Here is a 144,179-nt window from a genome sequence, read left to right as displayed (position 1 = left end):
CACCGATTATGTTTGAGAACATGCAGGGCCTTTTTACGGTAGTAGATATTAGTAGAGTGATTACATTTTTGGAAGGGCTAGTAACTAAGTAAAGTCATAAGGGAATATGTTGGAGGCTGGTAATATACTAGATCTTGATATATTTGATATTTCTACAGGAATGCTTACTTTTAAAAATCCAGTGATCTATATGCTTAAAATTTATTCATTTTAATTTGTGGGGTTATACTGCAATTAAAAAGCAAAGGATAAAAACAGTTTACTATGTCTAGGTCTTACCTCATTTACTAAGAAGTGGCTGAACTTAAATATCAAAATGAGTGTACAAATTTCTATGATTTTGCAATAAATTTGAGATAGTTAAACTCCTTTTGTATTTTGGGCTACATTTGTAATAGATTGCAAATCACTCTATTCCCAGATGACTTACTTTACTCAGAGCATTTATGTACCATGTTATCTTATTTCACCCATCTAATGTTTTGTGCCTGAAACAAAATCCTGTTTATGGACAAAATTTTGTAAGTACCAATATGAGTGTTTAATTCCCCTATGAAAATCCATTTGCTGAGGGTTAAACTGAAAAAAACACAGCAAGGGATAATGTAGGGGAAATTGTGCTTAGTTTTTTCATATTCAGTATATTATGTTGCTAGGAAAAATGTGTGTATGTGTGTGTGTGTGTGTTTTAATAATTGGGTTCTCCATTAATCTTATTTAAAAGAGAAAGATTTATATGTTCCAAGGAAGTTTTAATGGACTATGAAAATCACTGATTTCAGAGGACACAGTATAGCTAAAGTCTGAGAGAGATTGGAAGATAAAATGTCACATTAAAAACAAAAGCAAAAATTATTAACTTTTCTATTTTCTCTACTTGGCCCTATCTTGAAATGAAAATGAAGATCTGATAGCCTATATTGATAGCTGTGTACAGATCCACATGCTTTATCAACTGGGTTGGAGCTTTATTTATTTATTCTTTTTATTTTTATTTACCAAATATTATTTTACAGTATAACATGTGCCCATCCCTTAGGGTGACAGAAAGGTTTGACCTGCTCCCCTTCCTAATTATAAAGCCCTACTACCTACTTACAGGCGTTTGACAAGTACAATTGCCAGACACAGGCTTTCCCCTAAATACTGTTTGGAGTCTAATCCAACACAAAGTAGCACAGTCAATTGAGGCTTCAAATTTCTGTGCTATAATATATGAACATATTTTTAACTGGTATTATTACTTAACCAAAATTTATAAAAGTCTAATTCATCATCAAAATTTATTACTTTATATTATTTTACAAAAGTCTTTAAAAAAAAAAAGCAGGCACAAGAATTAAGCAGTTAAAAAGAATTGAATGAAATTTGGATTGTTCTGGTGATACTGATCAGTGGTTTACTATCTATAAATATACCTTTAAACAACATGTTTTTTTCTTATTCAGAATAAAGACACTTTCAACCTTTTAGCCTCCAAGTTAGGATCACACTTCTCAGGGACTGCTAATATTTTCAAATAACACTGGTTCATTCTTACTGCGTTTTTACTATGTACTGGATATTTTGCATAGATTAACTCCTATGTGGAATTATCTACGGTCCAGTCATTCTGTGTATTATAGAAAGTTGAGGCATCAGGTGTACCATTACCCCATCAAATGACTGAAATTGTTACTAAGAAGCCTATCAGCTTGTCAAAGTTAAAAGTACCACTTATTAGCACTGATACCAGACATGTGTGTTACATTTAACTTCCATAATTAAATTCTAAGAGTGCTAATAGTATTTGTTTCACACATGACTTATCTCAATGCTTTGTTGTGATATATATCAATGTGGTGAGGAAAGAGAAACACATGTCAAAGGAGTGATTTTTTTAGATAAGAGACCATATATTCTTCAAACACTGGAAAGATTCCTAACCAGGAAATTGTAAACTTAAAGGATTCCAAATTTATAATTTTGTTTTTTCTTAAGCTCTGTCCAATTAACAGGCACATTATGCAATCACATTCATTTAAATTCAAATAGAAGTCCTTTAGAACATTTTATAAGTTATCCACTGTATTTATTGGTTGTGCTACAATCAACATATTAAAGTTCAATCATTCTAAAAGTAAATAAAAAAAAAATATTGAGGATTTCTGGTTTTCAGTTACAGATGTAAGGAGCCTGGAAGCTAGCACTCCAAACTAACAACAAGTAAAAAACCGGAGACACTGGAAAAAAAAAAAACAAAACTCTTCTTGGATCAATAAGAGAGGAGAGGATGCAGAGCAAAACATTGACCCCAATATTAGAGACAGAGTGGTGAACATGGGGAGTCATGACTTACCAGAGCAGAGACTCGAGAGTGAAACTGCCACAGGAACCAGTGCCAGGATAGGAAAACTGTAGTCAACAAACTGCTGAAGGCTCAGTGTGGACAACTCTGAGAGTTAAAAACTTCATGAAGAACCAGTCGGCAGTGGAGGGGGTACCCCACAATAATGGGAGATTTGCTTCTAGGAGCTTGGCCAGGTTCCCACAGTAAATATTGGAGAAAAATCCCCTCCTGCTTCCTGCAAGAAGGGAAAAGGAACCATTTTGAAATACGCCAAGGCACTCTGTTCTTCTTAATTAGGCCTGCCCTCAGGTGAAACTAGTAACCAGAACCTAACCTGCTGTATTGTTAGAGCTTAACTGACATAGGGAAGGGAAATAACACAACTCCAGCCCATGGGAGAAAAAACTCCCATTTAAAGATTGAGAAAAAATCCAGAAATTCTTGTGAAGCTCACAGTCCAGAGGCATAGGCTGATACCTAATCATTGGACCATAGAACACTTCCACTCTCCCTGCACCTTACCTGCACATTACTAAAGAACTATTTATAGCAGTCCCTTTTGCCCAGTTCATCATATTTGGTTATCAAGAAAAAATTGCAAGCCATTCCAAAAGATTAAAAAAAAAAAAGATGAAAAAAAATACAATTTAAGAGGCAGAGCAAGCATCAGAACAAGAAATCATAGGAATGTTGAATTATCAGACTGGGAATTTAAAATAACTATGATTAATATGGTAAGGGTGTTAATGGATAAAACAGCATGCAAAAGCAGATGGGCAATGTAGGCAGAGAGATGTAAATGCTAAGAAAGAATCAAAAAGAAATACTAGAAATCAAAAACACTGCAACAGAAATGAATAATTACTTTGATGAGCTTATTAGTACATTGGACACAGCTGAGGAAAGACTCTCTAAGCTTGAGGATTATTTCAACAGAAACATCCAAACCTGAAAAGTAAAGAGAAAAAAGACTGAAAAAAAAGAACAGAATATCCAAGAACTATGAGACAACTACAAAATGTGTAACATTAATATAATGGGAATATCAAAAGGAGAAAAAAAACCAGAAGAAATATTAGAAATATTAATAACTGTTAAGTTCCTCAAATTAATGTTAGGCACCAAACCACAGATCCAGGAAGCTCTGAGAGTACAAAGTAGAATAAATACCAAAAATCCTACACAGAGGCACATAATTTTCAAACTACAGAAAATTAAAGATAAAGAAAAAAATCTGAAATAAGCCAAAGGGGGAAAAATGCATTGCCTATAGAGGAACAAATTTAATAATTACATACTTCTACTCGAGAAACTATGCCAGGAAAAGAGAGTGGACTGAAATGTTGAAAGTATTGAAAGGAAAACAAACAAAAAAACCCCCACCAAACCAGAATTCTGTACCCTGAGAAACTATCCTTCAAAAGTGAGGGAGAAATACTTTCCCAGAGAAAGAAAAATTGAAGGAATTTGTTGGTAGTAGACCTGCTTTGCAAGAAATGTTAAAAGAAATACTTTAAATAGAAAGAAAATGATGTTGTTTTAAAACTTTTAATTGGTCTAACAGATAACAGTTTGTTTAAAATAATAATAGTAACAATATATTTGATTATGTATGCTTATGCATATAGTGTGTGTATATATATATATATATATATATATATACACACACACACACACACACACACATATATATGCTTATATAATGAAGTGAATTACAGCAATAAGACAAGGGATGGGGAGAAAAATTAGGATTATGTTGTTATTATAAGGCACTCCCACCACCTGTGAGGTATGGTGGTGTGATCTGAAAGTGAATTTGGATTAGCTATAAGTGTACGTTGCAAACTCTAGGGCAACCACAAAATGAAGTAAAAAAAGAAGTATAGCTGATTTTCTAAGAAAGGAAAGAAAATGGAATCGTATGCAGTGTTCAATTATAATCTAAAAAAGCAGAAAAAAGAATGGAAGATAAAAATTAGGAACAAAAAATAAGCACAACAAGTAGAACACAGTAACATTACACGGCTATTTAAATGACCAAAATCCATAGCACTGATAATACTAAATGCTGATAAGGGTGTGGAGCAAGAGGAACTCTTTTTTATTCATTGCTGATGAGAATGTAAAATGATACAGATAGTTTGGAAGACAGTTTGACAGTTTGCAAAATTAAATATACTTTTATCATATGAGCCAGCAATCACACTTCTTGGTATTTGCCCAAAGGAGATTAAAACTTACACCCACACAAAAACCTGCACACAAACATCTATAGCATATTTATTCATAATTGCCAAAACTTGGAAGCAACCACAATGTCCTTTGGGAGGTGAATGAAAACATAAACTGTGGTACATCTATACTATGGGATATTATTCAGCGATAAGAAGAAATGAGCTATCAAGCCATGAAAAGACATGTAGGACCCTTAAATGCATATTACTAAGTGAAAGAAGCCAATCTGAAAAGTGTACATACTGTATGATACAACTATATAACATTCTAAGAAAGGCAAAAGTATTGAGACAGCAAAAAGATCTCAGTGGTCGCCAGGAGTTGGAGAGGCAGCGGGATAAACAGGCTGAGCACAGAGTCTATCTGGGGCAGTGAAACTGCTCTGTATGCACTGTATGATACTATAATGATGGAGACCCGTCATTACATATTTGTCAAAGTCACAGAACGAATGGACAACACCAAGAATGAACCCTAATGTAAACTATGGACTTTGGATGATAATGATCTGTCAGTACAGTTTCACTGATTCTAACAAATGTACCACTCTGGTGGAGAATGCTGACAAGGTGTGAGGGCTGGGAGTATATAGGAAGTACTCTTAATTTTGCTGTGAACCTAAATTTGCTCTAAAAAAAATAAAAGCTACAAATAAACAAAAAAATTGTTTCTACAATTTTTTTCTTTTTCTAATTAGAAGCAAATTCTATGGTAGTAAACATGACATAGATTTCTAACACTAGTTTCCCAATGCTTTACCGGTGTAACTCAAGGTATTAATTTGAACACATATAGATCACATAGATTCCTTAGTAACTAAAAGAGATCAGCACAAATGTCATAATGAATTATCTGCCAGTTCTAGATGGAGGGAATTTGAAAATGTCAACTATTAGATCATTTATTAATTTATTTGCTCACATTTTTTCTTTCCCTTGAGGTTCTGCTCAATATAATACTTCTGTGTAGAAATTCAAATCCATGAAAAAGTATCACCATATGAAAATGACTATTCTCCCCAAATTAATCTAATAAATCAATGGCATTAAAAAAACTTTCAATGGGATGTTTGATGGGTTTGACAAGCTAACTACATACTTAAAAATATCAACTAATATCTTTACACATGAAAATATGCAAGAATATCAAATGAATATGAAGAAGGACTTGTTACATGAGGTAACAGCAAACTGTAAAGCTGTAAAAATTCAGAGAGTAAGTTACTGATGCAGGTAAGAGAACATTATTGTGGGTAGAGTGAGGAGAGTACTTTCACTCTTTATACTTATATGTGTCAGTATTCCTTTTCTTATTACAAGAGAATGCATTTGTATATTATTTGTACAATTTAAAAACTTAAGAGGAATAGCACTACTTGCTAACATTTTGGAGAGCTATGTGCTATGAGTTGTTCCAGGTGTTTTCACAGGTCTTGTCTTGCTGAATTCTCACAGCAGCCTTATTGTCCCTATGTTTCAGAAGAGAAAAGTGACACTAGAAAAACTAACTTGCCTAAAGTTGCACAACATGGAAGTGTCAGAGCTGGGATTTGAATCAGGCAGGCTGGCTCCACATGCTACACTGTTAACCACCATACAATGCATAGAGTTCCCTGAGCTAAGAAGGCAATATATCCAGTTTATATATTAGGAAGATAATTAAGACAAGTTAAAGAAAAATGTGTATGTTAAATTTTCAAAAAACTAGAAATATATATACACACGTATGTGTAAACATATTTACACTGCATAATGTATATTATATATTTAACATATTCAATTTCCATATATATAGAGGATTCAAGACAATCTATTTATAATAAAATATAAATAGTGTGTATCAGTTTGCTGCTGCCTAACAAATTACCACAGACAGTAGCTTAAAGTAACACCTATTTATCAGCTTATAATTCCCTAGGTCAGAGTCCAGCAAGGCATGACTGGGTTCTTTGCTCAGGTTATCACAAGATAGGGTTTTTATGTGGCAGCACTGAAGCGTCAGACAGGTTGTTCTCATCTGGAGGCTTGGAGGAATATTCTGCTTGAGAGCTCATTCAGATTGTTGGCAGAATTCATTGCCTTATGGTTGTAGAACTGAGGTCTCCATTTTCTTGCTGTCAGCTGGAGCATTTGGTTCCTAGGGGCCAGGCCACCTGCCCTCTTGCCATGGGCCTCATTCTTCTTCAAAGCCAGCAATGGAAAATTTCTCATGGCTCAGTTGCCATTCATGATTTAAACATATCTTACTTCCTTTTTTGACCACTTAACCCAGATTTAACGGCCTCATGTAATTATGTCAGGCTTACCCCAGTATTCACCCTATCTTAGGATCAGCTGATTTAGGATCTTAACTGCATCTTCAAAATCCATTACAGTAGTGCCTAGATTAGTGTGTTGATTAATTTTCTTAATTTTAAGCTTTGGTGCCCAGTTGCTCAGTCAAACGCTAGTCTAGATGTTGCTGTGAAGGTATTTTTAAGATGTGATTAACATTTACAATCTGTAACTTTAAGTAAAGCAAATTATGCCCCATAATGTGAACGGGCCTCATTTAATCATTTCGAGCAAGGCCTTAAGAGCAAAAGACTGAAGTTTCCTGAAGAAGGAGAAATTCTGCATCAAGGTTGCAACACTGAAACCCTGCCTGAGCTTTTAGCCCTTTGGCCTGTCCGAACAAGACCACAACATTATCTCCTACATGAATTTCCAGCCGGCTGGCTTGCCCTGTAGATTTTGCACTGTTAGCTTCCTTAATTGTGTGAGCCAATTCCTTAAAGGCTCTCAGTCTCATTCTTAACTCCTGACACTTTCCACACATTCTTGTTTAATCTTTTTAGTCACTGATTTTTAACAGCAGGACTTAGTTAAAAAATTCATAGATATAAAGAGGATTTTTCTCTGAGATAGGGTTGTTATATTTAGGAAATAAAAATAGACAACACACAGTTAAATTTGAAAATCAGATACAGGATGGATAATGTTTTAGTATAAATATCTCCATAATACTTATACTAAATACTTAATACTTACACTAAAAAAAAAATCCATTATTTATCTTAAATTCGAATTTAGCTGGTGCCCTGTATTTTATCTGGCAACCCTACACTCAGAACATTTTTTAATCTTGAGATTTCAATGAATCTCCCTGTTTTCCTTTTTGTTTGCTTATTTAAAATTTGGAAAGAAATTGTTTAAATATTTAGGATGATACTTGTGTATGTAATGGTTTCAGCAGTCAGCATATAATTAAACCAGTTGTGTTTTAGACTGCAAATATTTCCAGAGGCAATAATACAGAAGCTCATGCTGTTTTGAAGCCTTTTTTAAAAAAACTGATACATATTTATGTATATGGAGCTTGCAGAAAGTTGAAAGATTCTATGAGGTATTCTGAGACTTTCAAAACAAATGGCACATATTGCTAAGTACACATTAGTTAGCAAGCACTACAATTCACTTGTGTAATAAGCTGTTCAAACAACAGTATTATGTACTCCTCTCCTTTCCCAAGTTCACTGAAGACACTAGCTCTGCTCTTGAACTTCCTATTAATGAAGATGGAAGCAGTGTGAGAAGGCAGGTTCACTTGTCCTGGGCTTAGGAAATAGAGATCACAATCATGATTGGGGTGTACCACCATTTGTCCAAGAATCCTTCAGAATGAAAGTTGATCCATTTTTCAAATACAGAAAACAGCACCAACTTCAGATAAAACAGAATCAACTTCAAATGGATTACTGTCAGGATTCAGTGATAATATATTTGTGAAAATATTTTATAAAAACTGTTCATTATTGTCAATGTTATTGTGATGCAGTAATGATTCATTTGTTCTTCAGTTGAACTATAACCTCAACTCACTGATTTAAAAAATGTTTCTTATGAAAATTAGCACATATTTAATTTTAACTTTTGTCAAGTAATATTCTCAAAAAAGATTACTGACATTGCAGACATTCTATAGAAATCTAGTTATTACCCTGTTACCAACCAATAGGTTTATTTAAATAGAAACATTGTAGTTGAGGTTAAATGAATAAACACAGTTCTTTTTGTATCATGATCATTTGTATAGGCACTGTGTATTTTATTTTTTTAAATTAATAGACTTTCTTTTTAGAGTGGCTAAAGATTTACAGAAAAACTGAGCAGAAAGTACAGAGAGTTCTAATATATTCCCTTCTCCTTGCCCCGTCAAAATCCTCTAATATTAGTCTTTTGCACTGATGTGTACTTTTGTTACAATTGATGAACCAATATTGAAACATTGTTAAAAACCTATAGTTTATTTTAGAATCCACTATGGGTTTTGTCAAATGCATACTGTCATATATCCACAACTACAGGATGATACAGAATAATTTTACTGCCTTCAAATTTCCCTCTGCTCAACCTATTCTTTCCTCCCTTCTTCCTCCCAACCCCTGGCAACCACTGATCTTTTTATTAACTTTCTAGTAATGCCTTTTCTAGAATGTCCTGTAGTTGAAATCATACAGTATGCAGCCTTTTCAGACTGACTTCTCTCATTTAGCAATCTGCATTTAAAGTTCCTCTGTGTCTTTTCACAGCTTGAGAGAGCATTTCTTTTAGCGCTGAATAATATTTCATTGTACGGATGTACCACGGTTTGTTTTTCCATTCACCTATTGAAGGATATCTTGGTTGTTTCCATGTTTTGGAGATTATGAATAAACTACAGTATAAACATTTGTGTGCAGGTTCTCACGTGTACGTAAGTTTTCAACTCATTTCACCAAGTGCCTAGGACTGCAACTGCTGGATTATAGGCAAGGCTATGTTTAGCTTTGTAAGAAACTGCCAAACTGTCTTCCAGAGTGGATATGTAATTCTATCTTTCCACCAGCAATGAATGAGTTCTTATTGCTCCACCCTCACCAGCATTTGGTGTTCTTAGTGTTTTGGGTTTTAGCTTAATAGGGGCACAGTCGTATCCTATTGTTGTTTTAATTTGCAATTCCTAATGAAATACAATATTGAGCATCTTTCCATATGCTTTTTTGCTATCTGTATATCTTCTTTGGTGAGGTGTCTGTTTTGATCTTTTCCCCACTTCTTAATTACATTATATGTTTTCTTTCAGTTGAGTTTTAAGAGTTCTTTGTGTATTCCTGATACAAGTTCTTTATTAGATATGTGTTTTGTAAATATTTTGTCCCAGTCTGTGGCTTATCATTTCATTCTGTGAACACTGTCTTTCTCAGAGCAGAAGATTTAATTTTAATTTATTATGTTGACAAATCTGGGTCTTTTACATTTCCATATAAATTTTAGAATTAGTTTTTCGATGTTTACAGAGTAACTTAGGTTTTGCTTGGGATTGCATTGAATCTCTAGATCAAACTGCAGAGATCTGGAGAGCTAACATATTAATAATATTGGGTCCTATCCATGAACATTCACTATCTTTCTATTATATAGGTCTACTCTAATTTCTTTCATCAGTTTTGTAGTTTTTCACTACAAAATACTGTGTGTATATTTTGTTAGATTTATACCTAAGTATTTCTCTTTTTTTAGTGCTAATGTAAATGGTGTTTTGTTTCACTATAAAATCTGAATTATTCTTTGCTGGCATATAAAAAAGCAATTGACGTTTGTATATTAGAATCATCCCGAAACCTTGCTATAATTGCTTATTAGTTCTAGGGCTTTTGCTGTTGTTAGTTCTTCAAGATTTTATACACAGACAATCATGTCATCTTTGAACAAAGATAGTTTTATTTCATCCTTCCTAATTTGTATGCAAGAACTGAAAAGTTTACATAATCTGTGGATTGCATGATCAGGGGCAACTGTTTCATACTGGTCCAGTTGAATTTATTAATTTCCTCATTTAGCAGTATCTAAAATGTGAAGCACTATAGTGATTGCTAGTGTTAGACTAGTAGATAAGAAATGGTAGTGAAAATTTTCAAGGAGTTTCCAACCAAGTTTGAGAGAGAGAAAAGTAAACCAAAATTCCTATAATGCTATCTTGAGAGCCAAACAAGGTTCCTAGAGTTTAAATTTAAGCTGAGACTTGAGGCTGTTTATGAGTTAAATTACATGAGATGAAAAAGAAATAATATGCAAAGGCTTAGATGTTATACAACATATTCCCTTTTAGTAACATATACCTTACAGTATGACTGGAGTAGAAGAAACAAACAAACATGGAATTGAAAGGAGGTGAGGGATGATACTGAAGGTGGAGGTAAGGAGCTGAACCTGAGGAGACTTATTTCTGTAGTTTACAAGTTAGAAATTCATTTTGAAAACTAGGGAAAGCCACTGAGGATTAAATAGTGAGGCATCATATATGCAATTATAAAATATTAAAGAAAATTTAAAAGATGAATTTGGATTATTCATACCAGATGAAGAGAGACAAGTACAAGATGTTCTTATGACTTCAACAGAATCAATGGTAGAACTGATTGGGTCTCTACTTTGGTAAAAGGCATTGGAAAGGATTCAAAAATATTGATATAAATTATCACTATCTTCAAAGATTTTATAATCCTGATAAAGTTAATAAATTAATATTAACAATGACTTTATAAATACAAAAACTAGATATATAGGAAACAAGATAATCTAAGGTTGGCCAGAAATACTGCAGTGCAATGGAATATAACAGGACAAAAATAAAATGGACAAACCTGAGATAAGAAGAGCCTGGGAAATAAGACTGCCCAAAACGAAACAATAAATGCTTAAGATAATGGTCCAAAGAGTCCTATGTTCATTTATTTACTTATCCATTCACTCAATAGATTATTCATTGGACATTTTTTCCAAAACTACCATGAATTAGGATGCTGAATATAGAGATTCATAAGAACATATTTTCAAATAAAGGTTCAGAGACAAAGCTACAAATCAATAACCAGAAAAATATTAATACATAATGATACTCATATAATCAGGACAAATAAGGCAAAGATAAGGAAAACAAAAAAGAACTTGGAAGATTTGATAAACTTTCTTAAAGATAACTGTCACCTAAAGGGACATCAAGGATAACTATTTCTTAGTAAAGTGCATAGCAAACAGAATAATGATAAGAAGAGACAGAAAATCAAGTAGAATAGACAACTTTTTTTTTTTTTTAAAGGATTTTCACCAGTCATCTTGCTAACATCTAGGTTAGGGCGAAACTTTACCAGACCTTGTTGAAAAACTTTGGAAACAAGTAAGTCATCTCTGGAAATATCCATATCTCATTTTTTTTTTTAATACCAAATAACTTGATCAGATACAAACTAAGGATCTCATAACCCAGATTTCCAATTACTGTTAAACCAGATAACAGCCCCCGCCGATACACACACACATGCACAAAGTACTTCCAAAGAAACTTTAAAAAAAAAAGAAAAAAAAATGCAAAGTGACTGGCAACAGTGAGGTAGGGAGAGTTCTTTTGCTTATTAACCTAACCAATTGTAGTTGGTCTATAAGGTAAGTGTAAGCATCAAAAGCAAAGGCAGGTCTGCATGGAAGGATGGGCCTGATATGGGGAAAGTCCAAGTATTCTTGCTCACCTACCACTCTAAGGGTGGGACAGACTGGACAAAAAAGGATCATTCTGGTATTAAACAGTGTGAACTAAAGAGAATCTTCATTATCTCTGAGATTCCTGATAAGCTGCCATGACATTTTTTTCCAAATAAAAATGTATCTTGGAAATAAGAGTATGATAGAAAACTAACATATTTTCAAAAACAAGGTTTCTTTCATGACTTTATTTTCACAACTGTTCTAAATGACTAACCTGCACTTCTTCCATGCTACACATTTTACTAAGTATTAATATCAGATAAAGGCACTAAAATATCTCTTCTTGGATTAAGGAAGATACACAACCTTGCATAAATAAAAATACATATGTTTATAAAATTACAACTTTTATTTATGTGTGTGAATATTAAGTTTTGCTACATGGCGTAACTGTAAAGTATAACATTTTCTTTTTAAAAGTTTTTTGACATTATTATTGTGGGGAAATGCTTCAAATATTTCAAAATAAATTTTAGGAATACACAATTAACATACCTGATAGTAAAACTTTCAGTCACGTTACACTATTTTTTTATATAAATTTTTAGATTGACATAAAATCTAAGTTTGCTACCATCAGTTCATCAATTCTTTATCATTGCTACAGGGCTCCCCAAAAATAGACTTCAAAGCCATTTTGTTCTATTCTGGAATATCAAAAGAAATCTCTATTTTACTTTATTGTATCAAAACTGATAAAATGCCATTTTAACATCAGAGAAATAATATTGACTATTAGTGAACTTGACACACATCGATACAACTTTCATGAATTTTTTTAAGTTTTGAAGCTTTATTAAAGGTTTGAAAGGTATTTTTTGTCTAATGGATAATTTTTATTAATAATAAAAGCATATAATTGTGATTGCCATTTTATATGAATATAATAAGTGATAATTCTACTGATTTAAATAACTTATTCACATATGAGAATAATGAATTTGCTTTGGATTTGTTTCTGGATTTATTTATGGAAATCTCAAATCTCTGAAAAAAAGTTTTAATATAGAAATATTTAACAGCTCTTGTTACTCAAAGTCACTTTGAAAGCATTTGGGAAGAGCAACTAAATCTTTTTCTTCCCTATAAAAGTTACCAAATGCATTTGTGAATAAAAACATGAAATTTTATTATGAAGTGATATTTGATCCTAAACCTCATTAGGATGAAATAGAATTTATACTTGTGAAGCTACCTTGGTATTTAGGGCAAAACTGTTAAACTGGAATAATGTTAAATTTTCTACATGAATAGTTCTATTCTAACGCGGTTTAAAAAAACCTGCATATTAATTTAAAGTTTACTGTTGTCCAAGAAGTTATATAACAGGATATTTGTTTGTATTTATACAGCTTTACAGATTGTGAAGCCTTTATATCTTACCCTTTTATTTCAGTGTTTATAGATCAACTAAACTACTTCGCTATTTTGTAAGAATTTTTAATTTTTTTCACTATTTAACTCTCTGGGGTATACTCTTGTGTTTAACCATATGAAAATTTTCTCTTAGTCTTAATAAAAACTGCAAGGAGTTCTACCAAGGGAGTTATATCCCCATGTTTCTACCAAAGGAATTATTAAAGCCTTTGATTGTAATAACTATTCACTTCAGCTACTGCCTTATATACACATTGACAACCACGTTCATCTAATGAATAGTTATAACATATTTTGGTCAGATATTTATGTAGAGAAGAACACGTTTTAAATATAGAGCAACGTCTCACTTTCAGCTATAACCAGATGAAATCCAGTTTATAAATAACATGTAGTCTTCCTTCTTCTGGATAGTACTCCTCATAATTGCAATTGTATAAATAATTTAGTTTAAAATAAAATATAAAGGAATGGTGAAAGATACTGTTATTTTTAATAGTGAGATTTTACAGTTGTGTAGTATTATTTGTCAAATATAACAGGAGACTTACATATCCTTGATATATCAAATTAATGAGTTTAACCCATGAAAAAGAAATATTAGCATGCAATTAATAAAGTTAGCAAAGCTACAAAGTTAAAACTTTTTAAAAACTTTACAGGCTCTAGTGAGATACTATGGACTGTTCCATTCCAAAAACTATTATCCACAGTTCATGTATTGACATCCCAGCTAATAACACTGAGACTTAGCTGTTGCTAGACCGTTGCTGAAAGTTAGGGGCCATTTTTCTTTTCCTCAAAATGAAGAGTAAATAAATTAGAATTTCTAAAGAATTTATAATAGTGTCTGCCACGTAGCATGTATTACATACATTTTTATTTTCAGTTACATAGAAATTAGTTCATTGTACTGATCTTTCACTTATATTATCTTCATATCTCCCTACTGGCTTTGAGAACATAAATATAAAAACAAAGATGTGTTCAAAAATGTCTACAGAACTTATTTAATTTTCAAGTATCAGAAGACATGGAATATAGTAATAAACAGTAAATTGTCATTTACTGATCTCATGCATCTACATTCTAAGTGTTGTGAGGAGGGTGAGACTGAGACAGGTTAATGAACAAACAAGTTATCAAAAATGATAATGAATAAGTGTGATTTGAGTGTCTTGTCTATGGTGACCAGGAAAAATTTCTGATTAGTTGATGTTTTAATGGATAAACTAAAAAAAATGAGGGTAACCCATATAAATATCTGAGGAAAGATCTGTCCAGATTTCGAAAATGAGACAATAACATAAATGCACTATGTTGGGAGAAATGTTGTGTCTGAACACAACACATCATCTAGTGTGGCTGCAAGAGAATAGGGAGAGGCAAGAGAAAAGTCATAGGCAAAGATGGCAAGTGGGTATCAGCAAAGGTGGAGTAGTTTATTAAATTGAATATATAATTTAATGTCTCACTCTTGGCAATATCCTATCTCTAAACTATTAATTTGTCAAGGAAAAATCAGATTAATTTCCCTATGCTAAAATTAATTTTCAGAGATATCATACTCCCTACCACACTGTAAAATTGCAGGATGGAATATTAAAGTCCAGAATTTTTTTTTATGTCACATTTTAGAAAAATGAATTAACCAGTGTCCAGATCAGCTTTCTCAACTTACATTGTTGAGGAAGGAAAAAAGGTTTACAAATGGGAATTATTTACCTGGACTGTTTTTTGGGACTTGAAACTAAAATGATGTTTTTGACATATCAGAATTCAATGACCACCTCTGAAGTAGCTACCTTACAAAATTAAAAAAATAATAATTCAAAGGTTCTATCAGTGTTTAGGAGTAACTACAATTTTCATTAGCTGATTTCTGTTTTCTAATTGAATAATTTTAAATATCACTCCCAGAGTTCAAAAGTAATTTCTGTACTGGGTACTGCAATATAAAACAAACAACAGTAATTGACATTTTGATGAAAGGCAAAAGCTCTCAGAGGCCAGTTTCCAAATAAAAGTGTAATAAGAAATAAAATAATTTTTATTTTAATGTTTTCAGAACATGGATTAAAGCATAACTTTAATTATAATTTTAACTTACAAGTATCAGAAAAATAATTTTTGATATCTCTGAATCTGATGATTAAACCAGCCTATTTCACTTATTAATATAGGTCCATAAGGTTATATGTGCATCTCCTGCATCCACTAAAAAAAACCCACTAAAACCATTGGAGGTTGTTGTCCATGGTTATTTGGCAGCTACACCTGACTTAAATCCATGTGAGCCTATCAATTTATCTCAGTATTCCCACCAGTCAATTACATATAACTCTGCTGTTCAGTAATACTGCATTGTGTGTGCATGTCAGTGACAATACTGTGTGAACATATAAAAATGAGCAAAAAAGCAGAGCAAAGAGAAAACGAAGCATCTTTTTAATAGTACAGCAGAAAAATAAATTATTACAGAAGTTTGAATGTGTTATTGAATTGAGACAATTTACTGAAAATATGGGGTCAGAAACTACTACCATATTTAATTTAAAAAGCATAATCATAAGTTGTTGGTGTTTTATTAGAGACAGTAATGATCTAGAAACAATTAAAAACAAAAGACCAGTCCACAGCTTGAAAACTGAAAACCATGACAATGTCATAACTGAAAGGATTTGACAAATGAAGAAATAATTTGACAAACTTGGACAATTTTTGACAAGGAAGTGAACATGTATCTAAGACCACCAGTTATTCTGGATATGAAACAAGCTCATATGCAGCATGAAGTGAGTGTGACTACGCAAAAGGTTGGCTGCAGAAATGTGTTATGATGCAAAGTAAATGAAAATACAAGGTAAAAATTCTTTTTCATCATGAAGTAGCCAAAACTTACAATGAAAACTTTGCTTCAGTAATGAAATTATGAAAGCTGTAACTGAATAATTTCAATGCTAATGGAACAGCCTTCTACTCATTCTCTGTTACTATAAAAATGAATGAATGAATCCAAAAAGCATTAGCATGGCTTTGGAGAAAGTATCACTGGATTGAAGGTGTGCTAAGACCAGGTTGACTGTTCCTGGTCACAGGCCACAAGATAAAGACAGCAATAATTGAAAAACTCAGCACTGGAAACATTCAGACAACTTTTGTGTGTATTATCACACATGGCAGACAGCATGAGAAACCAGAGCAAAAAGTTTTAGCTAGATCAATAATCATTCTGTACCAACAGTACGAGCTCACCATAGGCTAGCCAGACTGAACTTTATGTAAAAAACAATGTTTTCAAAATTTACTTTTCCCCAAACATGGTCTTTGTGAAACAGCAATATGGCCAAGGAAATTTATGTGCCGAGGGGAGTCACTATAAACAAGTTCCTGGAGCTGCTGCTTGCTGCATTTAGCAGAGAGTTGGAATTTGATCTTGGGGATGCCACTTACGCAGCTGGGAATGAGTTTCTGATTTACAAAGATGTTTGAGTGAATTTTCCTAAATTCTGATCTTGTAATATTTTTATTATGTAGTATGTTTTAGAAATTCTTCTCCAAGAGATTTAGGCAGTTATGGGGTTTCATATCACATGCTCTCTGTTATCCAAACACAGTGATGTCTGGGTGGGAAGAGGCTGTGGCTGGGTACCATGCACAGTATGAAATGACTTGTGCATTTTCAATAGGGATACTCCAAATCTAAAAACCATATTTCTCAAACTTACTTGCTGCCAGGATTCTAGATGTGTAGAAGATGGAACACACACATGAGATTGGAAAGCAGAAAATTTAAAATGTTCACAATAAATTGATTTATCTTTCTAGCATGGTTGGAGTAGTTTTATCTGGAACAAATCAGGCAGACATTACAGTGTTCAATCCCTATTTACTTATTCATCTCCTATTTCACAAGCTTTTAGCTAATGCTTGATGAGTATCAGATGTTTTTAATATTCATTCATTTAATCTTCATGACAACGTTAGAGGATAGGCACTATTACTTTTTTGTAGGTGGAGGGAACCGAAGCACAGCTGATTTCCTAACAAGGCCAAGGTCACACGGTTAATGAATGGTGAAAGCAAGATTTGAATTTAGCTAGTCCTGCTCCAGAGTCCATGCTTTAAACCACTACACTAGGCTACCTTTTCTGTTATCTTTCCTAGACTCCCTAGAATCTCAGATATTGAGTAATGTGGTGGTGCATCAATGGAATTTCCAGAAGAATTTTTAGAAGAGTATTATAGTGTATCTTGTTATTTATAACTAGAAAAACAAATATATATATATACACATTCCGAGCTATGCAGTACTTAAACGTTGCCTATTTGGGAGATTCTGAAAATTATTTAATATGACCCTTTCTTCATAAAGTAGCATGCGTATTATTGCCAGAAACTAAAGAATTATGAGCAATACAGTAATTGATTACAAAGGTGCTTGCAAAAAAAGACACTCTCAAGGATATCTAGGATTAGTGATTTCACAAGGTTGAGATTAAGTCAGTGAGGAGTCAATTAACACAAAAAGGCAAGACACTAATAATCCATGGCACGCAGTGGCAAAATACTTAGTTTAAATATTACCTAAGGTTGCCTGAAATGAATTGCCTATTGAGAGCTAAGCGTTAAGAGATGCAGTGGTATTAGGACAGATGATCATGACAATGTTCACACAGGTCAGTAGGGTTGAGGGAGGGAGGGAGGGCTGGCAGTTTCTACTACGCTACAAAGATGGTGACCAGCTCTAGATTTAAATTCTCACCTCAAAGCCTGGTGAGAACACCAGGATTTTCTTTTTCAATAAAGTAACCATTTATCTTGTTAACGGCAAGGTTCACATAGGTATAAATTCAAAAATAAAATCTAACCCTTCAGTTTGGTGAATTATGGCACTGCGTTAGTTTCCTAGGGTTGCCCTAACAAAGTCCTAAAAAATGGTAGCTTAAGACAACTGAAGTTTACTGTATCCCAGTTCTGGAGGCTAGAAGTACAAAATTAAGGTGTCAGGAGAGTCATGTTCTCTCTGACAGCTCTGGAGCAGAATCCTTCCTTGCCTCTTCTGGTTTCTATTATCTGATAGCAATCCTTGGTGTTCCTTGGCTTGTAGATGCATCATTCCAGTCACATGACTGAATTCTCCCTGTGTGTCTTCACAATGCCTTCCCTCTGTTGCATGCCTGTCTCTGTGTCCAAATTTCCCCCTTTTTATAAGGACCCCTGTCACATTAAATTAGGGCCCACCCTAATAAGCTCATTTTAACTTTATTCTTTCTGTAAAGTATACCTATTTCCAAATAAGGGAATATTCTGAGGTACTGAGAGTTAGGGCTTCAACATATATTTTTTGAGTTACACAATTCAATCCATAATAAGTGTAGGTTGAACATATAGCCTTTTCAAATATGTTAAAAATTAGGACACCTATTAAGTGAAAGCAGGATAGTGAAATTTGGAAACAGATCATTTAATAGGATTCAAGTGACAGGAACATGATTCTAAAACCTCTCCAAAAACCTCTGGCAAAATATGATAAGGCTTTCTAGCCTTTTTTCAAACGAATATAATGAATCCACATGAGGAAATAGCATTGATGAGAATGCAAATTCCCCTCATACTCCTTTCTTATCTTCTTTTATTGCCACCAGATCTACAATATACATAACACTCAAGATGTTCCAAGAGAGAAACTGCAAAGCCAAAACTTGTATAAAATGGTTTATACACCAACATAATTGCAAGATTTGGCTCATACATTCAGGCCAGGAACCTAGGAGTTATGTGTGGAGATTTTTAGATTGTTAGATGGAGAAGAAAATAATAGTATATTAGGCCAAATTTATTAATGTGGAACACTTGCCAGAAATTTCTGAATCAACCTACTAGTTTGAAAAGCTAGGAGTGGTTGTAACTGCTGATTCATTTCTTGGCTTAATCTGGAAGTTATTAGTGGTTTATTTTACTTGAAGTTGATACCATGATAAAATACAGAGGAAGATATCCAAACACTTAGAGAATTGAAATGTTGGAGTTAATGAATTATATGTGATACAACATTCACCTCCTACCTATGTCCCTGAGAGAATTCAGAGAACACTGTATTTTCCAAAGCACTGAGACATACATTGATGAGTAGAATATCAGCCTTGCAGTTCCTTAAAACGGTTCTATTTGTTATAGAAGAAATGCTACCACTGAAGTAGATTCTCTATTTGGAATCGATTGATGGATTCCTGGAGTGGCAGAAACAAAGCAGTAACACAAAATGCTAAAGCAATGCTGTCTTGGTTTCTCTAACAGCCAACTACCTGCATTTGTAATCAGAACATCAACTTCATGAATCTTTGGCCAACCAGTGGTATGAGGCCTAGGACTAAAGTCTCACCAAGATCTTCTTTGATTAACTTAACTGGAGTTGGGGAAAGGCGGGAGGAGGGAGCCCTCTAATTCTGGAGACTAATATGAATTTCCTTCAATGGCCCTGATGTAATTCCCAGCCCTGAGTCAATTCATAGATACAGAATTTCTTCAAAGAAGCTGAGGCTGGGTTTTATTTTGAAAGAATCCTGAGAGAACTCCATAAGTACATCTTCCTTCCAGTCTTCCCCGATGGACTTGCAGTCATTTATCAGAGAAAATGTTCACTGGGGAAAGCACATTTTGGAAGAATTTTGGAAATGTTCTCTGAGCTGACACTTACGTCCCTGGGAACAGAGAATTCTACCATTGTCCACAAGCCAGAAGGGGCTTATCTTGATAAATGATTCATAAAGAGCTCAGTAGGCCTGGGGAACTGTTCTATAGTGATTTCCTCAGTTCCAGATTTATAACTTTTTAGACTTACTTTATTATAAAATAATTGAAGATTACAGAAAGATGCAAAGACAGTACAGAGAGGGCCAATGTACTCTTTACCCAGTTCTCCCAATGGTGACATATTACATAATTATAACCAGGAATTTGATGCTGGCACAATATGTGTGTATAGTTCTATGACATTCATTACATACAATTAAGGGCATCCAAAATACAAAACTATTCCATTAAAAAAAAAAAGTTCTCCCTTATGCTACCTCTGTAGTCACATCCACCTCCGTACCCCTAATGTGGAAGCACTAATGTGCTTTCTACCTCTATCATCTGTAATTTTGACATTTTGAGAATGTTATATAATTGAATTTAAACTATCGGCCCATAAACAGATCTAGTATATTTTGTTGAAATAACCAGGTGTGAAACAACTTAGAAGATTCCCTTAAAAGTTCTTGAAGGGCAGTTCCCTCTCCAAGGGAACTTGGGGGAACTCTTCCTTCCTCCAGCGAACAGGAAGGAGCTTTTTCTCCCCTTTCCTTCCTTCTCTTTCTTTTTTTTTTAACAATATATGCTTCCCTAAAATTGGTATTTTATTGAAACAAAGTACTTATTATTTTGTAACTTTTTAACAGACAGTTTAAATGTACCCAGGTTGGGGTTTGATCATTCAGATCACAGTGTTCCCCCACTACTCTGCCACCCTACTGTCCCTGAATGTGAGCTGCTCCTTTTTACTTCCTGTTCCCCAGTCAGAGACACCACCTACGTTCTCCACCTGCCCCAACCCTCCCATCCTTCAGATCTCAGAACACATACCTCATTTCCTCTCACGGTTTTCTGGTTTTCTCTGCTTTCTCAACTTATACAGGCCCTTTTCTGTGCCAAGGGCTGACAACAGGTTACACTGCGGCGCCACCTTGAACCTGCGTGGTGCGTGTGTACGCGGCGCGGCCGGTGCGTGGTGCGCGGTCGTGAGCGTGGTGGGCGTGGTGCGCATGCGTGGGAAAGAACCGCGGGGTTTGTAAAGTTCCGCGAGCAGTCATCTCAGTCCAGCCAAGTGTTCACCCCACGGGCTGGTACCCCAAGGTGACTCAGCTGTCATGTCGTTAGATCCGTGGGGCTGGAAGAGCTGACCGCCCTCTGACTCATGGAGTAACTTGTAAACAGGTAGGGAAGAGAGAGGTGGGGGCCCAGCCTTCGGCCTGTATGTCTGGGGTGAGGGGCAGAGTTTCCTCACCTAAGAACCCTGCCGCTTAAAATATGGGAGGGGGACAGCAGCAGCAGCATCTCCTGGACATGTGTTTGGGATGCAGAATCTAAGTCAGAATCTGCAAGTGAATTTGCATGTTGCAGTGTGAGAAGCACAGACTAGTCGTCTTTCTGGTTCATGTGCTCATTAAAATTTGAGAAGCTCTGGCATGGGAGTTTCCCAGGATTCCAAGTAGAAGTCAAAACACCAACAACTAGCATGAATGATCGTAATAGGGTTGAGGTCAAATCCTTACTGAGTGTTCTGGAGCCACAGGTGATTCACAAAACAAAAGAGATCTCTCTGATAGTGTAACATTTGAGCTGAGCACCAGAATGAGCGAAGCCGTGGCCATAACGGTATCCAGACAATAAGCGGCAAGTATAAAGGCCCTGGAGTGGAATGTGCTCGGTGTGTGTGAAAAAACAAGGAGGCTGTGTGTCTGGGGCAGAGTGAGGGAGACTGTGATAGGAGATAGTGGGGATGGATTTTGTTGACCTTGTAGATCATGGTAAGGGCTTGGGGTAGTATCATGAGCGTAATGGGACGCCGTTGGAGGGTTTTGAGTGAAGTCACATGATCTGACTTTTAACAGGTATCTCTCTAAGTGATGTGCTGAGAATAGACTGAGGGGGAAAGACAAGGAAGGCAGGTCAGAGGCAACTGCATCCTGGAGAGAGATGAACAAGGTGGCTTGGAACAGGGTGGAAGCAATGGAGGTAAGGAGACATGCTTAGAACCTGCTCATATTTTGAAAGTAGAACTGGCAGGACTTGCTGATGATTGGTTGATAGTGTGTGGGAACAAGAGAAGAATCTCCCCAGGGCCATTGTGTACACCTGGTTAGATCAGCCTTCCCCGAAGACTTCATATATCCCCTTTTGAGGCTGCCACAGGCTGGGGAAGTTGTCTCTCTAACAGGAAAAGAAAAAAAAAAAAAAGTTCAGGAAAGTTATCTCATAAAATGATAGAAATTATGAGGGTAATTTTTAAAGTTTTATTATTTGGAAAAATGGAAAGTTGGCAACCCCTAAGTTTTTGTTATTGTTGTAATGGTAAGGGTCAATAAAATTCAAAATCTGGGAACCTCTGAAATAGAGGCTGGTTTGTGAGGTCTATAGCGTTTTGTTTTTGTTTTTTTTTTTTTTTTTTTTTGCCATGCTGCTCCTCCTGCCTCTCGTTGTATATTGCCTTGTACTGAGGTTACATGTCTACAAGTCAATTCTCTACTGTTTTGGACAGTGACTTTTTTTCTTTTGGTACCTTGTTCAGTAACTACTTGCTGAATAAATTAATGAGTGGATGACTTTCAGGAGCTAAGAATGTGGGCTAGATGAAAAATCATTTTTGCATGGTGTTTAAGAATCGTATTTTCATTAATCATAGTATAGTATATAATTAAGCCTAGGCACAGATCCTATCCAAATCTGCATTTTAATAAGGACTTATGCATTGTGAGTGTCTAACAGGAGTTTCATAATGATGATCATTCTGTGAACAACATGATTATCTTCCTTAACTTGGCTTTATAAGACTTGTCCTGTGAGAAGTATGCAGAAGGACCTCATCCCACAATCAGCCTTGTGTGGGAGGTGGTCTTGCACAGTCCTGAAGAGATGTTTCAGAAATTTCCTCATCCAGGAGAGGGGTTTGGGCATCAGAGGGCTACTCCAGATAAAGCTGGAGGAGAAGATAATGCTTCCTTATGCAACTATTTAAATAAACCATCATTTTTCACTAAGAGGGAGAGCAGGGTGATTGCTGTGTGCTGAAGGGGGGCGGAGGTTGATGCCACTACCAGCTAGTTCTGATTCCATTATGAGAATGTGTTAACCAGGGCTAGGAGGGCTTTACAGCAACATCACTTCCCAACAGTTTCTTGTTTCAATGTCCAAACCTTCCATCTTTTAATTTTATTGTTTTAATGACCAAATCTTGCATCTCCAGCTTAGACATTTCTTGTGAGCTTTCAGACTCATAAATCCAAATGGCTATTCAACAGCTCTATTCAAATTATTCAAAGTCATCTTAAAATACTAAATATTTTCAGGTCTTACGGCCTCAAAATTCACAGAGCCTCTTCTTGATGTCTCCAATTCCCATGGTTGGCAGGAACAATTACCTCATTCTTTGCTCAAGCTGGGAATCCTTCTTAACTCTCTTGTTCATTTTTCACATCCAGGGTAGTAAGAAGAACTGTAGGCTTTGTCTCCTAAAAGTCTCTAGAATCTCTCAGATTGTCAGCAGCATCATTGCCGAACCTTTAATCCCCCTCTAACCCAGTATCATCTCTCAGTGGTTCTCCCATGATTGCTGGTCTTCCCAAACCACCATGGTCTCCTGCAATCTCGTCTCCATGCTCTTAGACTTTAGGTTTGAGCAGCAGGGACTTCCTTGACCCGAGTATCCAAAAGAGCCACACAGCCGACCCTATATAACCCTATATTCTGCTATATAAATTTCATATAGCTGTTGTAACAAATTATCACAAACTTGGTGGCCTGAAACAACAGAAATGTATTTTCTCATCATTCTGGAGATCAGAAGTCCAAAATCAGTATCACAGGACCAAAATCAAAATGTTCACAGGGTCACACTCCCTCTGCATGCTCTAGGGGAGAATCCATTCTTTGCTTCCTACATCGTCTGGTGGCTGTCAGCATTCCTTGGCTTATGTTCACATCACTCCAGTCTCCAAGGTCAGAATCTTCAAATCTCTCTCTGCTCCATTTTCATATTACCTATTCCTGTGTGTATGTCAAATCTCTCTCTATCTTCCTCTTTTAAGGTTACAATTAATTGCCTTTATTACCAGCTTGCTTAGATAATCCAGGATAATCTCCCCATTTCAAGATCCGTAATCACATCATTAAAGACTTCTCCTCTCCTTTTTTGACCATAAAAGTTAACATTCAAGCATACAAAAATGGAATCAGGCAGCCACTGAGGATCCGGGATCAGACATATTCCTGCACCACTGAGGACATGAACTTTCTTTGAACTGTACCAAACCCAAGGACACCACAAGCCATATTCAGGATGACATCTGTAAGCTGCAGCCTTATGGTCTCAAAGTTCCTCCTTGTAACTATGCAGTCATTTCAGACTCCAACCAACTGTTGCTTAACAAGAACCCTCACTTCTTACCAGCTCCAATTATAATTATTGACAAGCAACTTATGAAACAAACTGTGGCCTTGCAGCTTTTGCCTTTATAGCTTCCCCCATTTTTAGTCTGGGGGAACACAATCTAAGTGCTTCTTGAATCTGTGTCTCTGGGGCAGCAGTCCTAACAAGTCCCCCAATAAACACCTCTTTATTTTAATCAGGTCTCCATTTCTGAAATTTTGGTGAACATAGCTGGCGTAGTTGGCAGGATCTGGAGTGACCCCCTACTCAGCAGTCCAGCACCTTTTCTGACTCTATGTATGGTACCTACACGAACCTATTGTGTCCAGCCTTCTCTTCAGTTGCATCAGAGCTGCAAGGTGAGTGCTCCTGGATCCGAACCTCCCATTTGGTTGAGGTTCAGGTCCTTATTTGAGGATTTCTTTTAGGTTTTTCTATCTCAAGATTCGGGTTCAAGGTTTTTCCACCTTGTGATTCAGGTTCCAGGTTTTCTGTCTTCACCGCTTGGTAAGAGATTTGGGTTTCAGGATTTCTTTCTACTTTTAGTGAGTTCTCAGAATAATGAGAAGTTGTTACAGGAAGAATTTAAAGGAAGATGCACCCACCCCCGCCCCACCGAGGAACCTCTGCCGGCTTTATATTTAACACCTGTGGACCCCTGTCCTGTAACTATTTATCTAAATGGGTCCATTTAACCCGGGACTATTTAAATTTACATTGTCCAAGGTGGGGAGTTCTCAAAATTCCCAAATTAGTCTATCTTCATACACCACTAGAAAAAATATCAGAGTTAGACAAAATGAGTGGGAAGCATATTTTAATTGGTATCTAGAGGACTCTAAGCTTAACACTGAGAAAATTACTTTCCTCCCAACTGTAGAGGAAAAGTTGACTCAGACTGTTTCTAAACTTAAGAAATCAAGTGAACTTCCTCACCCTCTCCAGTCCTCTCCCAAATTCTGTACCTTCTCCATCCCTTTGCTTACCTCTTTCCAATGAAGGGTACCTTGATTGTGAACAAGCAGTCTGTAGGGTTTTGAAGGCAGGAGACCATATGATTAGATATAGTTTAATGCCAGTGAAGTCTTGTTTTGGGAGGTGGATTAGAGGGTACTTATTATATTGTTAAAAATACATACATATATACATGGAATATATATGCTATGCAGGGATCAGTGATGAGCTTGTGAGACTGTACCATGAACTAAGGAGTATATTTATGCAGTTCTGAGCAATTGAGATTAAAAACAAGGGTACTCTAAACTGCATTTGTATATACATTCACTCACATACATATGTACACACCCCCTCCACATACAATACACACATACATTCACTGTTATGTAGCATTTGAATATAAAAATTTAAAAATACCCTTTACAATAGCATCCCAAAACATGAAATACTGAGGGATAAATTTAACAAAATGTAAGACTTCCATAGTGAAAACTATGAAACATTGCTGGGAGAAATAAAAGAAAAACCTAAAAAAATAGAAATATATACGGTATAGATAGAAATTCAATACTGTGAAAATGTCAGTTCTCTTCACATTTATCTATCAATGCAATGCAACCCCAATCTAAATCTCTAGGTTTTTGAAAACATAAATTTACAAGCTGATTCTGAAATTTTTATAGAAATTCAAAGGATCTATAGTTAGAAGTAAAATTGATTAGATATTGGGTATATGGATTTTTACCTCATTAGGTAATAAATAAATGATAGTTATTTTCCAAAGTTATAGCAATTTACACTTTCACCAACAGTAAGGAGAGTCCCCACTGCTTGGAACTTTCTTGCTAATACACGATGTCAGACCTGATAGATATATAATAGTATCTCTTTGTAATTTAAATTTGAATTTCCCTGATTTCTAATATTACACATCCTTTTTAGCTTATTGGCCATTAGACTTTCTTTTTCGGTGGTTCTTTCACTTTTTTCTTTGTAATAGATACAAAGAAACTTCTAAAATCTTTGATTACTTAGTGTTCTGTCAGTTATATGTGTCATCAGTTATTATTGTAATAATAATGTTGCATAACAAACAAAAATCCGTCTTTAGTGGCATACAAAATAAACATATATTTACCCCATCAGTTTGAGAGTTGGATACCTAGGCTAGGCACACTGGCACTTTCCGTGTCTTTGCTAGGTTCATCTACACATCTAGCAGTCTGACAGAATTTGGCTGATCTATTAATATAAAATAATCCATGTATTAATATATTATTTAATTAATCACTCTTTTATTTAATACTTAGTTTAGTTTCTAATTGTTTGCTATTATTAGCAGAGCTATAATGAATATTCTTAGAAATTTTGCACATTCTGAATTATAAGTTCTTTTTTTTTTAACCAGGGTAATTGATTTTATTTAAGTCATCTATGCATCCAGCAGAAATTATGTATTTTGAACCTATTATATATCAGTAGGGAAAATGAGGAACATAAAAAATTATGCATGTCAAAATCCTTGCCCTAGAAGAAGAGATATATAGGATATATATTAAGTATATGCTCCAGAGAAACTCTTGTACATATATAATAGAATGTGTTCATAACAACATTGTTAATAATAACAAACACTGGAATCCAACAAAAGGCCTGTTGATACTATATTAGACTGATATATTGTAGTATAGCTATTCATCAGAATACTATACAACAGTGAAAATGACCAAACTACAGAAAGATGAGTCATGATGGTTAAATTGCACAAATAAATTGTTTAGTATAATAACAGTTGTAAAAGAATGAAAAAGAGTGTTTTGATTTAAATAAAATTTTAAAATATGAAAATTTAATGTACTTGATGAATTCATACCTAGGTTTTAAAAAAACTATAAAGAAAAAGCATAAGAATAGTCATCTCAAAATTCACAACAGTGGCAGTAGATAGGGAAATGCTGTGGAATGGGCCATGTTGAGTGGCTCTAAGTTACTGCAATGCATATTTCTTAACTTGAGTCATGTATAATTTATAGATAACCAAAAACAAAAGAAAGTAGGTAGTTATTGACATTCCTTTACTATATAGAATTATAGAGGAAAATTGCATTTCAGGAAGGGAAAAAAAAAAGAAATTCAAAGAATATAGATTAAATTATTTAAAAAGAAAAGCAAATTTTGTGTACTTAACTACTTCAAAACTTTATATAAAGCAAGAGAGATGAAGACATACTGTATTTATGTAAGAATAGACAAAATAAATCAGTGGAACAAAGTGGAAGTTCCATAAATAAACTGACACATATATGATGAAATGATTTTTCAGCAAAATGCCAAAGCAATTCAATGGGAAAATAATTTTTGTTTTTCTAAAAATGATGTGGAAACAAGTGGATATCCATATGACAGGGAAAGACAGAATCTCGGCTAACACCTCACATCACACAAAATAGTTATTTCAAGATCAATCATAGACCTCATCATAAAAACTAAAAATATAAATCTTATAGAAGAAAAACTAGGAAAATATTTTCATGGCTTTGTGGTTACACATAAATTTGTTAGAGAAACCATAGTAGGCACTAACCATGAAAAGGTTGTTGATAAATTGGACCTTATCAAAAGTTAAAACTTTGACTCATTAAAAGACATTATTGTGAAACTTAGTATGTCAGCCATAGATTAGGAGAAAATATTCAACTATATCATCAAGGAAATGGTTTCAAGAAACAAACATACAGAAAACCCTGCTAAAATTCAATAATAAAAAGACAGCCTAATTTAAAAGTAAAAGCCTTGAACAAATACTTTACAAAATAAGATCTATGGCCAATAAGCTCATGAAAAGATGCTCAGCATCATTAACCATTAGGGAAATTCAGATTAAAACCATTATGAGATATGACTGCACAATTACTAGAGTGGCTAAAATGAAAAAAAAATGGTGACCATATCAAGTATTGCAGAGGTTGTAGAGCAACTGGAACCCTCATACATTACTGGTGGGGGTCTAAAATGATATAACCACCTTGGAAACCATTTGGTAGTTTCTTAAAAATTTAAACTTATATTTAGCCTGTGCCTCACAACTCAGTTCCTAGAGAGAGATGAGATATATGTCCACAGTAGCCTTACACAGAACTGTTTATTGCAGCTTTAATCATACTAATCCAAAGCTAGAAACAACTAAAATGTCCATAAGCATGTGAAAGGGTAACCAAATTGTAGTATTTCCATTCAGTGGAATACTATCAATACTTAGTTAGGACAAGGTACCCAGATATTTGATAAACACTAGCATAGGTGTTGCCGCAAAGGTATTTTATAGATGAGATTAACATTTAAATCAGTAGACTTTGAGTAAAGCATATTTTCCACCACAATGTGGGTGGGTCTCATCCAATCAGTTGAAGGCCTTAAGAGAAAAAACTGACAACTCCCAGGAAAAGGTAATTTTTCCTGCAGTCTGTCTTGGGATTTGAGCTGCAACATCAACTTTTCCCTGGATCTCCAGCCTGCTAGCCCACAACTGCATGAGCCGATTTGTTAAAATAAAGCTTTGTCTTAGATCTAAGTATCTATCTATTAGGCACACGATTTTATATATAATTATTATCATTATTATATACACTCATCATGTTGGTTCTCCAGTTTCTGTTGAGTCTAATATAGATTTTGGTACCAGAAGTGGTTCCAGAGGAACAGAATCTTAAGGATGAGTTTTCTGAATTGGTTCTGGAGATTCTGGAATTGTTTCTCTGATCTGTTAGATTTAAAGACACTAAGACTATTTTCAGTAGTAAAAAGAGCACTGATAGTCCATAGTGTGATGTGGCAATAGACATATGCAAAATATCACCATTGGATACTCCAAATACTTTATAAGAGGTAAGCATCTAGGTGACCATATATAGGATACCTTTGGACATTTTTGTCAAACATGTAGAATGAGAATGGCTTGTTGCTCCTAACTTCACTAGGCAAAGTGGGGAAAGAAAAGGATGAGTTTAGGAATTCAAATTCCCAGCTCAAGTGCTACATATGTGACCTGAAAGCTTCTATGTTTTCCCTGAAAGAGTCCCTTATCTCTTATAGCCAGATAGGTGAGATTGCTGAAAGCCCAAACCCAGAATCTTTTCCTGCAAGCAGCTGAATTACAATCAAATCGAATTCCCAGCCTTTCAGGGTGCCTAATGTTAAAGTGAATGCATTGATTAGGAAGGAATGGGATCCTTAAAACTGAAATGGGGACACATGAAAAGATCCTGATGAGGTTGAGGACGTCGAAGCCTTAAATTCCGATGTGTCTTCTTCGCCTATAGGATTAGACAAACCGCTGCTGTCTGAGGGTATTAACTGTGCTTTGCCTGAGAAAACTTGAATGGCCTCCCCTGAGGTATTTGCCTTGCAAGACCCAGCCGGTTCTCCTCAGGACCCACCCCCACTACTCTTCTTTTCTTCTAGGCCAAAAACTAGACTCAAATCCCAGCAGGCCCCTAAGGGTATGATAAAAAGTGTGACCCATGAGGAAGGGTGCTACACTCCAAAATAACTGCATGATTTTTCCAATGTGTATAGACAGAAAGCCAGGGAATAGCTATAGGAATGAATATTAAGGGTATGTGATAATGGTGGAAGGAACTTAAAGTTGGATCAGGTTGAATATAAGCCCATTAAACAGAGATTCTGGGTTTAATGTTGCAGCTTAGGGTGTTAGAAAGATCTGTAATGTTTTGTTAGGCTGAATTGACTGAAACAAACACCAAAAGATGACCCATACTAAATAAATTAAAATGCCAGACCTCCCTTGGTAATTGTAGAGGAAGGGATTCAACAGCTTAGCAAGATTGTAATGTTAGAACGGATTCATCATTTAAGATCCACCCTAGGAGAGTCTAGAGGACATACCTTTTACCTTGACAGTGAAAATAAATTTGTGAAGGGCACCTAAGTGTCACGGAGCTTCAGCTCTGATTGCTCTTCTTGTATGTCACAAATTACAGCAGGAACTGCTGCCACTGAATTGAGAAGCATGAATGAAATGGAGTAATTGGATCCCAGGGTGGGAGGAGCCAGGTGGCAGCACTCAATTGCCAGAATTAAAAGAAGTGTGATTACCATAATGGACAATAGAATCAACACAGCAACCTGAATAATCTGAGGTGCAGAGAGCTATGGTGCTGGCAAGTTGATCACAGTGTTTCTAGGAGTGAAATAGATAGGAAGCCTAAGTTCTTACTTGCACTATATAAGGGGAAGGGTTCTAGATCAAATGAACAAAGTTCTAACTTGAATCATAAAAAGAAAGTCATGGTCTGTCAATGAATTCCCAGATTAGAGCAAGTTTGTAGATCCAAAATTTCTTGAATAAAGGAGGGAAGCCAAGTGCCCCTGAATAACTCTGCTACACTGCCAAAAATTTATACCATTATTCTTTCTCCCATCCTTCACCAAAAGGACCTATGACCTTTTACCAATGTAACTGTGCATTGGAGAAAAGGAAATGATCAGAAATTTCAGAGATTACTGGACATTGGTTCTGACTGGCACTAATTCCAGGAGACCCAAAACATCTCTGTGGTCCACCAGTCAAAGTATGCCCTTATGGAGGTCAGGTAATCAATGGAGTTTTAGCTCAAGACCATTCCACAGTGGTGCTGGTAGGTTCCTGATCCTATCTTGCAGTTATCTCCCCAGTTCTGGAATGCATCATTGGCATAGACATAAGTAGCAACTGGCAGAATCCCCACATTGGTTCCCTGAGCTGTGGATTGAGGACAATTATGGTGGGAAAGCCCAAATGGAAACCATTAGAACTGCTTCAACTTATAAAAAATAGTAAGCCAAAAGCAATACCAAATTCCTGGAAGGATTGCAGAAATCAGTGCCACCATCAAGCACTCAAAGAATGCAGGGATGGTTACTGCATCCCCATTCAACTCGCCTATTTGGCCATGAAGGAGACAGATGGATCTGAGAGCATGGCAGTGGATTATTGTAAACTTAACCAGGTGGTGATTCTAAATGCACCTGCTGTAACAGATGTGATTTAATTGCTTGAGCAAATTAACACATCCCCTGGTACTTGGTATGTAGCTGTTGATCTACCACATGCCTTTTTTTCCATTTGTCTGTAAGGCTCATCAGAAGCATTTTGTTTTCAGATAGTAAGGCTAGCAATACACCTTCACTGTCCTACCTCAAGAGTGTATCAATTCTCCTGCCCTGTGTAATAATTTATATCACAGGGATCTTGACTGCCTTTCCCTTCCACAAGATAGCACACTTGTCCATTATATTGACAACATTTATGCTGATTGGACCTACTGAGCAAGAAGTAGCAAGTACTCTAGACTTATCATTAAAATATTTGTATGTCAGAGGAAGGGAAATAAATCTGAAAAAAAATTCAGGGGCCTTATACCTCAATGCAAATCTAGGAATTCCCTGGCAGTCCAGTGGTTAGGACTCGGCACTTTCACTGCCTTGGCCCTGGGTTCGATCCCTGGTCGGGGAACTAAGATCCTGCAAGCCAAAAAAAAAAAGAAAATTTGAGGAGCCCAGTGATGTGGGGCATGTTTAGATATCCCTTCTAAGGTGAAGCGTGAGTTATTGCATCTGGCCTCTACTACAGCCAAGAGGGAAGCACAACACTTAGTGGGCCTCTTTGGATTTTGGAGGCTACATTTTCCTTATCTGGGTGTTCTACTCTGATCCAAAAATCTGCCAGTTTTGAGTGGGGCCAAGAACTAAGGCTGTGCAACAGGTTCAGATGGTTGTGCAAGCATCACAAGATCTACCAAATCCAGTGGTGTTTGAAGTGACAGTGGCAGATAGGGAAGCTGTTAGGAGCCTTTGGTGGGCCCCTATGAGTAAATAGTAGCACAGACCCTTAGGATTTTGGAGCAAAGCTCTGCCATCCTCTGTAGATAACTACTATCTTTTTGAGAAACAGCTCTTGACCTTTTACTGGGCCTTAGTAAAGACTGAAGCCTTATCCATGGGCACCAAATTACTTTCCAACCTGAGCTCCTATCAAGAATTGGGTGTTATCTGACACACCAAGTCATAAAGTTGGGCATACACAGCAGCACCCCATCATCGAATGGAAGGGGTATGTATGAGATCAAGCTCAAGCAGGTGCTAAAGGCACAAGTAATTTACATTAAGAAGTGGCTCAAATGCCAATGATCCTCACTCCTGCTACACTATGTTCTCTCTCCTAATCTGCACCTATGGCTTCATGGGGTGTTCCCTACAATCAGTTGATGGAAAAGTATAGAAAAGTCATGCCTGGTTTACAGATTTTTCTATGTGAAATGTAGGCACCACCCAGAAATGGACAGCTGTAGCACTATAGCCCCTTTCTGGAATGTTCCTAAAAGACAATTGAAAGGAAATCCTCTCAATGGGCAGAACTTTAAGGACTACTCCTGGTTGTTCATTTTGCGTGAAAGTAGAAATGGCCAGGCAGACATTTATATACTGATTTATGGGCTATGGACAATGATTTGACTTGGAAGAAACATATTTGGAAAATTGATAACAAGGAGGTCTGGGGAAGAGGTATATGGATAGAGCTCTCTGAATGGGCAAAGGATGTGAAATATTTGTGTCCCATGTGAATGCTCACTAAATAATGACTCCAGAAAAAAATGATTTTGATAATTGAGTGGATAGGATGATCTGTTTTTTGGATGTCAGTCTCTTTCTGTAGGTACTCTTGTCATTGCCCAATAGCTCATGAACAAAGTGGTTATGTTGGAAGGGATGGGAGTTATACATGGGCTCAGCAACATGGGACTTCCACTTGCCAAGGCCAGCCTGGCTACAGCCACTGTTGAGTACCGATCTGCTAGTAGAGACTGACTGACACTGAGTCTCTGGTATGGCACCATTAACAAGGGTTATCAGCCAGCTGCCAGGTGGCAGGTTGCTTACATTGAATGACTTCCATCATAGAAGGGACAGCACTTTGTTCTTGCTAAAACAGACACTTGCTCTGGACATGTATTTTCTTCTTCTGCCTGCAAAACTGCTGTCTGTTGACTTATAGAATGCTTTATCCTCTGTCATGGTATTCTATGCAACATTGTTTCTGATCAAGGAACTCACTTCACAATGAATAGTATCACAGTGGGTCCAAAATCATGGAATTCACTGGTCTTACCATGTTCCCTACCATTCTGAAGACACTGGATTAAATGTAATGGTGTAATAGCTTTCGAAGAATCAGTTACACCACCAAGCAGGTGGCAATATCAGGGCAGGGCAATGTCTTCCTGAAGGCCGTATACACTCTAAATCAGTATAGCCACAATGCATGGGTCCAGAAACCAAGGGGTGGAAATTGGAGTGGCAGTACTCACTCTTACCCCTAGTAACTCACCCGTAAAATAAGTCACTTCCTGTTCCTGTAGTCTTATGATTTACTGAACTAGAGGTCTTAGTTCCAAAGTGAAGGAGGCTTCTATCAGGAGGCACGACAATGATTCCATTAAACTGGAAGTTAAAATTGCCACCTAGCCACTTTGGGCTCCTCATGCCTCTGAATCAACAGACAGAAAAGAGTATTACTGTAGTGGTTGAAGTAATTAATTCTCACTCCCAAGAGGTAATTGGATTGCTACTACACAATGAAAATAAGGAAGAGGATGTCAAGAATACAGAGATCCCTTAGGGTACCTCTTAGCATTACCTTGCCCTGTGATTAAAGTCAATGGATAACTATTACAACAACCCAGTTCAGGCAGGACTACTAATGACCCAGACCCTTTAAGAATGTAGGTTTGGGTAAAGAACCATGATCAGTTGAGGACGAAGAGTATACAGAATGGGTAGTGGAAAAAGTTATAAATACCAGCTACAATCATGTAACAAGTTACAGAAATGATGACTATAATAGTTATGAGTATTTTTCCTTATTTTATTATGAAAATTTCTTATGTGTATACACACATACATATACATATATAGATATATCTTTGCTTTCTTTCCTCTTATTCTGCTATCATGTAAAATAGAATATAACTTTATATCACAGTATTTAAGTATCATTAATTTTATAACACAGTATTTAAGTTATTACAGGATATCAAGAATAAAAGTAATGAACAAAGGACTTTGCATCCTCTTCTGGGGAAAAGGTAGCGCATTTTCACAGTTTGCAGGATAGTTGTATCATGCTCGGTGGAAGCATAAACTTGCTTTTGTCTTTGTTTGGAGATTAGGTGTCGTTAATGTAATGTGCACAGGTTCCAAGCTAATAAAGAGTGGACTTGTGTTGGTTACTTTTATGTGTCAACTTCGCTAGACCATGGCATTCAGATATTTGACCAAACATGTTTAGATATTGCTGTGAAAGTATTTTTTGGATGAGACTGACGTTGAAATGAGTAAACTGAGTAAAGCAGATTAACTTCCATAAGGTGGGTGGGCCTTATCCAGTCAGTTGAAGGGCTTAAGAAAAAGATCAACCTCTCCTGAGGAGGAGGGAGTTCTGCCAGCAAACTCCTTGAGGACTCAAACTGTAGTATCAAGAATGTCTGAGTCAGTCCATCAAGTACAGCATCCTGACTATTGGAGTTGCTGGATGAAGACAAGGATAAATGGAGGGATAAGGTAAGGAGAAAATTATAAATATTAATTATTGCCTTGGGGCTAATTTCAGAAAGGAGAAATGTAGGTACTAGTTAAATGTGTTATTTCATTTGTTATGTGCATATTTATATTTGTTAATCAATTTTCCCTTTCCCTCTTCTCTCTTTCTTCTGTAACTGTATTCAGGGGATGAATTGTTATTAAATATATAATTTAGTCCTTATTTACAGTGTCACAGGATTGTAACTGAATTTAGGGAGGAGTGAACATTAGCCAGAGAAAGGTACAGTGACTAATGAAACATTATCTCTTACCTTTAGGTGAAAGGGCAAATGGATTTCATTTTTATGAAGTAAAATAGTGTTTCTTTAGACAAGGATATATTGGGTTGGCCAAAAAGTTCGGTTGGGTTTTACCATAACATCTTACGGGAAAACCCGAATGAACTTTTTGGCCAACCCAGCGGTTTTGTTGTCATTGTTGTCTTCCATATGGTGACTATGTACATGTATGTTGAGTGCTCAAAATAGTGAAAGTAAAGTGTATTCTATGGATTAGCTTACTCCGTATCTATTCTTCTTCAACATTGTCTTTCAGTAAAACAATATTTCTCAGGCTTCCTTTTCACTAAGGTAGGGTTCTAGATATGGTCTAGGTTAGGCCAAGCAGTAGCCCCGACATACAACCTGGAAAGAAGACGTGAGCAACGTGGAACACTGGATCAATGGGAGATGCGTATTTCTTCTAGGCATACTGCTAGAACTATTTGGTTCTTTTAGTTCACTTCCAGTGGAGGGTCACTATTTGGTCTATAGTATCATAAATGGCAAGTGAAACAGCATGACAGTAGTGGTTTTCTGATAGAATAGTCTTGTAGTATGGAAGAATATTGTTGGCTGCAATGGATTTTTCAAAGACTACTTAAACTAATACATCTGTTTCTGCTAAAACCATCTAGAAAGGTGAGGATATCTGTAACTCAGAAACTTAAGCAACATAGAGTGAATCAATTTTCTATATTATATGTTTTCTATATTATAATAACTGAGAATCTTTATTTAAGAAGCATACTAATTGGAAATGCAAACCAAAACCACAATGAGATATCACCTCACCCCTGTGAGGATGGCTATTATCAAAAAGATAAAATATAACAACTGTTGGTGAGGATGTAGAGAAAAGCATATCCTTGTGCACAGTTGGTAGAAGTGTAAGTTGATGCAGCCACAATGGAAAACAGTATGGATGGTCCTCAGAAAATTAAAAAGAGTACTACCGTATGATCCACAAATCCCACTTCTATGTATTTATCTGAAGGAAACAAAATCAGTATCTAGAAGAGATCTCTGCACACCAAATGTTCATTACAGCATTATTCACAATAGCCAAGTTATGGAAACATCCTAAGTGTCCAGTGGATGGATGGATCAAGAAGATGCAGTTTGTATGTATGTGTATATGTATACATATATACATACAATTAAATATTATTCAGCCTTGATAAAGAATGAAATCCTGACATTTGTGACATCATAGATGAACCTGGAGGGCGTTATGCTTAGTGAAGTAAACCAGATAAAGACAATACTATGTGGTCTCCAAAAACAAAAACAAAAACTGATTTCATAGATACAGAGAATAGAATGGTAATTTCTATGGGGCTTACGGGGAGAGGAAATGGGGAGATGTAAGTCAATCAGTATAAACTTACAGTTATAAGATGAATAAGTTCTAAGGATCTAATGTATAGCATGGTGACTATAGTTAATAATATGGCATTGTATTCTTAACATTCACTGAGAGTGGATCTTAAACATTCTCACCAAAAAAAAAAAAAAAAAAGAAAAAAGTTAGCTATGTGAAGCAATAGATGTGTTAATTATTTTGATCTTAGTAATCATTTCACAATGTATATGTATATCAAATCATAATGTACACTTAAATATATACAATTATATTGGTCAATTATTCCTTAGTAAAGCTGGAGGGGGGAAGAAACATCAAAGGGCAAAGCATGTTTTAAGACTATTGTAGTCCATGTACAAGTTCCTTTTATTTTGTTGACTTTTAAATTTAGTCATCTTCATAAACCTTTTAAGCTAACTTTCTCATGACTTAAATTCACCTGGCAGCCAATTTCCAAAAAGCAATCACATAGCAGCATTTCATTTTTACCAATGGATGAATACCACAGAGAAATCACAGGAGCAATTTCTTTCATTTTTCCAAACAAGTATAGCTGTTCTTACTAGAACCACTCCAGTTAAAGGTCACTTGCTATTTCGGTTAGAATGCCTCTTTTCAGAGTTATACTTCTCAGCCATTTAAATTTACTTTAAATGTGCAATTGATATCTCTGGGTACAATTATTTTACTGGAAAAGTACATAAGTATATTTATTTTCATGGTACATACAAATAATAGAATCTGTTTTAAAGGGTAACACTCAGCATCTATCATTCCACGAGAATTTGTGGGTTTTTTATTTGCAAATTATATATTTTAATAAAAATGGGTCAATAATATCTACTGATTTTAATGAAATTCTTAGAATATAGGTATCATTTCAGATTAAACTCTTCTAATGCAAAAGGATATATAGGTTGGTATAAATGTGGGTTAGGAGTAGAAGAATCTCTCCTCTTAATGGATATGAGTGTGGTGATTCTTCACATCTCAGAACATGTATCAACCACAACTCACTGACTCAGGAGCAGGACAGAATCTGATGTTTCATATTGTGGTTAAATGTTTCTAGTTGTTTGGTCACTTGAGACTAACTCCATTTTTCTATGCACTACATGTATGTAAGATTATTTGTCTCAGCTATTGTGTGGCCAGGTAATAATGCAGGGATTTTTCATCAGAATATGAGTTAGTTTTGAGTATCAGGGAAAACGTGTTGTGGTTTTAAAACATGATGATTTTTGATGCTATGGTGGATGGTATTTTTTTTTCATTTTATTCCTAATGTCTTTGTTGATAGTATATAGAAATACATAACTAAATGCATATATACACACATGAAGCATACTTATATATTTATAAATATACATACATTAAATTGATTTTATATTTCCATATATCCAGGATTCTCACTGTTTAGAATTGTTAATTCTAATAGTTTTTTTCTGTATAGATTTTGTTGGATTTACCATGCTGTCATTAAGTCTTCAAATAATGATTTTTTTCATGTGCTTTTCTGGGACCTCAAATGAAATGTCAAATGTGATTCCAGACTTCAGGGGAAAGCTTAAAATATTTTACTCTTTTTGCTCTAGTAAGTTTTCTGTTAGCATTTCTATCTGATTGAGAAACATCTCTTATCTTCCAAATTCAATAAGAATTTTAATCATGATGGTGTTTAATTTTGTCAAGTACTTTTTTTAACTTTTAGAGAGGGTCACGTGATTATCTTTTTTACAATATGGTGACATCTTGTATAGATTGATTATATATTGTCACATATTAGCACTTGTAATGCTGGAATAAACTCCACTTTTTCATATTGATGAATATTATTTGCTAATATTTTATTCCGTTTCATGACTGCGTTGCGTCTTTAATTTTCTTTCCTGTAATGTTCTTATCATTTTTAGGTTACAGGGTTTTACTCCTTTATAACATGTGTTTTGAAACATTCTCTTTTTTGTTTTTCTTTGAAAGAGAATGTGGTATATTGATGTTATTTCCATGTATTTGGGGAGAAAATTAACCAGCTCATATGGGCCTGGGGTTTTATTTTTGAAATGAGTTTTAATAACAGATTAAACTATTTAAATAGATATTAGATATTTCAGATTATCTATTACTCTCATTTTAAAGTTGATTATTTTATAAAAACATTTAATCAAAATTTTCAAATTTATTGCTGTAAAATTGTTTCTATTTTTAAAATAATATTTAATGTCTTCTTGATCTATAGTAATTCCCCTTATTTAATTGTCAGTATTAAGTCTGTTCTTTTTCTCTTTCATCAGTCTAGTAGCTAGGACTTTGCAAATTGGCTTAATAGTTTCAAAAAATCAACTTTTGTCTTTGTTGATTTTTTCAGTTCTACATTTGCTTTCTATTATATGCTTGTTTTTATCTGTGTTAGTTTCTTCTGTTTTTTACTTTGCTTTTTGTTTTCTTGCTTTTTAAGATAATAGCTTAGATCACTGATTTTTAGCCTTCATTCTTTTCTAATATGTGCATTTAAGGCTATCAAATTTCTTCTAAGCAGTATTTCAATTGTAATGCATTTTTGGGTCACATCTTCATAATTATTCAGTTCAAAATATTTTCTTGTATGAGTTTTTTGGACCCATAGATTGTTAAGAATCAAATTCTTAATTTTTAGCCATTCTTGGATTTTTTTTCCCATTATAGTTTAGTTACTATTTTACAGTTTAATTTTACTGACCAGAAAATGTACTTTAAATGGTTTTAATCCTTTGAAATTTACTGAAGCTATTTTCATGTCTCAGACTAAGGTATATTTTTAATTTCAATAAGAAATTTTGTTACTGTTAGGTACCATGTTCTATATATGTCAAGTAAGTCACTTATCACTTTGATTTCCAGATACAGATCTTCTGTATCAAAATTGAGATTTTCTTCTTTTGTTTAATCATCCATTGAGAAGATTAACTCTCCTACTGTCTCTTCCTTTAATGCTGTTCATTTTAGTACATTTTGGAGTAATATTATTGGTTACATTCAAAAGTATGCAAGATGACACCCTCCTAGGAGACTGATTGCATTGTCATTATGAGACATTCCTTTTTATTCTTAGTAGTGTTCCTTTCTTTAAAGTTATACTGGCAAATATTATAATAATTCTTCTAGATTTATACTGGTTATTGATTGCATGATAAAATCTTTTCAAATTTTCTGTGTTTTTATATTTTGCTTATATTTCCTGTGAACCTCATATAGATGGCTTTAACTTTTAAATTTCATCTTATATTTGTGTTTTCATCAGAGTATCTATTCTTATTTATATTTAATGTAAATTCCTGGTGTATTTTTATTTAAACCTACTGTCTTACCCTTTGTTTTCTATTTGGTTCACTTGTTGAAATTGTATGCTTTCTTTCTACTTGATACTTGACTTATTCTGTGTGTGTGTGTGTGTGTGTGTATGATTTTATATTTTTAAAGTTAAACTCAAGGGATGTCACTGTTTTATTTCTTTATACAGTTATTTTTTCAGCCCCTCTTCCAATTTGTCTCTCCTTCTGAAAGAAGTAACATATCAGGTCTTAACTGAATTCTCTTTTAAGAACCCTTTTCTTTCACTTGTTTCTCTGTATTCTTTTTTTAAAGAAGTAAAATGTTGTAAAGTTTTATTAAAGGCCTTTAAGATTTATTTTTCTCCTAGACATAATCTCTGGAAGCAAATAATAAAATTTATATAATATGGAATTTAGGTTTCGTGTTCAATTTCTTTTGTTCTTATGAACATTTTAAATTGCCTTAGAGAAGAAATTTTTAAAATGTGTACAAAGTGTGCCTAACAAAATGCTGGAGTAGATAATTTCTTGATGTGACAATACTGTAACTTCCACAGAGGAATAAGTACAGAAGAGATAATATATTGGAATAAAATTGGTGGTAGGATCTCTTCAATAAGCTCCACTTAATTGACACACAGCAGCATGCTTACATCAGCAAACATTGACTCTTTTCACCATGCTCTGAGCTACTAACACCAACTGAACTGAAAGCTTATTGAATGTTGTTTGTACTTGTTCCCAAATATGGTTCACAAGTGGGATTTTACATTTTAATTACATATTTTAATAAAATATTTGATGGGCAGTTGGAATGAGAGTCTGTAAGTGAAGAGAATGTTTCATTAAATACTAAATGAATCTAAATAACTAAATATTGGGGGAAATCCAAGACAGTTAAGTTGCTAATAAGAATGGTATCAAATTAAATGTGGGCCAACACTATGAAATAAAATCCAGAAATAAAGTAATACAATTTAGATTAATTATTGTCAGTGTGTTGTTAAATGTCTTTAAGATCTAATTCTCGAAAGAAAACTAAAACTAGAAATGATAAAAGATTCATCATGGTTATGATACCACAGGACAATCAGTAAGACAGATTCAATGGAAAGACAACAATAAATAAAAGAACCCTTAGACTTACTGAAGTGTTTGACAAATAGAGAACACTGAAAATCTACTTAAGATAATATTAGCTTATTTGTGGCTTTAATCAACATGTCATGGGCTGTTGACTCTATGAACAGGAACAAGTGTATCTGTTTTGGAGTAGGCTACTTTCCCAATTACAGATATTTCTATGGAAAGTATATCAGTAGGACATCCAGTGTCAGACCAACGAGAGTGAAAACATGTTTCAGTGGTTACATGTTACCAGTGTTGAAAAGCAGAATTTGTGCATCCAGCTGTTGCAACATCTCTCTTTAAAAATTTCTTTAACAAACAATAAATGCTGGAGAGGGTGTGGAGAAAAGGGAACCCTCTTACACTGTTGGTGGGAATGTAAACTGATACAGCCACTATGGAGAACAGTATGGAGGTTCCTTAAAAAACTAAAAATAGAACTACCATATGAGCGAGCAATCCCACCCCTGGACATATACCCGGAGAAAACCATAATTCAAAAAGATACATGCACCCCAATGTTCATTGCAACACTATTTACAGTAGCCAGGACATGGAAGCAACCTAAATGTCCATCAACAGAAGAATGGATAAAGAAGATATGGTACATATCTGGACAATGGAATATCACTCAGCTATAAAAAGGAACAAAATAGTGCAATTTGCCAAGACGTGGATGGACCTAGGGACTGTCATACAGAGTGAAATAAGTCAGAAAGAGAAAAACAAATATCGTATAATATTGCTTATATGTGGAATCTAGAAGAACGATACAGATGAATTTATTTGCAAAGCAGAAATAGAGACTTAGACATAGGGAATGAATGTATGGATTCCATGGGGGGAACGGGGGGTTGGGATGAATTGGGAGATTGGGATTGACATATACGCACTATTGATACTATGTATAAAATAGATAACTAATGAGAACCTACTGTACAGCACAGGGAACTCAGTGCTCTGTGGTGACCTAAATGGGAAGGAAATCTGAAAGAGAGGGGTTATGTGTATACATATAGCTGATTCACTTTGCTGTACAGCAGAAACTAACACAATGTTGTAAAGCAACTATACTCCAATGGAAATTAATTAAAAGTTTTCTTAATCATCTTAACATACAAATAGGATATCATGAGCACATAATACACCCTATGAGCTAATTTTTGTTATGTTATATCCTTGGTAGAAGTCCTACCAGCTTTTTTTTTTTAGGTACAGAGATTTCCCATATACTTACTACAAGCAATGGCCCTGCACTGATAACATCATTATCCCCCAAAGTCCACAGTTTACCTTAGGCTTCCCGCTTGGTGTGGTACCTTCTGTTGTTTTTGTCAGTTGGATAAAGACATGTATTCACCTTTGTAGCAGCATACAAATTGGTTTCACTACCTTGAAAATCCATGCTTTGTCTATTCATCCCTCCACCTCTAAGCCTGGCAACCACTCATCTTTTGTCTCCATAGTTTTACCTTTTCCAGAATGTCAAATAGATGGAGTCATACAGGATTTAGATTTTCAGATTGACTTCTTTCACTTTTTGATATGTATTTATGATTCCTTCATGTCTATTCATGTTGTGATAGCTCATCAATTTTTAGCACTGAATAATATTCCATTGTCTGGATGTAACACAGTTTGTTTATGTATTCACCTACTGAAGGACATCTTGGTTGCTTCCAAGTTTTGGCAATTATGAACAGAGCTGCTATAAACATTGTGTGTACATTTTCAGTTCCTTTAGGTAAATACCGAAGAGCACAATTGCTGGATCATATGGAAGATTATGCTTAATTTTGTAAGAAGCTGCAGAAGTCTTTTTCAAAGTGACTGTACAATTTTACATTCCCACCAGCAATAAATGAATGTCCTTGTTGAACCATATCCTCAACAGCATTTGGTGTTGTCAGATTGGGATTGACATATATACAGTAATATGTATAAAATGGATAACTAATAAGAACCTGCTGTATAAAAAAATAAACAAAATAAAATTGAAAAATTCAAAAAAAAAGTGTTTTGGACTTTGGCCATTCTAATAGGTATAGTATATCATTGTTGTTTTAATTTGCAGTTTCCTAATAACATATGATGTTGAGCATCTTATTATATGCTCATTTGCCATATCTTTTTGCTGAAGTGTCAGTTTTGAACGTTTTGCCCATTTTAAATTAGGTGCTTATTTTCTTACTGAGTTCTAGAAGTTTTGTGTATATTTTGGGTAATTATTTATCAGATATGTCTTTGCAAATATTTTCTCCAAGTCTGTGGCTTGATATATAGTCTTGCACTGTGCATTTTGGTCTATAATCCATTTTGAGTTAATTTTTGTGAATGGTGTGAGGTCTGTGTCTAGTTTCTTTATTTTTTCTTTAGTTTTTATTTATTTATTTATTTATTTATTTATTTATTTATTTATTTATTTATTTATTTATATGTGGATATTCAGTTGTTCTAGCACCATTTGTTGAAAATATTATCTTTGCTCCATTGTATTACCTTTGCTCCTTTGGCAAAGATCAGTTGACTATATTTCTGTCGGTCTACTTCTGGGTTCTCTCTTCTGTTCCATTGGTTTATTTGTGTATTCTTTTGCCAATACCACACTTTCTTGATTACTGTAGTTTTAGTAAGTTTTGACATTGAGTAGTGTCAGTCCTCCAACTTTGTTCTTCCTCAATATTGTGTTGGCTATTCTGGGTCTTTTGCCTCTGCATATAAACTTTAGAATCAGTTTATAAATTTCTACAAAATAATCTTCTGGGATTTTGATTTGGATTATGTTTAATCTGTAGATCAATTTGAGAAGAACTGATTTGACAGTATTGAATCTTCCTATTTATGAACATGTACTACCTCTCCATTTATTGAGTTGTTCAATTTCTTTCATCAGAATTTTGTATTTTCTTCATATACATCTTGTGCATATTTTGTTAGTTTATACCTAGGTATTTGATTTTTTGGTATGCTAATTAAAATGGTATTATGTATGTAATTTCAAATTCTACCTATTCATTCTTGGCATGTAGGAAGGCAATTGATTTTTGTTTATTAACTTTGTATCCTGCAACCTTGCTACAATTACTTATTACTTCCAGAAGATTTTGTTTGTTTGTTTGTTTTGTTTCTTCCAGATTTTCTACATAGACAGTCATGTCATCTGTGAACAAAGACAGTAAGTTTATTTCTTCTTTGCCACTCTCTACATTTTTATTTCCTTTTCTTGACCTGTTGTATTAGCTGGAACTTTTGGCACAGTGTTGAAAAGGAGTGGTGAGAGGAAACTTCCTTGCCTTTTCCCTAATCTTAGTGTGGGAAACTTTGAGTTTCTCACTATGAAGTATGTTAGGTTTAGACTTTTGTAGATTTTTTTTATCAAGTTGATGATATCCCCTCTAATCCTAGTTTCCTGGCAGTTCCTATTATGAATGAGTATTGGAGCCTCCTCCCCCACCAAATTTAACTTTATAAATAATAACTCACTTAACAGGTTACTTCACTACATGCTAATGCAATTTTTGTTTTGTCAAAAGAATACAGAAGAAGTAACATTATTTTAAGCTAACTCTATCATGGGTTTGTTGGTGAGATTTTACGAAATGTTGGCTAATATCTACCCTGACGTTATATTAGGGTAAACTACTGTGGGAAACAGAATAATGCCTCTACTCCCAAAAATGCCCATGTCCTTATCCCTGGAACTGTGAATATGTTACCTTACATGGCAAGAAGATTTTTCTCATGTGATAAAGTTTAAAGATCTTGAGATGGAGAGATTATCTTGAATTACCTGGATGGGCCTAATATAATCACTAGGGTACTTATAAGAAGAATGCAGATAGTCAGAATTAGAGTAGAAAATGTGATAACACAAACAGAGGATACAGATATTAAACTGCTGCCTTCAAGGATGGAGGAAGGGGCTATGTACCAATGCATCCAAGTGACCTATAGAAGTTAGAACAGGCAAGGAAACAGTTTCCCCCCTACAGTCTCCAAAAGGAATACAGAACTGCTTACCACTTTGGCCTTTGGACCAACAGAACTATATCACAAAATAAATTAGTGTTGCTTTAAGTCATTAGATTTGTGATGTTTGTCATGGCAGGAATAGGAAATTTAAACTACCATTTTTCATTATACTATTGTGAGATGAGTTTGGGAAAACTGGTCATTTGTTTGACTTGGAGAAAATTTACATAATTTAAAGCAAATCCTGGCTGTTCTATCAGTTCATCACAGAGAATTGCTTTTTATTTAAAGAAATGCCCTCTTTTTTGTCATCTGTGCTTACTATAGGGCTTATCTGTTTATACAAAACTCAGTCTTGGTGTTACATGGCTGTATTCAACAAGCAGAATCGACTGTTACATCCAACCCAGTATTTATCAAAAGTTCAGCTGAGAAAATAAGTAAAACTATTGGGAAAAACACTTAATCTCTTTTCATTTGTGCTAAAAAGATACCAAGATTCAGTCCTATTAGCTGGTATTTGGGTTCCTATAACAGTATTGCTTTTTTCCACCCATATTCCAGTCTTCCTTTCCATTGTCTCATGAATAATTGTCCGTGTTTAATAAAGGCTCTGTTGAGTCATTCCTGAATGATGTTAGATCCTGGTGGATAAATTGTTTCTTTTATATTTTGTGGATGTTTTAGACATAAGATTTCCTTTTTGAGTAATCTTTTAAAAGCTTTAGAGACAAGCTTGCATTTAATTCATGGGAAGAAAACTATATCCAACTTTGAAATAGTCATTTTATCTTCATTATTAACTCTAGTTATTCTCATCCCTGTTTTTATATCTTGTAAATTATATTTAATTTATTAATTTTATCATATTTTATGAACTCTTCTTATAGGCCAGTTTAAAAGGTTTAGGTGCATAACTAATTAATCAGATAAAATTGGTGAAAATACATAATATCAAACCTATATTTTTAAAAGTTGGGTATAATGATGACAAAGTAACAGGATTCATTTGTATTGGTAAAATTTTCCAGCAACACAGTTGAGTTAATTACTCCCATTTTCTTAAGGAAGCATTATTTATTATAATTTCCTGTGAGTTTCTTTGAATAATTTTAGAATTTTCCTTGATTCCCTGGTATTCAGAGAGTTGAATGATCAATTTTTTTTTGGAAACTTACTGAGTCCATTAATTATTATTTTATATATATATATATATATTTTTTTAATTTATTTATTTATGGCTGTGTTGGGTCCTCGCTTCTGTGCGAGGGCTTTCTCCAATTGCGGCAAGCGGGGGCCACTCCTCATCGCGGTGCGTGGGCCTCTCACCGTCGCGGCCTCTCCTGTTGCGGAGCACAGGCTCAGCAATTGTGGCTCACGGGCCCAGTCGCTCCGCGGCACGTGGGATCCTCCCAGACCAGGGCTCGAACCCCTGTCCCCTGCACTAGCAGGCAGACTCTCAACCACTGCGCCACCAGGGAAGCCCTATTTTGTATTTTGATTTCACTTGTTCTGTTTTACTGAAACATTTTTGTTTTAAAATAAAATTTGAGCTTATGAAGGCAAAAGCTATTTCTATTTATTTCATTTTTTTTTAGTCTTTCATTATGACTTTCTTGCTTACATTTTTGTTGCTTTCTCTGGGGGTTAGCACAATTAATAAGCCAAGTTAGGAGAAAAGAATTTGCTCTAAACATTCTTAGTATAAAAGGCTTAATATAGGAATTAAAAGTTAGATGACTATCAGAAAAGCTGAGGACAGAGTAAAAGTCAAGAGAGCTTCTGAAAAGTTCAGAAAGTTGCCAACCAAGATCAAGGAAGCACATATGGAAGTTCTCCCTTGAGATAACAAATTAAGGATGTCAGAATCACACAGTAAACTGCTCAGAGTCTCCCTATTACTCAACCACTCCCTAACTTGAATATAACAAATACATGCAGCTGTGAATCCAATTTGCATCCTGATTTATCCACATGGAGAATCAAACTTTAGGGTTTCTGTTCAGCAGTCTCAACCATCAAGTTGTGTGTGTGTGTGTGTGTGTGTGTGTGTGTGTGTGTGTGTGTGTGTGTGTGTAGAGGGAGAGAGGGATGGGGGAAGGAGAGAGAGAGAGAAATAAGCTATTTTTAAAAATTGGCTCATGCAATTGTGAAAGCTTGGAAAGTCCAAAATGTGCAAGATGGGTCAGCAGACTGGAGATGAGGGAAGAGTGGAACTTCAAGTCCAAAGGCAGTGTACTGGCAGAATTTCTTCTTCCTTAAAAGAGGCTAGTCTTTGTGCTATTAAGGTCTTGAATTCGTCGGATGAACCCCACCCACATTATGGAGGTCACTCTGATTTTCTGTAAGTTCACCAATATAAATGTTAATCTCATCCGAAAAATTCACCTTCACAGAAACATCCAGAACAAAGTTTGACCAAATATCTGGGCATCATGACTCAGCCAAGTTGACACATAAAACTAACCATCACAGCCATACTACAAGCTTTCAGTTTCTTTGTTTATTTCTTGTTCTCAGAACTTAAAACCATGAGTTTAATGCTTTATTTATCCAAGTTTTCCAGGGTGTTAAGGAGTCATCTCATATTATAACCTCTTTGTTTTATTTTCATCCATAAGATTCTGTTATTACTAAAATGTGCTACAATCTCAAATCTCACTCTTCTTTAGGCCCTTGAATACATGCAAATAGAATTTATGTAACTATTTTGGCCCTTGTGTACCAGGACCTCATTTTATATTGGTAATGAAATCATTACTACCTTTTATTTCTAATCAGATCGAAGAACTTATTCCAGATCCCCATGTTTAAGGTTCTATTCTTTTGAGACCACTTTCAGTATCTTAAATTGAATTTATACAGTAAAATGTATGCCAGTTAATATATTCTGAGTATAAAATATTTAATATAGGAATTATGGACTTACATAATAATGGCAGAGCTGAATAGTGAAGGGCAGGGATGCAGGTGCTAGAAGTCAGAGAAGCCAAGTCTGAAGATCTGATCCTACAACACTAAGGAGTGTATTTCTCTCAGTCTCCCAACAAAGCTGTTGCAGTCTTCAGGAATTAATGCCCAACTATACAGGAAATGTGTTTTGAAGAAATATAAATGCAAGATTCTCTTCTGCAGTTCAGAAGAGACCTTTGAGAGGGATGACAGTGATGCCAAGTTTATAACAGTCACTCGCACAAATGTCTAACATGTGGGAGGAAATCAGAAAATATGTATTTAGTTAAATTGATTTGTTCCATTACTGCAGGTGCTATGATGCAACATTTAAAACTGTCTGGTTTGCTCAATAAAATGGAATAGTCAACTAATTATTTCTGCTATCATACACATAACCATGTCATTCACTGATCATGGTATGTGGTATTTGTCAACAAAACATTTTTTTAATAGCACTACTCTAAGAATAAAAGTTTACCTCCTATGTTTGATTCTTGGTGTAATGTATTTCTCTGAGAACTCAGTTATCTTTGAAGGGGAATCCTCCTAACAAAATGTTTAGTACCAAAGACCAAAAATCTCACTGTGTTATCATTAAAAGCCAAATAGCCATACCAAAGTATCTACCTTACAAATGGCCCATTTCTTTTGAACAAATTGACCAATTCAAAAGAAATTCCTTCCTCCCTCCCTCCGTCCCTCCCTCCCTCCTTCCTTCCTTCCCTCCCTCCCTCCCTCCCTCCTTCCTTCCTTTCCTCCCTCCCTCCCTCCCTTCCTTCCTTCCTTCCTTCCCTCCTTCCTTCCACCTAATTTAATCATTTCCCCTTTAGCCCTTCCTTCCTTCCTTCCCTCCTTCCTTCCACCTAATTTAATCATTTCCCCTTTAGCCCATTAGCCCAGCATGTGAATGTAATGAATAAGTTCTGGGCTTATCAGCTAGTGCTCAAAACAAAGCACATTAGTTCTTAAGAATCAAGTCATTCCTCTGATCAAAAAGTTTAGCGTATTACCATGTTAGAATGCTTTCCAGATTCCTAGAGAATCTTAACACATTCATCATGATCCTACATAATCTTGCCATTGCCTGTGTCCGGAACCTAATTTTCTTCCACTGGTTTTATTAATATACTTCAGCCATACCAGCTTGCTTTCTCTTCCTCAAAATTGCCAAGCTCATTGCTGTCTCAGACCTTGGCATACGCTGCTTTCTCTGTGTGGAATTAATGCCCTTGGAACTGACCATGTCTGACTTTGCGTAATCATTCGGATCTCAGCTCAAATAGACAATTTTCAGAGAGGCTCTTCCTGACACATATATCTTGCCTCTTCCCAGTAATTCCCTCTAGATCAGTCCCTTGTTTTATATCTCTACTACCATTTATATCTGAAATTATCTCAATTATTTAACGTTTATGGTCGCTTCTTCTCTATTAAATATCAGGGATGCAGTTTGTTTAGTGTTGCTTTCTTGATGCCTGGATCAGTTTCTAGAGCTATCTGTGTGTATTTGTGTGTGTGGTTATCTACATATACACAGAATAAAAATAGATGTAATTAATCAATTAAATCTCTGTATCTTAACTCTTTTCACATAAAACTGAAGACCCACTGGAGACTTTTTTAATTTGGCAAAATCTCTGTCAGATTCTGGAAGCCACCCAAAGAAGACATACTATCTAGCCAAAAGCAGTGTGCTTGCTTTTAAATGTAACAAGGGAAACCCCAGTACCTAGATGTTTCTTCCAGCTGTATTACAGATGCTGGCCTTTTTGATGTAGAATTTTTGGAACTGCTATAGTCTACAGATGCTCAAATTGCTTAGTGAATCTCCATCTTTGTACTTCTGGTAAATGGCTCCAGTTTCCCAAATCTGGCCTATAGCCTTTTGTTGACTAAGCCAGCTGTCTGACTCATGACCACTGCTATTTCTCTCCCAGAGGCCACTTCTCACTTCTCTGAAGCACACCTTCTGATTTCTGTGGGATTGTTTCTCCTCAGTTGCTTGTTTTCCTAATGTCTTTGACCCAAATGTGAACATACAAATGCCTATTAATTGCCCACAAGGACAGTGGCTGCACCTTCAGTGGTACTTTAATTAAAGTCAGGGATGGCCCAAGGGAAACAGATGAATATAGAGACACATTTACAAATGCTATTAGGTGGAGCTTCTCTAATAGCCCATAGACCCACAGACCCAGAGACCACTGCTGATCTCTGTCAGCCTAGGAAGATGCCTCCCTGCCCGTTCCCAAGACCATGCTATGTGACAGCATCCGGCTTTCCTTCTCCTCACAGAAGTATCTTTGAATATGCCTAGGAAATTACTGGAGCAAACTTTTTTTTTAAAGGTGTTTTTGAGGTCTAATTGACATGCAACAAACAACACATTTAAAGAACAATTTGATGAATTTTGACATCTAGACTCCCCTGAAACCATCAGCATAATCAAGATTTCTTTGACTCATGAGTTATTTAGAAGTTTATTTAAACTTTAGATATTTGGGGATTTCTCAGTTTTTCTATTATGGATATCTGATTTATTTCTGTTGTGATCAGAGAATATGTATTACTTGAATCATTTTAAATTTATTGAGACTTTTTTTATGGCCGGTATATAGTCTATTTTGGTTAATTATCCATGTGATCTTGAAAAGAATTTATATTCTAATGTTGCTGGAAGAATTACATCAATTTAGTTGATAATATCTTTTAAGTCTTCTGTATACCTAGAAATTTTCTGTAGGAGATGAACGTTTTACTACAGTCGTAAAAATGTCAATTATGGACAGATCTTAAAGATCTACCAGATTTTATTTCATATTGTCTGAAAATCTGCATTTAGGAACCTAAGTATGATTGGTTAATTGATTATCATTATAAAACAGCTCTCTGAACCCCAGTATGATTTTTTTAAACATTTTTATTGGATTATAATTGCTTTACAATGGTGTGTTAGTTTCCACTTTATAACAAAGTAAATCAGCTATACATATACATATATCCCCATATCTCCTCCCTCTTGCGTCTCCCTCCCGCCCTCCCTATCCCACCCTGCTAGGTGGTCACAAAGCACCGAGCTGATCTCCCTGTGCTATGCGGCTGCTTTCCACTAGCTATCTATTTTACATTTGGTAGTGTATATATGTCCATGCCACTCTCTCACTTTGTCCCAGTTTACCCTTCCCCCTCCCCGTGTCTTCAAGTCCATTCTCTATGTCTGCGTCTTTATTCCTGTCCTGCCCCTAGGTTCTTCATAACCTTTTTTTTTTTTTTTTTTTTTAGATTCCATATATATATGTTAGCATACGGTATTTGTTTTTCTCTTTCTGACTTACTTCACTCTGTATGACAGACTCTAGGACCATCCACCTCACTACAGATAACTCAATTTCGTTTCTTTTTATGGCTGAATAATATTCCATTGTATATATGTGCCACATCTTCTTTCGCCATTCATCTGTTGATGGACACTTAGGTTGTTGCCATGTCCTGGCTACTGTAAATAGTGCTGCAATGAACACTGTGGTACATGACTCTTTTTGAATTATGGTTTTCTCATGGTATAGCCCAGTAGTGGGATTGCTGGGTCATATGGTAGTTCTGTTTTGAGTTTTTTAAGGAACCTCCATACTGTTCTCCATAGTGGCTGTATCAGTGTACATTCCCACCAACAGTGAAAGAGGGTTCCCTTTTCTCCACACCCTCTCCAGCATTTATTGTTTGTAGACTTTTTGATGATGGCCATTCTGAGAGGTGTGAGGTGATACCTAATTGTAGTTTTGATTTGCATTTCTCTAATGATTTGTGATGTTGAGCATTCTTTCATGTGTTTGTTGGCAATGTGTATATCTTCTTTGGAGAAATGTCTGTTTAGGTCTTCTGCCCATTTTTGGATTGGGTTTTTTGTTTTTTTGATATTGAGCTGCATGAGCTGCTTGTAAATTTTGGAGATAAATCCATTGTCAGTAGCTTCATTTGCAAATATTTTCTCCCATTCTGAGAGTTGTCCTTTCATCTTATTTATGGTTTCCTTTGCTATGCAAAAGCTTTTACGTTTCATTTGGTCCCATTTGTTTTTCTTTTTTTTAACATTTCTCTAGGAGGTGGGTCAAAAACGATCTTGCTGTGATTTATGTCATAGAGTGTTCTGCCTATGTTTTCCTCTAAGAGTTTGATAGTGTCTGGCCTTACATTTAGGTCTTTAATCTATTTTGAGTTTATTTTTGTGTATGGTGTTAGGGAGTGTTCTAATTTCATTCTCTTACATGTAGCTGTTCAGTTTTCCCAGCACCACTTATTGAAGAGGCTGTCTTTTCTCCATTGTATATTCTTGCCTCCTTTATCAAAAATAAGGTGACCATATGTGTATGGGTTTATCTCTGGGGTTTCTATCCTGTACCATTGATCTATATTTCTGTTTTTGTGCCAGTACCATACTGTCTTGATTACTGTAGCTTTGTAGTATATTCTGAAGTCAGGGAGCCTGATTCCTCCAGCTCCATTTTTTCTTTCTCAAGATTGCTTTGGCTATTTGGGATCTTTTGTGTTTCCATACAAATTGTGAAATTTTTTGTTCTAGTTCTATAAAAAATGCCATTGTTAGTTTGATAGGGATTGCACTGAATCTGTAGATTGCTTTGGGTAGTATAGTCATTTTCACAATGTTGATTCTTCCAATCCAAGAACATGATATCTCTCTCCATCTGTTCGTATCATCTTTAGTTTCTTTCGTCAGTGTCTTACAGTTTTCTGCATACAGGTCTTTTGTCTCCTTAGGTAGGTTTATTCCTAGGTATTTTTTTTATTCTTTTTGTTACAATTGTAAATGGGAGTGCTTCCTTAATTTCTCTTTCAGATTTTTCATCATTAGTGTATAAGAATGCAAGAGATTTTTGTGCATTAATTTTGTATCCTGCAACTTTACCAGATTCATGGATTAGCTCTAGTAGTCTTCTGGTGGAGTCTTTAGGATTCTTTATGTATAGTATCATGTCATCTGCAAAAAGTGACAGCTTTACTTCTTCCTTTCCGATTTGGATTCTTTTCTTTCTTTTTTTCTCTGATTGTTGTGGCTAAAACTTCCAAAACTATGTTGAATAATAATGGTAAGAGTGAGCAACCTTGTCTTCTTCCTGATCTTAGTGGAAATGGTTTCAGTTTTTCACCATTGAGAATGATGTTTGCTGTGGGTTTGTCATATATGGCCTTTATTATGTTGAGGTAGGTTCCGTCTATGCCTTCTTTCTGGAGGGTTTTTATCATAAATGGATGTTGAATTTAGTCAAAAGCTTTTTCTGCATCTATTGAGATGATCATATGGTTTTTCTCCTTCACTTTGTTAATACGGTGTGTCACATTGTTTGATTTGCATATTGGAGAATCCTTGCATTCCTGGGATAAACCCCACTTGAACATGGTGTATGATCCTTTTAATATTATGTTGGATTCTGTTTGCTAGTATTTTGTTGAGGATTTTTGCATCTATGTTCATCAGTGATATTGGCCTGTAGTTTCTTTCTTTGTGACATCTTTGTCTGGTTTTTGTATCCGGGTGATGGTGGCCTCATAGAATGAGTTTGGGTGTGTTCCGCCCTCTGCTATATTTTGGAAGCGTTTGAGAAGGATAGGTGTTAGCTCTTCCCTAAATGTTTGGTAGAATTCACCTGTGATGCCATTTGATCCTGGGCTTTTGTTTGTTGGAAGATTTTTAATCACAGTTTCAATTTCAGTGCTTGTGATTAGTTTGTTTATATTTTCTATTTCTTCCTGGTTCAGTCTCGGAAGGTTGTGCTTTTCTAAGAATTTGTCCATTACTTACAGCTTGTCCATTTTATTGGCATATAGTTGCTTGTAGTAATCTCTCATGATCCTTTGTATTTCTCCCGTGTCAGTTGTTACTTCTCCTTTTTCCTTTCTAATTATGTTGATTTGAGTCTTCTCCCTTTTTTTCTTGATGAGTCTGGCTAATGGTTTATCAGTTTTGTTTATCTTCTCAAGAATCAGCTTTTTGTTTTATTGATCTTTGCTATTTGCTATTGTTTCCTTCATTTCTTTTTCATTTATTTCTGATCTGATCTTTATGATTTCTTTCCTTCTGACTTTTGAGGGTTTTTTGTTCTTTGTTCTCTAATTGCTTTAGGTTAGGTTGTTTATTTGAGATGTTTCTTGTTTCTTGAGGTAGTACTGTATTGCTATAAACGTCCCTCTTAGAACTGCTTTTGCCGCATCCCATAGGTTTTGGGTCGTCGTGTTTTCATTGTCATTTGTTTCTAGGTATTTTTTTGTTTCCTCTCTGATTTCTTCAGTGATCTCTTGGTTATTAAGTAGTGTATTGTTTAGCCTCCATGTGTTTGTATTTTTCATAGATTTTTTTCCTGTAATTCATATCCAGTCTCATAGTGTTGTGGTCAGAAAAGATACTTGATATGAGTTCAATTTTCAGAAATTTACCAAGGCTTGATTTGTGATCCAAGATATGATCTATCCTGAAGAATGTTCCATGAGCACTTGAGAAGAAAGTGTATTCTGTTGTTTTTGGATGGAATGTCCTATAAATATCAATTAAGTTTATCATGTTTAATGTATCATTTAAAGCTTGTGTTTCCTTATTTATTTTCATTTTGGATGATCTGTCCATTGGTGAAAGTGGGGTGTTAAAGTCCCCTACTGTAATTGTGTTACTGTCAATTTCCCCTTTTATGGCTCTTAGCATTTGCCTTATGTATTGAGGTGCTCCTTTGTTGAGTACATAAATATTTACAATTGTTATATGTTCTTCTTGGATTGATCCCTTGATCATTATGTAGTGTGCTTTGTTGCCTCTTGTAATAGTCTTTATTTTAAAGTCTGTTTTGTCTGATATGAGAATTGCTACTCCAGCTTTTTTAAAATTTCCATTTGCATGGAATATCTTTTTGCCTCCCCTCACTTTCAGTCTGTATGTGTCCCTAACTCTGAATTGGGTCTCTGGTAGGCAGCATATATACAGGTCTTTTTTTGTGTGTCCATTCAGCCAGTCTGTGTCTTTTGCTTGGAGCATTTAATCCATTTATATATAAGGTAATTATCAATATGTGTGTTCCTATTACCATTTTCTTAATTGTTTTGGATTTGTTATTGTAGGTCTTTTCCTTCTCTTGTGTTTCCTGACTAGAGAAGTTCCTTTAGCATTTGTTGTAAAGCTTGTTTGGTAGTGCTGAATTCTCTTAGCTTTTGCTTGTCTGTAAAGGTTTTAATTTCTCCGTTAAAATCTGAATGAGATCCTTGCTGCGTAGAGTTATCTTGTTGTAGGTTTTTGCCTTTCATCACTTTAAATATGTCCTGCCACTGCCTTCTGGCTTGCAGAATTTCTGCTGAAAGTTCAGCTGTTAACCTTATGCGGATTCCCTTTTATGTTATTTGTTATTTTTCCCTTTCTGCTTTTAATATTTTTCTTTGTATTTAATTTTTGATAGTTTGATTAATATGTGTCTTGGCGTATTTCTCCTTGGATTTATCCTGTATGAGACTCTCTGTGCTTCCTGGACTTGATTAACTATTTCCTTTCCCATATTAGGGAAGTTTTCTACTATAATCTCTTCAAATATTTTCTCAGCCCGTTTCTTTTTCTCTTCTTCTTCTGGGACCCCTATAATTCGAATGTTGGTTTGTTTTTGTTGTCCCAGACGTCTCTGAGACTGTCCTCAAGTCTTTTCATTCTTTTTTCTTCATTCTGCTGTGTGGTAGTTATTTCCACTGTTTTATCTTCCAGATCACTTATCCATTCTTCTGCCTCAGTTATTCTGCTATTGATTCCTTCTAGAGAATTTCTAATTTCATTTATTGTGTTGTTCATCATTGTTCGTTTGGTCTTTAATTCTTCTAGGTTCTTGTTAAACGTTTCTTGTATTTTCTCCATTGTAGTTCCAAGATTTTGGATCATCTTTACTATCATTACTCTGAATTCTTTTTCAGGTAGACTGCCTATTTCCTCTTCATTTGTTTGGTCTGGTGGGTTTTTACCTTGCTCCTTCATCTGCTGCGTATTTCTCTGTCTTCTCATTTTGCTTAACTTACTGTGTTTGGGGTCTCCATTTTGCAGGCTCCAGGTTTGTAGTTCCCGTTGTTTTTGATGTCTGCTCCCAGTGGGTAAGGTTGGTTCAGTGGGTTGTGTAGGCTTCCTGGTGGAGGGGACTGGTGCCTGTGTTCTGATGGATGAGGCTGGATATTGTCTTTCTGGGGGGCAGGACCACATCCGGTGGTGTGTTTTGGGGTGTCTGTGACCTTATTATGATTTTAGGCAGCTACTCTGCTACTGGGTGTGGTTGTGTTCCTGTCTTGATGTTTGTTTGGCATAGTGTGTCCACCACTGTAGCTTTCCAGTCGTTGAGAGGAGCTGGGTCTTAGCATTGAAATCGAGATGTCTGGGAGTACTTTCGCCGTTTGATATTACATGGAGCCGGGAGGTCTCTGGTTGACCAATGTCCTGAACTCAGCTCTCCCACCTCAGAGGAACAGGCCTGACACCCAGCTGGAGCACCAAGACCCTGTCAGCCACACCACTCAGAAGAAAAGGGAGGAAAAAAAGAAGGAAAGAAAGAAAAAAATAATAAAATTATTAAAATAAAAATAAGAAATAATTATTAAGAATTAAAAAAAATTAAAAAGTAATTTAAAAAAATGAAAGAAAGAAAGAAGAGAGCAACCAAACCAAAAAACAAATCCACTAATGATAACAAGTGCTAAAAACTATACTAAAAAACCCCCAAAATACAAAAAAAACAGTCAGACAGATCTCTAGGACAAATGGTAAAAGCAAAGCTATGCAGACAAAATGACACAGAAAAGCATACACATATACACTCACAAAAAGAGAAAAAGGAAAAATATATATATATCGTTGCTCCCAAAGTCCACTGCCTCAATTTTGGGATGATTCGTTGTCTATTCACGTATTCCACAGATGTAGGGTACATCAAGTTGATTGTGGAGATTTAATCTGCTGCTCCTGAGGCTGCTGGGAGAGATTTCCCTTTCTCTTCTTTGTTTGCACAGCTCCTGGGGTTCAGCTTTGGATTTGGCCCTGCCTCTGCGTGTAGGTCACCTGAGGGCATCTGTTCTTTGCTCAGACAGGAGGGGGTTAAAGGAGCAGCTGATTAGGTGGCTCTGGCTCACTCAGGCCCGGGGGAGGGGGGGGTAAGGAATGCGGGGCGAGCCTGTGGTGGCAGAGGCCAGCGTGATGTTGCAACAGTCTCAGGTGTGCTGTGTGTTCTCCCGGGGAAGTTGTCCCTGGATCATGGGACCCTGGCAGTGGCAGGCTGCACAGGCTCCTAGGAGTGGAGGTATGGATAGTTACCTGTTCTTGCTCAGAGGCTTCTTGGTGGCTGCAGCAGCTTTCTTAGCATTTCATGCCCATCTGTGGTGTCTGCGCTGATAGCTGCAGCTCGCGCCCATCTCTGGAGCTTGTTGAGGCGGTGCTCTGAATCCCCTCTCCTCGCGCACCCTGAAACAATGGTCTCTTGCCTCTTAGGCAGTTCCAGACTTTTTCCTGGACTCCTTCCCGGCTAGCTGTGGCGCACTAGCCCCCTTCAGGTTGTGTTCACGCAGCCAACCCCCGTCCTCTCCCTGGGATCTGACCTCCGAAGCCCGAGCCTCAGGTCCCAGCCCCCACCCATCCCGGCGGGTGAGCAGACAAGTCTCTTGGGCTGATGAGTGCTGGTTGGCACCGATCCTCTGTGCGGGAATGGGAATCTCTGTGCTTTGCCCTCTGCACCCCTGTTGCTGTGCTCTCCTCTGTGGCTCCGAAGCTTCCCCCTCACCACCCCCAGTCTCCGCCAGTGGAGGGGTTTCCTAGTGTTTGGAAACTTTTCCTCCTTCACAGCTCCCTCTGAGTGGTTCAGGTCCTGTCCCTATTCTTTTGTCTCTCTTTTTTCTTTTGCCCTATCCAGGTGCATTGGGAGTTTCTTGCCTTTTGGTAGTCTGAGGTCTTCTGCCAGTGTTCAGTAAGTGTTCTGTAGGAATTGTTCCACATGTAGATGTATTTCTGATATATTTGCAGGGAGGAAAGTGATCTCCATGTCTTACTCTTCCGCCATCTTGAAGGTCTCCCTCCCCAGTATTATTTTTGCTCTTAAATCTTTTCTGATATCAATAATGCCATTCCATTTTTCTTTGGATTAATGGAAGGATGTCATATTATTTCCATTTTTAAATTTTAATCTATTTTGTCTTTATATTTAGAGTAGGTTTAGGACTTCCCTGGCAGTCCAGTGGTTGAGACTCTGTACTTCCACTGCAAGGGGCACGGGTTCAATCCCTGGTCGGGGAACTGGGATCCTGCATGCCACGTGGTGTGACCAAAAAAACAAAATTAATTTAAAAATTTAAAGTGGGTTTTATGTAGGCAACATATAGACAATCCTTTGTTGTTTTGTTTTGTTTTTATCCAACCTGGTAATCTATTTTATTTAATTTAGGTGTTTAGATCATAAACATTTAAAGTGAATATTGTAATTGATAAGTTTATATCTTGTTATTTGCTTTCTATTTATCCTGTTCTTTGAGTTTTCCTTTTTTTCTACCTTCTTCTGAATAAATTGGGTAATTTTTATTTTCTATTTCATACCCTTTGTTGCTTTATTTACTATAAATCTTATCTTATTTTAGTGGTCTCATTAGGCTTTATAGTTTATATTTTTAACTCATTATATTCTATTTTCAACTCATATTATACAACTCAACATGTAGTTTAAGAACCCCGTAAGTGTGCACTTTCACTTCTTATTTAATATTTTATAAAAAGGAGAATAGGCTCATATTCATAAAATTCACTGGCTTTAGCAAATAACTCATGACTTACAAGCAAAAGTCCTGATATTATGATGGAATAGTTCTTTTAGGACACCAAGTTTGTGACAAAAAACTTGTACTGTTATACAAAATGCTGTATGTTTTCTTAACTACTAAAGTATTCTTCTAAAGACAAAGTACATATAAATAAGAACTGTATTAATTTTCTAGGGATGCTGTAACAAATTACCACTAACTGGGTGGCTTATACAACAGAAGTTTATTCTCTCACAGTTCTTGATGGTAAAAGTTAAAATTCAAGGTGTCAGCAGGATGCACTCCCTCTGGAAAATTCTGGGAAGAATCTTTCTTTGTCTCCTCCAGCTTCTGGTGCTTTCTGACATTTCTAGACTTTCTTTGCTGCATCACTCCTGTCTCTCCCTTCATGTTCATATTGCCTCTTTGTCTTCATGTTCCTTTCATCTGGATCTTCTGTAAGGACATTTGTCATTGGATTTAGGGCCTATCTGCATAATTTAGGATGACCTCATTTCTAGATCGTTAAATTAATGATATCTGCAAAGACTTTTTTCCAAATAAAGTAACATTCATAGGTTCTGAAGGTTAAGGACTTGGGCATGTATCCTTGGTGGGAGTGGGACACTATTCAACTCACTACCCAACCAAAAAGTAAAAGTGGATGTAGCTCAGCTCACTTACCCATTATAGTCCATTTGCAAAATTTTTGTTTCCTATCACCCAAATTTATATTGCTGGTTCAGAGGGCGTAATTTTCCTAAGTGCCCCAAAAGTAATATCATCTTAACAAAAACTAAGAGTATTGTTGAGTCATTTTTGCTCTTCATGTCTTTGAAACAACAAAGAAGGACATTATTGCATTTTCTGGAGTAGTTGTCCTAATGGTCCAGGGGAAACATTGTTTCTTGTATCCAATGGACCTAAACTAGAGAACAACTGACACTCAGAACAATTTATAGCATGTCTTAATTTTTACATGTTCAGGGATGATTTTAAAGACCACAATACCTACAGGACCACAAATGGCTCACAGTCTTCAGAATAAATGTTTCAGTTACTCAGTCAGGTTGGGGGAAAAAAAAGGCATCAGAATTAATGTCTGAAGTCAAATACAACATGAAATGGTTAGTAAAAGAAGGAAGTCATAAATACCAAATACAGCCACATAACCATACAGTTTCAGAAATGAGGAACTTAATTTATAAACTATGTGTTCTTCTTTATATATTTATATATATTGGATATATATATATATATATATATATATATATCCCATCTAGAAGAAAGATGGGCATAATTCAGAGCTGGATATAGTGATAAATAAGAACTTTTGTTTACTTTTTTGGGAGATAGCAGGTAACACTTCATTTACAGAAGGAATAATTACCTTAGTTAGACAAAATCATGCTTCAGTTTCAATTATTTTTACTTGAAACTTAAATATACATAGAAGGTTATCTTTTGAGGAAAATTAATCGGTGTAGTGCCAATTTCACCCATGTCCTCCTTTGTATCATCTTCTCATTGTTTCATGCCTGAAAGAATGGAATTTCCTCTCTGAGAATTTCTGACAGTAGATTACTGTTTTAATTTCTAACTTGGGAGACGCACATGTGAGATTTAAAATGTTGGAAAATGGACTTCCCTGGTGGTGCAGTGGTTAAGAATCCACCTGCCAATGCAGGGGACACAGGTTCGAGCCCTGGTCCAGGAAGATCCCACATGCTGTGGAGCAACTAAGCCCGTGCACCACAAATACTGAGCCTGTGCTCTAGTGCCCATGAGCCACAACTACTGAGCCTGCATGCTGCAACTACTGAAGCCCGTGCTCCTAGAGCTTGTGTTCCACAACAAGAGAAGCCACCACAATGAGAAGCCTGCACACTGCAACGAAGAGTAGACCCCGCTCACCACAGCTGGAGAAAGCCTGCGCACAGCAACGAAGACCCAATGCAGCCAAAAAAATAATAAATAAATAAATAAATAAAATAAAATGTTGGAAGAGAAGTAGAAGTTGAGTTTAGTAGACAGATTTTCAAGTAGTCTCTGACCTTTCCATTTGATTTTGTGTTATCACATAATGTCCTTATTTATCAGTGTATTCCTGGAACATATCAGATTGCCTGCCACATATAAGGACTCAAAATATATTTTTTTTGAATTAAGTATAAAGAAAATACTTTATAATAGCTTCATTGAGATATATAATAGCTTTATTGAGATATAATTCACATACCATCCAATTTATGCACAAAGTGTACAATTTAGTGGACTTTTGTGCAGCAGTTACTGCAGTCAATAGTAGAACATTTTTATCACCCCAAAAAGAAACCCTCTATCTGTTAGCCATAAATTCTGATAACCTCCCAACTCCTAGATAACTATCAGTATACCTTCTAGCTCTATAGATTTGCCTATTTAAAAAATTATGTATAAGTGAAATCATACAATATGTATTCCTTTGTGACTGGCTTCTTTCACTTAGCATGTTTTCAAGCTTCATCCATGCTAAGCATGTATCAGTACTTCATTAAAAAATCTTTGTTTAATTCTTCAAGAATAATTACAGACATGATGATGTGATAGAAAAATTAAGTCACAAAGATACAGTAATCCACTAATATTGGTTCAAAATGTATTAGTTAATTACATTAATTTGATATAATGCAGCTTGAATTCATCTAAATTTTTATTCATAGCAGTTATAGTCACAGAGCTAAATTAAAAGAAGCAGGACAGTAAGCATTATTTTTGTCAAGGGTTCTTGAAGAATGTACTACTATTAAAACTTCATTGACATCCACCAGCATAAGTTTCTTTGGATTATGTCAATTTTTTCAGAAATAGTATGAGTCAGAAAATCATTGTCACCTTTCATGGAATAACTTGAAAGTGATGTGATCTTCTTTCAGAGCCTAACTTGATGACATGTTCTAAAAATGTGTTTTCTAGAAATCTCGTTATATTCTGTTTTTCAGTGTATATCCTATGTGCTTTTATGTATTTTTAATTGTGTTTAATTCTGGACACTGACATTTATTTTGATTGATGTCCTGTTATTTGTCATGAAATATAATAAACCTTTGGAAATGATTTACACTTTTCAATAGCTGTGTCCCTCTGGTAATTCCAGGCATTCTTCATCATAAAACCTGACTTTAAGACTTACTATAAAGCTACAGTATTCAAGAGAGTGTGGTATTGGCATGAAAACAGACCAATCAGTGGAAACAAATAGAGAACCCAGAAATAGCCCTGAACATATATGTAATTCAATTTTTGACAAAGTTGTCAAGACAATTGAAAGGAGAAAACATAAACTTTAACAAAAATGGGGCTATGACAACTTGATATCCATATGCAAAGGATCCATACCTTGCACCATATGCAAAAATTAATTCAAAATGAATCATAGACCTAAATATAAAACCTAAAATTGTAAGGCTTCTAGAAGAAAATATCGGGAAAGTTCTTTGTGACCTTGTGTTAGGCAAAGACGCCTTAGGTGCAACACCAAAAGCATGACCCGTAAAGAAAACGTTGATACTTTTGACTTGATCAAAATTCAGAAAGTGCTCTGAAGACACTGCTAAATTAATAAGAGGTAAAACATACTCTTAAATATTACCCAGCCTTTTCAATCCTGTGTATTTTCCCAAGAGAAATGAAAGCATGTCCTTAGAAATTTTGTACCCAAATATTTTATAGCTGTTTGTGTTAATCAAAAACTGGAAATAACATAAATGTCCTTTAATACATAAAAGAATATACACATTTCATATCTATACAATAGAATACTAATAAACTATAAAAAGAATAAACTATTTACTCACCTAACAAGGATGAATTCCTTTATCCCTTAAAATATTTGCTCTGACCTATTTTCTCTGTTCTCTTCTTTTGGACTCTTGAGTCCACATATTTTAGACTGTTGGATTTTTGTCATTCATATCCTGGATATTCATGTCAATTGTCAGTGTTGTATTTCCTATAGAGAGAAGACTATGGGACATGCATATATTTGGTGGGTATTCACATCATGTTAATCACAATATGGGGTGGGTGTGTGTGATACATATGTTCACTCCCACTGAAGAGACAATATACATAGAAACACATGTTCACACTCATACACAGATTCTTACACACACAGACACACCCTTTCGGTAGTATATTACTGTGCCTTAGAGAAAGTGTGTACTTAAATGATAAAAATATAATGAAATACATTTAAAATAATCTTTTTCTTCTTTTCTACTTACATTCCTCCTTTGCCTTATCTTCCCTCTGTAAAATGATGAAATACCTAAAGACTATAGTAATTAGGTGAAATACAAATATATTGAACACACAGAATGAAAGGAGTTTCATTTGTGTGCTATACTAGCTTAAATATAAGCTGTCTTATAAGTGTTTGATATTCTGTTTCTATTCTGACACAGAAAACCCATTATCATTTTCAACTTATGGTAACCACAACAAAAAAACCCAATCTGAAGAGTGACAATAGTAACATTGCTGTTTGTAATGGTGTATCTAGAAAGTTGCATGCTTATGGCATTTATTTCTTTAAAAAGCACTATGTTTAATAGTAATTTATACTTTACTATGTTTTGGTGAATTTATACACTGTTACAATTTTTTGAAACGTTATTTTGCTCATTCTTGTTTATTTGGTTAAACACTTGACAGTATGTTCGCTGATTCACCGTAATTTAATTAATAAGTCCTTTGGCATAATGTAAAAATTATGCAAAATGTAGATATAAATCTTTTGTAGTAGAGTGAGCTTAATGACAGAAGAATTAGGTGTGACGATCCAGTTCCTTTTTTCAAGAAGGGATCAGCTAGAAAGCTAGTTGACCATCATTTAAATCTATTTTCTCTGTATAAGCAGTATGTGATGTTCTGCTTATCTCTAATGTCTCATAGCCTCAGTTTCTCCAATATAAAATGAATATAATGATGCTTAATTCAAAAATTTGTAGGGATTAAACTAGAGATTACTTATAACTTTCTTGTCATACTGCGAACATCAGTATATGAAAGCTGTTCTATTGCTCAGATCTTGTTGATTTTTATACAGCAAGATGTCACAAAGTAGTTCATCTCTTAGGAAAAAGAGATGAAGTAGTTCCTTCTATTCTTCTGAACTTTTCACATTCTGTGATTACAGCATTTCGGATGAAATATGCATTGGGTGAAACTGAACACAAACACACACACCCGCATGCAGGCGCAGTAAGGTGACATAAAACGTCCAAGTTTACAAGGTCTTATTGAAAAGAGGAGATCAGAAGAGCAGAAGAGACTGCATATGACAGAATATACAGTAGCTTAGCTACTGCATTGGCAGAGTTTAATTATTGACTTAATACTGCATTTTTGTCAAAATTTACATTATCTTTCCAGAAGTATGTGGACTTCCTTTTAAGTGAATGTTGACAAATGCTGAGTTCTGAGAAACACCCAGTCATGTTCTCTGCTGAAGGGAGGAAGGACAATTAGTGGTGTCATGATTTTGACAATATTTCAGCCTCCATATTTCTATCTTTCTGGAAAAACTTACCTGCATAATAAATTATACATCAAATTCTGTTTTATAATGTTTTAATTATTCCCTTGTGTCATCACTTAGATTTGAAGTAACTGTATGGAAGAATTCTTATTTTTTTTCCATTGTGTGGATTCAGTAAATGTACCATTTTTGATGCTTTTATTTTCAAGTGAATTTTCAATGCAGATTATATCTACCAAAAGAGAATGCCAAGTGTAAATAAATATATTTTGATTAACATCATTAAATATATTATACCTATAAACATTAAAACTGGATTGTTTAAATGTGAAATGATCACAGGCGTAAATGTTTAGAATTCATTGTTCCATATTATTTCAAATATAAGACATTTCATTTAAAATTTTTCATTTATTTTTTTATATAGTTCCCTTAATATACAAATTAAATTTGTAAATATCAAATATGGTTCAGTTTCTATAAGAGTACTTTATTGTTCTTATTGGATATCTTTTTTATTTTAATATTTTTGATAACTTCATCAGTTTACCTACCATATGGATTATATAATTTTAATAGAATTCTACTTTGACAAACCAAAATTAGAGAGTTTTTGAAAACCCATAACCTGTAAATTTCAGTGGGTAACTATAGAGAATAGTCGATTTATCTACCAAAACCCAAACCTTTAATACTAAGAAAATATGTCATTGGCCAGATTGTTAAATATCCAGAAAGTTTACTCAAATGGCAGTTGAGCTCTTTTACAAAAACAATATTTTATTATGCCACCAATTTTGCATATATAAATCTCTGGATTATGTTTGTTCTTGAGTTCTATTGCTATCACAAATGAGCATTTGGTATTCATAGTTAGTACAGGAAAACATACGAAGAATGGCTGGAAGTTAATTTATTTTCATATTCTTAAAAGCACGTGCAAACAAGAAAAATAACTGCTTCAGAATTGTCTATTATGCAGATTATAATTTCATAGTTGTTTCTCTCATCACTTACATCATGACTGCTGATAAAAAATAATAATAATTCTAGCATAACTCTAACAGTGACTGAACTGCCAAAAATATCACTGCCAATGAATTAAATCATGTTGTTTACAATAATTTGCTGACTTTTAATCTGAAGACAGTACATTGTGGAACTAATGCTGATGCTAATTCTGCATTTTTATGCTCTGAAATGACAATGATATTATGAAAAATGAATCTCGTTTTAGTGTGCATTTTGGATACAAAGCACAAAGACATTACAAAAGACATCTTGATTGAAGTCTGTTAAAAAGTAAAGTTTTTAGAAAACCTAAATGTTTCTTCTTATTTATATACGACTTATTGAAGTCTGTTAAAAAGTAATGTTTTTAGAAAACCTAAATTATTCTTCTTATTTATATCCTACACTGTCAATTTTGTGTGTGGGGGGGAAGGGTGGAACATGTAATAAGTGTTACAGAAAGAAAGAAATATTTATTTTTTATGGCTATATACTGAAATATATGTCAGAATGTATAGAACACTAACAATAAAAAATGTATGATAGAACATTAAAAATAAAATGTGAAGCTTAATTTTACAAGGTTAATATAATACTACAATTTGTAGCATTTTAGCAATAACACCATTTGCCCTTGATTATTTAGTAACTAGTTGTTAATTTACTTGATTTCATAGCTCTTTGACCCTTGCTATCAGTCCTTTTGGATACTTTTTAGCATATGAAAGGCATGGAAAGAAAGAACACCAAACTTAAATTATCTAAGATTATTATTATCATTATTATTATTTTCGTTTGTTAACAATTCTATCATTATGCTTAGTGACAAAGCTGAGTAAAATAAGATCCGGAGAAAATCTCCCAAATGAAAATTAGCATGTTCACAAATGTCAAAGGAAATCAAGATTAGAATGATCTTTACTCTAAACAGTTTTCTAAAAAGAAGTGGAACTCTACTCAATATTCTGTAATAACCTATGTGGGAAAAGAATCTGAAGAAGAATGGATATATGTATATGTATAACTGAATCACTTTGCTATACATCTGAAACTAACACAACATTGTAAGTCAACTATACTCCAATAAAAAATAAAAATTAAATTATTAAAAAAAATAAAGAAATTACAAAAGAAAAGGTGAGAGTCAGAGTTAAAAAAAGAATTCAAAATAGGAAGATATTGCAACTAAAATTGCTTCCTTATATTTCTAGTCATCTCTCCAGCAGAAAAGTTAGATATTTTCTAGTAAGGTTTCGTGGGTTTCTCAGTTGGAGATTTACAATCACTTTTCAAAATGGATAAATCATTTGGTTCAACTGTAAACTTCATCCAAAACTTGAAAATGTCTTAACACAGTTAAATTCAAATTCCATAACTTGTAAAGATCCTCAAAAGGTATATGCTTTCTTAAACTCTATATTATTTTACTTGATTTGTTCAATACTCTTAAATGCAAAAATGAATGGTATAACTTGATTTCTCAAATAGATGTTCTTTGGATATCTCTTTGTTTTTGAAATGATCTAACGCCAACATGTAAAAGTTACGTAAGTTAATAAAATCATAAATATTTTCAATTTAGAACATGTATGGTATCCAATAGTGAACTTTTTTGTTAATTATGTATTCCCCATTTAAGTCTGCATTACTTAGTATACATGTTTAGTTTATTCAAAATGAAACTAAGAAATTCCTATTGCCCACAGGATAACTCAGATATCAATAGAAATTAAATAATAAAACCTGATTAGTACCTAGGATTCTGTATACATATAATCATGTTGTATATAAGTAAATAAACACTGTTCTGTTTTATTCCCTTCTAGACGTATGGTTTTATCTATTTTTTGGCCATTTGTAATGTTTAGGACCTGCACATTCTTGTTGTGTCATGAGTCTTTGGGGGGATATGGTTGTTCTTTCACCATTTAATATGATTTTATTAGTTTTCTACTCCTGTGTTACAAATTACCAAGAACTTGGCAGGTTAAATCAGTATACTTTTATTATGTTATACTTTCTGTTGGTCAAGAGTGGGGCATGAGTCTTTTGATCAGGGTTAGGGTGAACTCAGGTTGTCAGCCGGATGTTTTCTGATCTGGAGGCATCAGTGGGGAAGAATTTGCTTTCAACTTAATTCAGTTTGTTGGAGAATTCATTTCTTTTTAATATCATAGTAATCTTTCATATAATTGTAGTGTTGTTTTCATAAAACAATTTGAAAAGTATTACCTCTTAATTTTCCAAAGAGCTGGTGGGACATGAATATTGTTTATTTCTTAAATATCTGATAGAATTTATGGGTAAGTGTCCATCCTTATTCCTGGTAATGTTTCTTTTTCCTCAATCTACTTGTCTAATATGCACATAGTCACTCAAGATTTCTTTTGATGAAACATTTTATGGTATATAATTTTTCACCTGTTTTTTTATCTTTTTTTTCCTTTTGTTTAAAGTGGGTTTCTGTAGACAGTATATGATTTGTATTTTTTTCTATTGTGACAATCTCTGTTTTCAATGGGAGTTATTAGATTACTTACTTTTAATATAAATGTGTTGCTGTGTTTGGATTTAAAGCTTCTATCTTGCTCTTGTTTTTCTGCTGTCTAAATGTCATATAGGAGGAGTTCCAAGGAAGCGGGCTCAACCAAGCAGGTGGGGGGCTGAGAGAGAATAATGACCTAAGGGAAAGTGCCTTTATTCGGGGTCAAGGTGGAATGCACAGTAAAAGGCATGAGGGGACTTCATTGGTACATTTAAATATCACTATGTCACAGTCAGGGGAGGGTAAGAAGGGGAGCTGGTGGCAGGGACCAGACATATCACACTGGTGCACCTGATCACCTAGGCAGGGTGCTCACAGCCTCTTTGTGGGGATGTCGAGGCATCAGGAAAACATCAAATTTAAAAAATTTACAATGTAAATTTACAAATTGTAAATTTGTAAAATTTGATGTGATGTGTCAACATCGTAAACAATACTAATTGGGATGGATAACACTTGTCACCTTGGTGGTGGAGATGTTAAAGGTGAGTGGGACAACTTGAAAAAGTGGGCCAACTCTGACAAAAGTAACAGCTAGGAAGAGTCCTGTTGGGCATATGAGGAAGGTTTGAAACCTAATTCACAACCAGGCATACCACTTTGCGCGATCATCAAGAGAATTTGTCAAGTATCTCTGATTTTAAGGAAATCTGATAGAAAACTTTGGTTATGTTATAAAGGTTCTTTACCTTTTGGCCTATTTCTCATAATTTTGCCTGTACCTATTCAGAGCTAATAATGAACATACAGCAGGATGTATGGGACAAATCATTTTTTCCTGGCTAGTAAGTAGTCAAGAGCTAGTATGTCATCTTTTACTATTTGAGCTAGAGACTTATAGGCTTGTTGCATACGGAACAATATTTCATGCACTTTTTGAATGTGATGTAAAGGGCCACTGAAAAGTGTTAGTTGACAGTTATGATTTGATTTTGTTGACAAAGCCTGCTTTACTGGTGTCAATACTAGTGGCTACTGTGACTCTGGCAAGTTCTATTAAGATAGGAATAAATAGCATCCTTTAGGATTCTTACCTGGCATCCTTTGATTGATGGAAACAGGGAGGTGTCTGGTGGATAAAGAACTATGGAACTCCCCAGCGTAGCAACTGCACAATGGGGTATGGCTTCATTAGGGTAACCGTGCTGGGGAGTTGGCAAGGAAAAATATAAAAGGTGCTGTGCCTGTGAATTTGGGCCACAATAGAACCTGAAGTTATAATTATTCATAGCATAATGTACCTGAGAGAATGTGGTGTTGTGTTTAACCAAAGGGAAAAACTGGTTGTAGTGGTCATGATTGGAGGTGCAAGGCAAGAGAGAGTTGTGGAAAGCCGGAAAAGGATAGTAGGAAAAGGCATCAGGAAGTGGGTGGTCCTCTCCTCAGGGAGTGAAGGGGTTGACTAATAGGAAGCAGGTGCCTCGTGGGGAAAGCAATAATCTCCATTAATTTTAGTAACCTCTACCAGATTTCCCTTGAGGCCTTGTAGTGTAAGGATGAAAGTTTTAGCTGAAAGCAAAGAATATACCAAGATCACAGCCTAAGCAGACAGTGAACTTAGAAACATAATAAAATCCCTAATATCAAAGGAACAAAAGCAAAAATGTCCTATGACTTTAAGGCAGTCTGTGGACATTGCTTGGGCAGAGACCTCAGTGTCCGAGTGAAATTGTCCCTGGTACAGGGAGTGAAGTCATCTGATGCAATGTCATCTACAGTGGTGAGCTCCTGGGTTACGTAATGTCATCTGGTATGTGGCGCTGGAGTATCCTTTCCAGGTGAGTATCCACTTGAATTGATGTGGGTTTCTGGATTGTAAGCCAATGGAAGCACCCAGACCAGTAGTAATAAGACCAACAGTCAACAGAATGGTGTGCAGATGTACTTGACATGGTTTTGTTTTTGTTTTGGTAGAAATCTAGGTTCCAATGGATCCCGTATCAAATGAGCAGCTGACCAGCCTGCAATGAGATCTATAGTTAATAAGCCCCAGGAGATTATGTGCCCAGGATCTGGGGGGGAAGAGCTAAAATGTATAAAATTAGGTTAAGACCTGGGAAAGATAGAGAACTCTAGGGGGTTATTTGCTATATTGGAATTTGAAAAGGAGTTGTTCAAGGAGAATAATATGTCTCCCAATTAAACTAGTTATATGGGAACTATCAAGCACATGAAAGTTCTACCGAATATTTCTTTCAAGAGTCCAATGTCTGTGAGTGTATTCATGGTTACCAAAGGGGAAAGAGGGAGGAGGGACAAATTAGGAGTTGGGGATTAACAGATACATACTACTATATATAAAATAGATAAACAACAAGAACCTACTGTGTAGCACCGGGAACTATACTCCATATCTTGTAATAACTTACAATGGAAAAGATTCTAAAAAGCATATATATATATATATATATATATATATATATATATATATATATACACACATACATACATATATATATAACTGAATCAGTTTGCTGTGCACCTGAAATTAACACATTGTAAATAAACTATAATTCAATTAAAAAAAATAGTCCAGCATTAGTATTTTGAAAAGAGAAAATGTACATTTTGGTTGCTACCAGTAATGTCTGTAATTCTGAAGAGAATAAGGAGTGTCCTGGCAAGGCCTTGTTTTGCAACCTTAGTATTTGTAGAAACATGTGTGATTTTGATTTATATTTTGGGTAACTGGGGTGGAAGAGTCTCCCAGCGGTTTTTTTTTTTTTTTTCACCCTGAAAGAAGCAGTTTTTAGGCAGTGATTCAGTAGTTTATAATAAATGTTAAGATGGGGTCTTTGTTGGCCAAGGCATATGGCACTAAGATGATTGACTGAAGTTTGGCCAAGTATATTGTTTCTTGGGTCCCACCCATCCTTTATCAAAGACATTCTAGCTAAGGGATCAAAAGCAGCAATATTCCACAAAGCTTCATCACGTGTGATGGTTATTCCACTAACTCCCATTGCTGTTCTCTCAGTTAATTCTAAGCAGTCACCAGGTAGCCAAGGGGTCTGGAGGAAGGATGACCTGGGGAATCTGGTAATGTACTGAGTATGGGGGAAGGCATTCTCTCCTGAATGTGGAATATACCGGAGAGCCCAGGTTTGACTCCATCCTGTCTTAAGGAGGCCTCAGTAGCAGTGCTGAGGTTGTGAAGTGCTGTTTTCATGATCCAAGGTAAAGAAGCATCTGGGTATGGAGGGTCACAGGCTAATGGTCTGTGAGAGCCTCTATTTCCAGGTGAGTCCACTAGGTAGCCAGTCATTTGTTGCTTTAATGGTTTATAGCCCAAAGCCAAGAGGAGCAATTTCTTACAGTAGAAGCCCTGGGGCAACTAATGGCCATAGGTTATCCAGGGACCCTAGTAGGCAGGGGAAGAAGTTGCCAAAGTGTCTACAGTGAAAGAGTTTCTGATGGCACTATCATCAGTGCTTGCTGATTTTAATTTGTAAGTAAAATTTGTAAATGAGGAGTATGTTGGCAACCAAAAAGGACTAAAAGATGTTGGACTCACGTGTTATTAATAGGTGTGTCAAATTAATCTCTTTGGAAGAGGATGTTATCAATGTAACGTCATACCTGTGTTCTTGGAGAAAGGTGGATGTAGTGAAAATATTGTCTGCAAAGATTGTGTGTGATGGCAAAGCCCCTGAGGTATTCCATGGGTAGTCTGGAAAAGGTGTATAATGTCGCTTCAGAGGCAAAAGCAAACTGCAGTTGAGAGGCTGTTGAAATAGGCACTGAATAGAACGTGTTAACCAAATCTATATCAGCAAATAATGTACTGGTTATTGATTGAATGGAATCAGTAATTTTAATAATACTATATATTAGGTATGCAGGTCTTGATGGATGGGAACACAGGCCTTTATGGATGGGAACGCAGTTGTAGTAATCCATCGTAAAGTTTGCTTTATTTTTCCCAGATTTAAGAATAGGCAAAATTGGGCTGTCAAATAGAAGAGCCATGGAGATAATCACCCCTTTGTTGATTAGGTTTCATATAATAAGTTTTAATCTTTAAAAGCTCTATTTTAATTTAGTTTGGACCATATTAGCTGGGTGGTTCTTGGGGTTCCATTTATCAAGTCAATTTGTAACTGTCAAGCACTTTAATTTTAATTTATTATTCATTGTGTTACAGCTCAATATGCTCAATATGGAATACTTTAGGATTCCATGGGTACTAGAACTATGAGAAATTTAGGCAAGTCTACAGTGAGGCATGTCAGTTTTTCCTCTGTTTGTATTTAATTAACTTTTTTAAGATTATAGGAGGCACTGTGTCTAAATTCAGTAGAATCCCCAGGTATAATTATATGAGCCCCGGTGTAAATTAAATCTATGAAGTTTTGTCAACTGATGCATTTTAGCTAATGTTAAAGTTAATTGAGAACCTATGTTGTATAGGCACAAAGTCTAATCTCTGTCGTCTTTACCTTTTGTTACACAAATTCTTTAGTATATAGATTTTATATATAAATTTTGGATTTCCAATTGGATCAAATTATTAAACTTTGTTTTAGTTTTGTTTTATATATATATACAAACATGTATACATATATGATGTATTATATATTTTATTAAAATATATATAAACTTTTAATTATGTTATTTAATTACATTTTATTTTCTCCCCCTATATCTAGGAATTTTTTAATTGATACTATTGACACATTCTGTTAGTTTCAGGTGTACAGCATAACGATTCTATATTTGTACATATTGTGCAATGATCACCACAGTAAGTCTAGTTCGCATCTATTACCTCACATAGTTACCAATATTTTTTCATGTGGTGACAATTTTAAGATCTTCTCTCCTAGCAACTTTCAAATATGCAATTCAGTATTATTAACTACAGTCACCATGCTGTATATTATATCCCCATGACATTTTTTAAAATCTTTACGGGAGTATAATTGCTTCACAATACTGTGTTAGTTTCTGTTGTACAACAAAGTGAATCAGTCATATGCATACATATATCCCTATATCCCCTCCCTCTTGAGCTTCCCTCCCACCCTCCCCATCCCACCTCTCTAGGTCATCACAAAGCACCGAGCTGATCTCCCTGTGCTATGCAGCTGCTTCCCACTAGCTAACTATTTTACATTCGGTAGTGTATATATGTCAGTGCTACTCTCTCACTTCGCCCCAGCTTCCCCCTCCCCACCCCCGTGTCCTCAAGTGCATTCTCTATGTCTGCGTTTTTATTCCTCCCGTCACTAGGTTCATCAGTACCTTTTTTTTTAGATTCCATATATATGCGTTAGCATACAGTATTTGTTTTTCTCTTTCTGACTTACTTCACTCTGTATGACAGACTCTAGGTCCATCCACCTCACTACAAATAACTCAATTTCATTTCTTTTTATGGCTGAGTAATATTCCATTGTATATATGTGCCACATCTTCTTTATCCATTCATCTGTTGATGGACATTTAGGTTGGTTCCATGTCCTGGCTATTGTAAATAGTGCTGCAGTGAACATTGTGGTACATGTCTCTCTCTTTTTGAATTATGGTTTTCTCAGGGTGCAAATATTTTCTCCTATTCTGAGGGTTGTCTTTTTGTCTTGTTTATGGTTTCCTTAGCTGTGCAAAAGCTTTTAAGTTTAATTAGGTCCCATTTGTTTATTTTTGTTTTTATTTCCACTACTCTAGGAGGTGAGTCAAGAAAGATCTTACTGTGGTTTATGTCAAAGAATGTTTTTTCTGTGTTTTCCTCTAAGAGTTTTATAGTGTTTCATCTTACATTTAGGTCTTTAATCCATCTTGAGTTTATTTTTGTGTATGGTGTTAAGGAGTGTTCTAATTTCATTCTTCTACATGTAGCTGTCCAGTTTTCCCAGCACCACTTATTGAAGAAGCCGTCTTTTCTCCATTGTATGTTCTTGCCTCCTTTATCAAAGATAAGGTGACCATATGTGCGTGGGTTTATCTCTGGGCTTTCTATCTTGTAACATTGATCTATATTTCTGTTTTTGTGCCAGTACCATACTGTCTTGATTTCTGTAGCTTTGTGGTGTAGTCTGAAGTTCGGGAGCCTGATTCCTCCAGCTCTGTTTTTCTTTCTCAGTTTGCTTTGGCTATTCAGGGTCTTTTGTGTTTCCATATGAATTGCAAAATTTTTTTGTTCTAGTTCTGTGAAGAATGCCATTGGTAGTTTGATAGGGATTGCATTGAATCTGTAGATTGCTTTGGGTAGTATAGTCATTTTCACAGTGTTAATTCTTCCAATCCAAGAACATTTTTATAACTGGAACTTTGAACCTTTTGACTCCCTTCACCTATCACCCACCACCCACCTCCTGCCTCTGGCAACCAACATTCTGTTCTCTAGAACTGTGAGTTCAGTTTTTGTTTGTTTGTTTGTTTCAAGATTCCACTGTAAAAGAGATCATACAGTAAGTATTCTTCTTTCTCTGTGTGACTTATTTCACTTAGTATAATACACTCCAGGTCCATCCATATTGTTGCAAATGACAAGATTTTCTTCTTTTTTAATGGCTGATTAATAGTCCATTATATGTATAGGTAGATAGATACAGATATCTATTATAGATATCTATATATATCACATTTTCTTTATCCATTCATCCATTGATGAACACTTAGGTTGCTTCCATGTCTTGGCTATTGTGAATAATGTTGCAGTGAACATGGAGGTGCATATATCTTTTTTGAGTTAGTGTTTTCATTTCCATTGGATAAGTACCCAAAAGTGGAAACACTAGATGGTAGTTCTATAGGGGTTTGTTTTTAAATCAATAAGTTATCTAGGGCTAGCATTATGTTTGCTAGACATGGCATTTGCTAAATATGTTGTTTGTTTCCTTTTTTTTTTTCTCCTTTCTGTCTTTTTTTTTTTTCTGTTTTAGTCTTTTAGCTTCCTGAAACCTGAGTCATTAGTTTCTGACTCTGTCTTATAAGATGAAAGGAGGGAAAGTGGAAGAGGCCAGGTCAGCCTCTTGGCAACATTTCCCTGGGATGACCCCTGTCTGCAGGAGAATGTTTCCCCCTTCCCACCTCCTGTTTTTATTTTCTTAAGCAAAATCTTTTTATAATTATGACTTGTATCTCTTGGTGATTAAAAGTATTTTCTCTCTCTTTAGATGTTTGGCAGGGGTGGGGCCTGTTTAGGATGATCCAATCAACCTCCGAGTGGCTGAGGTATACATTTAGGAGAACAATAGTAGCCTCAACTTTGTCTCTTATTTTCTTTTTTTGTGATAATATAATTTTAAGGAGGAGATTCTTAGCATGTCAAACGATAGCCATGCCACAGCAGATTGACTGGGAGATCTGTAATCACAAATGATCTCAAGAAAAATTATGATTTTATACATTATCAAAAAAATTGTCATTAGAGTAGGGACAATATTTTCTTGAAACTTTCTACATCCTAACCAGAAACAAACTCCTCAAAGGTTGGTTTTAATCTTTGTTAACTTAGATTCAGTGAACTCACTAAAGGTTGATATCCCCCTACTGCTAGTACATGGCCATGCAAGAGTTGTCATTGATGTCACTCCATGCTGACTGGCTCTTTGGAAACTGAACAGCTTCTAGAATTTTGAAACTTCCGTAGTATCTGTTCAGCTCAGAGCTCCCCTATACCTCTTCTCTCACAATCTACAGAGTCTTATCCTTTTTATGCAGAGATTATTACTTAGACAATTCAAGTAATCCCTATTCATATTTAAGGACTTCCTCCTCTCTGGTACCCTGACCTACAAATTTTCAGCAGCCTCTGCATCCCCAACTCTTATCTCCATGGTGGCCATCATATTTTTGTACTCCAGCTTCCTACATTACAGTCTTGAAGGTGCCTATAAGAGGAAAGCTGAGCAATTGTGTGTTTCATTTCATATTTTTCCCTTCCCACAGAATTTGCATTTTTGTATTGGATGTTGTCCAACATCTAAAAACATGTGCTTTATATATTTTGTTCAGTCTTCTAACTGTTTATGGATGGAGGGTACTCTAAAATGATTAGTCTGTTACGATCTCAAGATGACATTGACCTTTATTAATTTTAATGATAATATTGTGAGGAACTTTAACAGTTCAACAGAATCTGACACAGATATATAGACATTATGTAGGTCATTTCTGTATTTTTTGCCACTATAAAACCTATTTTAAAATAAAAGTAATATGTCCCACATTGAAAGTGAGGACTAAGACCCTTTCAATCTATTCAACATTTTCTTGCATCCATATATTCTGGACGACATATTAACACAAAACAAAACAACAACAACAATTTTTTAAAAACCCAGGAAGTTACCATAGAAGCCAGTATCCCACCACAGAACCCAAGGATTTAGAGCAAGTGGAAGTTAGTGATAATGTTGGTAAACTCTTAATTTTATAGAAATTGAAACCTAAATAAAAAAAATACTTAAGTTCATAACAGAAAATTACTAATGGCTTTTGCTATCAGACCCAGGATTTAGATTAATGGAATTTAGGTGTAGATCCTGTTGAACTCTTCCCATTCCAAGCCCAAAATTTAAAATATCATTTTAAATAAGTAAAAACAAGAAAAAGTAAAGAATTTAAGTAAAAAATTATAGTTTTCTTTTGGATTCAAAATAGCTTTAATTAATTTCTTTTTACAGAATAAATTTTTTAAATACTCAGCTGAATAAATATTTGGTAAGCATATCTGTATTATTATCATAGCTTAATTGAGAATAGAAAGGTTATTATGGCTCAAATTATCATTATATTCATAAATAATGTTAATTTCAACATTTTATCACAAATTGCTTAAGCTTGATTTTGGGGGGTTTATGCCAACATTTCAAGCCATAAACATATTTAATTTTTCATGGAACATGAGGAGCATAATAAATTAGGTAAGTGACAGAATGCTCAGTTAAAATAACTTATGACTGGGAAGATGGAGAGAATTCTGTTATAGCCTCTACAACTATGCGTGTGATTATTGGCTAATTCTTAAACCCTATTCAATCATTCCACAAATATTTATTGAACTCTTCCTATATCCATGGCTCTGGAGCTACAGAATGATAGAAAAATGGCCTCATGAGGCTTATACTCTAACCAGAAAACAGACAATTTGATAGTTTTTTTACACCAACTTGTACAGAATGTGTTATTATGTGTGTGTGTGTATTCTTCAAAATTAGCACTTGGTATGGGGAAATAAAACTATATACAGACATATAGACCAAGGAAGACCCCTTGATAAAAGTAAGTTTAAGTTGCAACCTGAAAAACATTCATGAATGATCCTTAAAAAAGATATTTTGTCCTAGAGAGAATAGAATATATGAAGTCCAGGAGAGGAAGAGAAGTTTGCTATTATTATTTCTTTTTGATAAATGATTATCTAGCATATATATGCCAAGCAGTATATCAGGCTGAGGGAGTTGGTAAAGGTATATAGTATACAAAAAGGTACATTTGAGGTAACACTAATGAAGGCTGAAATGGAGACCAAGTCATCTTGATATATACCAAAGAGCTCAACTCCCTCATCTTCTTATATGTAGATCAGCCAAGACATTGATATGAATATAAGGAGACTTCTATCTATTGAGCCTAAGAAGAAGGTCATCTCTCCATTCCACTCCAGATCACTTCAGATAAGTGATCATGAAAAGGTCAGGCTCTTCTTTAAAAACTAAAGTTTAAATTGAAGAAAGGAATAGAGAATTAGTAAGTACTCCCTCTAAAATAATAAGTCTATTTAGAGTAAACATTCCAAAATAAGAAAGTTCTGTTCAATATGTAAGGTGAATGTAAATCTTTTTCTGGAAATGATTTTATTTTGTGTATGCCAGGAAATCAGCATTTGAAACCTTTAAGAATAAGGAGTTTATAGACTATGGCGAGTTTACTAGGTTGATAATGCCTCAGGAATTCTCTTGAGAAAGAGCCAACTGGAATTCCTGAGAATATCCCAGTGTTTTGTTGTTTACATGACATTTCTTGCCAAAATGTACACAATGCTTTTATTCATGACAAAGCAGCCTGTGGAAATATTAATATAAAATTGTATCTGGCAGTTGTAGGCTAATCAGTTGAAGAGCAGCAGTGTTGTTATACATACTAAGAACAATGCATAATTTACCTTAGGAATTTTGCAAGAAAAATATTCCATGTGATACTAAAACTTTATCATTATTATTAGTAATATAAATTTTCTTGATAAGTGTCTTTTCCATGAGGGTAACAGGTTATTAACTATTTTTACCACCAACAGTGTTTTCCTAGGATTGCATACATTCAGTTTACCTAGAATAAAATCTAATTTTTATAAGTACCCTTTGTATATTATTCTCTGAATAACAGAACCATCAATAAAGTATTCTTGCTGAATGATTTCCTAGTGTTCTGCAAATTTTATAGAATTTATGATTATAGGTTTTGAAGAACTACTGTGCATAAATACATGATTACATATATAAATTTCAGAACTCCCCCATTTGACTTTGAAATTTTGATCCTTTATTTGAGAAATGAAAGCATAAGTACAAGAGAGAGGAGAAAGCTTCCTATGGCTGGCTCAGAATATACTTTATCCCACTAGTCTTCAACTTAGAATCATTAACTTCTTAAAATGACCATGTTTACTAATTGCAAGTGTTCTCATCAACATTGTTCCTAATTATAATACTCTAGTTTCCAAATCCCACAGAACTTTATACTTCAGTTGTTTAAAAAAAAAAAAAAGAAAAGAAAAGAAAAGAAAAAGAAAAACATTTCCTGACTCTCTTCATTGATGTCTCCCATTGATAAATTTATGAGATCATCTTCACTGGTAACCAGAGAATAATATAACATCAAATACTTTGACTACTTGAATGCTAATGGAATTAACAAATACAACAAATGATTTTGTAACATTAACACCAAATAAGGGAGTCTGAAGTAAGGCATAGAACTTTTTATTTTATTTCATTTTTTATTTTTATTTTTATTTCATTTATTGAAGTATAATTGACTTACTATATTATGAAAGTTTCTAGTATACAACATATTGTTTCATTATCTTATACATTATGAAATAATCACGATAAATCTAGTTACTATCTGTCAACATACAAATTTATAACAATATTATTGACTGTTATTCCCTGTGGTATAGAATACATCTTCATGACTTACATATTTTATAACTGGAAATTTTTATGTGTTAATCCCCTTCACCTATTTCTCACATCACTCTACTCCCCTCCACTCTGGCCATCACCAGTTTGTTTTCTGAGTCTATGAGTCTGTTTCTGTTTTTTGTTTTTCCATTTGTTTTGTTTTTTGACTCTAAAATACAAAACAAATGGAATGTATCTTTCTCTGTCACACTTATTTCATTTAGCATGACACCCTCAAGGTCCATCCATGTTGTTGTAAATGGCAAGACTTCATTCTTCTTTATTTCATTGTACATATATACCACATCTTCTTTATCCATTCATCCACAGATGGACACAGGTTGTTTCCATATCTTGGATATTTTAAATAATAATGCAGTGAACATAGAGGTGCATATATCTTTTAAAATCAGTGCTTTTATTTTCTTCAGATAAATACCCATAAATAGAATTTCTGGATAATATGGTTTTATTTTTAATTTTGTGAGTAACCACCATACTGTTTTCCACAGTGTCTCTACCAATTTACCTTCCCAAAAACTGTGCACAAGAGTTCCCTTTTCTCCACATCTTTGCCAACATTTGTTATTTGTTGTCTTTTTGATAATAGCCATTCTGACAGGTATGAGTTGACATCTCATTTTGGTTTTGATTTACATTTCCCTTATGATTAGCGATGTTGAAAATCTTTTCATGTGCCTGTTGGCCATCTGTAGGTTTTCACTAAAAAAATGCCTACTCAGGACATCTCATTTTTAGTTGTATTCTTTCTTTCTTTGGATATTGAGTTGTATGTTTTCATTGTATATTTTAGATATTAACCCTTTACCAGATTTATCATTTACACATATATTCTCCCATTAAGTAAGTTGCCTTTACCCTTTGTTGATGGTTTCCATTGATGTGCAAAAGCTGTTTAGTTTGATGAGGTCCATTTTTAAATTTTTTTGTCCTTGCCTGAAGAGATAGATCCAAAAAATAATGCTGAGACCCATGTCAAAGAACATGTTTCCTATATTTACATCTAAGAGTTTTATGGCTTCTGTTCTTAGATGTTGATCTTTAATCCTTTTTGAATTATTTTTGTTAATATGATGTAAAAATTGGTCTAGTTTTATTCTTTTATATGTAGCTGTCCAGCTTTCCAAATACCTTCAAATCTATTGAAGATGCTTTCTTTTCCCCATTGTGTATTCGTACCTCCTTTGTCGTAGATTATTTGACCATGTAAGTGTGGTTTTATTTCTGGACTCTTGATTCTGTTCCATTGATCTATGTGGCAGTGTTACACTGTTTTGATTACTATAGCTTTGAAATATAGTTTGAAGTCAGAGAGTTTGATACCTACAGCTTTGTTCTTCTTTCTCAAGAATGTTTTGGCTATTTTGGGGCTTTTGTGGTTTCATAAAAATTAAGGATTGTTTGTTCTTGTTCTGTGAAAAAATTCCATTGGTATTTTGATAGGGATTATGCTGAAACTGTAGAATGCTTGAGTAGTGTTGATTTCTAACAATAGTAATTCTTCCTGTCCATGAGCACAATATATCTTGCCATTTATTTGTTCCATCTTCAGTTTTTTCATCAGTGTCTTAATAGTTTTCAAAGTACAGGTCTTTCACCTCTTTGGCTAAGTTTGTTCTTAGGTATTTTATTCGTTTTGACGCAATTGTAAATGGAATTGATTTCTTAATTTTTGTTTCTGATAGTTTGTTAATAGTGTATAGAAATGCAACTGATTTATGTATATTTATTCTGTATCCTGTAACTTTACTATAGTCATTTATTAATTCTAAAAGATCTCTTGTAGAGTCTTTAGTGGTTTCTATATATAATAAGTTATTTGCAAATAATGGCAGTTTTACTTCTTTCTTTCCAATTTAGTTTCTTTTTCTTTTTCTTGTATGATTGCTATTGCTAGGATTTCCAATATTATGTTGAATAAAAGTGGTAAGAGCAAGCATCCTTGTCTTCTTTCTTATCCAAGAGGAAAGGCTCTGAGCTTTTCACTGTTGAGTATGAGGTTAGCTGTAGGCCTGTCATATATGACCTTTATTATGTTAAAGTATGTCCCCTCTCTACTCCCTTTGTTGAGAGTTTTTATTATAAATGGATGTTGAATTTTGTCAAATGCTTTTTCTGTGTCTATTGAATTGATTGTGTGGTTTTTATCTTTCATTTATTAAAGTGGTATATCGCATTGATTGACTTGCAGATATTAAACCATCCTTGTATCTCTGGAATAAACCCTAATTCTCATGGTGTATGATCCTTTTAATGAATTGTTGAATTTGGTTTGCTAATATTTTCTGGAGGATTTTTGCATCTATATTCATCAGGGATATTGGTCGTAATTTTCTTTTGTGTGGCATCTTTGTATTGTTTTGATATCAGAGTAATGCTGAATTAATAGAATAAACTTGGAAGTGTTCCTTTGTCTTCAGTTATTGGAATAATTTGAGAAGGATAGGCATTAAATCATCTGTAAAGGTTTAGTAGAATTCATCTGGGAAGTTGTCTAGCCCTGAACTTTTTTTTGATGGGAATTTATAGAGTACTCTTTCAGTTGCATTACTAGTAATTAGTCTGGTCAGATTTTCTTTTTCAAATTATTTATTGGCATGTAGTTGATTTACAATGCTGTGTTAGTTTCATGTGTACAACAAAGTGATTCAGTTAAACTATCTATCTATCTATCTATTCTTTTTTAGATTCTTTTCCATTATAGGTTATAACAAGATATTGAGTACAGTTCCCTGTGCTATACAGTAGGTCCTTGTTGGTTATCTATTTTATATATAGTAATGTCTATATTTTAATCCCAAACTCCTAAGTTATCCCTCCCCCCTTTCCCCTTTGGATGAATTTCCAAAGTATACAAACAGCTCATAAAACTCAATATCAAAAACAAAACAAACAAACAAAAAAGAACCCAATCAAAAAATGGGTAGAAGATCTAAATAGACATTTCTCCAAAGAAGACATACAGATGGCCAAAAGGCACATGAAAAGATGTTCAGCATTGTTAATCAATGGAGAAATGCAGATCAAAACTACAGTAGGTTATCACCGCATACTGGTCAGAATGGCCATCATCAATAAATCTACAAATAATAAAAGTTGGAGAGGGTGTCGAGAAAAAGGAACCATCCTACACTGTTGGTGGGAATGTAAATTGGTACAGCCACTATGGAGAAGAGTAGGGAGGTTCCTTAAAAAACTAAAAATAGAGCTACCATATGACCCAGCAATCCCACTACTGGGCATATATCTGGAGAAAACAGCAATTCAAAAAGATATATGCACCCCAGTGTTCACTGCAGCACTATTTACAATAGCCAAGACATGGAAGCAACCTAAGTGTCCATCAACAGATAAATGTATAAAGAAGATGTGGTATTGCTTATATGTAGAATCTAAAAAAAAAAAAAAATGATACAAATGAACCTATTTACAAAACAGAAATAGAGGCACAGAGGTAGAAAACAAGCTTATGGTTACCAAGGGGGAAAGAGGGGAGGGATAAATTGGGAGCTTGGGATTGACATATATACACTACTATATATAAAATAGATAACTAATAAGAACCTACTGTATAGCACAGGGAACTCTACTCAATATTCTGTAATGACCTATATGAGAATAGAACCTAAAAAAGAGTGGATATATGTATATGTATAACTGATTCACTTTGCTGTACAGCAGAAACTAACACAATATTGTAAATCAACTATACTTCAATAAAAATTAATAAAAATGAAGGTGTGGTATATATACACAGTGGAATGTGACTTAGCCATAAAAAATAATGAAATAATGCCATTTGCAGCAACGTGGATGGACACAGAGATTATCATACTAAGTGAAGTAAGCCAGACAAAGACAAATATCATATGATATTGCTTATATATGGAATCTAAAAAATTGATACAAATTAACTTATTTACGGAATAGAAATAGACCCACAGACATAGAAAATAAACTTGTGGTTACCAAAGGTGAAAGGGGAGGAGGGATAAATTAGGAGTTTGGCATTAACATATACACACTACTATATATAAAATAGATAACCAGCAAAGACCTTCTGTATAGCACGGGAAACTATACTCAATATTTTGTAATAACCCATAAGGGAAAAAAATCTGAAAAAGTAGATATATATGTATGTATAACTGAATCACTTTGCTGTACACCTGAAACTGACACAACATTGTAAATCAACTATACTTTAATAAAAAAGTGAAAAAGAAATAAAATGCTTGGGGTTGATAATTCTCCAGAGTGGCATTGAGAAGACATGTAGTTATATCTTTGTCTTATTTTTAAGTTTAGATTTTTTTTTAAACAAGTTGAGTTGGAAACAGTCTGTTGATATATAATCCACCATGATTTGGATCTATTATCATAGTTCAAAGTATGGGACAGATCTTTCCACTGTAATATTTATCCTATACAAGTAATGCTGGTTAACTGGACCTGATTTAGACTTTTGACAATTCATAGATAAGAGGAAAAATGTAAAGAAATAGTAACTAAAGAAGTAGACTTGCTATCTTGCTCTGTGAAGAGAAGCCTCCTGTAGGAGATGCTATAAGCTCAAAATCCACACAAGCTTGGATTTCTTCACTACATCACCAAAGGGAATGTGAAGCCATGTGCTGAGGCACAGCTTCAGTTGCCTAGAGGTAAGGACCAATTTTTCCCCATGTAGATACAAGACATTAATATACAGTGATGATAGGATACTGTAACAAGCATCCAATATTAAACTATTGATGTGACAGTTGCTTTAGGAAATATTTAAAGGAATAAATAAGTTTTGTTATGAGAAATGATGGCTTACACAAGCACAAACATACCTTTCATATGGATATGATGAGTGAATAGAAAAAGCTGCATTTGTATTTTATCTAAAATTAATAGAACAGAATAAATGAGAATCTTAGGATTTACAAAAGACAGGAGCTGAGGTGAATTTGAGGCAGTATAGAACCCTTTGGGGATTAATTGGAATTAGTGCTAACAATTAAGAAATGTTCATTGGAGGGGTTGATACACTGTAACGCTTTGTATAATAGATTGACCTGGTTATTACATATAAAGCAGAATGAAACTTGGGAATTACAGTTGATCACAGGGGAGTCCATGGAGGCATTCCTCCACTGGCATGATACCTGAGGTACAATATGTTAAGCAGGCTGAGCATAATCAAACTTGCTAATACCTTTTCTGGTTCAATCTCAGAGGCTAGCTAGGGGACTACATGTAGAATGAAATGCATATTAGTCATCTATCACTGCATGGCAAATTACCTGTCAAATTAACACTTGTTAAGTGGAGCACAGGATGTTGGATGGTGAGCCATGGTTCCACAGAAGACAGCAAAGGAAAGTGAAATAGAGAAGTTTATTATTCACAGTTCCTAGAAGAAGTACCTGGCACACCTCGTGGGACCCCAAAGGGAGGCTAAAGCAACGTGCAGACAAAGAGAAAGAGAAAGGAGGAACTGGGGAACATGGCTTTATTAGGGTCTATAGATAAAGTGTTTTGGAGTTCCCAGACTAAGACCAAATTGGTGAATTCAAACCAAAAGAGCAGGCTTTTGGTAAGTCCCATGGGTGGGTGGGGGGGATCTTATCAAAGGGTTACATAAGGTGAATGCATTGGGAAGCAGAGGAGACTGTTGATTGCAAGGGCTGTTGAAGAAGTCATATCAGGGACTTATATTTGCTTGTGACTCTGGGCTGCTATCTAGGGCATATGCTTACATGAGGTTTAAGGATCCTGCAGACCACTTGGCCAAGTAAAATGGATACAGAGGCAAAAATGCTATGGAATACCTTAGCTACTCTTGACGTTGCCCCCAAAAGTTAGTGGCTTAAAACAACAAGCATAACATTATCTTACAGTTTCAGTGGATCAAGAATTCTGGAGTAATTTACATTAGTGAATTTTACATGTGGTTGCAGTCAGCATGTCAGCAGGAGCATTGTTAATATGAAGTCTAATCTGTGGCTGAATGATGTAATTCCAAAATGGCTCTCCTACAGGTTTGTTGGCAGAAGGCCTTGATTCCTCACCATATGGGCTTCTGCTCATGAGATGGTACCTGACTTTCCCCAGAGCAAGTGAGCCTCAAGAGAAAACAAGGAAGAGACTGTGGATGTATTTTATAAGCTAGTTTCTATCTCCAAAACCACCCACCGCTATTTGCACTTCATTCTATTTGTTAGAAATAAGTTACTGAGTCCATCCCACAGTCAAGGAAAGAATTAGGTTCCAGCTATTCTAGGAAAGGGATATCAAAGAATTAGTGAACATGTTCTTTTTTTTTTTTTATGTTTTAACTTTATTGAGGACTAATTGGCAAATAAATATATTTAAAGTGTACAACATGATGATTAGATATACATGAACATTGTAAAACAATTACTAACATAAAGATAATTAACACATCCTTAGCCTCACATAATTAACCTAGTGAAGATGTTTTAAAGCCATCACAGATGCAGTATATCTTCATGTGGTGCCAACAGGTTATGTTAATTTTCTTGAAAATGGGACAAAATCAGGAAATATCTGATTGCGATAACCAGCACCTATATTATAATTAATTTCCTTATGGTAAAATATTAGAAGAAAGTCATAGACAAAGAAGTAGTTTTGTGATATGAAGAAGTTATTATAACACATGGCATTCTGAGATTGACTGGTCAGTCCAGCCAAAGTGAGAATGACATGTTTAGGCTACTCAGGTATTGCCAAACAATGACAACAAAACCACGAAAACCAAGAACGACAAGAACAAATATGTAGCAATAAAATCTCTGTTATCTCAGAAACAAATACCGTATGCTAACGCACATATATGGAATCTCTAAAAAAACGGTACTGATGAACCTAGTGGCAGGGCAGGAATAAAGACGCAGACGTAGAGAATGGGCTGGAGGACACGGGGGGGAAGGGGAAGCTGGGATGAAGGGAGAGAGTGGCATGGACATATATACACTACCAAATGTAAAATAGATGGCTAGTGGGAAGCAGCCGCATAGCACAGGGAGATCAGCTTGGTGCTTTGTGACCACCTAGAAGGGTGGGATAGGGAGGGTGGGAGGGCAGCTCAAGAGAGAGGGGTTAGGGGGAACATATGTATATGTATAGCTGAGTCACTTTGTTGTACAGCAGAAACTAACACTACATTGTAAAGCGATTATACTCCAATAAAGATATTTTAAAAATCTCTATTATCTCTTATCTCACATCAAGATAAATAAATAATTAAGGATTATTATTACTTGCACTTTAGAGGAATTGTATTTCAAACTTGGGTGTGCTTATGATATCCATGTAGCAAGTGGCATGTAAAAATACCATTTTTAAATGAGGAAGAGAGAAGCAGCAGGATGAACTGACTGAACTTGGAAAAGAAAAACTGTAGCATGGTTAGGTCCTTTAAGAATAGTTCTTATTCTAATCTACTTATTATGTTAGAAGAATCTGGTACAGGATCTAATTCTGTCTGGAGATTCTAGCAGAAGTCAGTGAAGAACATTACTACTTGGGCATAGCATGACAAACTATACTTTTTAAATACATGTAAGTCCATAATTTTTCTGTAGTGTGCATGTATAGCTAGGAAATGGCCTCCCACTTAGGGACTTCCTTTTCTGGCTCTTATGCAATTAGGCATGCCATGTGAGTAGTTCTTGCCAATGCATGTAGGTAGAAGTGAACATACAAAATCTGGGTCACGGTTTAAAAGAAGCAGGTACAAAATATCCAGTTTCAAAGCGTTATATCTAAACCTGAAATATATCCAGTGAAGATCCTGGAATTTAGCATATGTGGTACGAATGGTTGGAACTATAGGTTCCATCTCCCCTTGTCCGTCTCTGACCTTGCAGTGGGTGTGGCATGAATGTATTCTATCTGTGGAAATAAGTGTGTGCACAGATATTTCATGTGCTGCGTTTTGCTAAAACCCTATTCTCTCCTTTATAATATACAGTTATAGCTAGAATGCACCTGCAGAGCTAGGTACTGCATTTCCCAGTTTTGTTGGTACTTTGTTATGATCACGTGAATAGTTTTGCTAATGAAAAGTGAGTAGAATTTTTGTGCTACTTCTGGTAAAAAGATTATTGCATAATTGGTGTATTCCTCCATACTCTTTCCCTTCCAACATCTGAATAAAATGACAATAACTGTGAGGGTAGTGACACAAATAACTATGTGGAAGAGAGTCATCCACCAATCAGGGACATCTACCTTAGACTCTTATGTGAGCAAGAAAAAAAAAAAAGTCTATTGTCTTTGAGCTTTATTTATCTTTAGTTTGGTTTTTATAGAAGTTTAGTATACCTTAACTAATGCAAAGTGCCATTGGGCCTTAAAACTGAAAATATTCTAACACAGCTACAATACTGCAAGGCTAGCTAACACTGGCTGAGGTTGAACAAGATGACTTGAAAAGTCTCAAATAGCTCTGGGACCAGATGTTTCACTGAAAATCTTTTTCTGTTATGAAATAATAATCCAAAAACATTTTTGGAGCTTCTTTTATGCCAGTCACCTTTATAGATTCCAGGGATGCAGTTAAGGTAAACATATACAGAAAGTAGTTTGTACACTACATCACTCAAGGGAGTTCCATTGGGAGTAGTGCAGTGTACTTGTCATGGAACAATTCTCATAGATTAAGGTGGTAATTGTGACCCTAGCCTAGAATTATTGGTACTTGGTGAATTACATACAGTACTGAATCAAGTGGACAATCTTCTTGCTTTCATAAAATTTACAATCTAGAGTAAGAAATAGGCAATAATTTAACTATAAATAAAAGTAAACTATAAATCTCTGTAGTGTTTTGAATAAAAGTTGAGCTTAAGAACAGACTAATCATGATAAAAGATGCTAATTTATATAGGGATGTCAGGAAAGGCCTCATAGTGTGAGTAATATTTGAATACCACTTGATATGAGATACTACTAACCTATGTATATGGCTATTTGAGGGAAAAACATATCAGGCAGAGGGAAACACAAGTACAAAAGTTTTGATAGTTGTATATGCTTAGTATATTCCATGAACAGCAAGAAAGCCAGTGTGGAGAGAAAGTAGTGAAAAAAGTGGACAGTATTAGAAAATGAGTTTGAAATGCTACATATGTGCTAGATCATGGAGGACTTTGTGGCCCTCAAGGCCTTAAGAATTTGTTTTAATTTTAATGGGAAATTAACAGTGAGAGAAACTCTCCCATGATACAAATAAAATATTTAAAGAAATAAATACTATTCATATTTTTCCAATGCTCCCAAAACGTAATAAAAGATATTCTTGGACTCCAACTTCCTGGATCATGATCTTGAAAGTGTCTATAGGAGGGAAGCTGAGCAATTGTGTGTTTCACACAATTAGCTCACTGACATTTTCTTTTGAGATGAAATTTGTCTATGAGAATAGGAGGGAGTCCATCATCAAGTAGCAGCTATTCTGACACCATCCAAGCCAGACCATCTTTATATTATATTTTGTTTATGGTTTTTTACATTGGAAACTTTAAATTCCAAAGAAAAAGATCAAGTTTGTTTTACTGGGAATATCATCTTATTGACTGAGAAGGATTATGGTTGGATGTCTTGAATCATTCATCCAGTTCAGAAAATGATTCTCAAAGAAAGAAAGTCTAATCTGTCTAATGAACTGATTTTTATGTAGTGTGCTTGGCACACCAAACCCAGGTAAAAGAAACATCCAATTGTACCCTAAGGATTTATGTTGACTCTGGCTGTCTGTTCCAACAGGTAGACTAGAAAGAGGTGTTGAAACCTTTCTGTTTAGGGATAAAAATTGTGCAACTGTGTATAGGCTTTTGAATTGTAAATGTATGTTGTTGGAGGAGTGAAATGCTGTAATATGAAGGCAGAAATTTTGGCACAGGCTTTAAAGATGACAAATTGGGTCTGTGCAAAAGTGGGTTCATGAAGTGAGTTATGTAAGCAGTAGGTTCAAGACAATATTTTTCTAGGTACCCCTGAGGCTGTTTATGTTTGTCAGGATTGCCCGTCTTGCCAACAGCACAGAGCAGGTTTTGCTTGGTTTGGCAGACATAAGTTTGAATAGGATACTTAATAAGTGTCAGCTCTTTTCCAAGGGCCATGAGCAAAATTTTACCAGAAAACACAACCATTGAAACTCAGTACAAGAAATGTGAACATAATTTTATGTGTTGGCATCAGTCTGAATGACAACATGCCAAGGGCCTAGATACAGTAGATTATAGCTGGAAGCTACTTGTCAGATATGGATGATCATGTTTGTGCCCCAGCAAGAGATCATTAATTTGTTCAACAAGTATTCATTGAAATGCTGCTAAAGGTCAAGCTCAGTTCTAACTGCTAGAGATTCAAAATAACCCATATTGTTCTAAATATGGTACCCAAACTATTTCTGGCTTTCACATGGCTATATCTATATCTATATATTTATATATCTATATCTATGTTATCTATCTATCTATCTATCATCTATCTATCTATCTATCTATCTATGACTATAGATGGATTCTTATTTGCCAAAAGAGAAAGAGGAGCGCTCAATAGGAACTTTATTTATAAGTTCAATGTTGGATGTGCTGGCAGCTGGAACTAAATGTAGTGTAGGGTGCATCTTCACGGTACTTACAATATATTTGGTGCAATTGACTTATAAAAACAAATAATTAGGGAACAATTTTTGTCAATGTATGATTAAGTGCTAAAATTGGGCTAAGAAAAATTAATGCTGAGGAACCAAACCTCATGGGTGAACAATGCACCATGAAGCAAAAATCGGGTTAAGAAAATAAAGATTCACTTACAGTGGAAGGGTGAAAAATAAACAGCAAATATTTTAACCTGCAAATAAATGTGTTCAAAAGTTCTCTAATTTTGTACTATGAAAACTTAACCCCAAAATAAAGTTACCATTGAGAGTTAAAGAGAATATCAAGTTTATTAAATATATAGAAATTCACATAACATACCTAAATATATAGCTTTGTTCTCCAGAAGCAGTCACTCCCCAGTAGTAACAAGCACACCTAGTATCCAGATATTGGTCTTAATACCATTTTCTAGTAAAAAGAACCGAAGGTCCTTGGAGAAATGGCTCATTCTAGGACTTGGTCAGGAAATATACAGAATGAGCCTGGAGCATCTGGTAGTGTCCAAAAGCAAGGAAGTGCTAAGGAAAAGAATGATAGGGGTATGACAAAGGGGCACAGGAACCTGTCAGGACAAGTCAAAGAGCTCTCAGTGGTGAAAGTTGGAACATTTTGAGCCACATAAGAATACAATAATAGTACTGGATTATACCCAAAATATAAAATAAATATCTGTATGTCCATACTGATATAAATGACTGAATTCATACATAAATGGGGGAGGATAGATAAATCTCCATTGCATAAGAATGCCAAATAAAGTAACCCTTAGGGAGGTAAAGCCTAACTCCCACTCCTTAAGTGTGGAACACACATGGAGTTCCTTACAAAGCATACTCTATGGAAATTGCGAAAAAAAGAGTAACTTTAGTGGAGAAACCTGGAAACACTACCTCAGCCAGAAAATCAAGGTAAATCAGCAGTGATAAGTAATGTTCAGTGGTATGTAACCTTGACATGTTATAATGAAAATTGCACTTCTCCTCTGTAGTGTTTCTCCCCCAAACCAGTAACCTAGGTCTAATTAAGAAAAACACATCAGGCATATCCAAATTTAGAGACATTCTTTAGAATACCTGACCAGGACTTCTCAAAAGTGATAAGGGCAATAAAAACAAGGAAAATCTTAGTAACTGTCACAGCCAAGAGGAACCTAAGGAAATGTGTCAACTCAATATAATGTAGTATTCTGGATGGAATTCTGAAGTAGAAAATGGATACTAGGTAAAACTAAGAAAATCTGAATGATATAAGGACGTAAGTTAAATAATAATTTATCAGCATTTATTCATTAATTGTGATGTGTACCGTACTGATGTAAGATATTACTAATAGGGGAAACGATGTGGGGTATATGGGAACTCTCTCTACTATCTTCTCTATTTTTCTGTAAGTCTATAATTAAAGTAAAAAGTTAAAAAAAAGCAATTTAGGCAAACCATAGACCTGGAGACAATATTTGTAAAACATACATATGATAAAAATATGTACTTAGGATATATAATTTTTACAACTCATTAAGAAGAGGAGAATTTACTCAATTTTTGAGAAAACTTTGGGGAACTATAGAAAAATTATCTTGATTGAGGTGATGGTTATAAGACCGTATACATTTGTCAAAACTCATTGAACTCTATAATTTTTTTTAATGAATTTCATTAAGGAGTATAGCTCAATAAACCTGTTTTTAGAAAAATGGAATAAAAATGTATTTAATTATTCAAAATGGCAGAAAAAATGAATTTCAAAAAACCCTCGGGCTTCCCTGGTGGCACAGTGGTTAAGAATCTGCCTGCCAGTGCAGGGGACAGGGGTTCGAGCCCTGGTCTGCGAAGATCCCACATGCTGCGGAGCAACTAAGCCTGTGCACAACTACTGAGCCTGCGTACCACAACTGCTGAAGCCTGCGCACCTAGAGCCCATGCTCCGCAACAATAGAAGCCACCACAATGAGAAGCCCACACACCGCAACAAAGAGTAGACCCCGCTTGCCGTAACTAGAGAAAGCCCTCACGCAGCGACGAAGACCCAATGCAGCCAAAAGTAAATAAATAAATAAATTAAAAAAAAACAAAACTCATGGGGCAAATAGAAATACCAACATAAATATCAATAACCACATCAAATCGAAGTGGTATAAAAATACCAATTAAGAGGCAAAAATTCTCAGATTGGATAAAAAAGCAAGACTCAAATATATACTGTCTATAAATACTGCTTCAAATATAAAGACATAAAATTTTTAAAAGTAAAATAATAGAAAAGCATACAATACTAACTTCAATAAAAATAAAATTAGAATGTTTATATAAACATCAAAGTAGATTTTATAATAAAATATGTTAACCAGAGATAAAAAGATTATTTTCATGATAATGAATGGTTCAGTTCAACAGGAAAGCAAAACATTTTTATGTCTATGCACCTCATAACATGAAAAAAATTCTCAAAATAATTTATGTTGAATGACAAAAAGGACAAAAATAGTATTTATTGCGTGATTCCATTTATATAAAATGCTTGAAGGCACAGAATAATCTATAGTTACAGAAAGCCTATCAGTGTTTTCCTGGGCATGGTGGTATGAGAGTAAATTGAGAGGAAAAATGACAAAATGGCAGAGCAAACTTTGCAGTGATGGATGTTTTTGTTGTCTTAATTGTGATGGTGGTTTCATGGTTGCATATATATGTCAAAATGTATCCAGTTATACATTTAAATCATATATGTTGTATTGAAAACCACTTATTACTCAATAAAACTCTAAAAGTAAGAAGTAAAAATAAATTTTAAAATCAATACACAAACATATCCTTCTTCTCAAAACATTTAAATGGGTTCCCATCATACTCAGAACATAATCTAAAAATATTGCCTTAGTAAAGGTCTGAAAGGATTTTCCTTCTGCCCAAGCCTCTAATCACTTCTCTGGCCTTTCTTCCAATGCCTCATTCTCTCTAGCCTCACAAGACTTGTTTTTTTGTGAACACAGCATGTCAATTGTAATTTCATGAAATTTATCATTGCTGTGTTCTCTATCCATTATACTTTTCCTTTTATTACTCTTACTTTTAAATTTTCTTTGATTTTCTAAATATGCCATTATATAAAAACTATTATTTATCAATATTGATTTTTTTCTTTCCAGTGGTTAAGGATTTACATGTTTTCTGCTCTACAGTTTTAGATAAAAACTTCCAAAAATATAATAGTTTTAATAGAGTCTTAGTTCTGTTTTTTATACATATGAATCTACTCTTTCACTCTTAATGAACTATAAATATTGATTTAATGTTATATCACTCTTACCTTTATTTGAAAATAATCTTCAGATATTTCTAGAATTAACCAAAGGCAAGTGTTAATATCTATAGACAATATTTCATTATTTTACATATTAATAAATAGTCAAATATGGAATCTTTGTGTTACTTAATTCTGTATTATATGTGTAAGATGTTATTTATGTTTGGATTCTAAAATTTATTTGGGATAATTGTGTCAGAATTTTAAAAATAGACTCCTTATGTTTATTGTATTCTTTTAATCTTTTTCTTCTATAAGCATTATTCTATTTTCACAAAAATTAGTATTCCATCCTCTTCAATTTTTTTAGAGTACTTTCAGAAGAATAGATACTACCTCTTCTTTGTATGTTTGGTAGAATTCCCCTGTGAAGCTATCTAGTCCTGTACTTTGCTTGAAGTATTATTATTTCATTTTCACTACTACTGATCGGTCTGTTCAGATTGTATATTTCTTCTTGATTCTGTCTTGGGAGGTTGCACGTTTCTAGAAATTTGTCCATTTCTTCAAGGTTGTCCAATCTGTTGGTATATAACTGTTCATCATATTTCCTTATGATTTTTTGTATTTCTGTGGTATTGGTTGTTATTTCTCCTTTTCCATTTCTTATTTTGTTTATTTGCATCCTCTCTCTTTTCTTGTTGATGAGCCTGGCTAAAGGTTTATCAATTTTGTGTATCTTTTCAAAGAACCAGCTTTTGATTTTATTAATCTTTATAATTTTTGTCTCTATTTTATTCACTTCCTCTCTTATCTTCATTATATCCTTCCTTCTGCTGACATTGGGATTTGTTTTTTTCTTTTTCTAGTTCATTTAAATGGATGGTTAAGTTTATTTCAGATTTTTCCTGTTTATTGAGGAAGGCCTGTATTGCTGTGAACTTCTCTCTTAGAACTACTTTTGCTGCATCCAGTAGAATTTGGAAATGTGTATTTCCATTTTCATTTGTCTTGAGGTGTTTTTTTTTTTTTGATTTACTCTTTGATTTCTTCACTGACTAATTAGATTTTTAGTAGCATGTTCATTAGTCTCCACGTTTTTGTGATTTCCCCATTTTTTCCCCTGTAATTAACTTCTAGTTTTATACCATTATGTTCAGAAAAAATGCTTGACATAATTTCTGTATTCTTTGTTGAGACTTGTTGTGTGGCTTAGTATAAGATTTGTTGTCAAGAATGCTCCATGTGCACTTGAAAAGATATGTATTCTGCTGCTTTGGGATGGAATGTCCTCTAGATATCTATTAAATACAACTGGTCTGTTGTGTCATTTAAGACCACTGTTTCCTTATTGATTTTCTGTCTGGAAGATCTGTCCATTGATGTAAGTTGGGTTTTAAAGTCCTCACTGGTATTGTGTTGTTGTCATCAATTTCTCCTTTTATATTTGTTAATATTTGCTCTATATATTTAGGTGCTTTTGTATTGCGTACATATGTGTTAATGAGTATAATATCCTCTTCTTGTGTTGATCCCTTTATCATTATATAATGCCTTTCTTTTTCTTTTGTTTTAGACTTTGTTTATAAATCAATTTTGTCTTATGAGTATTGCTATCCTCACTTTTTGTTTCCATTTGCATGGAATATCTTTTTTCATCCCCTCATATTCAGTCTGTGCGTTTTTAGTTCTGAAGTGAGTTTCTTGTAGGCGGCATATAGATGAGTCTTGTTTTTCATCCAGTCAGCCACCTTATGTCTTTTGATTGGAGCATTTAGTCTATTTACATTTAAAGTAATTATTGATAGGTATGTACTTATTGTCATTTTACTTATTGTCATTTTATTACTTGTTTTCCAGTTGTTTTTGTAGTTCTTCTCTGTTGCTTTTCTTTCTTTGTTCTTTTTATTATTTTTTATGTATTTTGCCTTAGATGACCTAGATGTAGGAAGAGATTTTTCTTGTTCCCAAATCATGAAAATATTTATCTATATTTTCCTCTAAAAACTGTGTCATTTAAACTTTTATGTTGAGGTTTATGAGCCATCTAAATTTAATCTTTGTGTATAATGTGATATGAGGCTAAGTTTTTTTTTTTTTTTTTCATGTGAATACCCAGTTAATCCAGCACCATTTGTTGAAAATACAGTTCTTTTCCCATTAGATTGTTGTGGAATATTTGTCAGAAATAAAATTACTGTACATATGTGATTTTGTTTATGAAGGAGATTGCTGTGTACTTTTCTTTCTTCTTGCTCTCACTTTTTTTTTAATAGAATGTCTTTTTTAGGATTTAGTATTAAAGACGTGCTGATTCATACAAAGAGTTGGAAAGTGTTCTTTCTTTATTTCCTGACACAGCTAATGTAAGAGTTTTGTTATTTATGTCTTAGGTATTAAATAGAATTCACCAGTGAAACAATTCTGTGCCTGGAATTTTATTTGATGGAAAGTTTTTATTTTTTAATTTTTATTTTATTTTTAAAAATTTATTTATTTTTTTAATTTATTTTATTTTTGGCTGTGTTGGGTCTTCGTTGCTGCTCGTGGGCTTTTCTCTGGTTGTGGCGAGCGGGACTACTCTTTGTTGTGGTGCGCAGGCTTCTCATTGTGGTAGCTTCTCTTGTTGCGGAGCATGGGCTCTAGGTGCGTGGGCTTCAGTAGTTGTGGCATGCGGGCTCAGTAGTTGTGGCTCACGGGCTCTAGAGCACAGGCTCAGTAGTTGCAGTGCATGAGCTTAGTTGCTCCGCAGCATGTGAAATCTTCCCAGACCAGAGCTTGAACCCGTGTCCCTGCATTGGCAGGTGGATTCTTAACCACTGCAAAACCAGGGAAACCCAGAAAGTTTTTAAATAAAAATTCAATGTATTTAATAGATATCATGCTGTGAATATTTTCTATTTCATCTTGTGTCATTTTTGCTAAATTGTATTTTTTTAATAGGTATATCTTCTAATTTTTTAAAAAAATTGTTGGCATAAAAGTGGTTCATAGACCTTTAATAGACCTTTATTAATGTTATGTCTATCAGACCCATGAAGGTACATCTTTACATGCACATCTCTTGAATTCTTGATATTGGTAAATTCCATACTCTAATTTATTTGTTCTGTCTAAGTAGAGGTTTACTTTGCTTTTTTTTTTTTTTTTTTTCTTAAGAATCTTCTGGGGATAATACAGACTGACTGTATGAGCTCTTGAGGGTGGGACTTCTTTTTTTTTTTTTTTTAAAGATTTATTTATTGATTTATTGATTGATTGCTATGTTGGGTCTTCGTTTCTGTGCTAGGGCTTTCTCTAGTTGCAGCAAGCGGGGGCCACTCTTCATCGCGGTGCGCGGGCCTCTCACTGTCGCGGCCTTTCTTGTTGCAGAGCACAGGCTCCAGACGCGCAGGCTCAGTAGTTGTGGCTCACGGGCCTAGTTGCTCCGTGGCATGTGGGATCTTCCCAGACCAGGGCTCGAACCCGTGTCCCCTGCATTAGCAGGCAGATTCTTAACCACTGCGCCACCAGGGAAGCCCCTACTTTGCTTTTAATCTTGTTTTTAGTGTTTCAAAGAGTCAACATTGGCTATATTAACTTTCTTTATTGTTTGTCTCTTTCTTTCAATTTTTGGCTCACCTCCAGAGCCTTACTGCTTCTATTCACTTTGAAGTGCCATAAGGTCATTCAATTTTTTAATTTTCTCAAGAATTTATAGTCATTATAGATGCTGTATCAGAATTGGAAGCCAGATATTGGCATTTTGAAATTTAAAGAATAATCTATGTCATGTGTAAAAGTGTGCAGTGGAATCTACATGTCATAGCATTTTGTCTCCATCATAATCCATGAAAAAGTACCCAAGAAAAATTATATTAGTTTGTATTCTTCCAAGCATACTTCTCTTAGTGCACATGCAGTAGTGCACAAATGATAAACTAATTACAATGAATGAATTTTAACATATAATTATCAAAGAAAATATTTTTGGAATGCATTAAATAATCAGAAAAATAAAAGTATTATATTTACTCTTCTCTATTTAGCTCACATATATGAATGAATAATATTACTAGAATGAGGAAAGGTTAACTATCAGTTATATTCATTAATTTGGTATATTTGGATACAAACACTAAGAAATCTTATTCACATAATTAAGTAGATTGGAATTGAAGTATCTTGTTATGGTGTTTATCCTTTTTTTCTTTTAAATCTTTCTGTTGTATAGCACAATTGTGTAAAATATAAAGGATTTTTTGGTCCTATTTAAATTTTGTTTAAATCCTTAATTGTATATTCTCTAAGTTTCAAAATATTTTATTACTGAGGCATTGATACAAAGTCATTTACTTCCTCATATTTCAAAGGCATGTGTAAGAAGAGATATAGTAAAACATTATCCAATGAATGGCTACTTATTAGGCATTACCCTTTAAATTAGAGACATCTTGTAAACCTAAAATGCTGTGAAAATTAACATATTGTCATTTTAAATACTCCATTGTCAATATGTTTTTGATAAAATGTCTTTATCTTATTAAATATATTCTTTCTATATATATATGTATTTTTTAAATACATCTTTATTGGAGTGTAATTGCTTCACAATACCATGTTAGTTTCTGTTGCACAACAAAGAGAATGAGCCATATGCATACACATGTCCCCATATCCCCTCCCTCTTGAGCCTCACTTCCTTTCCATCCTCCCTATCCCACCACTCTAGTTCATCGCAAATCACTGAGCCATTCTCCCTGTGCTATGCTGCTGCTTCCCACCAGCCAACTATTTTACATTTGGTAGTGTATATATGTCGATGCTACTCTCACTTCACCCCAGCTTCTCCCACCCCGACCCCCGTGTCCTCAAGTACATTCTCTGTGTCTGCATCTTTATTCCTGCCCTGCCACTAGGTTCATCAGTACCATTTTTTTTTTTTTTTTTAAGATTTCATATATATGCGTTAGCATATGGTTTTGTTTTTCTCTTTCTGGCTTACTTCACTCTGTATGACAGACTCTAGGTCCATCCACCTCACTACAAATAACGCAAATTCATTTCTTTTTATGGCTGAGTAATATTCCATTGTATATATGTGCCACATCTTCTTTATCCATTCATCTGTCGATGGACATTTAGGTTGGCTCCATATCCTGGCTATTGTAAATAGTGCTGCAATGAACATTGTGATGCATGTCTCTTTTTGAATTATGGTTTTCTCAGGGTATATGCCCACTAGTGGGATTGCTGGGTCATATGGTAGTTCTGTTTTTAGTTTTTTAAGGAACCTCCATACTGTTTTCCATAGTGGTTGTATCAATTTACATTCCCACCCACAGTGTAGGAGGGTTCCCTTTTCACCACACCCTTTCCAGCATTTATTGTTTCTAGCTTTTTTGATAATGGCCATTCTGACTGGTGTGAGGTGATACCTCATTGTAGTTTTGATTTGCATTTCTCTAATAATTAGTGATGTTGAGCAGCTTTTCATGTGCTTCTTGGCATCTGTATGTCTTTTTTGGAGAAATGTCTATTTAGGTCTTCTGCCCATTTTTGGATTGGGGTGTTTGTTTCTTTATATTGAGCTGCATGAGCTGTTTATATATTTTGGAGATTAATCCTTTGTCCATTGATTCATTTGCAAATATTTTCTCCCATTCTGAGGGTTGTCTTTTTGTCTTGTTTATGGTTTCCTTTGCTGTGCAAAAGCTTTTAAGTTTCATTAGGTCCCATTTGTTTATTTTTGTTTTTTTTTCCATTACTCTAGGAGGTGGATCAAAAAAGATCTTGCTGTGGTTTATGTCAAAGAGTGTTTTTCCTGTGTTTTCCTCTAAAAGTTTTATAGTGTCTGGTCTTAACATTTAAGTCTTTAATCCATTTGGAGTTTATTTTTGTGTATGGTGTAAGGTAGTGTTCTAATTTCATTCTTTTACATGTAGCTGTCCAGTTTTCCCAGCACCACTTATTGAAGAGGCTGTCTTTTCTCTGTTGTATGTTCTTGCCTCCTTTGTCATAAATTAGGTGACCTATGTACGTGGGTTTATCTCTGGGCATTCTATCTTGTACCATTGATCTATATTTCTGTTTTTGTGCCAGTATCATACTGTCTTGTTTACTGTAGCTTTGTGGTATAGTTTGAAGTTGGGGATCCTGATTCCTCCAACTCCATTTTTCTTTCTCAATATTGCTTTGGCTATTCGAGGTCTTTTGTGTTTCCATACGAATTATTTATATTTTTAAATATTGTGGTTGTAATTAGTTTGTTTATTTCATAAAAGCCACTTGTAGAAGGCAAATTTTTTTACCAAACAAGCAAAAAATTTGCCTTATTTTCCATTAGAAAATATTTGATTTCATTATAAATTTTGAAAAATATTTTAACATTCATCTTTATGATATACATTTTATTTCTGAATTCTAGCTCTAGTAATATATGGCCGTAAATTTGACACTTAGGTAATAATTTTTTTTCATGGGCCAGTATGTCTTGACTCTAGTATGAGGCTTAGTCTTTAGAAATGGAAAAGGTAAAAAAAGAAGTCCCTCAGATTTTATGCACTTCTTGATTAAAGGAGTCTTTGCTCATGTCAATATTATACTTTCAAACTTGCTTCTTTGTTTGGGTACTTAGGACAATATGGCAACACATTTCAGTAAAATTCATTTCATTGAGATATATATATATCTTTCTTTTACATAGTGGGGTTAGGTGGTTGTGAATAGTGAGGTGTAGGGAAGGAGATTGTGCACTATCCCTCAATTACATACATGTCCTCAGGCATGTGAATTTTAGGGGGGTTGTAGCTTGGAATCAGTAATCTTAGAAATCCATTGCCTTAAACAATCCATGTCCTGTGCTCCTTGAAAAGTATTGTACTCTGGATCACATACCCTAATTGAAAGGCATACCTGGTCTTGATGAAATTAGCATAGCTGAGGCATCTCAGCTTGTATAAATGTGGAGGTGATAGAAAGGCAATAAATGAGAAAGGGACAGGACTAAATTATAATTAAGGAGACATTTTTGGACATATCACAAAAGTGCATATGTATAAAATAACTGATATTCTTTCCTTTACAGATGTTTATTGTTCATTTAGAAAGCTTCTAAAGCTAAAGTGTGATTTTTGCCCTTTTTTCTATTCAGTTTTTTTGTCTTATTAATTTATAGGAGTGCTTTATGTATTCTGGATAGAAGCCTTTTGAGAGTTATATATGTTGGAAATATTTTACACCACATTTGGTGACTTCTCTTTTTAACACTTAAGGAAGAAGAACTCTCTTAAAATATTTTCCATCCATGTCAAGCCAGGGCAAATATTCTACTTTTTATCTTTATGGCTATTAAGTTAATCCTTTGACAAGAAGGGCACAAATAAGGCAACTGACTCTTTTATATGCAGTTTTTTATATTATTATCTTCCATTCTCTTATTTGGTTCTACAGGTCTATTAGGCAGGACTTCATTTCTTCTACAGCTAAAATTGCAAAACTCTTGCCAGCCATTTAGTATACAAGAAAGGCTATTGCATATATTCTAACATATTATCTTTATATTAATGAAAGTATTCCCAAATATAAGACAAACTTACAAATCATTTTTGTTTTTACTGAAGTAGCGTTCTTTTACCATTACAGATAAACTGCATATTAAAAATCCAGACACGCTTTGTAGTAGTTCTTTGCATTTCAAATTTTCCGTGACACATAAAAAGGAATGTTTAAAATTAAGTTGAATTTATTGGAAAGGAGTCAGTGAGTCAGAGCAAATGTTGAATTTTTCACTTAAATCTTCTCTGCACGTCCACTTAAACAATTTTCTCTTCCTCCAAATAGATTCATAATAATGACTGAAGTTTAATTCCAATAAATGAAATTGGTTTGTTGTTCGGTAAATGTACACTATAACTGCAGAACTAAAAATATATCTAGCTAATCACAACATTTACCAATGTCAATGAGATTAAAATATTACATTATTATTATCATGAAGTTGAGAACTATTCTTAAGAAAGAGGCACATCCTCAAAACAAATGAGGAAAATTACAAATCCAGCACTAGCCTAAATTGAATGGATTCTTGATGTGGCAATGTAAAATCCCTTTCCAATTAAAATTTTAATTTTAATTTAGTTCACTTAAGATCTGTCCTCATAGAAGTGTTAGATTATTGTCACTCTTAGCAAGAAGTAGATTAGAGTTCTGTCCTTTAGATGAAACAATATGAGTAGTAGAACTCCCTTAAAGTCATATGCCGAACATGCTTTTAGAGATATAATGCAATGCTAAAGAAGAAATGTATTCTGTCATAAGAATATAAGAATATGGTTGTATAGAACTTAAGAAGAAACTTCTTTGCCTAGAAAAACTTACAGTCAAATCATTTTTACATTTGCCTTCCTTCTAAATAACTCAGGGTTTTACAGGTGTGTGTGTATGTGTGTGCGCACGTGCGCTACTGAAAGAGTTATGGCATATCATTTTTAATTAAATTTAAACAGTATCTGTAGTCAACATCCAAAAACAACACCTAACAGAAAAGAAATTTTAAATGCCTTTGAGTTATTTGTCTAAGTGTTAAATTAAACCATGTGGATGGTGTTTGATATACCATCCTTCTAGTGAGCATATATAAAAATGCAAGACATATATACACTACCAAATGTAAAATAGATAGCTAGTGGGAAGCAGCCACATAGCACAGGGAGATCAGCTCGGTGCTTTGTGACCACCTAGAGGAGTGGAATAGGGAGGGTGGGAGGGAGATGCAAGAGGGAGGACATATGGGGACATATGTATATGTGTAGCTGATTCACTTTGTTATACAGCAGAAACTAACACACCATTGTAAAGCAATTATACTCCAATAAAGATGTTAAAAAAAATGCAAGACTGATTATTTATGTTAAATATATGAATGTATAAGGGAAGTTCTGCCTGTCATCTGGGTATTCAGGCTTTAGATTTCTGGATGAATCCTGTTATTCAGTTCAGTTGTGTTGATTTTTATGGACACTGCCAGTATGTCTTCCAGTTGATTTCAGTTCAAAACCCCTTTGATCCAAAATTTTCATTTTGTGCAGTACCTTGTAGCTCTCATTAGCACTTGGTTATCTGGAACATTAATTTGTTCTGAGTTCAATAAGTAAACATTTTTTTAATGTTTTGTTTTATTCTTTAAAATAGAATTATATGAAGAAGTGGGAATGACCAATATTACTATTTTAGTTAAATAAACACTTAAAAACTTGAAGAGTCATAGTTATTCAAATGTAGGCTTATAGAATAATTTAGTAAGAGTGGATCTTTGAGGTCAAGTAACCTCTATTTACTTTTAATCCTCATTTTGTAAATAATAAAAACTAAACAATGAATGTCTCAAATATACAGTTCTTCTCACTTTCATTATTTTCATCTTTGCTTCTGGAATTAATGTCTAGTTTGTTTTTAATCCAATACTTTATTTTAAAACATAACACCATATTTAGAGTTTAACAAATAGCACATGATGTATGAGTTTTGGCTCAAATAATAATTTTTAAAATAACATATCACAGTGTTGTTGTTTCTTCATAAACAAAGCAGCAGTTTATTATCCACAGGGAATTTTCCACTTTGAGCATAAAATAGTCATAATTAGTGTGAGATTATTTTCATTACTCTGAGAAATCTGTTTGTCAAGTGGTTTATTAAGAAAAGGAGCTGAGGGCTTCCCTGGTGGCACAGTGGTTGAGAGTCTGCCTGCCGACGCAGGGGACATGGGTTCGAGCCCTGGCCTGGGAAGATCCCACATGCCGTGGAGCAACAAAGCCCGTGAGCCACAACTGCTGAGCCTGCGCGTCTGGAGCCTGTGTTCCACAACAAGAGAGGCCGCGACAGTGAGAGGCCCGCGCACCGCGATGAAGAGTGGACCCCGCTCGCCGCAACTAGAGAAAGCCCTCGCACAGAAATGAAGACCCAACACAGCCAAAAATTAATTAATTAAAAAAAGAAAAAGAAAAGGAGCCGAGGGCTTCCCTGGTGGCACGGTGGTTAAGAATCCGCCTGCCAATGCAGGGGAATGCAGGGGACATGGGTTTGAGCCCTGCTCTGGGAAGATCCACATGCTGCGGAGCAGCTAAGCCAGTGCTCCACAACTACTGAGCCTGCACTCTAGAGCCCGTGCACCGCAACTACTGAGCCCGTGTGCCACAACTACTGAGACTGTGCTCTAGAGCCTGTGAGCCACAACTACTGAGCCCGTGTGCCACAACTACTGAAGCCGGCGTGCCTAGAGCCCGTGCTCCGCAACAAGAGAAGCCACCACAATGAGAAGCCTGTGCACCGCAATGAAGAGTAGCCCCCACTGCACACAACTAGAGAAAGCCTGAGCACAGCAATGAAGACCCAATGCAGCCAAAAGTAAAATAAATAAAGAAAAAAAAAGAAAAGGAGCTGAGGGATCACCCCAAATGTCTACAAATGAATCATGTTTGTTGTGTTCTAGCATCACAGTCCTCTACTCCCCCTGAGATTCCAGCAGGGTTGAGAATCTCATCTGGGTACATCAGTCACAGGAATCTTCAGACATTTTATTTGTTTGGTGATGCCAATACACTTCAAAATAGACTTTCTAAACAAGAGAAAAATATTCCTGTAAAGGAATATCGTTATCAGAAGAAAAGGGCAAAAGAGCATGCCACAATGACCCTTGTCCTTACATCAGAGATGTTTTTCAGATAAGTTTCCTCTTATCTTTTATTTCCCAGCTCTTGGCACCTTGTGGTCTTCTTTGAAAAGCCACTGCTTTCTTAGTGCATGCCGAACAATTTCTTGAAGGATGATTTGACATATCATCAAGGAAGAAAGTTAGTACTGTTTAAGATATTTGTTACTGAATCATTAGAGGCTTTCATTGGGTGTCATCATTTAACAGATAAGAAAATTCAAGTTAGAGTGCAGTAACATGTATCACTGAACCTGGTAGCTAAAGCAAGGGCTAGGACATGTAAGCAATTCCAGTTGCAGCCTCCCTGTTTGCAGCAGTCTTAAATGCATATCACTGCTCCTCTCCATTCCCCCTCCCCTTTCTTCCTTCTTCTCTCAAGATATTCTTTATATAGTGTTAACTGGCCTCATATCAGATACCAAAAAGTAGGATGAATATTGGGCATCTACTATGAGTCAGGTACTATACTTGACACTGGAGGTACAACGTTGAATAGAAACAGAAAAAAGAATTAAAAGTTCTAGACTTTATGGAACATTCTAATAGATAGTGTACAGATAATTTAAAACAAAAATCACTAAAGTCTGTTAGAAGGTGATAACTGCTTTGAAGAAAATTTAATTAGGGAAGGGGAAAAGTTTGTGTTGGTCAGGGTTGAAGTCATTTGCAGTTGTAAATACAGTTCTCTGGTTAGACTTGAGAAGGTGGAATTTCAACAAAAACTGAAAGGAGGGGAGAAAGCAAGTCATGCAGATATTTGAAAGGAGAGCAGTCTAAGCCAAAGACCAAAAACCAAGGCCTACCGACCATTTATAGCACCCTCCCTTCTGCCTACCCCTCCTCCTACCCCAGCCTATTTTATAAATAAAGTTTTGTTGGAAAACAGTTGCATCTATTGTTACATATTACCTATGGCTGCTTTTAGGAGCAGAGTTGCTACAAAGGCCATATGGCCTGCAAACCCAGGAAAAAAATTAGTCTGTATTTTACAGAAAAGTTTGTGGACCTTGGTTTAAGTAAAAGGAAGAGTTATTACTGTAAATCAACTATACTTCAATTTTTAAAACAGAGTTGAATTCAAAGCCCCAAGGCAGGAATATATGTGGTCTACTTGGAACACTCCCAGTGCATGGAGAAGGCAGATTTGGGCTGCAGCAGAAGGAATAAAGCAAGAGAAATAGACAGTAAGGTCAGAGAGGTGATAGGTGTCCACCTTACTGATTAGTATCAGAATGAGTATCAGTATCCAATAAAACATATTTTCTAATTTATTTCACCATTCGCTTAAAAAAATACTTATTTCCCAACACTATATAGGTGAATACATGTGTCCAAACATTCATTGAAAAAATGGTTCTTACGGAACTATTATATCCTCGGTAATCTAATAGGTGCTAATCATTTTTTTCTTTTTAGATTGAATGATCTCCAAATGACTCAACCATAATTTAGTTTAGTTTTTAATCTCCCTTTTTATATATCAGGCAGCTGAAGATCTGGGAGTTTAATAATTTTATGTGAGATTACACACAGACTAAGAAGCAGAGTAAGGACTGAAGCCAAAGTATCAGTAGCTATATTTACAAGTGTTGACAAAAGTATTCATATGCATTCAATTAAAATATACATACATATACACACATCTCATGCATTTCAGTCTGTGAGGCAATTAGCATTACTATATCAGCTCATTAACTCTAAATATTCAAATGAATGTTTGGCAACTTAATTCACAAATCACCTGCATATCTACAGTCTCATTTGATTTTCAGAAATATGATTTGGGTTATTGATTGTGATTTTTCATTTGAATTATATTCTAATTTTTAAAAAATAATTAGATACTTCACATATTTTATTTTGAAATTCTGTCCCCTCGCCGTTCACTCAGTACTCCTTAGGAAGGTGACTATGGTTCATTCTACAGCTGATTTAAGAAAAAAAATAAATAATTTCCACACCAACAACATGTAAGTTTTTTGCATATTGAAATTATATCAATTCTTAAAAAAACAAAAAATTCTGTATTTGTGTTATATGTCATAATCTCTAGAAGTTCTCAACTGTAAATAGGATGGTATTTATTTGGTAATCTCTTGTCACCTTCCCTGTGTAGGTAATGACTAGTGAGACCCAGAATTGATAGTTAGATAATATGACTGTCAAAACAGGGACCTCTTGAATTGAATGTTTATATTACTTGGGAATCTTGGGGTTTTGTAATATTCATGCTACTGGCTAGGTATGTGGAATCATTTTATTGAATATATGTGACTAATACAGCAATCACGTTGACTTACTGGGGAGATTATCATTACCAAAAGAGAGAATTCAACTCATTTTAATTACTTGACTTATAAAATATAAAAAAGAAGAAAGAAAATCTCTAAGCATGATTTAACAACAAAAAAATTATATGTCTCATGCAAGTATATACACACACACACACACACACACACACACACACACACACACAAACAACTTGAATATCTTATAAATCCGTATTTTTGGGAAAAAATAGTTTTCTGTAATAATATTAAATATCACTTAAAATTTGAGAATAATTTTGGTAATACACCTGAATGGTGATAAATAATTTGAGATGTCAGGACTTCCCTGGTGGTTCAGCAGTAAAGAATCCTCCTTACAATGCAGGGGACGCAAGTTCGATCCCTGGTGGGGGAACTAGGATCCCACATGCCGCAGGGCAACTAGGCCTGCGTGCCACAAATACTGAGCTCGCACACCTCAACTAGAGGGCCTGCCTGCTGCAAACTACAGAGCCCATGTGCTCTGGAACCCACGCGCCACAACTACTGAGCCCACGTGCCCTGGAGCCTGCACACCACAACTAGAGAAGAGAAAAAAACACGCACGTCATAACTAGAGAGAAGCCCATGTGCTGCAACAAAAGATGCTGCAGCAAAAGATCCCACATGCCGCAATAAAGATCCCGTGTGCCGCAACTAAGACCTGACGCAGCCAAAAATAAAATAAAAAAATAAATAATAAATCTTTAAAAAGAATAATAATTTGAGAAGAGGTTTCTATATGCGATGTAAACTTCATTGTTTTTTGCTATTGGATTCCCCTATGTTTTTATTAATGTTGTTTTAAGTAGACTGGGAAGAAATGATACAGTATTTACTAATCAATTTTCTGATTCTGTAAGTTCTATATTTAAAAATTAGTATCTATTTTTTTCCAGAAATCTGAGCCCTACAAACAATTCCAGGCATGTCTCACGTTTCTGGAGAAGAGGGCTTGAATTTTCATTTTACTTACCTATTCTTTCTCCTTCCTCGTATGTTTCTGTCCATCTCATATAAACACATACACACACAAAGAACAATCCAAGAATTGCCAATTTCTGTGTCTATCCCTTCAGATTTTTCCTTTATTCCTTGAGTTTGGATTTAACACAGAACTTAATGAATGTATAAGAGCGGAATATAATTTGTTGAGTGCTATAGAAATCAGTAATGGTGCAGAATTCTATGGTTCTAGATATTCTACTAAATTAAAAAGTGTCTAGTATGAAAACAGACCTACTACTAGGTTGTGGTTTTCAACTGTATTCTCTGTAATGTGATTCAAGAGGATGGTACAGTATATCATGTGAATAAAAATACCTGTGTTTATATAAATATGGAACATACTGGATTTAACACACTTAAGCAGATTTTTTTAAATTGGAAGACTTCTCAGAAAAGCCATCTCATAAAGTGTACTGAAATGCTTTATACATCCATACAGACCTCATCTATTTGCAGAAAATCTCTGGAGGCAGGTGTGCAATACTGGAACATACTTTAGGGAAAAAAACAAACTATACTACCTGTGAGAATAAAGTGTGTAGGCTGCTTGACTTAACTGTCTCACCATTACATAAAAATCCAATTAATGCCTTAATTGTATACCACAACGATCGTCTTGTTCAACCATCCATTTATTTTAGAGATTCCTTACCATATTTCTAAATATTTTTCTATTTATTATTTAAACTATGGACATTACAAAGAAGCATAATATAAATAAAATGATAATTTAAAATATTTTTAATTAAAAGTCAGCAAAATCCCAAATGTTTTCTTGAAATTGTTACATAATATATTGTATTTATGACATTTTATAGCTTACAAAACACTACCACGTATATTCATTTTACATCCCAAAATAATTCTTTATAATTATATTCATTTTGCAGATGAAAAAGCTAAGACTTAGTAAAATTATTTTACTTTGACATTTTACAAACATGTTAGCATTTATTAGTTAAGAACTAGTCCCTTCTTTTCTTTCTCTGCTTCTTTCAAAGTATATAAACTGCATCAGGATTCCTTCAACTATAAATGAGAGAAAATCAAGGTAAATTATTTTAGCGAAAAGGAGATTTAGTGGCCTCAAGTAACTGAGAAGATCAGAAGTAGATATGGCTTCAGACATTGATACAACAAAAATATAATGATGTATTAGCCAGGTTCTCCAGCAAAATAGAACCAACAGGGTGTGTGGAAACTCAGGAAAGAGTTGAAGTTCAAGTCCAAAGGCAGCCTGCTAGCAGAATTCCTTCTTGCTCAGGAGTTGTCAATCTTTGTTCTATTAAGGCCGTCAACTGATTTGATGAGGCCCACCCACATAATGGAGGGTAATCTACTTAAAGTCGGCTGATGTAAATGTTAATATCAAAATACACTTTCGCAGAAACTTCCAGAATAATGCTTGACCAACTAACTGGGCACCATAGCCTAGCCAAGTTGACACATAAAATTAACCATCACGAGTGATGATCTTTTTTTTCATCATCTCTTTATGTATCTCTCTCTCTCTTTCTCTTTCTGGCTCTCTTAATCTGTTTCTGCATCTCTGTCTTACCACTCTCTCTCTCTCTTTCTCTCTCTCCCAATGAGCACAGAAATGCCAGTCTCTCCTTACAAGTTAAAGAATATTAAGAAAATGAGTGAATTTCTTTTCTGGTTGCTTTAACATATTCTCAAAATCTTTGGACTGACTTAGTCCAACAGCTTTTACGAATCATTGTGGCTATAAAGATGCAAAGTCTGATGATACTGGGTCTGAACCAGATCGCTAAGTATAAACATTGTAATCTCTTGCTAGAACAACAGAGGTACCCAACGAAAAGCCTAAATTATATCACTCCCATTTTATTAATCATGTAACTTTTAATTTAAAATAAACCATTTTATGTAAAATGTTAAGGTAGCTATTTTTTAAGTTAAACTAAAGTTTAATGAATAATGATCTTACTGAAATATTCTCATTCAGATGGAGTATATTGAAGAGAGGGTTATAATAATAAATTGGTGTTAAGCTTCTCCAGCTGTTCTTTCTTGCCACAATGATGAAAATCTTTCTTCAAAATGGGAGCAAATAAAACATTTACAGTGAACCGAAGAGATAATATTTTATGTGTAAGAGCAAAAATTTGAATGAAAAGTGTATATTTCAATGTTTAAAGCTTGTGAATACTTTGATATTAATGGATTATTATAATTATTCAGTCTGCTTTATACTTCTTTTTGTTTAAAATACTCAATATGAAATTATTTATCACATATTTTCAATGCCCTGAAATAAATTGGAAATAAACAGACTATTTTTTTGCTTAACTGTTATATAAAATAATGCATGTTCTCAAGAACCCAGGCTTCACACTTCCAATATTAGGATACATGCCTATCTCATCAGCCCAATTATATGTGGTGGTGAATTGTCTCTATGTAGATAAAATTCATACATTCCTCTTAATAGATCTTAGCATTACTTATCAAACTTATAATAACATTCTTCAAGTTTCAGAGATGAGCATCTCTGAAAGAAAACTGATTTCTAGTTTGTGCCAGTAAAAGTTAATATTCAGTTAGAAAATTATCCAATCTTTTCAAGTTGAACATAGCATTTATTTCCTGATGCATGCAGACATAAACATTCAAAGATATGTTCGAATGTCTCTAAACTTGTTAGACTTTTTTTTATAATCTTTAACATTAGTTCTTAATTCCACTTGACATCCTTCCCCTGTACGTTTTAGTCACAAGCTTTTAGAATAGCTTCTTTAAATGGAATGCCATATTTTCCTATTTGTCCCTTTTCTGCTTTTCAAGTGCCTTTAGTCTTACTGCAAAGTATGGTCTGAAGACTTAGATACTATTTTTTTGCTTAACTGTTATATAAAATAATTCATGTTTTCAAGAACCCAGGCTTCACACTTCCAATATTAGGATACATGCCTATCTCATCAGCCCAATTATATGTGGTGGTGAATTGTCTCTATGCAGATAAAGTTCATACATTCCTCTTAATAGATATTAGCATTACTTATCAAACTTATAATAACATTCTTCAAATTTCAGAGATGAGCATCTCTAAGTCTAAAACAACAAGGAAATTGTTGGAGTGTCACATCATAATTCCTGGATAATATTTTGAAAGGCCATCAGTATAAATGGTGTGCATTTATTTCTGAATCTGCTTGAGCTGTTCATATATCTTTAGACCATTTCTTTGCAGTGGTATGCGTGGAGTAACATGTAATTTGACTGTGTTGTGTGATAAACCTTTAGGATGATTTATAGATTTAAAACGACAATTAATTCTATAATGGGTGAGCCAAGTAATGTCAGAATGAATCCATAGTGACCATTTAAAATAGAATTCAAGAAAAAGAACACTTTATTTGCTGCATAAAAGCCTGTGAGGCATTGGTATTGAATAACGTAAGCAGAATGCAGCCATATAAATCTTCTTAATTTACATCTTGGGCTTCATTATGCATATTTGATAGCACTCTGCAGAACTTTATAGACTTTTGGAATTTTACCAATCCCGAAAGCAGTGCTAAACATGCCTGTTGGAACATTTAACTGAAGTAAGTCACTGGAGAGTTCCTCAATGATTGTATAATTATCAGTTATTTGCATTCCTTGTAGATTTAAAGCAATAGGGCCTATTAACAAAATAATGGCAAATGCTTTTTGAATGCAAGTATTGCTTGAACCATTTACTATCATGCACAACTCAGAGTATATATTTTCAAGTGTGCATTGAAATTGAGTTAGTTTGTTCACCTCATCTAAATAGGTGGCATGATACAGTCACATGTTGAAATGTGTGCCAATGAACCAACTTAAAAGAACCACCTGATATGATCTAGAGACCAAATCTTGAGTGTGAATTGATCTTATCACTTACCATGTACATAATTGATTAGAGTATACAAAATAAAATTGTAGTAACTTCTATTAAAGTGTTTTCAGTAAATCAAATTATTCCAACCTTCAACAAGGTTGAATTATAACTATTTTTCATCTTTTTAAGAAGGTTCTGGTTCAGGAAGCTTGGCACTGAATGTGTGCATTACCCTTTTATAAAACACAAGTGTTAGCTGTTTGTTTTTTTCACAACACTAACTACATTATGATTCATAAATACAAGAGAAGTAGGCTGATGATGTAAAATTATAAAACTGACATTCATTGAAAGAGAAACATTTATCTGATTATTTTACCTTGCCTTCATTTTTCCTTCTAACAGCCTAAATATCTGCCTACCCATGTGTATAGTGGAACGATGAGTTTAATCTTAGACCACACATAATCGGGTAATTGATTTCTATTATGAGGCATATAATACATTTGCCACAGTAAAATAACAATGCTAAGTAAACCCTTGAAATTAGGATGCATTAGATGTTACCATGCTCTATAGGGAATTAGCCAGAGTTCTAAGCCTTGCCAAATACATAGTTGCTTTTTAATTCCATCATACAGAGGAATGTTTCTTTTGTTAAACAATGTAGATAATATATAAGTCTCTTGAGTCTGAGACACTGCCCTGTTAATATTAAGAAACATTTGATGTGGAAGTTGTGAGAATTAATATCATAATGTTATTGACTTTTGAATTATAACTGAAAATTATTGTCATTTTGCTTGGGGTCCATTTTTAAATTCCAAAATTCCTACTTGACTCCTATGGATGGATAACTCTTCAATAATTTAATATCAACATCTCTAAAATGGGCATAATCATAAATGGTACTTCCCAGGGCAAAAAATACCTTCACCCAGTAAGCTTTTGAAAATGAGGGAATAAGATTGAGAACTTGACTCTACACTCTGAATTATCATATAATGAAGAAGAATGGAGATGGGTGAAGACCACTGTGTAATGTGAATGACATAGCACATGTACTATATGGAATGATATTTAAGTATGTAGTTATACAATTATATGCATGTATGAGTCATTGTGGATGGTGTTGCTCAGCAAACAAAGAATAGGAGAGTCACCTATACACATGTTGGCACCACTATCCAGACTCCACCTGGGAGAGGATATCAGGGTTAATTTGGATATCTTATCTTCCTGGTAGGCAAATCCCAATCACGTAGAATTGTATGTTAGGCTAACAAAGCCTGATATTGCTCATGTGTCGTGTAACTAAATCAATTTGCACCATTTCCATGCTCACTGAGAAAAATTCCAATTGTAATTTGGCTTCACATAAAGCTTGTTGAAAATGAGAGAATGATGGTAAAGCTGATCTAATTCTGAGAATTATATTTCTCCTTATAAAAAATGAATTGACATCATGGCATTGTGTACCCTTCTCTCATAAGCTTTGGTTGTTATGAATTAGAATTCTTAAATTTGATTACTTTGGGGACACAGGTAATATCAAGTTTCTGTGCCTTAAAGACGGAGAGTTAAAACTACACTTGCCAAAGTCACACAGATCAAAGCCATCTGGTGAGGATCTCTTTGGGCAACCTGCCAGTTTCCCCTGGTAATGACCCTCTCATAATTATGATACAGAATATTCTATTTTCAACTGTATTCTCCAAGGCATAACAACATATTGTCTTGTTTTGCAAATATCAGTTGCAATGCTTCTAATAAAGCCTTCTAATGAAACACACTAGTTGGGTTCAAATTTTGCTCTAATTCTTACTAGCTGAACGATTTATGGCAAAGTACTTAGCTATTTTTTGCCTCAGTTTCTTCACTTCTGTAATGGTTAATAATGGTACATTCCTTTTAGGGTTTTAAGATGATTAAACGGCTGAATGTTTGTAAGACAAGGCCTGCTACAGACTCTTACAGGCTTTTGTTAATGTAATTAACTATCCTTGGATCAGTTTCTGCACATAAAATAGGTTGGCAAATTTTGTCAATTCTGTCATTATAATGCCACTTAAAGCAGTTCTTGCTTCTGGGAATGTATCCCTACTGACTTGATTTCATTCTTTAAACTCACAGTAAACTATTTTAATATTTTCCAGAATTCTCAGCCTGCCTAAAATATTTTACCATTCTGATTCCATACTGCCTCTACAGTTACCTTCTTTAGGACATTCATCTGATTATTAAACTTCTTCTCCTCGTATTTAACAGTCACTGAGTATTGCTTATAGAGTGAATTCTAAACTCTGCAGCAAGACATGCTAGGCCATCCACAATCTGTTCCTAATCTCACTCTTCAGCCTCATTTCACATTATGTCCTTCAAAATCACTGAAGTCTAATTATACTCTTCTGCTGGTCCCCAAATGTGTCAACCAAGTTTTCAGGGGGGAGTAACTACTATTCTGTTGTGAATAGCTTGAGCAGTGAAGTCAGACTTCCTTAGGCTCAATCCCCAGTGATATCACTTATTTGGTTATGAGCTTTGGCAAATCCTTTAATCTCTTTATATTTCAATTTCCTGGAAAAATAAGACCAAGCTCATAGAATTAAATGAGATAATACATGCCCCTTAGCACTCATGTTTGATACTCATTATGTAATTGGTAGAAGACATCTGTCATTTTTTGGTTACCTTTGTTGTTCCCTCAGCCCAAAATGCTTCTACCATTTTCTTTAACAATCTCTTACCGTTATGCAAAAACCAAATTAGATACCAGTAGTACGTCAAATATGTCCTGTTCCTCCAAATACAGCATAAGGTATTTCTGTTATAGAAACCATGCATTGTGTTATTTTTACTTACGTTTAGAATTCAGAATTGTTTGTTTATATGTCTTTTTCTCAGACTAAACAGTGAATTCACTGAAGGAAGAGACCATGTCTTATTAATCTGTCTCCTCCAGCCCTTTCCCATCAAAAATGCTGTCTTAAAATATTAGACCTTCCAAAGAAAAGTACCCCTTACTCAAAACAAATTGAGGAAGGAAGACAAGTCAGGCCTCATGTCTCATATTTTGATACATTTTCTACTTCACATTCAACCCACTGCTCTTCCTACATGGTTAGCTAGCTCTTTGACTTTGAGGAAATTTCTTGTTCCATCTAAGACTCAGTTTCTTCCTCTGCATTGCACTCATAATGAGAGTACCTATTTCAAAGGCTGTCCTGAGGATTAAATAAGATGATTCATGCAGCACTGATTGTCCCTGTAGTGAGTGCTCAGCCATGCTTACGAATTGTTGGTACCATTATTATTTTTCGACTGAATTATGGTTTGGGATGAGAAAGAAGTGAGGCTAGAAAACATAATAATTTCTTTTTTTAAAAAAATTTATTTATTTATTCATTTATTTAATTTTTGGCTTCATTGGGTCTTCGCTGCTGCATGTGGGTTTTCTCTAGCTGCTGAGAGCGGGGACTACTCTTCGTTGCGGTGCGCGGGCTTCTCATTTCGGTGGCTTCTCTTGTTGCAGAGCATGGGCTCTAGGCACATGGGCTTCAGTAGTTGTGGCTCGCAGGCTCTAGAGTGCAGGCTCAGTGGTTGTGGCTCACGGGCTTAGTTGCTCCACGGCATGTGGGATCTTCCCGGACCAGAGCTTGAACCCATGTCCCCTGCATTGGCAGGCGGATTCTTAACCACTGCACCACCAGGGAAGCCCAAAAACATAATAATTTCTTATTTCCATGTCTAATATAGGAAGAAAGGTATGTGTTTTGTGACTCTATCACTACAATTGCAAAATGGACACTGGGGAAACTGAGATTTCACCATATGAATGCAAAAAATGTCAATTGCAAATGTGTTTTCCTCAAGACAACTTAGAAAAAAGCAACATTCCTTGTTATTTATTCTTGGTTAAATCCTAGAAATCTTTCAGAAACTAAATACAGTATAATAAAACAAAACTAGTCCAAAAAAAAGAAGTAACCCTCTAATAAAACAGCATATATCTACTATTTAAGTATATAGGCAAGATGGTGTGTCATTCCCCTTGCTACCTTTATTAGATTATCTTTGATTTGTATCATTGTCAGGTGAAATGCAGTCTTAGAACTATCTCTTATATTTTAACGTGAGGACGTTTTTATAATGATGTATAGATAACATAGGTATCTGATCCAAGGAACAAACATCATTAATTCCACTTATGCCACTTCTGTCATTAGTCCGTTTTCCCCCTAATATAAGCCCTATAACAAATGATATCTATGCATTTTAAGAAAAAAACTACTTTGTTGATTTTTGATGCTGTTTTCTCTTTCCCTGTTACGTGCTGAAGTGATTAGCAGAGGTTTTCAAAGTGAGATCTAAGATTCACATGGTGTGCTCAGTAAAAATGCAGGGATTTTGTTCCATTCCAAACCTGCTAATCCACATTTCTTGGAGTGAGGAGGCTTGAAGTCTAAATTTTATCTGGTTTCCTAGATGACGTTTATGCACATCAAAAAGTGAGAACCAGTGAATTAGATGGATGCTGTTTAGAAAAATGTATTTATGGATATTTTCCAATTTTCAAACTGATTTATAAGAGAACATAAATACATTTTGCAAGTTTTTCCCCCCTACCATTTACTATGGTCCTCACAGTTTTTAGAATTTTAGTATTAGGTTGTTTCTGAGGCCAGCTTGTGTTAACAACCAATTTGGTACTGTTTCATTCTGCTCAGCTTTATACTGAATTCACAATGCTGCCTCAGCGGTTTGAACTACTCTGCAAAGCAATTACAGATTTCCCTGCTTTCAGAGTGCCTTTGAAAACTAAAGCCCTCCTCTATAATTAGAGGTTTCTGTTACAAGTACCTTTGTAAATACACTCAATTCCCTTGTAAGTCTGGCCTTTTACTTTATCTGATGTTGTCAGTATATGCAACAGGGATTACATTTTACTCATCCTTAACAACAGCAATAGATAGTTCACTCATTTACCTTTCTTTTACTCCATTTTTAATTTTTTTTTCTTTTTTTGAGGGCTTGGAGTCTGATTTTTGTTTGTTTGTCTGTTTGTTTGTTTTAAGACATAGTTCTGTCACCCATTAAAATCTCCAAGTAATTTCATTAGGTCAGAGACTCATCTGATACCTGAACAAATACTACTTGCTTGTCTACATATTCAGTAGGGTGAAATTTAATTACTTAATTATTGTTCCGTGAATTAGGTCAATGGAAGCAGTCAATCCCTTCTCAAACTCCTTGTAACACACAAACAAAACACCATACCTATACCCAACAGTTCTGGTGTGTTTTGTAGCTCCAGAAATTAAACTTAAAAATAGTGCATTTTAAAATTTCATCTGATTATTGGTCACGTGTTCTTAGGAATGGAGAATGAATTAAAGAATGAAATCCAGGTTTAAATAATTTCTATATTCCATATACTATTATTCCAATGAATTAGGTGTAGTATATGTATTTCACCATATATATACTTAATAAAAAAATATTTATTAAGTATCTATATACTTAAAAAAATCAATTAAGTATATACATAAAATTTACTTTTTATTTATAACTAATTGAATAATTATCAAGTTAACATCCTAATTGGTCAGTTTTATCTGATTAATCTTATGTTGTTACATAAGAGAAAATTGAATCATATGATCTAAATTTGGAAAAAATATGGTTTGTATTGAAGTTGAAATTCATAATTTATATTATCTGTAAGGGAAAGAGGAAACTAATATTGACATTTTGGGCTTGTTCTTTCACATTTGGAATTCAAATATCAAGACCACTGATCCTTAAACAACTAAAATAAGAAAGAAAAGGACTCCATGCAAGTAAAGAGAGATAAGGACCACAAAAATATTCAGTAAAGCAATGAGTGGGGATATAGTTTTTCCTTGGCCCACATACTATCAGTTGATTAGAACATATATAGTGTCAGCAGATCCTTCTGAAAATATAATGTTTGTGGTGTTTACTTATTAAGATCCAGAGAGGGAAAAGAAACTTATTAGGACCAACTCTGAAACTTCATGAGTGTGAAAGTCAGTGCAACGAGGACACCAAATAAAGAGATACATCTTTAAGTTTGATTAGGTCCCATTTGTTTATTTTTGCTTTTATCTGTTTTGCCTTGGGAGACCGATCAAAGAAAATATTGCTATGATTTATGTCTGAGAAGGTTTTGCCTATGTTCTCTTCTAGGAGTTTTATGGTGTAATGTCTTATATTTAGGTCTTTAAACAATTTCGAGTTTATTTTGGTACATGGTATGAGGGAGTATTCTAATTTCATTGATTGACATGTAGCTGTCCACCTTTCCCAACACCACTTGCTAAAGAGACTGTCTTTTCTCCATTGTATAGTCTTGCCTCCTTTGTCATAAATTAATTGACCGTAGGTGTATGGGTTTATTTCTGGATGCTCTATTCTGTTCCATTAATCTGTATGTCTGTTTTTGTGCCCATACCATGCTGTTTTGATTACCATAGTTTTATAGTATTGTCTGAAGTCTGGAAGGGTTATGCCTCCACCTTTGTTCTTTTTCCTCGGGATTGCTTTGGCAATTCTGGGTTTTGTGGTTACATATAAATTTTAGCATTATTTGTTTTAGTTCTGTGAAAAATGTCACAGGTGTTTTGATAGGGATTGCATTAAATCTGAGCTTGATTTAGGTAGTATGGCCATTTTAAAAATATTAATTCCTCCAATCCAAGAGCATGGGATATCTTTCCATTTCTTTGAATCATCTTCAGTTTCCTTTATCAGTGTTTTCTAGTTTTCAGCATATAGGTCTTTCACTTCCTTGGTTAAGTTTACTTTTAATTTTTTTGGTTTTTTTGACACAATTTTAAATGGTATCTAAAAAATAATACAAATGAATCTATATACAAAAAAGAAACAGACTCACAGACATAGAAAACAAATTTATGGTTACCAAAGGTGAAAGAGAGGGGGAAGGGATAAATTAGGAGTATAGTATTAACAGATACAGACTATTGTACATAAAGTAGATGAGCAACAAGGATTTACTGTACAGCACAAGGAACTATATTAAATATCTTATAATAACCTATAATGTAAGATAATCTGAAAAAAATATATATAGGCAAAAAAAAAGAGATACATCTTACTCCAGAGCATGTGCAGAGCATATGTAGAGGACATATTAAATGAGACTAGATGAGTGGACATTAGTAGGAAATCCAACCAGAGGTGGATGCACTGACCAGCAACAAGTGGTGTATCTATTGAGTTATCCATCCTGTAACCTTTTCGGGGAGCCCATATTCCTGAATGAGTGCAGAGGAGGGTAGAGGGCTGAGTGTCTAATTTTAACTGGTGGATGCTTTTCATAGTCTTCTGGTTTTCTGGCTATAATCGTGCTATTCATAGCTTTGTCTGTGAAAATACTTGTGGTACTGACTTCAATCTGAACTTAAGGCTAAATTGAAAAAATATAGGTTTTCTTTTTTGTTTTCATTCACTTTTTTTTTTCTGTGATTCATTCATAAGACTTATTGCTAAATAACCAAGAATGTTTTTAGCAATGCAAAGACATGCTTCCAAAGTAAGATTCTCTTGTTCCATAATTGTTTTTACTCTTCCCCAAAGAAAGTTAGTTGTGATTAGAAACTAACAGTAACTAATTAGATGTAATTAGAAAGTATCAGTTTTTTGTGATTGATTTTTTTTTTTTATGATATCACTTATAGGTGGAATCCAAAAAGTAAAACAAACTAGTGAATAAATAAAAAGGAAACAGACTCACAAATATGGAGAACAAACCAGTGGTCACCAGTGGGGAAAGGGAAGGGAGGAAAGTCAGGACAGGGGTAGGGAATTAAGAGGTGCAAACTATTATGTATAAAATGAATAAGATACAAGTATATATTGACCAACACAGGGAATCTAGCCAATATTTTATAATAACTATAAATAGAGTATAACCTTCAAAAATTGTGAATCACTATGTTGTACACACATAAATTACAGGATATTTTACATCAGTCATGTCTTAATTAAAGAATAAAATAAAATCCACAGCAACATTTAGATTAAAGAGCTTCATAGGAACACATATGCTGCTACAACCCTGGTATCCATAGGAAATGGTGTCTCCTTCCTAGACCTTCCCTAGAAAGCGCTGCTGGTTGCCTTGAATATGGCAGAAGCTTTCCCCACTCTGGCAAACCCCACTGGCATTGACTCATTAACACTTATTAACATTCTAGAGTGGTTCCCAGGGCCTGATGAATGTGCTGAAGACTGGGTGTGATTTTCAGTGCTTGGCTTGCAGCTGGGAGGAACCACGTGTGCCTCTAGGCACAGGGTCTGCACCAAGCGCAAATGGGTCTCCCTTTACTCCCGGGGATAGACTGTGCTTTCTTTGCTCTGCACAACTTACAGGAAATTGAATGACATCCCAGATCTTATACTGTAGCATTCCAGGAAATTGGTAAACAGACCCTATGTCAGTCAACAGTCCCTTAACTGAGAACCATGGTGCAGAGTCTCCTGGGACGAGGCCAAACAAATACCAATTTCTTAAAAGTTTAGTTGATTGCTATTTTTAAAAAGTGCAGTCTTAGAGACATTCAAACTCCAATAATTAAAAAAATGTAACTCTTAAAATAAAGATGGTCTTTAATATATTCTACAATATTGACAAATATAAACCATCCGAATATTTGCTAGATTTCTCTAGATTAATTTTTCTGGTAATCAAGTGTATAAAAAACAAATGGTTTGCTGTTTAAAATATTTTTTATATTATCCTTTATTTAGAAGTTTTTACATGGCTTGCAGATGGAATACTAAAATGCTTGGGTTTTCAAATGACTGATTACTTCCATCTGCTCTTAACCACATTTCTCCTGTCTCTTTTACAGTTATCCAAAGGCATTCAAAGTTTTTTTCTTAATCAATTTCGTAAGTTTTATAGACATTTCATGAAGGCAAAAGTTCAAACAATAACTTTGGCTTTGACACATGATATTTTATATTTTGCTTTTCTCCTCAAGGTCTTTAGGGTGGTTTACAAAATCCAAACCTTTTAACAAATATACACAAAACATGCTTTTTGACATGCATATGCATAGGGAAATTAGCAATAAATTAAGGACAGAAAAAGTTAAGATAAAATCTGAGAAGAGGTTGGAATCTCAAAATGAGGAATTATAAGCTTAGAGGAGCAATACAATTTATGCCCAGATTGTGAGTGATGTCCAGAAAGGAAAATGAGAGAAAAAAAATCCAAGCCTTGTGTCTGCATATTAGCTTCTACAAGAAAATCTGGTAAGAGAATCTGTTCAGTATCTGTTTGCACTGAAGAAAAGCATATAAATGACCCAAACATATTAGGGAGTTGTTTGAAATTACCCACTAAATACATATGTAGATTCATTAAAAGCAGTCCATACCTGCTTTCATTTCCAATATTCACATATTTGGCACTTATGAGACAACAGGCTCTAGGAGACTATAAGTGATATTTTAGTCATAATTTGATAAATGCATGAATCATTTTAAGAAAATCAGAAATAGAAAAAATATTTCTTTGTATGTGTGTCATTCAGTTTAAGCTAGATTGTGCTATAGGATAAACCAGTCCCAAATTAGTCCATGAGTAAATTCACATCCACTCTCACATTCACATGTAGGTTTGTGAGTGTGTTTCTGTACACTCAGTCAACAGTCACTACATCACTGCAGACCTAGGAGCCCTTTCATAGCATCTGTTCTTCATAGTATGGCTCAGCTGCCTAGCCTGTTTTATACGTATGGCTTATCCATCTCAACCTGAGAGCTTCTTTGCCACCAGAGCAGAAGATGACATAATGGTATTTCTGTCTATCTATAACTACATCTAAATCCCTATCTATCTATCTATCTATCTATCTCATCTGTCTTTGATGTATGTATTTATTTATGGAAAACCATAACTTTAAAGGTAAGAGAGGGACTATTGGAAATGGCATTTTTTCCTATTAAGTATTAATGAATATCATTTTCTTTACTGTCTTAAAAGAGTTCTGTCCATCACTGTTGACATGACATATCTAATGCGTTCCATCAATTTAATGCATTTGGCATGATTTACACATATTTGTAGTTTATGTTTTAATGTGAAGTCTCAACAAATAATCTACTGGCTAGAATTTTGTCATTAATTATGCACCATAAAAAACTTTCCACAGCATTCACATTGCTCTGTGACATGCTTTTTGGACAACAAAACTATATCCTGTTATAGGGGCCATTTTATCTTTAAATTACTTTTATCAACAAACATTTATTGACCACTGACTATGGCATGAACTAAAATAAATATTTCAGTAACTAGGTAAAATAGTATTCTATTACATTAGAAGATATATGATGGATCAGTTAATAATATCAGGATTTTAGAAATAATTATATTCTAAAGAATGTGATTTTTTTCTTTTTAGTGATTTCCCAGTAGCTTGTACTATGCCTCAAAACTCATTAATAAGTTCCAAGTTGTCAAAACATCACTTGAAAGTATAGAGATATGCAATCAGATTATTAGGAATATATTATTCTTTAAAGGAAACTTCCAGGAAAAAAATTGAGTGGAATTGTTTTTGAGATACCTAAATAAGGATATGGGCCCATTGACCATGGTTAACTAAATAATAAACCACTGTATTTTTTGCTACTGAGTATATGTACTGTTCCTTTTTCAAGAGCATTTTTTTCCTCCTGTTTTATAGAGCATTTCGGAAACAATGAATTTATGTGATTTGTTTTACCTCTAAAGAGCTTTCTCATGTATTTAATTGAACTACTTTTTATTTTTTTTTAATTTTATTATGATAAATATATATAACATAAAATTTGCCATTTTAATGTGTACAGTTCAGTGGTGTTAATTACATTCACAATGCCATGCAACCATCACTACTATGTAAAATATTTCTATCACCCCAAACAGAAGCTCTGTAACTCTTATGCAATAAATCCCCATACCCCTTCACCCCAGCCCATGGCAATCCTGAAACAACTGCCTTTCTCTATGAATTTGCCGATTCTAGATTTTTCATATATTATTCCACTTAATATTTTCAAGGGTTATCCCCTTTGTAGGAAGTATCATACATTCCTTTTTGAAGCTGAATATTATTCCATTGTATGTATTGGGTGGGCCAAACAGTGCCTTCGGTTTTTTAAGTAAAAATAAAAAACATTTTTCACTTTCATCAAGAACTTTATTGAACAACATATTCACCCTTTCGTTCCACTACCTTCTGCCATTTTTTCAGGCAACTTCATAATTCCATCTTCCCAAAACTTTTTACCTTTTTGAGCAAAGAACTGTTCCAGGTGCCTTTTACCGTCTTCTAGGGAATTGAAATTTTTTCCATTAAGAGAATTTTGTAAAGACCAAAATAGATGGAAATCCGAAGGTGCAATGTATGGTGAATATGGCGGATGAATCAGAACTTCCCAGCGAAGCTGTAACAATTTTTGCCTGGTCATCAAAGAAACATGTGGTCTTGTGTTATCCTGTTTGAAGATTATGCGTTTTCTGTTGACTAATTCTCGACGCTTTTTGTCGAGTGCTGCTTTCAGTTGGTCTACCTGGGAGCAGTACTTGTTGGAATTAGTCGTTTGGTTTTCCAGAAGGAGCTCATAATAGAGGACTCCCTTCCAATCCCACCATATACACAACATCACCTTCTTTGGATGAAGACAGGCCTTTGGTGTGGTTGGTGGTGGTTCATTTCGCTTGCCTCACAATCTCTTCTGTTCCACATTATTGTACAGTATCCACTTTTCATTTGCTGTCACGATTTGTTTTAAAAACGGAACGTTTTCATTACGTTTCGGTAGAGAATCACATGCGGAAATACGGTCAAGAAGGTTTTTTTCACTTAACTTACATGGAATCCAAACATCAAAGTGATGAACATAACTAAGCTGCTGCAAATGACTTTCAGCGCTTGATTTGGATATTTTGAGTATGTCAGCTATTTCCTGCGTGGTATAACATTGATTGTTCTCAGTCATTGTTTCAATTTGATCGCTGTCTACTTCAACTGGTCTACCCAACCGTGGAGCATTGTCCAGCGAGAAACCTCCAGCACGAAACTTTGCAAACCACTTTTGACATGTTCGATCAGTCACAGCACCTTCTCCATACACTGCACAAATCTTTTTTTGGGGGGTTTCAGTTGCATTTTTACCTTTCTTGAAATAAAGTATAATATGCCGAAAATGTTGCTTTTCTTCTTCTATCTTCAGTATTAAAATAGCTACACAAAAATTCACCAGTTTTGATAAGTCTTTTTTTAAATGCATGCTGATGTGACAGCTGTCAATACAATCTAACAAAATTGTTTCGAATGAAGTTAAAGACAACTAAGTGCTACTGGAGCCATCTTACAGAAAAAAAAATGAACGAACCTTTTAGCCAACCCAATATATACTACACATTTCATTTATTCATTTACCTGTGTATGGATACTTGGATCATTTCCACCTTTTGGCTATTGTAAATAATACTACAATAAACACTGTTATAAAAATATCTGAGTCCCTCTTTTTATTTCTTTTGGGTATGTACAGTTGACTCTTGAACAACATAGGTTTGAACTGTGCAGGTCCACTTATATGTGGATTTTTTTCAATAAGTACTTACTATAGTACTACACAATCTGTGGCTGGTTGAATCCAACTGTGGGTTCGAAGGATTATAAAGTTATACCTGGATTTTTGACTGTGTGAGGGGTCAGTGCCCCTAAATCCTGAGTTATTCAAGGGTCAACTGTACTTAGAAGTGGAATTGTTGGTCATGTGGTAATTCTATGTTTAACTTTTTGAGGAACCATCCAACTGTTTTCCACGGGGGTGCACAATTTTACATTACATCAGTGATGCATAAGGATTCCATGTTTCCCACATTTTTGTTATTTGTGGTTTTTTTCTAGTTAAAATAGTATTTATTATTTATTATAGCCATCCTAATGAGTATGATTGTGGTATTGATTTCTGTTCCCTACTGATTGATGATGTTATGCATCTTTTCATGTGCTCATTAGCCATTTGTGTATCTCCTTTGGAGAAATATCTACTCAAGTCCTTTGCCCACTTTTTAAATTGGATTTTGTTGTTGTTGAGTTGTAGGAATTCTTTACATATTTGATATATTAAACCCTTGTCAAATATATGTTTTGTAAATACTTTCTTCATTCTGTAGGTTCACTTTTCACTCTAATAATTTTCTTTGATTCACAAGTTTTTAATGTTTAAAAGTTCTAAGATCATGAACTTACACCTATGTGTTCTTCTAAAAGTTTATTATTTTAGCTCTTATAATTAGGTCTTTGATCTATTTTGAGTTAATTTTCATATATGGTATGAATTAGAGGTTTAACTTCATTCTTTTGCCTTTGAGAATCCAGTTGTCCCAGACTATCTGTTGCAGAGACTTTTCTTGAATGGACTTGTCTCTCCTGTGTACAATCAACTGGCCATACATGTCTAAATTTATTTCTGGATCTTAGTTCAATTCCAGTGGCCTGTGTACCTATCTTTATGCCAGTATCACACTGTTTTGATAACTATAGTTTTGTAGTTAGTTTTGAAAACAGGGAGTGTGACTCATCCAGCTTTGCTCTGCTTTTTCAAGATTATTTTGATGATTTGAGGTCCTTCAAAATTCCTACTGAATTTGAAGATTGACTTTTCTATTTCTTGAATACTTTTTAATCATTTATATTCTTAAAAGTATAATTACTGGTAAACCTTCCAGAGAAACAAAATTAAGTCACATTTTCCCATTTTTAAAGAAAGGTCAGCACTGAGGTATTTGCATTTAGATCCCTATCTTTTTCGCCTTACTACGGCTTTTTTTTTTCTCTCATGTTAATGTCATAGTCTTCAGATTGTCTTGTTCACTCTTTCTAAACTTCTCTTTATCCAGTGCTCTTTGCAGAATCTGAAGTAGTTAGGTATATAGAATACAGTAGATGGTATGGCACTCTGTCAGATCATTTTCTTTGCAACTGTCTAGGAGGCAATTAATAAACAATATGTTAAACAGTTCTTCTTGCCCTTCCATTTTACCCTTCTGTTACTGTAATTTTTTTCTTTTTTAATGTTACAGGAAGTGAAGTTACAATGATTTCATGATCAATGATCAATAATAAGCTTTTACATTGATTGATATTAAATATGCCTGGTATATTGTGCAATCAAAAAAAAAGCCTACCTAACTAATGAGTGAAAACTAAAACAGACTAAAAACTGTAAGTCAAATGATTATATAAGATCAGGGAGAAAAGGTGATAGATAGGAGTTAAACACTGACTTATATCACAGATACTGAGTTATTAAATAAATGTTAATCTATTTTAATAAATTAGTATTTTACTTTAATATATTTTATATTTATTATACATTGTACATTATAATTACTAATTTTAATAAGTTGAAATAAAATAGATTATTAAAATTACTTAATAATCTATTTCATTATTTAATTCCCCACAACAAAGGGAATATTAGCACTATCTCCTGGAAAACATTATCAAATACAAGTCTTAGAGTGGATTTATCTAAAATTCATAGTTACTCAATATATTTGCTTGCCTTCAAAGTCCTTGAGCTTTTCATTTTACCCATTGTCAGTAGAGGTTATCATAACATTTTACCATGCACTTCTTTAATAAACTGTAAAATTTGGAAAATCAGAAATCAGGACAATATGACTTAAGATCCTAGACATGTTTCAGTTACTAAGTTGTCCCTCACCTCAAAAGTTAAAACTAATATCATACAATAATAGTTTTGTACAAAAGTACTATATTTAATATCCTTTTTTATTTGTCTGTTATCTTAATAATATAAACATTAAAATAAAATGAGGAAACATCTGTCTCTCCTTAGGCGAATCTACATTTTTTAGTGAATAGGCGTATCAAGAATTCTACCTAATCACAGTCAGGAGAAAAACCAACAAACTAAAAAAAAAAAAGAAAGACATTCACAGGCAATGACAATACTTTTAAACTTAATTAATTTTGGTGAAACACTATATTTCGTAGCAGTTTAAGCGGCAATATCTTCTGCTCACAATAATATATTAAATAAGTGATTCTTTCACCACAGCCTTGAAATTTTTGACCTTCAAAGGTCTTGCACAAAGATAAACACATCTACTGTGATACCTAGGTTGCCCCAACCTGCTTTCTGAGGTGATAGATAGTCTTTCTTCTACATCTGTAGTGATTACATTTTTCTGTGAAGCATGAAATATAATTACAGTGAGATTAGAGAGCATTACCTACATGTGTTATAATTGCCCATGAAATTAGCAATTTTCTGCTAAAAAATACCTACAGTGTTTAGTACTTTTTTTATTCATCTTGCTGAACTGGAAAGAGTTATGATTTGTTGTTTACATTAAATGATTAAAAAACCTAATTTTTAGAAATCTCACTTTATTGCTCTATAGTTTTACTTTTTTGCTAAAGAAAATTAACTGTAAGATGCCATGTTTGTTTCAATTTGTATTCATTAAAATCCAGTTTGAAATCCCTAGCTGAAGCTTTGCTAAAATGTCATCTGTCCTAATGAATATGTATAAAATAAAGTACAGGATAAATCTGAGAATTTTTTTTTCTAAGTACTCTGGGCTCTTTTGGAATTGAATGCTCTTGCACTAACTACATTATCAAAAACACAGTGTGCATGGTATCAAATTGTTTATTTAAACGGATAAATCCAGAGAGCGAACAGCTGTTGTGGAGAACAAACACAGTGGTAAGTTTTAGGTAATAGGAATTTAGAGTTTAGTTATAAGTTGTCCTTACACTCCTCACAGTGGAATATTTTACTTTATGTATTAGAAACCTAATAACAATCTGCTTTTACATGGACTCAATTAATTCAACATCCACATGAAAGAGAATGGAAGGAAATTATCTTCATTCTCACTGCCTCTACCTTAATTGCAGGCCTTTATCACTTGCCAACTGGGCCATGACAATCACATGCTAAACACTCCCTTTCTCCAGGTTATCTCCATCCTAACTATTCTCCACACTACTGTCAGTGAGGTAAAATATGTTCTTGCTCAGGTGACATTCCTCATTAAAATGTGTCAATTGGAAATTTGTTCCTACCGTCCTCTTTACCATGCCAGACAGTCAGGGAGAAGGCACTTCTCATAAGCAAATGAAAACTGGAAGTAGTTAGAATTAACTAGAAAGGAAGCACCCGAGGGACTCTGAAGACTAAAGCTATATAACCTAGAGGAAGTCTGGGCTACTCAAATCAAAATAATGAATTTAAGTAATACCTACATGGTGAACCCTCCTTTCCCTGTTGAAATCTGAGATAAATATTTATGTCTTTTAGGTTGCAAATCTGATTATTCTTTCTAGAGAAATTTAGGGGCACAGAAATCTAGTATTTCTGAGAGTTGTAATTTCCCCCCTAAACTCTTACAGTAAATAAGTCATTATATTGAGATTCATCAGTTCACAAGTTTCTTCCTTCTTATACATAGTTTATAGTTAGCTTTTTTGTGTGTGTCCTACACTTAACTGTAAGTGAACAGCATAGGTTCACTTGATATTTAAGGAACATTTTCAATGAAAAACTGACACCAAAACAATGAAAGTATAAAATAAATTATAGGGAACGACAATTCTAGAAAAAGAAAATTCAGAATCCTTTTTAGAATCCTCAGAGTGTTAAATAAGTTAGTATATTAATGATAATACCAGAATGCTATGGGGAAAAAAGACATCTTGAGAGCAAGAATATGCTCTTCAGTAGAAATTATTGTCTGTGCTTCCTCTTGGATAATGGGGCTCAATTTATATTGTCACTGCAATTAAAGAATATTTTTTCCAATGTTCTCACGTGGACAGGTATGCCCATGTGAATAACTTTTTATTACAAAGATGTAGGTAGAGGTGTTGCTTTGAGATTTAGGAGGAAGTTGCTTTAAATAACTAACTGAAGTATTAAAAAGTATAGTATGTTGACATTGATTGGTGGCCCAACAAAAACAAGAAAATACCTAACTCTATTATAGGTTATGGAGTTAAAGAAAGCATGTATGTTTATTTTGTGTGGAGGTGAAGAGACGGATGGTGAAAGCAAGGTACGTCACCTTTTGTCATTTTAATCCATGTACGTGTGTTTTCTAACATGTATATTAAATTAAAAAAAATACAATTACAAGAATTGGACTTCTAAGTGTGATAGGGTAACCCAGTTTGCCCGTTTATGCTTGATGTCCTAGCATAATGGATTTTAGTGTCCATTTTCACTTCAAAATATCTGTTTAGATGGATAAATTAGATTCAATCTACTTGAAATCCTCAGTCATTGGGAAACCATTAAAGGGAGCTATAGATTTCACTTTACTTTACCATACTTAAATTAAGCAGAAAGCTCGGTCTCTGGATCTCCAGGTTAGATCTTTTCCTTCCCTCTCAAAACGTTATTGTCATGTGAATTCACGTAAAATGAATGTGCTCTGTGTTGATATGTATGCTAGAAGATTTGAGTTCAACCACACATATGATTATGGGAGTGGACCCAAAATAGGAGGGATGTATTGAATTTTGTATAGGACCTTATGTGGTTTCTGAGATTTTTCATGTCCCTTGAAGTCCTATGCAGGCTATTCTTTGTTTATGCTAAGCCAAATAAAGATGAACTGGTATTACTTTGTTATGTTTTTATCTTTTCTTTGACAATTCAAGGGAAGTCATAACCTCCTGATGTGAGATAATTAAAAGCGAAATATCTTGTATGAAATAGCCAAATACATTCTAAATTTGTTCTACATGACAGCAACATGGGAAAAGTGAGGACTGAAGTTGTTCATTATAGATATCAACCGAAAGTGCTAACAACATAAACAAAAATAATTCTACTCAATTTTGTTGTGTACGTATTTTAAAATTGTTCTGTGAAATGCCATAATACTGAGGTTGTTTTGGTGTACTGATTCCAAATAATTCTACTAATTGATTTGTCCTTATAGTCAATAAGTATTTTGATATATTTAAATACAACCTATGAGATTTTTTTTTTTTTTTTTTTTACCTCTATTCAAGATAGGAATTGTAAAGAAAGAACAAATAGTCGAATTCCTAGTTTTGAGCTCTTTAGAAGACTTAGTAAATGCTTAGCAAAAACAATAGCCTGAAAAACAAAGTACTTTTCAAGCCCAGGCACTTGAGTAAATAAAAGACTTCTCTTTGGGACTCTTAGAATATGGCTTTGCATATAAAAGATTAGAGGACTCACAGGACACAGACTTTAACATATTGCCATAGGTGAGAAAGAAATGTGCATGAATCTAAGAAATTAAGAATTCCTAGGTTTCCTCGTTGGGTAAAAATACAAAATTGGGTCAGCTAGGAAAAGTGAGAGTCTGAAGGGATAGTGGAAGTTTTGATGTAGGTAAAATATTGAGAAGGGGCCTAACACAGCATGTTTGACCCAAGTCTGGCTAAGGGTAGGTTTACTAGTTGCCTGGTTCTACAATGAAGGTTAGATAGCTTTGACCTTTGCAGAGAAGCTCTGGGTCCACCATGGTACCAGAAGTTGTTGCTAAAGGAAGTATCTGTGATAATAGCCCAGAAAGAATATTTACTGAGGCCAGTACTCCTAATCTTCTATGAGGACAGTAGCCCAGAGTACCCACCCCTACCAAAGGGATTTCAGAATTGGTTGAGATAAGTACAACTGAACTAGCTTGGGCAGGGGGAAAGAAGAACACAGAGTGTACAGACCTGACACCTGAGAGGGGAGCAGGGTCACCAACATTATCTGATGATAAAGCAGAAGAGACCATTGGGAAGGAGGAGCTGTGCCTCTGGGCAGGAGAAGCTATACTTCAATAAAGGGCAGGGAGAATAGATAATAGATGTGTAGAACAGCATGCAAGAAGGACAGGTGTGTCTTCTAGGAAATTAGATTATTCCAAGGAAATTGCTTATTCACCCCACCCTATCAAAAAGTGAGTTTTAAACTTGAAGTGACTGAATTTCTTTTTCACAGTAAATTGATTTTTCTGCCATCAATGGGCTATTTAGTTATATCAGGAAGGAGGATTGTTAAATGTATGCAAATTTGTTAAAACCATACTTGATCTATGTCCTGCATTTATTCATGTATAATAATGGAGAAAAGGATGATTTGACTCCTTTTAAAAGTTTTGAAGATCTCTTTAAATTGTCAACAAATGCATTGAATTCATGTCCCTGGTACTTAAAATATACATTGTGGTTTTTGTGATGTCTAATATTTACAAAGTGAGTTTCTTGTCAGATGTTGTCTGACATTTATTTCAATCAAGAAAATAAATGATTCCTGAGATTTCCCTTTGCCTTGTGGGTAAAAAGAACCCTCTGGGAAAGTAATACAAGCTATTTTGTCCTGTTGGGAGATGTTGTCATTTAAATAAATATTTAAATATTATTGTCTCAAAAATATGAAAGCATATTTTAAAAAATATTATAAAAGAATAAAATAGGCAAAAAGGTTACTTGGAATTGTTTCTGTGAAACGAGTACATTGTCTAGTAGACCCTTAAGGGGTGTCTTATTCTGTAGGGGTCTTTTCATTTCATAGATTTAGTCTATTTTGGAACTCTGTAGAGATAGAATTTAACTTATGGAGAAATTGGTGACCCATGTTTTCTTATTGAGGTAATGTAACTGGTTCCTGCCATACTGAATTGTCTTTTAAAGTAACTTTAGTATCTTACTGGAGCTGTCATTAGTTAATTATATAAATAATATCTTTAAAATATATTCATTTTATATTTGTATGAGAGAAATGATTTTACCTCTTCTTTAATTGTATTTTAATGTGTTAGGATATTGTCAGGAAAAAGAAATGACACTATTTTTCCTGGGAACTAGAGTGACCCAAGATCAACTTAATTGATACTCCTGTGTGTCGATTTATTATGGAAAGAGTACAGAATTTGAAATCACCACCTCAACTTTTAAATACAGGCATGAGTCTGCTTAGAATTCAGTTCACACACAGTTTCATTTTAGTCTGCTGCTCACTTGAAATGAGTTGAAATAGGTCAAAGAAACTAAAACAGTTTTAATAGGATTTATTTTTCTATTATTAAGACTATTAAAGTTTTCATCAATAATTTGAGAAACAAAATTTTTTAAAATAGTAAAGTCATATTGGAGTCACTGAATTTAGATATGTATACATGTATATTTATGTATATATATACACATATATACATGCATATATTGTATATACGTGTGTATGTGTATACACACGATAGACACAAATATGCATGTATGTATCTGTGCATATATATATATATTATATATAATAGCCTCCAAACGAAATAGAAATTTAGTGAGTTTTGAAAATACTCATCAACTCAATTGTTAAAACTGCATGCACATACAGGAGGAAAGAATAGGTGTAGAACTTTGAAGAGTTATTTAACTTTAGTCTTTATATCATGCCTAATGGTATAAAATGAGCTAATTCTTTACTGTTTAGACCTGAACTGCTTCTAATATCTTGAAATCATGCTCATTCTTTTCTATGATTTCATTTATACTAGAATATACTTTCTCATTCCCATTTTTCCAGTGGACCTATATTCTTGTTTGAGTAAGTTCAGAAGTCACCATTCTTCAATTAATTCTCCCAAATAAACTCTAAAAAGTGAATTGCTTTCTTATTTATGCCAACTCATCCTTGTACACATTTTTAATGTTTTGCTTTTCGTATACTATTGCATTTATTTTACATCTGTTACCACTGAAATATTCTTTGATGGCAGAAATTGTTTTGTTTGTATTTATTACTATTATTAACATATTATGTAGCACATATTGAGAGGTAGTCAATGGCTACCACAAATATCTCCCAAAGATTAAGACTAATAAGAAGATAGATTTATTATTTTCTATTTTCATAGTTTTTGTTTTTGTTGTTTTTTTCTGTTTTTTTTTTAATATAGTCTTTTTATCCTAGTAAAGAACGTTTATTTATTTATTTATTTATTTTTCCATAATGATATTATTTGGATCTCCATGAAAGCAGCATGAGTATTTGGAAATTATCTGGACCAGAAATCAAAAACAAGCTGCTAAATCTTTCAGAGTTCCTTTACTCCTGGTTTGGAATGCTTACCACAGCTGCAGATGGTCAGGAAAGAGGTGAGGAAGTTGGAAGGATTCACTTTGGGCCGTGGCTTCTGCAAAGAAGTAGACGAAGCAGTGATTTTCAAGGACCAAGACTGTTCTTAAGCCTAAAGCAAAAACATTAGTCAAATAAGCAGCAAGATTTGAGAAATATCAGCAGACAGACGCAGACATTGTACAAGTAGGAGTAAAAGAACACTCACCTTACCAGGTGGCTTCTGGACTTGGATATCCAACCAAGACTTTCAGGGGGAAAAAAAAAAAATGACATCAGTCATCTAAGAATAGTACTAAGTACAGTCTTCAGTCTAACTACTTATAAAGTTTTCAGCAATGTTTTAATTTTTACTTTGTTTAATTTAGCTTGTCCCTGAGGCAGTTAGTGAGAGCTAAAGACAGCTGCTGATTCATTGAGAAACATGCAAGAGTTTAACTGTTTCCTTTAGGCAGAGTTGGCACTTGGTTTGTTGGATGGAGATAGTCCCTCTGTAGCTTCAATGAATTTTGAATATTCTGTGTCATTTAAAGGGTCTTACTACTTACAGCAGCATGCTACAAATGGAAAACACAGCAGCATTTAGCACAAGGCATCCTGGCTCTGTTACTCACACTCTCTATATTAATGAGCAAGAGAATATGAATTTCAGTTTCTTCATTGGCATAGTGAGCAGGGTAACATGTCCTACCTCACAGGAGTTTTGTGATTTTACATAAGATAAGGCATGCAAAGTCCACAGATATAGCAGTTTTAAAGCTGGTAATTCATCTTTTCTCTAAAGTTACTCAGTCTGCCTAACGTGCTAGATTCTGTTCTGCTCACTATTATCATATAAATTGTGTATCCAGTAACAACAGAGATACCTAGCAAAATAGGCTCTTGTGGAAGATTTTGTGGCAATGACTTTTAATGAAACGCTATTGAGAAATAATAAGACAAGATACAAGAAGAAACTTTTAAAGAGCTTGCACATTGGAACTTGGCCTCTCTTGCTACTCTGTGAATCCTGAAGCCATCATTGAACCAGCCTGGGCTAGGCATGGTGAATGGTGAGAAAGAGGTGACCCAATAATTTCCATCTTCCATGCTGACAGCCGGAAAGCAGCCAGACACATGAGTGAGGTCGCCTGGGACTGGACAACCTGCAGCCAACCTGTCAACTGACTGCAGGAACATGAGTTACTCAAGCTGAGTCTGGCCCAGATTAGGAGAACCACACAGCTGAGTCCAGACCAGTGCCAACCTACAGAACTATGAGATACATAAATGGTTGATCTTTTAGCCATCACAGTTTTCTGGTTTGTTACATAGGGACAGATAACTGATGTATCTCTTACCATATTTCTGAAAAATAAGTTAATTGACTGAAGACAAAAATATAGAGAAAAAAGAGGAAGAGAAGAAGGATTAGAAATGCCAGATACATTAATTTAGGGGAGCAGAGGTGATCACTGGGGGAGAAGAAAACTTTCCAAGAGCACCTTGGGAAGGCTTTTGTATTAAATACACCAAGAACATGATTTAACATTTAAGAGCATTTTATTATCATTAATTAGCATAGATAACTTACTCCATCCATCTAAGAACTCATTGGCAAACTGAATGTCACAGTAATAATGAAAAGAGCAGTATGCCAACTTGGTACAATATTAATCTTGAAGCGAGCAGGGAAATTTGAATAAGAAAGATGATCTGTAGTGGGGCTGTAGTGTATACATATTCCTGAATTAATAGTTGACATATTTCAACCTTTTCCAGGGTAACATGGTGTTATAGAAGAATAATAGGAGATTCATATAGCTCCATAGTATGTTTTGTCAGCAATTGGTTATTCTTTCTTCACACCAGCAAAAATATGTTTTCTGGCTTTAGGATACAATCTCAAATTTGGTGCAATGTGCCTTGGAAAACTAAAAGAAAAACTGAGAATGACAGTTTGTAGTCAAAATGAAAAATTGCAAACCACAGAAACTATAAATTTTTAATGGTGGCTTTTCTCTTGGGAAAATTGGTCATTGTAGATGGAGCTCAATCACATTTGTAGCACTTGGCTCTTGTCTCTCACAGTCCTAGCCTCATTCTGAAAAAAAAATGTTATTCAAAGTTTTGTTCACAAAATGTGAACATATACAGTTATGTCTAAAAACTAACTTTTCAACAAACCTGATAGAATTTACACTGTTAAATTAGTATCTGCTTTTTGAATGGTTACATCAGGAGGCTATATAATTACTTTAATAATGTTGCTCTTATTTATAATATAAGTTATTTAGAATTGTTTCTGGAGCCTCAGGTTCAAGTTCTATATTATTTATTCATTTGCTAGAGAAATCAAGCTTCTATGCTGTGTACTCCCATGTCAGTGAACACGTGCTATCCATACTGATGGCACTAATGTTCAAAGAAACTGCAGTTATCTCTACCATACATTAAACAGGCCCTTCAGGTACTAGGAATATGTGGTTTGCCTTAGGGACAGGCTTTGAGATGCTTTCAACCTGTAGTAGAAAGTGATTCTAACACTGCATATCCGCAATCCTATTCATCTATGTTCATCACCCCAATCAAAAGCACTGACAGTGGTGAGAGTTTCTCTCTGACAATAAGCCATCACTTAGGTTCCACACAGTTTCTACTCAGATCCTTTGTATTTGAACTCAGATTTATCTGATTCCTTCCCCTCTATGTCCCACATTCACTGTGCTTTACCAACTGCACAAAATACAAAGAGGAGATGAAAATAAATCTCCTTGTCCCTACAATCGGAGATAAAATGGAAGGAGCATGAGTTTTGGAATCAAACAAAACAACCTTCAAACCCAATATTAGGCACCTGCTTCATGATTTCACACCTACCTTGCTATATGGTCAGGCCACTCAAGATGGCAGTTCTCTTGCTCTCTTTCCATCCCCTGCCTGACCAGTGCCTGCTTCACCTATACCCTACTCACTTGACTGACCTTCCTACGTACTTGCCCCAGGCCCTAGCTAGTGATAGCTGTTCTAAGGGGTGGTGAGGGGTGTGCCCCCAGCTGATTTCCCTGGTAACTAATGAGCCAAACTGATGTAATCCCCCCTATAACTGGCAAGCTCCCTTTCCCCTCAGGAGCGAAGCCTGCCAACATGTCCTGCCCGCCCGTCCACCACACATGGTGGAGCGTTGCTCCAGGACCTTGCCTCAGACATGTAAGCTCCCCCATCCACTAAACCACTGATGTCTCTGTTACTGACTCTGGGCTCTTTCTTCAGTCTAAAAGTTGGGCAAGTGCAGGCCTTGTAGGCCTGCGGGGTGCAGCCCAACACTTGCAGTGTTGCTGTGAGCATCAGAAACTGTGTATGCAATGGACACATGGGCTTTGTGACCAAATGGCTTTATAATTTCATATTTAAGGAAACCTCTCCATTCTAAACACAAGATTATGATCAATAAAATTAGAATAGAGATAATTGAAAGAACACAGTACACTAAAAATTATAACTATCTCTAGATACATAACAGAAAGCTAAAATGTTAATTAGAAGTGAAGTCACAAGTATACTGAACTCCTCACACAAAAGCAGGCAGGGGAATCTAGAAGCTTTTATCATGAGGGAAAGTTATGACTAGTAATGCTCCAACAGATTGCAGTATTAATTTATTTCACCAGGAGTAAATTTATCACTTTTTTTTCCATTATGTTGCCTGCCTTTCTTAGTATAGTATTTCTTTATCATTTTATTTTTTAAATTGTATTTGTCAGAACGTCTAAACAAGGAATTTATGTGAAACAAGTGGCTGGATTTCATCCTATTATATGATTAAGGTGTGGGTTAGAGTTTCCTCAACCATAAAATGAGGCTAAGGGGGAAAAATGTCTGAGTTATGCCTGTGCTCTTTTTTTTCCCCAGTCTGATTATTAAGAGAAGCAGAAAGAAACAGACCTAGTAAACTAATCATAATCTGTACCATGAATGAGCCTACTGGCTCAGTGGCCGGATCTTCGATGTCTCTATATTTCTACAGAATGGGAGGCACTACTGCCAATAAAAGTCATGATGTGGAGGGGCTTGGAGGAAGTAACTTGAAAACAACAAAGTACAGTTAAAGAAGAAAGAACACAGAAACTCCCACTCAAAATGAGCCTACAAAATAAAAAGATAGCAAAGGAATACTGATACTAAAGAAGACAGCCCACACATACACACACACACACACACACACACACACACACACTCACACTCACATGCATTGCACCACAAGTTTACTCCCAGTAAAATATAAATAACAATTTGATGACATGAACACTCACATGTTCATATCTAATCTCTAAAAAAGGAACCATAGGTAAGAAACCAAAATAAACCTTAAAATACATATAATAAGGAAAAGAGCAATCTATTAAACATGGAATGGAAAACGATAGATACTGAAATTTGTAAAAATTAGCATATACAAAACGTATAGGCTGGACAGTGTTCAAAAATTAGGAAATTGGGAATGAATAATATGAAATTTACCAAGAATTCAAAATAGAGTTAGGATAAAAAATAATTTTTAAGATATACAAGTCTTCTATACAAATATTGTTTAATTATAAAGAATTAAATAGTGATATCATAATGAACCAGAAAACCAAAAAAAAAAAAAAAATCCTTAATGATAATAGTAATAACACAACAGCAACAATGACAGTATTATTGAATGCTTACCATATACCAGGCCTTGTTCTAAGTGCTTTACACATTTTTATTAAAAACAAGCTTACATTATGTACTACCATTATACTCGTTTTAAAAGTGAGAAAGCTGATGCAGAGATATGTCATTTACACAGCTAGTAAGTGGTAGAATTTGCATAAATGTTTGCTAGTATTCTTGATCTTAGTAGTTTACCATACCACCCCCTTATAAATATGGCAAGATTTTTCTAAATTCACTTATGTATTAATTAAATTATAATACAAAATTATCCTTTGTTTTTTTAAAATGTGTTTAGTGAACTTGACAGTTGACTTCTAAATTTCACATAAAGGAATCAAGGTAAATTTAAAAGCAAAGGCAATTTGTATAAGAAAGACTAAGAAAGGGTGATGGTTTAACAATATCTTATATGAGGATTTATTTTATATTGGAATTTATTTTGCCCATCATTTATTTACACTGATAAATTAAACCCTATTTCCCAGGCCACCTTACCTACTGGCTTCAGGCTGGCTTCAGGATGGATGGTACTACAGAAGACTAGAGAGTGGGAGTCAGGTAGAAGATGGATTATTTCTGCTCCTTTCTCTCTACTTCCAGGCAGCATCTCTGGCAGTGACTGCATCTTCCCCAAGGTTATAGCTACATCCAGGCCAAATTGTTCCTACCATCTTAACCACAGGACCTTGCAAATACCAACTCTTCCATGGCTCCTTCCATTCTTGGGGGTTGTAATGCCTTTCTTCTGTTGCCAAACTCTGGGTTGCCTCCCCATTCCCTTTCAGTTCTGCCACCTTTACAAATAATTCCCATAGTAAATTGACTGTATTGAACTCTTTGGCATGGTTTCTATTGGCTTGATCAAATCCTGGGTAATACTGCAATATTAATTAAAACAGTATGATATCGGCATAGATATAAAAAAATTGACAGAAAAGAACCACATATGTGTGAATATTTGTGACAGAATTAGCTTTATAAATTAGTCCAGAAAACCTTTATTATATAATAACTTCCCTTGGGAGCAATTAATTCATCACATGCAGAAGGAAAAGTATGAAATTAGTTCTTCACCTCTCACTGTACATAAATATTTTTCTTAGTTCTTGACCTCACACTGTACATAATATATTTCTCAAATACTGAAGATAGAAAAATAAAATAAAACTTTAACATTGTTAAAAATATAGAGAGAAATGTATTTGTTAAGTAAAAATGAATTTCTTCAATAAGACACTCAATTCAAAAAATAAAAAAGGGAATTAGTAAAATTGCTAATGTTAACATTTCATTTCGACAGAAGATACATAAAGTAAAAAAATAAAATGAAAGAAACTGAAAGATTTTAGTATCAATAATTTATAAAGAATGTCTAAAATTCATTAAAAAAGACAATTCAATAGAAAAAAGCGAAAAACTTACATGCAGTCAGTTCACAAAATGTGTGATTTGAATGGCTAATAAATATGTGAGATGATGTTTCCTTCTACCAATAATCTAGAATATATAAACTAAAAGAATAATAAAATACCTTTTTGAATTTAACAAAATTATACAAGATGTTTTTAAACATTTTCTTAGCATATGCTATGGGCAAAATAAGAGGAGATGCAAAATAGGATACTTGCATTTTTGCTGATGAGATGCAAATTGTTAGAACACTTGGAAAGGTCTTCAGCAATAACAAAATTAAAGACATACATACCCTAAGACTTGGAAATTCTGCATTAGGCATGAAATCCAAGGAAAAATTTTCACACTTACACAAGAAAACATGCAAAATTTCTTTATGGCGAGGTTGTAATGGAGGATTGGAAACATCTTGTATTTATACCAGTAGAACAATGGAAATAGGTTTAGTGGGGTGGTGTGTGTGTATGTGTGTGTGTGTGTGTGTGTGTGTGTGTGTGTGTATGTGTGTGCATGTGTATGTGTTCTATATAACAGTAAAAAGTAATGACTAAATCTATATGAACCTGGGTTGATATTTTAAAAAAAAAAATACAAAAGGCAAAGTACAAAATATATATTCAGATGATAACACTAAGGGAAATTTTAAGAAGACAATACAGTATATTTTTACACTATACATGGATAGTAAATACATAACAACAATGTTAGGAAGGCATATATGTTAAATTTAAAATGCTGCTAAATGTTAGGTTGGAAAGAGAAGAAATGGGATAATGACCAGAACAAAGAGGACTCTTTTGTATGAATATTATTTCTTTAAAAATATATATATATTGGGAAAAATGGAAATTTTAATACTTTAACAATATAGATGATGTTTGCATGTATTACCTATAATAAAATTTAACTTACCTATATTATAGAAACAAAAGTAGAAAAATAAAAGTCAAAATTTCTTTGCATGTTAAAAAATAAATTTCTGAGTAAAGTGAGTATGAGTAATATTAACTTATTAGTTTATGCTTTTCTATAGTTTATAATAGCATTTTTTTATAATAGTGATTCATTTTACAAACAACATATAAGTTAATTATCTCAAATGGCATCAATGGGTATTTGAAACTGTTTTTACACTAAATAATAATCATAGTAACATAATTTGCTTTCTATGTATTTTAATATAGCTTCAAATTATATCTCTAATGTAATCTATATCTGTATTTTACATATAAGAAACTGTTTAAATGGTATTATAAACCTCTCTTGATTTTCCTTTTTTTTTTTTTTTAACTTTTTATTTTATATTGGAGTACAGTTGATTAACAATGCTGTGTTAGTTTTAGGTGTACAGCAACAATAAAAAATGATACAAATGAACTTATTTACAAAATAGAAACAGACTCACAGACTTAGAGAACATGTTACCAGGGGGAATGGTGGGAGGGAGTGATAGTTAGGGAGTTTGGGATTGACATGTACACACTGCTATATACAAAATGGATAAACAAAAAGGACCTACTGTATAGCACATGGAACTCTGCTTAATATTCCGTAACAACCTAATTGGGAAAAGAATTTGAAAAAGAATAGATACGTGTATATGTATAATTGAATCTCTTGATTTTTCTTTTGTACAAATCAATAGATTAATTTACAGAATAGTTCTTTGCTAAAATGGTGGATAACAAAGACGATCAAATACAGTAGCGCAGTCAAATGGAATCATTAATCTACTTCCCTCTCAGTACAATATTGTCTTCTTATACATATATTTTACATAATGACACTTTGATAACAGTATTAAAATATAACACTTGGTAGATGTTTGCAAATTAGATAGTTTTAGCTATTGTGTGACTATGAATAGAGTTACAAAACTCCTTTACAGATAGAAGTAGCATGTTTGTAGGACTAATAAATTAAATGTATTTTTATCATGCTGGGGGCTATGACAAAAATATGTGCCAGTCTAAATTATTTAGTGTCTCTTTACCCTCTAGGTTTTAATAAATTCCCTAACAACACAGAACATATTTTCACTTTTTGTAGTATTTTTGAAAATAAATCTATTCTAACATTTCTGAATTAATTTAAACTTTGTGCTGAGGAAATAATTCTACACTGAAATGAGTTGCATTGAATGATAATACTACATACAGATGCCCTCTCTAATTATAGTATTTTTCTCTAGAATCTTAGTTCAACAAGGTCTCCTGTTGAGTTTAAAGCAATTGCCCAGGTAACATTTGTATCTTTCTTTTTTTTTTCCTGTTAGTGTTAATGAGAAAGTTTCTTTGGTCTTTCCTTTCATTGTTTGGAGCTAATCAGTTTAAAAATCACTTCCCAAATGTTTGTTTTTGACCTGGTAAACTGAAACTTAAATATTTATTTTGAACCTATCTTATCACTACTTCTTCTGGTTTCCAGTTCTTATATCAGATGAGCAGACAAATAACACAGAGCAAAATATAAATAAGATTTGATTTCCCAGAAAGTAGCCATAAAATGCTTCTTCTAGTCAGATACTCTGCTAGAAACTATGGAGTCAGAAAAGAATATATAGACATGGTTCCTGCCTTGCGATTCTAGTGGTGCTACTAGTCTAGTGGATGCTGCCTGTTTTTAAATATACTGAAAAAGAATTTAAAACAAAATGTTTTCTTCTCTTCCTAGAAATGGATTTCAAAACTTTAAGTCTGTCATTTGAAATTATTAATAGAAACAATTGAAATGAGAGATGGTATTTTAAAACCAACTTATCAATTATTTCTTAAAAATAAACTCAAAAATTTTATTTGAGCTTTTTCATCTTTACTATACGATGATTACATGTTGGGTGGTTTACAGTAATGCTGACATAAAAATCAGCAAATGTGCATATATTATATATCTAATGGCTAAATGAAATGGTTCATATCTGTATTATGCACACAAGTAGGGCTATATATGTATATTTATAGATGGGTAGATAGATAGGTAGGTAACTAGCTAGCTATCTTCATATCATTTTGGTAAGTGATTATTCTCCAAAAGGAGAACGAACTAAGAATATTCTTGTAATAGTAATTTTGAGGTGGATATGTGAATGAAGCTGATATTCAGATGTTCAAACTCCTGACAATAGACATGTGATGGGGTTAACATTTAGAATGAACATACAGAATGCAGTATAGCTTCAGAGTGAAATGTTCTAGTTATCAAAACACTCTAAGCCTTCATTTCTTTGCCTGCAATGTGTAGATAATAAACTAAATTTTCTCTTGAATGTAAAATCTATGTGTGAAGTACTTTGTTTTATTCAATACTGCAGCCCAGACCTAGAATGTAGCCTTGCATATAAGAAATATTGAATACACATTGTTGAGTAAATAGCAATCAGTGAATCAGTCAATCAATGGATGCCTCTCACAGAGAAGTTTTGAGTTGACCTTAGGCACTTTGCATAGTACCTACCATATAAGCACCCACTAAATAAAATTTCTATTATAATTCTTACTATCATCATTAATAATAGCTTTTCTAGGTTTATATCATAATTATCATAGAGTGTATAAAATTGGAGGTCATGCCCTTTTCCTTTATAAGATTTGAGTTGTTTTCCATTTTAAATTGGTTTGGGGTTATAGTCACGATATAGATTAATGTAAATACAGAATTTTATTTGACAGCGTATGGAGGCACAATCGAAGTGACAATGTGAATGAATATAGGCAGAAAACAAAATAAAAGGTAAAACATGTTTATAAAAGCTAGCTTTCTTGTTTTAAACATCATTTAGGATAAAATGATGAATCTGTACACATAAGTCTGCACAAAACATTTTCTAATGGCAAGTTAAGGAGTCTAGACTTGATATCATATAATCAGTAGTGATTCTTAAGCTGGTGGCAATATGATAAATATGTTAGAGTAACAAGAACAATATGGTGCAAAAGTAATAAAAAAAAGATTTCAGCTTTTAAAGCAATTTGACATCTTCTGTCAGAATTTGGGTATTTGGTTTGCTTTTTGCCTCAACAATTTCACTTCAAGAACTTAAACTTTGGACATCATCTGTTCAAATTTAAATTGTTAGATATAGTCAAAGCATTGCTTATATTGCTGCATCATTTAAATCACCTAATAATGAGAGAGTTATTAAACATATTATGGTAAGTCCATTAGGTAGACTAATTTGTAGTCATTAAAAAGAAATGAGGGAGGGTGTTTAATGAAAAAAAGGATGGGGAATGTGGGGGGAAATTATGAAGGATTGCCTTTATTGCTTCTATAATTTCTATGAAAAATGTGTTCCTATCTATTCATAGCACAAAGTTTCCTAAAAGAGTTTGGAGATACTAATGCACATGTAAGAAATTTATCTATACTTTTTTAGATTTTCTGGTTCAAATACTCTTTGTTTTTATAATAATTTTTTTAAGAAGTCATTTTAAAAGGAAGTATCGGGACTTCCCTGGTGGTGCAGTGGTTAAGAATCTGCCTGCCAATGCAGGGGGCACGGGTTCGAGCCCTGGTCCAGGAAGATCCCACATGCCGTGGAGCAACTAAGCCTGTGCACCACAACTACTGAGCCTGTGCTCTAGAGCCTGCGAGCCGCAACTACTGAGCCTGCGTGCCACAACTACTGAAGCCCGTGCGCCTAGAGCCCGTGCTCCGCAATAAGAGAAGCCACCACAATGAGAAGCCCACGCACCACAACCAAGAGTAGCCCCCACTCGCCGCAACTAGAGAAAGCCCGCGTGCAGCAACGAAGACCCAACACACCCAAAAATAAAATAAATAAATAAATAAATTTATTTAAAAAAAAAAATGAAGTATCAGGTAGCAGTATGCAGGGTGGAATCTAATAAGGCAAAAATTGAACTGGATGCTGGAACAAACTGAAGATGAATGTGACAAGGATGTGGCTTTGATAAGGTTCTGAATTCTGTTGATCTACTAGTGAGTTGCTAAGTTGAGACGTAGGATGCTGTAGAAATTCAAGAAATGGTTTTATTGTTGTTTTTACTGTTATTCTTCTTGTTTATGTTGTTTGAAATATTTGAAATGACAGATGAATATTTAATTAAACCCTATGTGTGGAGCAAAACATATTTTCTCATCTATGTAAATTAACACGTATTTATATCTTAGGTTTTTAGAACAGACAGTTTATTTGTATGTATTCTTGGTTCAGAAAGACATAAGGCTGAATATAGAGACACGTAGATATAATATAACATTGTTGAAATAACAAAGATAAGTAATAGTAGGGTAGGGCCATATCATGTCATTAGCAATGAGGGTAATACAGTACAATGCAAACCAATTACATGAGATGGTTAGGACACCAATTTTGTTTTTATTATTCCATGAATCCCATTAGTGAAAAGAATTCAGGGTAATTGCATAGTAGCTAATGCCTATGATATCAAAAGGCCAGTTATTTTAGAGACTTAATATTAGAATTTTTTTACCTTTGAGAAATCATAAAAATCAAACTACATAATATAATTAACATCATCCTCAACAATATTTCCTACAGTGAACCAAACAAGAATTTTGCTCGTATGTTTCCTAGAGCACTTTTTAAAAGGGGCATATGCACCAGTGTGCAATTCAATAACATTAGCTCATTTTGTGTGTGTTGCAGGGATTGTGGTGACAGAGCAAAAATAGAATATTAAAAGGTCCACATGTACATTTCCTGCTTATATGGATTGCAGTGTTAATTTTGGAGAATTGAGTGGAATAGGCTTTCTCTCATATGTCGTTTCTTAAATTATACTTTTGAAGGTGGGTAGTTTTCAGATTGTAC

At 34.6% G+C, this 144,179-nt stretch overlaps 1 long non-coding RNA gene across 1 annotated transcript; it reads left to right on the top strand.

Moving 5' to 3' along the window:
- The first annotated feature begins 64,459 nt into the window (after positions 1-64,459).
- On the top strand, positions 64,460-103,244 carry LOC309627410. The gene is made up of 2 exons (XR_014243733.1): positions 64,460-96,375; positions 96,772-103,244. It is a non-coding gene; the product is annotated as an uncharacterized lncRNA (long non-coding RNA).
- Positions 103,245-144,179: the final 40,935 nt, after the last annotated feature.

Source organism: Balaenoptera borealis (genome assembly GCF_965194805.1).
Source record: "Balaenoptera borealis genome assembly, chromosome: 4".
NCBI lineage: Eukaryota > Metazoa > Chordata > Mammalia > Artiodactyla > Balaenopteridae > Balaenoptera > Balaenoptera borealis.
Note: the sequence above shows the minus strand (reverse complement) of the source record. Positions and strands in the feature narration are given on the sequence as shown.